At 40.6% G+C, this 144,179-nt stretch overlaps 2 protein-coding genes across 2 annotated transcripts; one reads left to right on the forward strand and one right to left on the reverse strand.

Annotated features, from left to right (window-relative positions):
- Nucleotides 1-24,002: 24,002 nt before the first annotated feature.
- tspan18b (tetraspanin 18b) lies at nucleotides 24,003-75,333 on the forward strand. The gene is made up of 9 exons (XM_084734740.1): nucleotides 24,003-24,301; nucleotides 51,745-51,828; nucleotides 65,272-65,367; nucleotides 68,834-69,028; nucleotides 69,328-69,402; nucleotides 71,913-72,011; nucleotides 72,275-72,448; nucleotides 73,152-73,235; nucleotides 74,419-75,333. The coding sequence occupies exons 2-9, from the start codon at nucleotides 51,826-51,828 to the stop codon at nucleotides 74,464-74,466; spliced, it is 774 nt and encodes a 257-aa protein (XP_084590866.1). The 5' UTR covers nucleotides 24,003-24,301; nucleotides 51,745-51,825; the 3' UTR covers nucleotides 74,467-75,333.
- Nucleotides 75,334-97,728: 22,395 nt separating this feature from the next.
- Nucleotides 97,729-123,286, reverse strand: LOC146316919 (homeobox protein aristaless-like 4). The gene is made up of 4 exons (XM_084733316.1): nucleotides 122,574-123,286; nucleotides 110,615-110,928; nucleotides 101,558-101,686; nucleotides 97,729-100,163 (listed from the first exon to the last, which is right to left on the reverse strand). The coding sequence occupies exons 1-4, from the start codon at nucleotides 122,917-122,919 to the stop codon at nucleotides 99,843-99,845; spliced, it is 1,110 nt and encodes a 369-aa protein (XP_084589442.1). The 5' UTR covers nucleotides 122,920-123,286; the 3' UTR covers nucleotides 97,729-99,842.
- Nucleotides 123,287-144,179: the final 20,893 nt, after the last annotated feature.

Consider the following 144,179-nt stretch of genomic DNA (forward strand, 5'->3'; position numbering starts at 1 on the left):
CTACATGGGGTCTCTCTCTGTCACTCCCACTTGGTAGCGGTAGGGGATGTTGGGGGGGTCGCAGTCTGAACAAATAACATCACCTCTAATGGACAGACAATACAAAGCAGTGTGGAACAAGAAGCAAGTTTTTCCAGTGGACATGTGGTCATGAATATGACGAAAGTTTCTTGTCCAGCTCATCCACGTTCAGGGGTGCACTGTACAATCAACACATGTGAGTAAAAAGTTCTTTTTTTTAGGAACGAGCACTTTTCTTGTTCGTTTTTTTCCAGTACACAGGACGTGATGTTAAAATCCAAAGTTCCACTGTGCTCCCAGTGGTGGTAGGCTTCACCTAACACTATTTCAATGTTGAGAAAACCGAGGTTTCGCTGACTGGGCCCATGAAGTCTCCAGTAGGCTCACCGTCTTCTGCATCTGCCTGGCAGGCTTACGGCCTTTACACACCAACAGCGACACAAATAAACGGCACAAAATTGCACATTTTTTTTCCAAATTTGTGAATAAATGATTTAGATTCTAGAAATAAATTGCACCTTGGCAAAAAAAAAACAACATGTAATTAGCATCAAGTAAACATGACCTTTTTACTTAATAGAAAGAAGGAAAAAATTACATACTTGTGTACAGGCAATGTAGAGAAAGAGAGGAGAACTTGGCGAGTTTCGCTGCTGTGTAAACAGCTCCAGCTGTGCGCATTTGGTTTATCATGATCTGCCAGGAGGGGGGTCGCCTAGTTGTAAGTTTTAACAAAGACGTTTTCATAAGCTGTTGAGGCTTGATGTTCACACTATCTCCATGCTGAAGCTCATTGTCTGTCCTCTCAACACGCTTTCGTTGAAATTGTTGTCTCTGTAGTTGTTTCCCTGCTTTTGAACCATGTGTGAAGCAAATGATCCGACATGTTGAATGTTTATAACGTGATGTTGTCGACAACATGCAGTTTGAAGTGAAACTTAAGAAAAATCAACCTCAGTCCGACAAAAATAAAAGCCGCAGTCTCAATCGGGGAAACTCAGTCATTAGATACATAAAGGTTCTAAAAATATTATTAATGTGCAAATTCTTTCCAATTATACCCGATGCTGCTACCTCTGGTGTTTCTTTGATGGCCTGTTGTAGGGCTTTTCCACTGATTCCCAGGTCCTGCAACAGTTGATGTCGATGCTGCCACAAAGCCCAGACATCCCGCTTCTACTGGGCAGATTTTTGCTGTCCAGCCCCACTATTCTGACTACGCTTCAAGCTCTGTATATCGCTGTTTCTTTCTTTCAAAGGCTTCCTGCGGAGCTTCCTCCCCAGGGCCTGCGAGCTCCATGAAATACATCATGTGCTGAGAGCTGGAACATGGAACCAGATCAGGCCTCAAGTTAGTGATGGCAACAAAAGAACAGTAAGCCACTGGCCCACATCCACCAGCATCTGCCAGGCCCGGGTTGCCTCCAGCTGCCCAAACTCTTTGGTGGAATCTTCTGTTGTCCTTGTTTTACTCTTTACTCAAGTATATTAGTTCTGCGTATATTAAAGTCTCCAAGTTTCTGGCTGCCTTGAAGAGAAATAAGCACCACCTCTTTTCTGACCATGATGCAGTGATGACAGAGAAACCCACAGCTTCTTGACAATCCCTTACAATGCTCTTTATACCAAAATCCCCCCCAAAAACCTGACAGTTACATGATGAAGTTCTTGCTATGCCTCCCAAAGACACCAAGATCTCCACTTTTAAAACTCCTCTCCTAACCTCTGCAAGCACATCAGTGTAAACTGCACAGAGCGTAAGTGACAAAGATAGAGAGCTAATGTTAGCTATCTTCATTTTTCATGTGTAACATTAATTTTTGATGTTATTGACACTAACCGATCTTGTAGTCAGTGGTCTCTCAGGCTTTTAAATTGATGTGCTGTTGAAAGTAGCTAATCTAACATAACGCCAACTTCAACATTAACATTGCCTCCACGATAGCAGTGCACCCTAAAAAATATTAAAACGTCTCATCACATTCAGAGAACCACAGTTTTAACAAGAACCAGGAGAGCCGAACACATTGTTCCCGTTCATAAAGAATCCTCTTTATTACAACTTGAGTGTTATTTTTATGGTTTTGGCCATCATTTCTAATAACACTGTGCTCACGAGAGATGTGGGAACAGCAACTGGTTAGCCAGTCTTGTTTAAAGGAAAAAATGAAGGCAAACTGCAATATTAATAACCCAAGCTGTTTGTTTTTGAACATCCATCACAGTCTGTGGTTCAACTTTGACCTGCTGTCACGGACATTACAGGCGTGCTGCCCGTTGAATTTACGTGATTTAGACAATCTGTCTGAACCTGTGTGACTGTCTGCTGTTTGTCTTTCTGTCTGGATTATAGTGATTTGGTTGAGATCAACAAAAGATGTCCAAAACTATGAAATTAAAGCCCAAGTTGTAATATACATTTCTCTTAACATCAGATGAGGTAATGAGATAACATATACTTTATTGCCTCCAAGGGGAAATTTGGCATCTGTCTCTGCTTGGGCACAAGGCTATTCACAGCTGTATTCATCATAATATGAATACAGAACAAAATATAAGATGATACAAAACAGCACAGTACAGTAGCACACATAAGATAGTACAGTAGTACATCAAGACACAGCAATAAAATACATACAACCATAACAAAAATGAGTACAACGCAATAAAAAGGGTGCAAAATACAATTAAAAGACTTGTAGAAAATTGCACATGCACTTTGAAATAAATGCATAAATATGCAGACATTTTAAAATGAAGACTAAAATCATAACTTGCGTGAACAGCAGTAAATGTTCTCAGTTGCTCGGCTTCAGTTGCAGCCTCCTGATTGTGCCACAGTTGTCTGATGGTCAAGACCATTTTGAGGAACCTGTAATAATAAACCGTAAATGTCCTATAAATCTTTACATTGGCTTTCATGTGTTACTTAGAAGAGCTGCTGCTACTTCATAAATCATGCCATTGGTGTAAAGCCAAAATACATTTCTAATTTGTTTGAAGACTATAAACCAAGTGGGCCATTTATATCTTTAGGAAGCGGCTGGAGCTCCAAACCAGCAGCACAATGAAGCTCTGTTTAGTTACAACACTCATAAATGGAACCAACCATTTAACCACTTTAAAATCCAAATTAAAACCTCTTTTGTTTCCTCTGTCTGTAAACGACTCTTTTATTCCTGGACAAATAGTTGCTATTTTTATTTTGTTTCATTTCCGTTCTACTTTAATTGATTTACTTTTCCTCTTAACTGTGTTTTTTTTATTGTATTTCTTTGTCTAATGTAAATCGCTTTCAGTTGCCTCTGTGTTTCAAAGATACTTGCTCCAACTGTCTCACAGGGTCATCTCTCTGCTGGAAAGAGAAAGTCTTTGAGGACAGCTTGAGGGGACAGACTCTTGTCATTAAAGAGGAACTCTCTCATCGTGGAGAAAATGACTAACCATATGATGTAAACCCTCACCTCACAAACTTTTTTTTGATCTGGAAAAACCTCAACTTTTCCAGCTCCGTCTTGCGGTGGAAGATATTTCCCTTCACACAATGAGCAAACTTCCTTTTTAATCTTGCAGGATGCACTTTGAGCCAGAGCGTGCGTGCATGCTGAGGCTGGGAAAAGTGAAATCTGTGCTACCTTGAAAGCAGTAAGCTGCTCTCTCTGGAGCAAATCGCTCCTGCTGCTCGGCCTCCTAATCCCTCATGGAGCTGCCGTGTTCAACACACACTCCAATAACACTCCGCTTCTGTTTTCTGACACACGCCTCAGCTTTATCTGTGCTTCCTGTCTTTCATTTGCTTCTCATCCACCAGCTAGAGTTGGAGAGACCCCCCCTCTTCATCCTCCATCCATCTTCTACCCCGAACAGTCGCTGCTCCCAAAGGAGATGTCAGTGCAAAGAGAAATCATGTCCGTGATCACAAAAACTTCAGTGCTCTGACAAGCCAAAGCCCAGAGCACCAGGGACGGTATGTGTTTGCGTGAGAGCAATCGAGAGAAGTGAAGTAAGGGGTGAAATTATTTGTTTGTTTATATGTGTTCATGTGTATAATGATTCTTTCAAAATTCCCCTGTCGACTAACATCTGACAGCAGGAGGACAATAAATCCCAGGCTCCTTGTTAAGACAATATTTTGGACTTGGACTCCGGCACACATTGGTCTGTGGAATGTGAATGTGATAGCTTGTAATTCCTCACATCTGCTTTCCTCATAAGCGTCCACATCTTTATATGGTCAAAAATTCTGTGGCTCCTGCTGTTTGGTAACAATGTCTAGAAATGGCCTGAGATCATCTAATCACGTCCATATCCACATTTTGACATCTGTGCTGTAGCCTATTCACAAAAATGTGTTGTGCACGCTCTCTCTTGCTAAAACTTGATGTTTAACTGACCAATACGTAACAGTTGTGCGGCCAAAAATGTAAACAGCAGTCCAAATAGCGAGTTGGTGCCATAGACAGTAAATTAACTAAGTTGAAATCCTATTTAATGTACAGTCTATGGTTGAAGCAAGTTGGTTCACCCGACCCCCTCGTCCCTAAACTTGGGGAGGCTCAGGCAGGCTGCAGGAACACCGCAGGAGCAGTGACAATTACAAGCAATTGTAAGTTGAACAACTGTGTGCGAGGCCCTGCTCACATGCATGCACATGAATCACAGATGCACATATTCTTACTGTACTGCATTATTGCACCCGCAATCTCAGCACAACACATTTTTGGCCAGGTACACTACAAACAGTGTCGCAGAGTAAGTTAGGTGTCTATGTATTCATAACTAATGTCATTTTCATAAGTCAGCCTTGTTTTGATATAGTTGGAGGACAGTTTACTTACTTGTAACTTCCTTCCAAACCTTGTGTTTTTCAGAGATATTCCCATTAAAAGGCTGCTGTGGATCATGTAACAGGAGCCGCATCTCTGCCTTGTTAATTAGTCTCTCGTCCTCGCGGCTGACTGCTTTGATGACAGGAAATAGAAATTTCAAGGACATCAGCATCGATTTTGACCAGATGAAATATGCTGGAGGTAAAGCAAGTGTTTTTTCAAACAACAAATTGCTCAGCCTGTTTGCGTTTCACTCATCAGGCGCTGTAGAGGTGTGAGGCCCTGTACAGGTGCACACTTCACACAGCCCATGTACCGGTTGAGCTCTGGAGTTGGAATTCAGTGACTGCCTGCCAGACTCCATTAACATAAACCTCAATTTAACCGTTATAAGCGTCTTCTCTTTCTACAAGATTATTAATGATTTCTTATTACTCATAATCAGACACTAACTCATTTGGTGAGCATTCAACATTAACTTGAAGTCTAATTAACATGAAACAAGCAAACAATAACACAAGTTACTTAGCATGTTTCCTTTATCTCTGATAACATATCATGGTCATTTTATGATTTATTCCAGTAAATATATTACACTTTTCTCCTTGAAGCAAGTACAAGTTATCATTAACATGCATATTGCTGCTGGAGCACACTTAGTGTGCGTACATTGTTTCCCCTCGCTCTATGAGAACCACACTACTTTTGTCTGAGCAGACTGACGGGGCCAAGTCCTGCTTGGCTCACTCGCTGAACTCCGTTGTCATGGTGACAGAGACGTCGTGGCAGTTGGAGTGCATCTCCTACAAAAATAAGACCAGTACAGAGCATTATGCATCTACTCGTGCTGCCTCTTTACTATTAATGGACATAAATATTTATATGGTTTGGAAGATATTTTCACGGTGGAGGAGAGCCGGTGGCCTGTGGCGGGCAGAGACATGAGCTGATGAAGTGGTCTGTGTCAGACATTTGTGACTGCGTGCTCATGTGTGGATGCACAAGTGCCTCTCTCAGCACCCTTAAATCTCTACAGTAAGAATAATAATGTAGGATTTTAACGTAACACTGAAACAGGGTTTTTATTGTGTTTTACATGCAGTTAAATCTGAGTCATCTCCAGCAACCCTTTAAATTTGAACCGTTAATTTCTGTTGCAGAGCTCATACATGCTTTGATTCTACAGAACATGAAATCATATTGTAAATATACTGCAGTATCAGGGCTCCGCAACAGAAAGTAATACTGCATTATATTTACAATATATGCTTTGATGCTACAGTGCTGTGGCAATTTGTTAATTACAATGATAGGTCAGCCAAGAACAAATGCATTTGCAAAGATTTGGATACTTTGTTGACTAGTTGACTACTGTTTTGAACCATAATTCACTGATTTGAGCATCTTAAATGTGAATATTACCTGCTTTACTGTGTTTAATATGACTGAAAATTTAATATTTTGCATTTTAAGATTGTCAAAGGCAAAGATAAGAGAGCCAAATCAAGCATGTGGAGATGCTACCACAGTGTTCACTGTTATTTCGCATGATTACAAGTAACTGATTTATCCAGAAATAGCTGATAGACTAATGGATAATCAATAAAAATCATTAGATGATATAGACAAGATTTTTATCATGGTTACATCTGTTAAATAAAGCATTTTAGACAGTAATACAGTATATTTAAAGCAACCTTATGCAACTTTTTACCTTAAAAAAACAGCCTCTGAATCAGTTTGATGGTTTGCAGCTCCATATCCCAAAAGGTGTTTTAACACAATGATGGTTAACTTGGGTTGAGCAAGTATGATCTACTGTGAGAAGCACTATCACAACACCAACTATCTCACTGACTTTGGGTCATATTTTATGGGGAAAGTGTTTTCTGGTTTCCCCTCTGACCTGGCTAGCTGTTTCCCTCTTCTACTGCATATTTATTGTACAGATATGAGAGTGGCATCAATCTTTTCACCTGACTCTCGGCAAGAAACTGATAAAAAACTGTTTCCCAAAATGAATTACTCATTTTACAACCAAGCAGGAAAGTAGTTTTTCGTTTAATTCAGAGAGGGAGTCTGGATTCTGTCCAGCCACCTTGCAAACGCCTAAACCAAACAATGTGGAGTGGGAGAAAGACAGCAGGAAGAGCAGTGCAGGCTTACATTAAATAAACACAGTCCAGCCTATCTGTATTTGCTTTTCTTAGCTTTTCATGAATGACACTCACTGGCTACAAGGTCACCCTGTCACTTGAATGTGATGTTTGAGATCTATATTTTATTGGCTTCTGTGGCGCCTGTGTTCACGCTGGATGCTTTGCTCCTCCATTTCTCTCTTCAGCTTTGTTCTCTAACACACACATCCTCTTTTGTCTCTCGTCTTTCTTTTTAAGATTCTCTTGAATCTGTAACATTATTTCTGGTAAAAGTGTAGCATAGAGGCTCCTCCCCGAGGGCTTCCTGCAGTGGGCTCAGCTTTATAGCAGATTAAATCATAAGTAGAGCCCGTGGAATCTACAGAGGGAGAGAAGAAAAATCATCCTCTTTTATATTTCATTTGCATGCTTTCTTCATCTTTTTCTCCAGGCCTTTTGGTTAACGTGACCCACCTCCCATTGCTGTCTCACAATCTATCCTCTCCATGATGACTAATTTAAATGGCTTTGATAATCCGTTAGTACTATGAATTAAATAGCCATTAGAAGAAGCTTCACAGGGAATGAGGTGAATGGAGCATGTGGCCTGAGCCTGCTCTCCAGCTCGCCTCTGTCTCTGAACCAAAAGTGCTATTCACTGATTTAAAGCATTACTTAAAAAACAAAAAGGAACAAAAGGAAAAGCTTAAAAATGCTCCTATTCAGTTGCAGTTTATTTTGTTTGAAGACAGAGTTAAGATATTATTTTGCAGCCATCCATTAACAGCCATTCAGATCTTTTTAAATTCAATAACAACACAATCGATATCCTTATTTTCAGACCATTATCCCCGTTTACAGTAAGACTGGAGTCCAACTTTGTAGAACAGATTGTATGGCCTTTGCAGTTGTGCTGTCACTATACTTTATTTATTTATTCTACTTTAACAGCCACTAAGAATATGTGTAAAATATATCTGCTATGTGTCTGCATTGTCTACATCTTTAGGTATTCTCCAAGCAGACAAAACATCGGATCAAGTGGGACTTTTATTATATTTTAGCTTCCTTTATCCTCCTTTACTGGATAACTCCTGAAAATATAATAATGGTCTCCTGTTGCCTCCTCCAATACCCAAACTGCGCTGAAGTCCTTATTAAATATTTAAAAAATTCTAATTTTCAGCTTCCAGTTACATTCTTTTCATAATTGTTAATACCTTTGTGGCAACCTGCAGATAAATCTTCCCACATCTTGTCCTCAATAATTGTATTCAATTATAGTTCTTCTCTTTCACATGGAAAGTATCTTCTGCTATGTCAGCTAATAACATTTTAAAAACATATTTTTTTAATAGGTTTTCTTATATAAAAGAAATACTGGGAGAGTGAGAGTTAGATGTGACAATCATTACCACTATTATGTCTCTGCAGGAGTTCCCAAAACTTTTCCCCTTGCAACCCAGACCTACAAAAATACACCGTGAATTGCAATAAACAAAACGCTCTTGAAAGTCTCTTCTTTGCACAGAGTTTTTTTTTTTTTTTACTGGCCCCAATTCTCAGAATGCTTCATTTGGAGATGTCTGTCCAATTTGTCCATCCTGACTGAGCTCCTCCCCACGTAAAACACACTGAGACCCCTCCTCTGGCTTAGACATCCCTACACACAGCATCTGGGCTGATGCACAGAGGTGTAGCAAACAAATAAATAGTAGTTACTGGATTTAATTCATATTTTAATGCATTTTACTCCGCATATTAGTGACCCACTTAAAACACGCCTGTGACCCATTTTTTGCCGCAACCTTACAAGTTTGGAAAAAGCTGCTCTATGGTAAATATGAAGCTAAAAGCAGCAGAGCCAGCCTACCTGTTTCCAGTCTTTGTGCTAAGCTAAGCTAACTGCTGGTGGTGGCTTCACATTTACTGTACAGATATGAGGTTGGTACTGATCCTCTCATCCTACTCTCACCACGTAAGAGAGTTTATCCCCATCATTTTTTAAAAGCATTATTTGTTAAAACTCTTCAGGAAGAAAGAAATGAGAACATTCTGAGAATTGTTTATTAGCACAATAAGAAAACATACAGTGAGCCATGATTGGATGAACTCTTGCGAACTCTCTGTTTTGCTAATGTTAAAGTATGCAGCATCAAAACAAGAAAGCAATTTAACTGGACAACTAAAGGCTGATTTATTATCCCTAGCTAATGTTAATGTTATCTCTTCAGTTGTCCCTATTTTACAATTTTAGGGTAGTGATTTTGGATATTGTTATTGCTGGGCTGGCTGGTGCTTTCTACAGAAGATGTGATATTGGTATTCACTTGGTGTTACAGCTGTAGATATGATGGGTGACTGTGCTATAGATGCTGTTTTGCGTGTGGTCAACGTTGTGTTTTGCCTAAAAACACAAACGCTGAGACCAATTAATTTTTTTAAATATATATTTTGAGCCCTTACGTCCCCAACAATTTTCAACACAAAGTGATGCCTTTGAATGAAGACCAAGAAGACGATTCACACTTGTTCTGGAGCTTAGAGAAAGACATGAACTCACTTCTGTCAAATAGCTGGTTGATTACAATCATGCCTTTCTCTGCCTGCCATCTGATACCATTATCTCACACACTGTAATGGAGGAAGTCTGGTCTATCCAGTTTTACCCTCGCTATCTCCCACTCTGCAGTTTAAACTTCTGATGATGTAAAAGATAGATAAAGGTCATAAATAAAGACACGCTGTAGTCATAACGCCTCTCCTCACTCGCGAGTTTGACTCATGGTTGGTATATTTTGACCACAGTCGGCTTAAAAGAACACAAGCAGTAATTTGTTCCAGTTTGCCAGTAGTGCATCCCTGCCAGGAGAGAGGAGGAGAGGAAAATGTTTTCATTATTAAACAAGGCCCTCCGGCAACAAACATCTGTATCGTTAGCGGTAATTAACAATGCACTTTCCTTCAGGATAAACAGTTTAATAAAGAAAGGGAAAGCAGCTGAGTTGGAAGCTCTTGACAGAGGTTGAGTGGTCGGAGCAGATTTACAACGAGTCTTCCTTTAAAGCTGGGAAACTGATGGAGAGGGCTCGTGTTTCTGTATGCGCGGTATTCCCTGAATCCACGACTCACGTGAAACTTTCATGCATCTGTCACTCTGAGTGGTATCACAGAGTCAGAGCAAATTGAACATTCGCCCTGAGGGAATATAAATATCATATTAAAGAATCGGATCCCTTTTATTAAGAATATGTACACCGCCAACTGACAGAGGCATGAATCCTCCCCTGATGGACCTGGGCTCCTGGATTTATGATTTAAAAATGAGCTTTTGTATGAAACTCGGCAGTCAGGTGTTTCCCCTGAAACCGCCTGCTGAGTTTTGACATGACAAAGAAAATAAGAGCCAACCAGCTTTGCTTTCACAATCTGCTTTTTTCTTTCCCCTTTCATTACGTCCTCCATCTCATACGGTTTGTGACACGTTTGCCTTCAATTCTTTGATGCTTGATCTTGAAGAAGTGGGACTTTGATTTGACAGCATTTCACAACCGATACGATGAGCTCATTGGCTGAGCTTTGATCAGAGGTTAAATGTTCAATCAGACTCCACACCTTCACCTTGTCTTGTCCTTGTAAAGAAATAATTACACCAGTCTGCCCCAGTTTCTCATGATACGGCGTTCCAATCCATCACCTGGATTATCTTTGAACGCTGATCACATCTTCAAATAATGAAACTGAGATCCATCTGTAAATTAATGTGTCACATCACTCAGACGTGATGAGGCTCATCTTTGCCCTGCTGGACGAATAACTGTCCGTTTCCTGTCCGTCTCTCCAATGGCTTTGACAGACTTGTTGGCAACATGACCTTTCCAGCTGAAGAAGGTGACCAAGCTGCTGTAATTACTCTCTTCATTTCAGTGAATTTGTTTAAACGATATTGACATAATTATTTATTATACATAACTCTTTTTGATGTATTATTTATTGATCATACACAATGGTGTCCATTTTGCAGATGCAGCAGGATGTTGGAGGTAAACATTGGGACAGGGGCGTTTCTAGAGAGGGGATGTGTAGGGGCATTGCCCACCACTGAAATCTGAGTGGCCAGCTTATTATCCCCAAATGTGTCGATCTGTCCAGTGAGAGGCGGCATCCTAGTTTGAACCAGCTGTTTGATGAAAATTTATAAATGTGCATTGTTTTTAAAAGGTTTCAAAGGTTGATTTCTTTAGGAAGAAGAAAATCACAAAATAACTTTTCACTGTGAAATACTGAGGATGATTTAAGTCTCACAGAGGGTGGACAGAGGTAGAATAATTTCTTTTTGGGGACTTAAAGAAAAAAATATGGAAGCTTTATATAACATTCGTCTGGTGCCACTCTGTTGTGTTGTGATTGTCAGGACAATCTTTTTAAACACAGTAAAATAGATATGAGAAATCGCAATTACATACACATGCATTAGGCCACTATTGCATAAGTCAGTACCCCACTTAGGCTAAAAAAGTCTGAACACGCCTCTGCATCTGGAGACTAAAATGTCCCGATTTCTCAATGAAGACGGCAAACAAAAGTCTGTGAGATCTGTCAGCCTATTGGCTGCAGTGGAAACAAGCTGTAAACAGAACAGGATCATATTATCACCTTTTAAGTTGACGAGGCAAAACTTTGAGCAAATAGTTGCCTATTGACACAACCAGCAGGTTTACCAATTACCTGTGCGAAGGAGGTTAAGGTTAAGGAGGCTTTTCGTTAAACTTGTTGGAACTGCAGCTGAATTTGTTGTGCATGAAACCTGTTGTAATTAAAGTGAATGTTGTGCTATGACTACAAGTACAACAAAAACAGCATCATTAATTCAGCTGGTATGTAAGAAATAAGCAGCTTAACTAACTTATTCCTACCGTTTTTCAAGTCAATGTCACAAAAATAAACTTATCTTAGCCTGCACACTCCAAGCGCCCCTCTAGTTGCTAACAGGGTCTCACTGCTGTTTGGTGCTCTGTAGGTTTTTAGAGTTTTAGCATTAAATAGGGCTGAAAACATAGCTAAGAGGACAGTGAAGGTGAACCAAACAGTAATGTTTCAGGCCTTAAACCCAAATCATGATCAAAAAGATGCTAAAACGCTCTGCAGAACTGAGAGGCGCAGAGTCGGGTATTAATTCTCTGTGCATTTATCACTACAAGCAACCTCTTTTACATGTGTTAATGTTAATCATAAAAACTTTAAAACAATAATTAAAACATATCAAATAGTAATAATTTTCACAGTCTGTTGATCAAATGTACATGTTACTAGATTTTAGTTTATGTTTGAAAGTCTGGTGGCTAAGTACTTTTTATACTGAAGGCTGAACATAATGTTTTTGCTGCAGGGATGTTGAGGAGATGAAAGCCTGAGCTGTTGACCTTGTGTGACCATTAGGGACTCGTGGTGGAGCCCACTTACAGTAAGTTCTGCATGGTGAGTGGGGATCAATAAAGACAAAATGCAGTCTTTATAATCCTCTCTCCTCCAAACAGTGACCTTTTATGAATCATCTGACATTTTTAATTTTTACTGCTGGTTTTAACAAGAACCTGTTGTCTGGTGAAGGAAAATATCCAAATAAAACTTAAGATGTCAAGGTATCTCTTTATGACATCACTTTTTCTCCAGCCTGAAGTGTTTATTTTGTTTATCCATGGAAACAGGACCAAAATAAACATTCATGAACCGCGCTAGGTTTTGTTTTGGACACTGATTTTTGGGTATTCCCCGTTTTATGTGTTTGTCAATGTAAGCATGACTGCATGCTGGTCTCATGCATGTAGGAACAGGTTAGCAAACACCGCTGTCACAGAGGGAGAGCCTGATTTGCGTTTCATGGTTTCAGATGAAATTATGCATGCGAGTTTCGGCACTTTGAACACGTTTGAGCAATTTTCATTTTTCTCAGGGAGTTGTGTTTACATCCATATCTGGTGACATCTGGAGTGTGATGAGGAAAAAATCCCTTGTTTGTATGCTCAGATATCTGTTCAGAGTATTGGACAGGTGTTTCCAGGGAACAGGCCTGTTCTCCTTATTGGCCACACTATGCACACACACGTAAGTCCCTGATGGTTGTCCTCAGGCCTGGTAGATCTCACATAGAGCAGACAGTAATGAGAAAAAGGATAACTGTGTTCCATCAACAGCTGAGCCCTGCAGCTCATGTCAGCATTAAATGCACATATATAGCCGCTGGCCATGCAGTTGCTAAGGAAGTGTTGGTATCCAAGCAGGAGTTGGCAGGGAAACATCCCCAAAGTTGATTCAAGAGATTGGATGCCGCTGGAGTTGATTTCAAGCAGCATCCATATTTCATTTATGTATGCTAGTTCTCTGAAGGGAAGGAGGGAAATTACCTGGGCATCTGTAAAAAGGCTGCAGCGTTAAGTGTAGCACGTCCAAAATAAACTCTGGGAACATCATCATCGGCTCGTGGACATAAAAAAACAACATTAGTGGTGGGATAGGACAGTAGCAAGAGTTATGGTTCTGAAAGCCCCCCCAGCTCAAACTGTATTAACAGGTCTACACATTAATCGTGGTGGTGAGAGGGGGTCTCCAACAGACCGGAGGCAAAAAAAAAGCAGTGACCACCATGACAGAGCTGTTTCCACACCTGGTTACTGCTTTCTAGTTAAAAGCTCTTGAAACCAGACACCCAGGCCTCTGCAGACGTGCCACCACAGTACACTGTAAAACATCATACAGCAGTACTTATGCATGAACTCCTCTGACTTAAAGTCTTATAACTTTCAACATCGTGTCAAAGATATCTATGTACTGTCTTGCAGAGAAATCTAAATTTAGCATGCCAAATCTCCTGAACCCGCTGTTTTGTTCGTCATCCCCAGAATCAGAGTGCTGGATGGAGTTGCTGTAAATCACCTCTGCACTGTTTTCTCTGTTGCCCGCCTGCCTGGCTCCAGTTCTGGTGCTCATTCTGGCACCTCCCCCTGCCAGCATTTTCCGTTCTTACATTTTGCAACTTCAAAAATGAGCTGGGTTTTCATTAAACTCATCAAATTAAGTTTCGAAAGAGACATGATTAGCATATTAGCAGATTTCCTTGCATGCATTTTTTTTTGTAGATTAATACCAGAAGCAGAAAGAAATTTCTTCTTTTACAATGCTGTGAATGAGATTTGTTGACTCAGCAATAAGGTATGCCTCTAGGCTCTACTTTTGGACCACTTCTGTTCTTCTTTTGTCTTATTTGAAATGTTTTATGCTCTTAACCTAAAGCACATTAAATTTTTTCATGAGCACTGATTGTTTTCTCAGTCTTTTCTGAGGTTGTTTTTTTTTCTCATTGAGTCGGTTTATTTTCTTTGGTAGGGATATGTGCTCTGGGTTCTTTGGTGTGTCTTCCTGTTTGTTCATGTGAGTGTAACTTTCAGGACTCCTCTTGGAAACAAAATCATCTCAGGGGTTTATCCTGATATAAATCTCGTTATACAGATGCTTATTACTTGTCATTTGAAGAAAACATACAGTACACGATGGAGACTTAAATTATGTCACAGTTGTTTCCTTTAATAATAATGAAACTAAGTTTTCACTTCAGTCCCTGAACCCCATACACTTCTAAGTTAACAAAAGCAGTGAAAGCAGCCTCACATGTTGTCTTTATTCTGATGCAGAAGTGTCTCCAACAGGAACAGCCAAAGCTGCGGAGTTTGAGGCAAATGAAGAACAGATCCTTCCTACTGAAAGTATGTAAGTAGAAAGGAAATGTGACTTTAATGTATGTCAGCGTGACAAAAGAAATCTGACTGAACTAACTGGAGATTTCTTTAGACATAAAAATCACTGATTTGAATAATTTTGTTCAGTTCAATACAGTGATTCTTCCATGTAGTTCGTTCCCCTTTTTCTCCACAAAGTCAGTACATTATCAAATGCACTTTACTACGTGCGTAGTAACACATCATCACTGTTAATATGGCCAGAGCATTGAGCACCAATTATGTCTGTCTTCAGTTCAGTGATATATTCTGCAACCACAAAACAAAACCAACACCCAGTTCCAGTCTGAACTTGTTACATTAATTATTATAACTTGTATGCAATGAAGACATAGGTGACCTGTTTCAAATGATGATCCCTGATTCTGACATTGGTAAAACATTTTTTTAGAAGGTCCTACAAAGTCTGAAATTTAACTTATTCAAACCTGCAGAAGCCCTTTCATTAATACAAGTTTTGCTAGCTAATATGAACATTGGTTTTTGGCCCAGACTGTATAAACAAATTTAGAAAACTTGCCTCACTTACTCCAGAACCTCTGTCTGTATCAATGTTTGTTCTTTTCTGGTGAAGAGGTGTTTATTCAGATAGCAGTAAAATTAGATCGTGTGTTGGTTTCCACAGTGTGGTTACTGCGGTTGCCAGTCACATGGCAAGCTGCAACTGCAAGCTGAAAAAGTTGAATCATTGTCGGCTCCAACGGCATTATAAAGGAAACACTTTAGACAGCAAGTAAAACTACATGCTGTCTGAAAGCACCTTTAGATTAATAGCTCAGCAGCCTATTTTCAAAAGAGTTGTTGATTGCAACTGCTGCCTTTGAGTAAGCTTTTATCTAGGATGTGATGTACTTTATATAGCAGCTGAATTAAAAACAGTGGCTTCAATCGCCAGAGGTAAGTAAAGTTTCATATCTGTTGATATTGCTAATTATTGATCACTGATGATATGTTGTCTACTCCAAATGGTGGAAGCGTTGCATCACATGGTTTGTTCCAAAGAACCATCTGGGAAGTCATCCTTAGAAACTGTTTGACAAAGGGCAGGGACTTGGCAGGTGATTGGATGAACCATCTGTCTATCATGTCTGAAACAGGCCGACTTTAACCAATCAGATCAACCAGTGGAGCCAGTTGAGAAGAGCGAAAACATCTTTTATATAACTGATGCTATTGCAGTATCTATGCTAACCTCCTCAGGCGCCGCCGTTATTTGACAGTTTCTCGCTGTCATCACACCTAAAACCACACCTGCAGCTGCCGGTAGTCCGTCCTCAGATGCTCATTGGCTGCACCACTTTTGCTGCCGACACAAACGGATGACTTGAAGCCTGTTTGGTGATTCTGTATCGTCAGTTCAGTTTGAAGATTTGCAGTTATGATTCTCTTAGGTTTAACCAACTGGCAGTGTTTTACAGTGCACCAGGCCGCAGCGCCTCAGTCCACAAATCATAATTCATTTTTAAAAATCTTTTATATCCCACAGTTCCACCACCTTCCAAGACTCCCAGACCAGAAAATGTGTCTGGGCTGGACCAACAACCACAGAGCTCCATACTTTCTGCTGCTGCACACAACCACAACCCCCTGACAGAAGAAGTGGCTCAGACCTGTTTGACTTAAACTTAACAGTGATGTCTTGTCAAAACACATGCAGAGCACACCTACAGCAACTGAGTGAATAAAAGAAATGAGTCTACAGCGTTAAAAATGCATGCTTCATCTGAAGTAAACGAAATCCCCAAATGAAACTGAAGAGAGAGGAATTCTGTGCGACAGACAAATGGATCCTTCCCTCCCTGTGAATCAGATTTCCAGAGGAGGAGGAGGAGGAGGAGGAGGAGGAAGAGGAGGAGGAGGGGATGCAGCGGTGGCTCCCCTGGCCTACTTTCCTCCATTCACCAGCAAGTTCTTCCTCCTGGGAACACTGGAGGTACAGTATATGGAGGGAGTTCAGCCACGCTTGGCCTGTCACTGCAAGACAGCAAAGAAATGGTTGCACTTAAGGGGGTGGTGGGGTGGGGGAGTCAGTCAGCACACTTACTGTACATAAAGAGGCAACAAGGGCAAAAATGGTCCAGTCATTCCTTGTTCCCATCTTTACACTCTCCATTTACTCTCGCTCCACACTCTTAGAAATAAGGGTTCCATAAGGGGACTTCCTGAAAGGCTGACGTTCTACTTAGAGCCATATGTCTCTGAAGAACCCTTTATAAGACAGACTGTTCCATTAAGAGCCATTTTTTATCTGAAGAACCCTTTTTAGAGGAAAAGAGTTCTTCAGGGATTGTTGAAATCCTCTTTGATCAGTGATTCGTCAAGGGTTTTTTGTTCTATAATATAAACGTGTTCCTGAGTGTGTTCTAGATAAAACCCTGGGAATATTAAAAAAAAGGTTGTAGGTAGAACCCCCTTGGTTAATTCTAGATAAAACCCTTGGAATATAAAAAGGTTCTCTGTGGAACCCCCTGGGTGTGTTCCAGCTAAAACTCTTCGGATATAAAAAGATTCTTCGTAGAACTCCCTGAGTGTGTTCTAGATAAAAGGTTCTCTAAAGAACCCACTCAGGGGGCACCTTTAAATGGTGGAAAGATTCTGGAAAGAACCCACCTGTAGAACCCACCTTTAGATGGTGGACAGGTTCTGGATAGAACCTCCTCCCTTCATGGTTCTAGTTAACATCTTTATTTCTCAGAGTGTGCAGCCTGTGTGCCTTGTGTGCGTTTCTCACCAGCTCAGACCCAGCAGATGTTTGTGTTGTGTGAATTCCTGAAAGAAGAGAAATATCAGGGCAGATTGACACATATCTTTACGCTCTTTCCCTCCCACCCTGCCTCCCTCACACTCTCTTTCTTGTATCCTCAGGCTCCTGTCACTGCCTGAGCTACAGCAGGTAGACATCCGTAATTATTAAGGTGGAGGAAAGGCTCACACTCAGTGCCTACAGGTGTTTTTCTTTAACGCACAGGAATGCACACAGAAATAGAGATTGTGCACAAATGAAACACAATACACAAGTAGAAAAATACTTCTAAAAGCTTTCTAATTTCAGATTCAGCGTGCTAATACTCCGATTTTCTTCTTTACGCCTCTTCCTCTTCGGATTTGTCCAATTACTGCTCTAAACAGCGTTGGGGGCTTGTTGCTAGGTTACACAGCCAGGTAACACACACCAGTATCACAGGAGTTGTTAAGATGAAGGTGTTTCCAAATAAAGACGATTCATTACCAGCTTTATTTCCAGCTTAAAGAGTGAAACTGTTGTCTCTATTGTCACCTCTTCTCCATCAGCTATGTGACAGACACAGTCAGCCTCACCAAGGCAGATGGAGATGCATGAATTCACAGATGATTTCATGTGAAAGCACACTGATTTTGAATGGTGTCACGGACAAATTCTTGCAGGAAAAAAAAAATATTTGCCACTTGCCTCATGAGGATGGTTTCTGGTTAAGTATCTGGGTTAAGGAAAAGGTTCGCCTCAAGACAATTACATGTTGAAGTGAAATTCTGGAAAACCAGATTATGACTAAGACAATAAAATGGAAAATTAAGCCTGCAAGCCTGAATGTGTTTGTGTGTGGTTTTCCCCTGAAGGGCATCCAGGAGATGAGTCTTGCCCGTCTACACGCCGTCTCACAGTTTGATCCCGGTCCCGGAGTCATAGAGGGGGCAGGAAGCCGTGAGGCATGGCACGTTTCCTCTGGGAGCTGGCTGATGCCCCCTGACAGATTGAGGCTGCAAAGATGTGTTCAGTGTCTTCGTGCGTGCATCTGTGTTTATGTATCTCCGTGTCTCAGGGATGTTGCATTTATCAGAATAATGGGAGGTAAACTGCACAGCTGGAGGAAAGACTTCCATGGCTTTGTTTGTTTGTTCATACAAATTAAATAAGAAAAACTAAAATATACGAATCATAAAAGCAATCATCAGAGCTTCATGACTCATCCTCCTGCTGTGATTTCCGCCCTATTTCTTTTTTCTTTAAGTTGGCAGATAACTTTTTAATTGCCCACAGAAATTGTACATTTGATTTAAAATGAACAGTTTGACATAAAACTGTAATACAGAGGAGTTATTGGCTACGGGGGGTAGTAAGTTGAACGTATTTCTTGCGATACAACGACCGGACATAGTGACTTCAAGGTAAGGTTGCTAGGCAACCAGCAGCCAAGAAATCACAGCATCTGGATGATTATTCCCAAGAAATATGGTGTATTCCATTTGAACTGAAATTTCTGAGTTCCCAGTCGGATAATTCAGCTGAAGTTGGATTTCCTCACCAACCCTGACCTGAAAATCCAAGATGGCTGTCCACGCATCAACAATAGTAAAAGCTGTAGTAATGTACTGTTTATTAAGACTTTTGTCTTTTGTGTCTCATAAACTCAGTTGTCCCCATGGTACAGTCCAACAAAGGCTTTCCTGGAGTGTCCAGCTTAGATATCCGAATGCAGTGTGGCATCATTCCCACCTCCGACTTCAGACGTCGAAGGTAAATGGAAAGCTGCAATAGTTCCAGAATGTACCACCCTGTAAAACCAAATATTGTCTTTAAATTTCTGTTGGTGCGCGACTTAAATAAATGGGATCTATCATAGAGAGAACCACCCTGCTTTCAGTTTTTATGCTAAGCTAAGCTAATTGCCTCTTGGCTCCTACTATGTGCCTAACGCTAGAACCGAAATGATCAGTTGATCATTGACTTTTCTGATAATAAATCAATAATTTAAGCATTTTTTCAAGCAAAGCTGCCAAACATTCTGTAGGTTCAGCTTCTCTAGTGTAGGAATTTGCTGCTTTCACTAGTTTTTTATCATTGTGAATTTTGTATATTAGGTATTTTTTGGTTGTTTAGACAAAAGAAGCACTCTGGTCAGTGATCTGGGAAATTGCGACATTTTTCACCTTTTTTTTGTTACATTTTATAAACTAAATAATGAATTGATTAATGGGGAAAATAGTCAGAAGATGTAAATAATTGTTTGGTGCAGCTTTACTTGACAGACCGACGAGAAAACAATGCAGGAAAACAAATCAGCAAGTGTACCAAAATGACAAACTATTCTCTTGTACCACACACACATGCATGTCAGCGTAAATTGAAAAGAAGCTGCACGGTTGCAACGGGAAAAGCGCTTTAATGCCATTTTAAAGCTGCACATCAACCACATTTCAACATGAGAAGAGACAGTTTTATCTCTGTGCACCAACCACAGAACTGAATGGTGAAATTACATCCCATGTTTAATATTTACATATTAGAAAAACATTTCAAGACAAAAGAATCCAGAATCACATTACCAAAAAAAAAGCAATATTAAATTGCTCCTCTGCTGTTGCCAGGGAAATTCCTTAAGACAACATCCCCTGTGTGCATCTGTGTGTGTGTACGTGTGTGTGTGCACAACAATAAGGCCTACTTTGTGAGAGCTTGTGAAGCATGTCCACAGCCTGTTTAATGAGATAGCATGTGGTATGATGCTATGTGTGTGAAATTGAAGCGCGGGCTGTGTAAATTGAATTAAATGGGTTTGTGTGCGATAAGAATGCGCATGTGAGGAACGGCCTGTAAGCTAGCATAGTCCGCCTGTCAGTGTGTGTGTGTGTATGTGTGTGTGTGTGTGATTAACATGGACACAAGAGTAAATTTTATTGCCAGCAGCTTGAATGTAGGAGGAACAAGTAGACGGTACACCAAATCATGCCAGAATAAAATGGGTTTCAAATGATTTTTTTTTGCACATGTAATGAACACAGTGTGCAATCCAAGTTCCCCAAGGTTTAACATCCGCATGGCTTTATTGGAAGCTTTCACTGAAGTAAATAGTTAGTTAAACTTGTTCCCTGCAGCAGCAAAACGTTCCATCACCTCGTCTGACTCACCTCAAAATGTCATTAATTAGAGTTTGGAGAGGAAAGGCATCCCTTTCCTTTTCTTTTGTATCACTCGCTGCTTTCAAATCCTCTCTTTGAACCTTAAGTTTAAGATCTGAGTCATTTTAAAACTTAGATTCCTCCAAAGTGACTTAGACCATCACAGAAAAGGTTAGAACCTAAGACAATGAAGAGGTAAAAAGTACACAGATTCTTTACACAAGCAGAAGTGCACAGAAAAAGAAAAGACTTTGGTAAAAGTAGAAGTGCTAATTCAACTTCTTTACTCAAGTAAAAAAAATCTTGTTGCTCCTTTTTTCCTCTTTTTTCGTCTTACATCTTATGTCATTGTTTGTAACCTGTTTCATCTTTTCTCTTGCTACAAAATTTTTCATGTGTTACACAATTTACATCTTGTTAAGTCATTTTTCATTTGAACAGTTGTCTTTTCTGTGTGTTATTGTCCCATCCATTTATGCTGAAATAGGTCTTGATTTTGGGAATGCAATGATACAAAATAAAAATAAATGATAATTCCCCTAAAATGCATTGAAACTAAAAACCTAAAAACTCTACTTAACTACAGTAACAAAGTATTTCTACTTTATTTATTACTGATGAGGTTGGAGCTGTACATTGACTGGTGTACTACATCCCCAGGGCCACAGATCACTGCATTTGTTGATCAATTACTGATTAGCTAAGAAAAACAAATAATGACTGACCTGTGTCAGGGCCTGAAGAGAGGACGCCTCCCCAACACCGGCGATCCATGAGAGCGCTCAAAGACGGCAGGGGGAGGAGGAGGTTCAGTGATTCACCTCAGCCTTTTTTACTCTCCAAGCCCTCTGAAAATACCCAAGGAGCCAAAAAGAAAATACCTCACAGCTGTTCTCTGAGCAGCCAAGCCATTCTTGTGATACTTTTCTCACACAGGCGGCGGAGGCCCTGCGTCTGAACCGGGCTCCCGACGAGCCCGACGAATCCGACCTTTCCATAAGCTAATCTCTGCCTTGTTTTAAACTTCACTTGTCGTTTATTCTTGACTTCAAAAAATGCTCTTAAAATTGCAGGATTCCTGAGGGCCAATAAGGAAGGGATCAGGAGAAAACACAAGGAGGCTGGGGGTTGGAAGTATCACGTATGCCACTGGGAATGTCAGTGTCACGACCTTAGAGGAGAAGGCAAAAAGATCAGTCTCTGGAGCGCTTATCTTGCTCTCCATCTGTAGTAGATTTTGTGACACGAGGAGCACAGAGGGATAGAAAACACTTCAGGTCCCCCTCTCACCCCCTCCCAACCCGAAACAAAAGCACTCCTCTTGTTTTCTAGCTGTGAGAGCGGCACACAGCATGAATAATTAACAAGGGACAAACAATAACTATCAGCTGCCTATCCCTATCTGAGCGTTGTCACTTATCTGTTGCTGGAATCAAAAAACCGTGTTGAGCTCGTTTCTCAAGACAGCAATACTCATTACTCTCACAAAGATAATATCCCTCAGGATACTCACTAGATGCAGTAATTTGTTGTAGTCTGTGTTGTAAAACTTTTTCATTACTTTCCCCACACAAGCGATGCTGTGTCTCATCTCATCCATCTGATTAAAATGTTGACTTCCACAAAGTCTGTGCAAAAGATCATCAGGATAAACATAATGATGTGCATGTTTATTTTGCAACATAAGTCCTGCATTTTCAAGCAAATGGCACTTCCCTGCTGAAATGGCAAACTGTAGAGAAAGATAAGAGCCATCTGATAAAAATATTTGAGGTCTGAGATAGTTATCTGACATTTAACCAGAAAAAAAAGTCTGAATTCGAATAAAAATGTCAAAGTTAAACTTCTGCTTGGATACATTTTATTCTGCAACTCAAATAAGAATTCTAAGATTTAAAAAATGCATTTGTAATTAAAAGACCTTTTCCCCAACACTCAGCATCATGACACCAAAGCAATCATTTTGGGAATAAGTGCATTCAGCTCCTGGTCTAGAGTTAGATGAGAGGATTGGTACCACATCCATATTAATCTGTTAAATGTACAGCCAGTGGCATGTTAGCTTAGCCTAGCACAAAGACTGGAAACAGGGGGCAGTGTTTCTCCTACTGCCCCTGCCTACGAGTTCCTGCTCAGCCAAATGATGTCACTTATATATTTGCTACAACCTCCATGGATCAAAAAATCCCTATAGACAGTCATAATTGAACTTGTTTGCATTTGAGGTGTCCTGTCAACAGTTTTACAGGTGTCACTTTTATAATGGTGGCTCCTGGGGTAAATGTTTTTTGGGGATTTTTTCACTGCAATACTGCAAGTGGCCACTGGGCAAAATTGGAAAGAAGACTGAGCAGCAACACCCTATCCAGGTCTTACCAGCCTCAACTAGCAAGTTACTGTATTTCAGTTGTTTAATCTGTACCAAAAAAGGAAGGGTTTCTGTACTAGGCCTAGTTTTTATGCAGGTGCAATAACGTCAACCTCACCAGTGACAACAAGACTTAAGGAAGTTGCTGCTACTGACCAAGAAATAGCATGGATGTATAAAAAGAAATAGTCATGCACATAAACCCCATTAAAACCACTGTGATTTTAACAGTTTACCCTGTTTATGGTCGTTATTTAAGGTTAGGGTTATATAAGCTACTTTAGGGTTATATAGGCTATTTTTAATTATTTTTTTTCTACATTAGATTAGCTTTATGCTAAATTAAACTATGCTAACTGAGTTTGGAGTAGTATCAGTCTTCTCAACAGTCTCAGCAAGAAAGCAAATAAGCGTATTTTCTCAAAATGTGGTACTTGTTTAGTTTGAAAAAACATTTAAAGGACCAGTTTGTAGGAGTTAGTGGCGTCTAGTGGTGAGCTTGAACACCGCAAACACTTCACCTCACTCTTGTCTTCCAAGTGAGTAAGAGAACCTTCGGTGGCAGCGAAACTTGCGAAAAAGGACCTGGAGGACCTGCGCGCTCTGTTGATTTAACAGCTCATTTTACATGAAAACACAACAGTCCTTATTTTCAGGTCATTTTACACTGATGAAATATATTTTTGAAAATTTTATTCAATTTCTGTAATATTCTTTCAATAGATCCCTGCAAATCTAGACCCCTAAAGTGAAAGAAACCAACTTCTATTCAAAGGAATTTGTTACATCTAATTTTGACAGGCCATTCTGTTGATGCAGATGGTGAAATACATCATTTCTGCTGCACAGAGTTTGTGTTTCCCTCTCTCACAACAACAACAACAACGGAGGGACAATAGTGGAGGTAAACCGGAGGCGTGTGTGTGTGTCGGAGTCAGTCTCCGCCCTCCGGAGCAGAACAGCCTGCTGGATGAGCCGCTCAGCTTTCAGCGACTTCACCAAACTGTTTGCATACCAGCCTCCCCTCAACACTGCATGCTGTCCAAACTGGGATCGCACATCTCGGAGCTGGATTTGTACTCGCTGGACGGTGCCGGGCACACTTCACCTCCGTGGACATCCCAACTGATCGGCTGATTCGTTGTTTTTTAATTGTTTTATTTGAACTGTTACCTCCGGCAGTCCCAGGCTCTTTAAATCGGCTGTTTTAGTGACATTTTCGCAGGGAAACAGCTTGTCACAGCCTGAGGTTTCGGCACTGAGCTGCGCTCTGAGGTAAGAAACATGTCGCTGCTTAACGAAAGTGTTTTTAACTTAAACGTGTGTTGAAATGGGAGCGAAATGTGTTGTTTTGTGATTGAACGGGCTCGTTATTTACAACAGCGTGTCTAATGCGCGATGTTGTGCGCAGGGCTTGATTTCTGCTCACTTTGTTGCTGCAAGTTACATTTTCCCCTCGTGTGAGCCACAGAAGCCGAATAAACACATTAAAAGGTAAATTAAATGGAGAAGAAACATCATCCTAATTGATTAAGTCGTTTTTTTGGCTGTAACACCATGCAGACTTTGAGTTAACCTCAGGTCAGTTTTTCTCATTTAGGAATAAACACATCCTCTCGCTCTAACACTGAAATCACCCTAGTGAGGATCAGTGTGTGAAATGCAGCTTGATATGCAGCACTGTACGAATAATAGTGGGTTATAACAGAATGAGAAACCTGACATCAGGGGAAATCCGGACCGATGTGTGTCAGTCTCCAAAGCTGGCATCCTTCCCACGGGGGTGCTGCCATAGCCGAGGTGGAGGAGGAGGAGGAGGAGGCTGTCTGCAGAGATGTATGGGGTCACCAGATGGATGTCTCTGACGGCGCTACCTTTGCTGTAGGGCAGGAGTTCACTGTCAGTTTGCATTAATCACAGGGATACATCATCCAAAACCACCTCTGTGTCATCTCCGCTGGAGCGAACATGACACATTCAAAAGGGAAAAGTCAATACTGCAATAACACGCTTTATTATTACAAAGCACTGAGCATTTGAAGTGAATGAAGAGAAGTTTGGGCACCGGCAGCTGAAGAAAAGTGTAGATTCGGAGTAAAAAAAAAAAAAAGTTTCTGCTCACACAGACTTCAACATTTGTCACAGTAACAGCTGGAAATAAGGTTATAATCAGATACGCCCCTGGAGGAGATTGGCTCCAAGGGACCCATTAACACACACCACTGTCCAGGTGAGTGTGTTATTCTGGGCTTTCTTGCCTCAAGTTAAAGTCACATCCACTCAGTCCGGCTCTCAGTCTCCCTGAGGCTGCTACAGAGTGAAAGAATCATATCACACCCCAGCAGCTTGGACAGACTGAAAAATCAGCTCCTGTCATGATTAATGAGCTGGGCTGCTATACTGCTGCATCATGTGGAGATTTCTCTCTGTTTCTCGTTTCATCCCACCCTCTTTTGTCTCCCTACCCTTAATGATTGGGAGCTAAGAGTTTGCAGGGAGAAGAAGGAGCGCACAAACTGGAAACAGAGGCGTGTTTGTTCACCATGTTGTGGGTGAACATTTGCCTTGTCAAAAAAAAAAAAAAAAGAAAAAGAAACAGTAGTATTGATGCTTTTGGAGCAGCTGCCAACACGGATGACTAAACTCCGCCTGAAGCCTTTCTTTCCTCGGCTTGATTCACATGAGTGTTTGGGAAATAGTTTTGTTGCTCAGACACACACACACACAAGTGATGTCTGCAGGATAAGTGCAAATGCAAACAACAGGGTTTGTAAACCCACAGTGTAATTTATACAGGGAATAAAGGTTAGCAGCAACAATGCGGAGGATAGCAATTAGGAGGGAGCATGTTTCAGTGGATTCAAATCTCCTCCGAGCCAAGCTGGTATTTATTCCGCCTACAGATACAGAACACCTGGTGTGAGACTTGCCACTGGTGATCAGTGCACTCATTTTAATAGTGCCTCTGATAATGTGTTGCTCTTAATCACACATTCGCAGTGCCAGCCACGAAACAAACAGCAAAAACAAACCAACAGGAGAGCAAGTGTGAGAAAGAGGCAGTACGCTCTTAGAAATACGGGTTCCTAAAGGGTTCTTCCTGAAGTGCCGAGGTTCTACCCAGAAGCATTTGCTTCAGAAGTGCCCTTTTTTTTTTTTTGAAGAAAGGGTTTTGTGGAGCGTTCTGTTACACAAGGGATTTCATTAAGAAGCAAAAGAAAGAGTTCTTCAAGGATTGTTGAAATCCTTGAACAACTCTTTGATCAAGGGTTTGTCAAAGGTTTTTTATCACACAATATAAAAATGTTCCTGGTTACACTCAGTACTGATGGAAATATGGGTCGGTTCACTTGATAGCACCAATGTTCCAATGATCTTGAATGGAACCGGTTCAAAAACCAGAGTGGCTCTGGTGGAAAAGAGCCCTCAGTGTGTTCCTTAGATAAACCCTGTGGAATGTAAAAAAGATTGTCAGTAGAATCCCCTCGGTGGGTTCTAGATAAAACCTTTGGGATATATAAGGGTTTATCATAGAACCTGCTGTGTGGGTTCTTGATTAAACCCATGGAATATAAAAAGGTTCTCAGAAACCCCATTGGTTGGTTCTTGTTGGCTAAATAAAACCCTTGGATTATAAAAAGGTTCTGGTAGTTGCCACTCTTAGACAGTGGAAAGATTCTGGATAGAACCTCCATAGAAAGTTCTGGTTGGAACCATTGCACCATAAACGGGTTCTCTGTAGAACCCCTCATAGTGGGTTCTGGATGAAACCTTTCACAGATGATCTACCTTGCATGTTTGGTTCTAGGTAGAACTCTTTGAAAGGGTTTCAAGTGTAACCTTTTATTAAAAAAAAGTTCTAACCTATGTGAACAAACTGAAGGACCTTTATGGTTCTAGTTAGCACCTTTCTTTCTTCAGAGTGTGTGCATGTGTGTGTGTGTGTGTGTGTGTGTGTGTGGTGAGTTCAGTGCTCCTCTGCCACCCAGTCCTTGGCAGAGATAGAGCAGTGAGAATTGCAGTGTATGGCAGCTCCTGCTGAGAGGGACGGGGTGACTGACTCGATGCCGCCTGGCCTGGCAGAGCACCGCTCATTAAAGGCTTGAAATTAATCAATCTGCGGTTCCACATGGTTGGGCGCCTCCGATTTCTGTCTCTCCTCTCACACTTTCTGTATTTCCTTGAAATCGACTGACGTGCCTGCAAATGAGGCCGCATGCCTTCTTTGGCCGCTCATTTGATCACCGGCCCTGATTCCACAACCCTGATCCATCCTGCCTGACCACCACCTCCTCTATCTGTCTCCCTCTGTATCATCTCATCTATTATTCTTTTCCTCCTCTTGTCCCCATCCTTTCTCATCTTACCTTTCTTCACCCCCGTCCCCTCCTCCTCATCCAGCCTGCAAAGCACGTTTGTATCCATATCGATGGGTTCAGAGCAGCAAGGTAGAGGGAAAACGAGGCTGGGTCATCACTCTACACTCGCTTTCCCCTGTATCAGCCCCACTACGGCTGCAGCGGTCCGTAGAGAGCCTGGAACTAAATGGAGTATCTATTGGCTCAATGAGAAAATTGCTTTTTTCGATTGCTAGAGGACCCTTCATTTAATGTGTGTGATGCAGAGGCCTCAGCCAGTAATGGGTTCAGCATCTTTGTTGTCAGGAGACATGAGAAAATGAAATTTGCTTTTCAGCTGGCAGAAATAATTTACTCTTAGTAAAGGTGTATTTTTTCATCAGCTGTTTAAAAGCCATGGAGGTGTGTGTTGTTATTATGTCTGTCTGTTTTTTGTGAATGCTGAATGTCTACACCGTGTGCTGAAGGCAGTTTTACTTTAAGGTCATGTTATTTTATCAAAACTCTGCCACCATTAAAGCAGCCTAGTTTGATGCCTTTCTAAAGTTGGATTTTTAGTTTAGTTATAAAGCCTGTTCACACCAGCTGACATGCTCCTTCTCAAATAACTACTTGTTGGGGCTTTAGCATTGAAGTATCTTTGCGTTCTGCAATGGATTTAGTGTTGCCTGACTGGAGAGTTAGTGCCACCAACTGTTAATCTCATCTCACGCGTGCACAGTGGCACAGTGGTTAACACTTTCACCTCACAGCAGGACGGTCTTGGGTTCGGGCAGGGCCTTTCTGTGTGGAATTTGCATGTCCTCACCGTGCTTGGTTTCATCTGGCTGCTCTGGTTTCCCCACCATCAAAAACATGCATGCCAGGTCAATTCTCCTGACAGTACCCCTGACCAAGGCTCTGGCTGGAGTTGGGCCCCCGGCTGCACACTACTCCAAATTCTGGGATGCGGAGACTAAATTTCACTTTATGTTTTATTCTGTATTATTGTATATGTGATAGTTAAGTTGACCTTTACCTGTATGATGAAGCAAGTGTAAGAAAGACTTGGTTTCTTCTCAAAAAGCCATCTCCACTGCAAGATTTCAGCTCACCAAGATTGTTGCTTTCTCTCAGTGAACAAAAGAACAAAAAAAACAGGCACTGCACACACGTACACTGCAGTAGTCTAATGTTCAGTAATAAGACTAGGCAGATCTCCCCTTTGCTGTTAAAATGTTACTGTCACAGCATCAGATTTCACTTTTGATAGCATTAATGCACCACTAGTTTGTATCGTACGTGATGAGACCATACTGTGCTTTAATTATATTTCCCACCATTTATTTCCAAACAGCATTTAAAAAGTAAAATTCATTGTTTGCAACATAATTGAATTTAGTTAAACCGTTTTAAGTGTTAATTAATGTACAGTGAGCATTTTCAATTATTATAATTTCATATATTTTTTTAATTTCTTTTATGAAGATATCATTTATTTGATTACATCTGTGTACACTTGTTTAGGGGTTTTACAAAGTCTGAGACTGTGGGCTTCCCCTCAGGCAAAGTTTGGAAAAAGTTGCCCCTTCACTGCCCTTCGTGTTTGCTTAGTTTTGCTGAATTCCTGGGTGCCTGTGATCATTATTATTATTGCTACTTAACGTGACTTCACACCATAAGAAGTCTGTCCAAAGGCATTTTTTGGTGTCTGATGCTGGGAAAGTGGGAAAAACAGTAAAATTCCCTAATACTGTATCGCTTAACTTTCTTTTAAACTATGCTGAGTGATGTCCTTTCAAATATACCATTTATTAAGTGTTTGTGTACTGCTTATAAATGCAAAATAGGGAGGGTTAAAAAAAAGTGCTATCTCTGAAACATAAATGAAAACCTAAGCCGTTAGTAGCTATTTATGTGTCAAGTATGAATCCAGCTTTAGATTAGCTTTAGATTAGCTTTGGTCCTTTTCCCTGCATTAGCACCAGATAAAATGCTGCATAATCCAGTAATAATGTAGTATTCACACATTCATGCATTCCTTTGGCCCTTGCATGTCTCCATATGAGCCAGGAAGTGAATGACCTAATGGTGGGGCAGCTGGCAGCCCCAGAGTTCACCGAGAGCAGGAAGCTGAGGGGCCTCTCTGTGCTGACACTTCCTTTTTATCAGGAGGAAGCAGGCCGGCTGTTTGTGCTCAACCCAAGAATTCTTTGTGCTTATCTTGCGTTCGCCCTATTTCCCTCAATAATGGCAGTGCTGAGCAGGTAATGAGGTAAAAGGTATGTATTTGACAAGCTGGGCTCAGCAGATAGCAGGCTCTCCAATGGGCTCACGGCTTGGTAGGCGCTTAGTTGAGGGTACACTCAGCCCGCTCTCGGGATGTTCAAATCACATCTATCTTGAAATCCCCCCCAGCCATCTTCCCGTCCGCATAATGTTTTTCAGAACTAATAAACCGTGTCACTCAGGTGTCCATTAAAGGCTGCTGGTGAGGACCCGCTGGTCATTACGCAGAGCGACGACACACGGTAAATCCCTGTGCCTTTCGCTGGAAGGTTTCTTCATCACCTCATGCTCTTTTCATCCCCCAGATGTAGTCAAAGCTCAGAGAGGGGCTTAGGCTGGCCGGGGAGTCTGGCACTGAGAGGTGTGTGACACGGGGCTAACGTGTGGGGAGATTACCTGCCTGGTTTTAGAGAGACTGGAGCAAAACTCTGATCCAGCGAGTGATGCTGAAGTTTAAGCACACTGCTGCCTGAAAGAACTAAATACAACCCCAATTCCAAAAAAGTGTAAGATGTAAATAAAAACAGAATGCATTGATTTTTCAACCTAAATTCAGTTTACTACAGTACAAAGACAAGATGTATATCTTAGATTCTCGCCACATTCTTCTTCCATTCTTGCTTGATATATGACTTCAGCGGCTCAACAGTCCAAGGTCCCCGTTGTGTATTTTGAGTTTTTTGGGGGGACTGTGGTTGTGCATGACAGACCACCACACAGCGTTATGCTTTATGTGTGTAAAATGGAGGCACTTGTTTTTTTGTTTCCCCGATGAACAATCAGTTCTTGACTAAGTTCACACAATAGTGTTGGGTTGACTCACATTTGGTTCAGCGTTGGCACGTACCGGGCAGGAGGAAGCTGGGTGCTAATCAAGAAGCACCAGGGAGGAAGAGCTCATTTCATGGCTGTGTGATTGTGTTGCACATTCATCGCCTAACACTGGAGCTTTTCACTATAGATGATATTCGGTGCCAATTGGAACATTTTATAGATAAATAAGGAAGACTCGCTCCTTGTGTCTCGCATAAATTGCTTGGTTCCTGTTAAGGAATTTAATAAAGACTCAGTGTTCAGAGGAATCATTTTTCAACACAAATGGAGGATTGTGTTTGTGCAGATATGTAGTGGATAAAGAAAATCACTGTTGTGTTTTTTCAGAGCGCATACTGTGAATAGACTGCATGCAGAGCTTTAACCAGTGCCTTAAACAAGCCTGTAAATTATGGCCAATTTGTAAACTCATACAAAAACAACACAAAAGAAGGCAATTTAACACAACTTACACACCCTTCCTTGACGGTGCCTGATCTACTTTTCCCATCGCTTGTGAGGTGATGTTTCCTGAAGGCATTGTTTCTGAAAAAACAGGCTAGACTTCTTGGCTAGTTGAAAAAAATGCTTCTTTAATTTAATTAATTTTAATTCAGTCAAACAACTCATGTTTTAAAATGTTTATTGCAGCAGCAGAACTTAGTTAGAGTTTGGCATCTAGGCTCCGACCTCATTACTCCCTGCAGATTATGTTTACATAGAGATATTGAGGAGTGATGAGCAAATATCTTCAACCCCTGTTTGCAGCCTGCGGGCGGAAGCTGGGGTGGTCACGGGCTGAGAGGACGAGCAGCGATTCTGATGCAAGACAGTGATGACACTGACAGTCAGAGGGAGAGATGGGAGGGTTTTGCAGTTTAAATAGATCACCAGATTGGAAGGATGTGTTTGGTATGAACTATAGAAAGTGTCACATGAATAGTAGTGCAGCTTGAGCTGACTGCCTGAACTAGCTTCCATTTTCAGATTTCATGGGAATTCAGCTGAGTCAGGCATAGCCAAGAAGGTGACGGCCAGAGCCCCCACACTGTGAGCTTCACAACCTACTGGTAGCTGCACAGAGCTATACAGTCCATGGCAGATCCAAAGAGACATTTACACGTAGGCTACACATACAAAGGTACCAGGCTTCACTGATGAGGAGGCCAGCGATGGGTGAAAAAGGAACCCGTCGTACTTGATTCTGGTTCACCGTTCGGCTCATCTTTGGCTGTTTTTTCGGGGATGGTACTGCGATTCAAGCTCGGCCCAGATCTGTTTTTACAGCCTCTCCCTGTGACTCATTGGGCCTAATGGTTCTCCCGTCTCCTGACTCAGGCATTTTTCTGATGAAATGGGACTCTCTCCCAGCTTCTGGTCTTTCTCTTTTTCTGTTGCCCCAGCCACAACTTCGTCCCAGCTCTCCTGTGCTCCACCCGTCCCTCCTCTCTCCCTTTCTCTATTCCCGGGTCCTTCTTCCTCGAGTGCTGCTGCTCTTTCCGTCCAAGTCTCTGGAATAAGAAGATATAGCTTTACATGAATGCCCTCATTAGTCATCTGGGGCTCTTTTTTTTAATGTGCCCTATTTTATTACATGTTCATCTCTGCATTTTTATTTCCTCTGCCTAAAGGGGATCTAAGCCCCCTTTAAATATCCTGTTTATTTTTAATCACTGAAGATGAGCTACACAGTATAATGTGATATGATAATTGTTGCTCGCAAATACAAATACACACATGCTCTCACCACAAATTGATTTGGTAATTTAGAGTGCACAAATTGTTGTAGGGATGGACAGTAGGTTGTTAATGATGACCCAGATAATTAGCTCATTATCATTTTCAACAAATTAAATGCATGTCAGGTGTTGGAACTGGATGTTAGCTCATTAACTCACTTTCTCTCGTTCAGATTAGGATTGGAAGTTGTAATAAGAAGCCGAGACGGTGCAGTTACATCAGATTTATGGACACAGGGAAAACTGTTAGTTGGTGTATATGACGTAGCCTTGTTTGCTGTCTCGGCTTTTCCAGCGCGGCTGAATTACAGAGTACGTCCTGAGAGATTTATTTTGAGCGTGATTTGGGTTTGCATCCCCGTCTGCTAATAACACTTTGCCGTTCCAGTCAGTGATAACCATACAAACCTCAAATACACAAACACAAATGTAGACGGAGCTCTCCCACACACACACACCCCTGCAGCCTGGGTGCTGCCGGCAGAGCTGGAAATGTGGTTGTTTCAGGTTTTCTGTGTATGGATCTCATATCTGCTTGAATCTAGGCTGAATGTTTTGCATCTAACTTGTAAACATGCCACAGAAAACCATTAGCTAAGCAGAAATTTCTTTGTTTTGTGGAGGTGAATGTTGTAAACTTCCGTAGATGTAACTGGGCTAATGTGATTCTCCTCCCTTCCTGCAATCTGATTATGTGCATTTGTTTCAAATATCAGGCCAATGTGAGCAAGTGCACTGTTAGAAATAAAGATGCTAACTAGAACCATCAAGGGTTCTTCAGCTTGTCTCCATAGGAGAACCCTTTTTGGTTCCTGTTAGAACCTTTTACAACAGTTGCACTTGGAACCCTTTCAGAGAGTTCTACCCAGAACCCAACATAGTGGGTTATACCTAGAACTGTCTGTGAAAGGTTTCTCATAGGGGGGTTCTTAGGAGAGGTTCTGCAGGGAACCCATCTATGGTGTAACTGTTCCACTTAGAACCTACTAAGGAGGTTCTATGGAAAACGTTTTTATATACCATCAGTTTTATCAAGACAGAGAACCCTTATATATTTAAAGATATTATCTAGAACCTACCCAGGAGGTTCCACTGAGAACCTTTATATCCCAAGAGTTTTATCTAGAACACACTCGGGGTTCTGCCCATAACCTTTTTATATTCCATTGGTTTTATCAAGAACCCACCCCACCCATTCGTTTGAGAACCTTTTTATATTACAAAGGTTTTATCTAGAACCCACTCAGGGCTTTCAAAAATGGTTATTTGGATGAACAGGATTTATAATGGAACCATTTTCCTTGCAAAACCCCCTCTTCAAAAAAAAGGGGTTCATCAAAAGCACGTGGTTCTGGGTAGATCCCCTACCCTTGAGGAAGAACCCCTTTTGAAACCCTTATTTCTAGGAGCGTAGCTTCTAAAATGCAGCTGCATTTTTCTTTCCACTAGCCTGGCTGCTGTTTGCTGCCTTTTGAAGCCCACACACCTTGTCCACCACGCTGCTCCCTGCAGCTGCTGTGGAATAACAGCAATGTTACAGTCCCTCCCACGGGGCGAGACTTGCCACAGGTCTATCAGACATATGGGCTCCTTGTCAGCCTCCGCAGCGTCAGGGGGACAGATCAGTGTTTGATTTTAAAAAATCCACAGCGGGGTCCAGCCTCTACCTGGGGAAACTTGGGGGAAGGGGCTGGCTAATGATGTCTCTCCCGCCAGGATCACAAGCCTCTGAGAAAAGACGCTTGTGTTTTCAGTCCAGCTTGTTAAGAGAGCAGGAACTGAAAATCTTTAGAGTTTATAAACCAGGAGCAGTGTAGGTGCGGGCCATCTGTCTGTTTGCATTTAGAGCCTCTCTGGTGGTTTGCTCCGCTTGTGTGATAATGTTATCTCACCTGAGGTTACGCCACGTAAAGTCCTCTTGCGTTAGAGTGTGATACAGGTGTGCTTTTTTGCACGAGTTGTCTTTCTTCAGTGTCATTCTGTTTATTGCCCTCAATCACACCAATAGACCACATGTGGTTGAAGAGTGGAGCACAAAGAGGTGCTGTACTGTGGCTGACAATGCAGCCTTAAATCCAATTTAGGTCGTTTAAAGCAGTGGTTTTCAAACTGGGTTGCGGGGACCAACAGGGGTCCTTGACTGGGCTATAGGGGGTCCCTAAAGGATGAATAGAATATTTAAATTTTTATCAATTTTTTTTGGGAGCAGGAACAACATGGAAAGAAATTGGGTGGGCTGTTTTGATAGATTGTAATTTCTTAGTTTGATCATTGATTGAATATAAAGACTATTTTATCTTATAGTCCACCTCTAGTCATGTTTTAAACATAAAATGCTCTGCATGCTTTTTGTAAATTAAGTTTGAATACCATGACTTACGTATAGCTCTGCACTTTGCCTTCATTTAGTATTCAAGCATTTATGAATATGCAAACAGTCGCCACCCTCTACACACACCTCACACCCCCAACACCCACCACTACCCCTAAATAGCTGCATCTGGCTTCTCCTGTGGGCTGGGCATCACCGCTAATGATATGTATAGCACCACCCCCTCAATTAACCATATCTGTTCCTTATTTTTATTATGTCATATAGCCAACCTGACCTTCTTTCTTTTTTTTCTTTTTTCTTTTTTTAGAGACTGCCCTTGATTACTGCTTATTTCTCTATAGGTATGTCTTGCAACACATGAAAAACACCACATAGACATGTTAACAAGGTAAAAAGCATGATTTTCACTGGTGGTGGTATCTAAAACCCACCCAAAATAAATACAAAGGATATTCCTTAAGATACAGTCCTCTTAAATTGGTGCCACTTAAGAAGGTCCATATAAAAAAAATCTGTACCAGTTTAAAAGCATGCTATATTTAGGGTATTTTCGTTACTTAACTTTGCCATCAGACAGCCCTTTCTGATGGTGAAACTGCTGTTATATAAGTAAAATATCGCTCTACCAACCAAACTCCATAGGCAAAATCAGTAATTTTACTTCACAGAACAGAGGAGTTGTTGGTTTACTGCTGCCATGATCTGTTAGTTAGTTTGTGTTATTATATGACTTTGATGAATCCAAACTATAATTTAAAATACCAAAGCAAATCCCACGGTAGAATTACTGATTTCACCTATGGAGATTGGTTGGTTTTGAGAGAGTTATATTTGGCTTATATAGTGGTGTTTTCCTGTTGGAAAAGGCCACGTTATGGCAAAGTAAAACTGTATGTGTTGTGGCTAATACACCGACTATTGTTAAGTACCTCATACAACCCCACCTCAAATAATACAGACTATCCCTTTAAGTGACCCAGCATCCTCCAGTGATCCCGAGAGGTTTGCGTGAAGATTGCTGCGATGGTTCTTGGACAACTTCCCTGCACACTCCTTACACTTGATGAACTTACTTGTCTGAGCAGCCTCTGCATGTCTGAATGACTGAATAATAGCTTTTGCCTTTTAACAGCAGATCAGATGTACATGATGTAGACAGTTATTTTTACTCCTCAGAGGGGAAAACAATTAGACAGCAAAGACTCAGCGCCTCACTGCCTCATGATTTTTTGATGGCGCTTTATGAAATTTTTAGCCACCGCCACTTTAAAAGCGCGCTCCTCGAGACAGCGTTCATGGGTCGCCGCACTAAAACACGGCCTCTGTCCTTTGGGCAAACAGTCGGTCAATGCAAGCCGATGTGTTACGGCCACAAGCAAACCACGCTACCATTACTGTGGAGGGAATGTGCTGCATTTTATAAACTCAGTGTGTCAACAAGGGATGCTTAAGAAGCTGTGGCTTTCAAAGAAGAAAAGAGCAAAAATAGATATGAGGTGGTATTTTCTTCGCTGTAAAATTTCTTTGCTAATAGTTATTAGGGTAAACACATGCACACACCATGAAGCGTAATTCCTTTCTCCCCTAATCCTTACCTCGCTCCGTCTTCTTTTCTTTGAAGCTTTGTGGAAAAAAGGAGAATCCACTGCATGGGAAAGCTAGCCACTGTTTAACCATTTGAAGCATATTAGAAGAGTTTGATATTTTCATGAAAATGTATTTCAGTCCAGCCGTTTCTGACGGGAGAATCCTGGGATCACCTTCACATGTGTTTGTCAGAGATAGCGCAGGCACAGCAGGTGTCTCCAGTATGTGAAATTAAATTGGCTGCAGTGTTCATTGATTTAGGTGTTTAAAAAAAAGATGCTCGTAGGGATTTTTATTTTCAGTTGAACATCAGGTGATCTTGGATGGCTTCCCACTGATTTGTCACCTGTCCCGCGTCAGGCCGGCAGTAAAGTCATCCAACCTAATCTTGACCACCTGGGTGTGACGCTCCAAACTGTGAAGTGTTTTGAGGAAAAAACAGACAGCTCAGGCATTTCTCCAAGAGCTTGCACCCCAGAGAAACGGGTCCAGATCATGTTTCCCGATAACACTTGGCAGGAGTCTGATCCCATGTGAAACGCCTCAGCACCAATGTCGAAGCCAAAGTAATTTTGCGGGTGTCTCTGAAAAACCCCTGGATGTGTAGAGGTTCTTTTGGCTTTATCTGTCAAACCATACAGTAAAAAAAATCATCCGTCTTCTTCACTGGTGGCTCCAAAGTGGTGCTTTATCTGGACAGATGACAAAACAGGATTTGGGGGAGCTAAAGCAGCTCTCTTTCTTTAATACTTAATAAAATTTAGTCTCAGTCAATAACCGGATATGATCTCACTTGATCTCACCACATTAAAATGATGCACAAAAGAAACAATGATGGAGGAGAAAGCCAATGTTGTGAGCAATTACCAAAACCACTTTCGCTTATCTCTGCAGGCAGTTTGGAATTGGACAAGCTGCTTTTTTTTAATGTAATAAGGAACAGATGTCCACTGTTTTCTTATTCCCAAAACATCTCTGGGTAAGCTTTCCATACATTTGCCACATCTAGAGCAGCCCCCCCCCCCCGCCCACCTCACCCTTGATAATCCAGCCTGTACTGCGAGCTTTCAAAACACCCCCATCAGATATTTGGCCGGCTCTCCATGTGTGTATATATTTATTCTGTTGATTTTGGCCTGAACTGAAGGTCTGTTGTTTTGCCAAGAAGCTTGAGACTTTGCAGACAGTTGGAGGTTTTGCAAACTTAAAAAAAAAAACAAAAAAAAAAAAAACACACAATACAATTTAATATCTCCTACTGTAACTCCACAGCTCATTATACTGAATATCATCTGTAATCTCCTCCTGCTTTCTTCATATCTTCACCATTTGGTGGCTGGTATCAACGCAAGCCTCATGTTGTGAAAATTAATGAGTTTTTTTCCCTTTGTTTTGTCGGCTCATGTTTATGGAGACTATACGACAGGAATCCTGAAAAGGCATACGTTTTTTTGCGGTAAGACTTATTTTAAAGGGATAGTTTGAATTATTTGAGGTAGGGTTGTATGTTGCGTGTTTCAATAGATGCTAGTCGACATGTCCCCAGTTTGGAGAAACAGAAAGGGGCACCGGGGCAAAAGTTAAGCAATAAACTGCTGTGGGCGGTTTCAGCAACAAAAGGTATTTCAGCCAATTAAAAAAAGGTGCACCCAATCAAATCAATATCAGCTTAAGTGTATGCTGTATTTAGAATATTTTTACCACTTTACTTTGCCCTCGGGCAGCCTTTTTCAGCAAAAAAACACAGGTCAAATATGCCTCGAGCTGTCTTTGGTGAATCCAAATATCTTTTTAAAAACACAGAAGTCACACAATAACTCAAACAAACTAACAGATCAATGCAGCAGTAGTCCAGCAACCCCTGTGTTCTGCATGGTAAAATTACTGATTTCACCTATGGAGTTTGGTTCATTTGGAGATAGCAGTATTTGGTCTACGTAACAGTGGTTTCTTTTCCAAAAAAGGCCATGTGACAACAAAGTAAAGCTGTGAAAATATTGTAAATATAGTGTACACTTGAACTGATAACTTGACCCTTTTTGAGTGACTTCAATACCTTTTGTTTTTGACCTCATCTACTGCAGCTCATTGCTTAGCTTCAGTAGTGGTGCCCCTCTCAGCTTGGCTTCAGCTCACAGAACTGCTGTGCGTGCATCTTCATGACAAGTAGAAGTTAAGATAGCTTTTTTGATGTTTTTTTGTATTTTAAACTCAAGTCACACGCAAGTGTTTAAATAAGCAGAAAAGCACTAATGTGTTTCAACATAAATATCCCAGTTGTGGTCATTCCTGTGGTGCTGTTACAGTAGTGGAGAGCACTAAACGGCCTGCTTATTTAGGTTGCAGAGAGCTGATGGGAGACACGCCCCCCCCTCCGCACTTACTCCACAGTGCACGCTTCAGCGCATTGCTCAAAATTTCATCACTGCCTCCCAATTAATACTCAACGCAGCATCGCCAGCATCTGCTCGAGCAAGACAGTTGTCATCAGTTCCCTTGAGTTGAGATGATTCAAAGCAGAGGTGGGAGTAAGTCTCATATGCAAATCGCAAGCAAGTTTTAACTTCAAGCCTCAAGAAGTCTCAAGTTACTTGATGTTTGCAGCTCACTTCTTATTTAAAGTGGTGTTTTCACTGTCCTGAACTTGTTCGTGCTCTGTGAGCAGGTTCATCGACAAGCTTCTGTGTCACAATTATGGTTGTTTTCATAGTTTTATGCGTTTCCATCATTTAAGATAGGTTTGACCTCCCTGTGTTGCCAATGTCTCTCTGACCACATCCATCCCCACACAGTTGTCTCGGATCCATCATGTTTTGTGGTGTAAACCCTATTGACTTGTGTTTCTTCAGGGACCTAATCTTGGACTGCTTCCAAGCGGCTCAGTTTCCATCCTCTCCCCATCTTTCCTCTGTCTCCCATAAATCAATGTGATGTAATTGCATAAACTCCCTTTCCCACAGCTCGGGCCTGGAGGCAGAGTATTCTCAGAGTGAAAGTGTTTCACTGTGGCCAGTTAACCTTAACCCACTGATTCCCACAACTGGCTTGTGAAAGTTTTATTCTGGCCCCTTAAATCTCTCTGTTTGCGGAGTTTCTTCCATTGATGTTTCACGCGTTGTTTTTCCAAGCAGTGGGGTTGTGGAAGTTATCTTTCTCACAGCTGGTACTGACTGTTTACATCTGGCTAATACACTCTAAGCTCAGCAGATTAAATCTCATTTCTCTGAGTGCTTTTTGTGTTGAGCCAAGCATGATTTCTCCTGACGTCCCCCCGCTTGTGGCTCCCTCAGCCTATCAAAGGAATGTTTCTTAAAGCACTCCTGCATTTTCACAAGACTGTACCATGGAAAATGTCCAGCACGCTTTTTCCACATTTCAGTCCATCCTGGCATTCTCTTGGGAGTCACTCACTTGCAGGATATGTCCTCAAAGGATATCTTTCAGCTCCTTGTCCTGGAAGCATCGAGCTTAGAGTGAACCTGTGTGGAAAGGAGTGTACGTTAAGGTTTTCGGAGTGGAGAGAAGTCTTACTCACACGGCTGAGAGTTTTTCTTTATCCTGGTTTCATCTTCTCTGCTCCAGTAATCCTACTGCCATCAGTCTCACCCTGCTCAGCTGAAGTGATAAAACCTTTTTTTTTTCCTCCTCGTGCAGAAACACATTTTCAGGCTATTTGGCCATTAGCGTGAGCATATTTGACAGTGTGAGAGACAAAAAGCATGAGTCATTTTCACTGCTGCCTCTCTCTGTGATGTTGTGAGTTTGTCACAGCTTGTTACCTGCCCTCACCACAGCCACCAAATGCACGCCGACAAACGGTAGATGGAGGATTTGGAGGGATTTGGGGCTCTTTGGCACATGTGTGCAGCTTTATGAGGAGGTCACAGTGTGGAGCCCCTCTGGGCTGAGGAAATGATCCAGATGCAAAGCTTCTGGCTCTCGTAACGCAGTGGGACACCTGCCCTGCTGCTTCTGTACAGGCCCCTTCTGTACACAGCCGGCTACCATCTCTCTGGTTGTGTCAACTTTGTTATTAAGCCGCTGTTGCACACTGATTTTCTACACAGCTTATGTGATAGGTGTGTGTTGGCGTGTGTCTTGCAATGGAGCTCTGCTTTGGGCAATCATGTCGAAGCTCAAGTTAAACAATATTTGCTCTCAAACAGTCTGTTGCCTCAGTAACTCTTTTATATATCTGGATATAAAGTCTTAACTAGTCCAATGTTTGGCATTACTTCAGTTTCACAGTTGTTTCACCAAATTTAATAGTTCTTAAATTGACATAATTAACAACACATGGCTTATTTATTTTTTTCAGGGGTTTGATAGATATGAAAACCTGCTGAAGGAACCAAACAAACAAATCATTGCTGTGCAGTGAACTCCACCTATCTCCAAAATGTCAGCTTTTCGTGAGCTCAGAAAAGCAGCCATGTTTTCAGTTTTGTGGCAATGCATTTTTCAGATGATCCAGTGGCTTTGTTTGGCTTAAAAAACAGGAGATCTCTCTCAACTCATAAAGGAGCACTCCCTCCTTTGGTTTTATCGAAAAATTCAAAATCTTCAAATTTGGAGATGAAATACAACATAACATACTATATGTCACCTTCATAGCATTGCTAAACTGAGGAGGACCCAATCTACAATACTCAGTTACTTTTTTTTTTTTTTTTTAAATAGTGTCTTGTTGACCACTCAACTGGTGTGGTTAATAGTTATAAGAATAAATTAATGTATGTACATCTCTGTTTGTTCTGTTTGTAAGTGGTACAGAAAACTACAAGTTAATGCTAATTGCGTATTTTTATTTGTGATGGATAACTAATGCATTTGTTCAGATATGGGATTAATACATTAGATTTACTGCCTTGAGTTTAGCTTGCAGTTGCCTGCATAAGAAGTATTATTGCATGTCATCTATACAATCAACTGGTTGGATGTTTATCAGGGACCTCCTGATGTGATACATTATTGATTCTTAAGCTGCTAATTCCATATCTACTGTAATAGTTTTAATGGTCTGCAATATTGTCTTTCAGTATTTTAGTTTTACACAACCACCTGCAGTTATTTTAGAACAACAGCATATGGCAGTTGATCGATACTTTCACTGACTCTACTGTGTAAGTAGGATGTTGTGGTTCCTCCAGGAAATGGTTTAGCAGAGAGTGATAAACCAAATTCAATTCAAAATTAACCCAGGCAAGCTATATTTGGTATGTAAAAGTATGTAAAACTGAAAGCCAATTTCTGTGATGCAAAGGAACCTGAAACCTGAGATTGAAAGTTATGGCAAAATTCCACCAGGCGCGGCTGCTACGTCTGCTGGAGCTGATCGTAGCCATTCTACACAATGCTTGTGATTCCACCAGCAGTGCTCAGAAGCGTCTCTTCACTCCACTCCACTTCAAATACGCACTAAGTCTGTCAGACACAGAAAGTCAGACACAGAAAAGGCAGGGAGTCAGACACAGAAAAGGCAGGGAGAATCCAGTTAATTTTCAAAATAAAAGACCCTGTGCAGACTCAGGATCATAAACACAGACAGAGGAAACTGTTTAACCATGTAGCCTGCTCATCCATGGTAGAAGCACAAAGAGCAAGGAAAGAGGACCTAATCAACAAAATCCGATCAAGTAAACATAATCAGGACTGGTAAAACTCTCTGCTGCTGAAACGCTTCTGAAATGCTGCTAGTGGGGCTTGCAGCTGTGTGGAAGATGGATCAGGACTGTGGCGCAGACGTGCTTGGTGGAATCAACTGGTTAGCATTTGCTGTATCAGCCACTGCCGTATACAAGCTAACAAACAATATAAAAAAATAAAAGATGCTAATTACACTTAGCATATTAATGTGTTTGTAGTAAGTTGATGATTTTGCTGGAAAACAGACTCCTCATCTGAGTAGCCAGACTCATTTAATATGTAGCATTTGTTGTGTAAAATGTTTCCTTGAAGGATAATGTTTTATTTCTTGGTGGCCTACCTCCCCTATAAACCTTGCAGGAAACTCAAAGGTAATGTGTCTCCAGGGTCTTATGTGTTTCCAGATTAAGCAACAGGTTGTTCCCTGTGTTTTCCTGCTGTGCTGAGCTCCACATGGTTTTTAAAGGGAAGATTTTGGCTGCATTGCTGCGACAGTTAACAATGCCATGACAAAGTTGTGAAATCCAAAATACCAACAGGCCTTGGATATAAACTGGGAAGCAATACTGCCATTTTCCTCCATGTTTGTTTATACTTTTGTTTAGTAATGTGACCCACATGTTTGTGCTCATAAACAAAGGAAGTCAAAGCGTTGTTTCGGTCCAGCCTTTACAGTGTTGTTTCACCTCGTCTGAACACGGCTGACAACAACAATTCTATGCCTCAAATATGCCAAATGAAAATATTTTTCCTGGAATCAATCAATCGGTCACAGATACTCACCACTATTTTCTGAATTTTAGAATGGAGTCTGAATAAAGTAGTTAGCTCTGCTGGGTGTGCTCACTGAGAAATGCAGTGAAAACCATCAGCAATGGGAACCAGACCCACTGGGCCTCAGATTTCGGGCTGAACTGGTGTTGTAACTACCAGGCAGCAATCCAAGTGTCCCTCAGCCCATTTCTCTTGGTTTCTTTTGGCCCATTTCTTTATTGAGATTTATATTTTATAATAACTCTAGTCGTGTCAAAGTTTTTAGTCATGGAGCAAAATTCTGATTAACAAAAGCAAAACATCACTGCCTTGGCACAGATTTCTGTGCATATGAGCTAAAAAGCTATTTGAGAGAAGGGGTTTTGCTTGTGGAGGAGTCCAAACTCAAATGCCCTCCACTGGTTTTAATTATGAAAATAAGTTGCATCTGGTCCCATTGAGCAAAGAATCTGTTTCCACTTCTTGTGTATCTTCTTGCATTGAGATGTTTACCGCATTGTTTGTCAGCACTCTAAAAAGCCTTATGAGTTTTAAGCAGGCACAAGGTGAGGGCATGTTGGGGACAGATATTCACAAATTTAGGTAACCTTACAGCTAGGATAGTTTCCTCTGCTGAGGACCATTGCTAAAGTGGGTTTCTCTGCTACAGAATCTGATATCACATGTACAAAACCTACTGCTGAATATGGTATTTTAGCTAAATATAAATGAAGCCTAGAAATGGTTACCAGATGTGTTCGTAACACATGTTTAAGTGGCTGGTTTGACTTATAGGACAACAGTGGCCACATACTTTTACATTCAGTGTCTTGTGGAAAATATACTGTAACACCATATGTTTTAGTACAAAATACCATGGATTCCCACTGGAAGTCTGTCAGGTATAGCAATCATTGACATATATAAAGATGGACAACTTGACAGCTCCCCAATAGTGAAGCCAAAATATCTCAATTGGTGTCTGGCTGCAGGATAGGTCATAAATCCCGTTGTCTCAATGTTAGCAGATGGGACATGAGCCAAGCAAGAAAAATTTTAAGTACACCTCAAAATGTTTTTTAGGTAGTTCACATCATGCTGATTTATGTTCAGATTTTAATTTTTCTGATAACTTTGCTTTTAATAATCATGTTGTATCATATCATATCAGTTCATATATATATATATTGGTGTTCCTTTTACTTGATTCTAATAACATTAATTTTATTGTTGTATTGTCATTTAATTCTTGCATGGTTTTATTTGTTTTTATTTATTTGGATTTTTATCATTCTTTGCTTGTTTGAAATGTATGAAAGGTGCTATATAAATAAAGCTGAGTATCGTATCGTATTTGATGCTATAAAAAGGGGGTTTCATGTCATGATTGACAGCTGAATGCTGTGTGTGATTGGGTCAGTCAGGTGTGTGGGTGGGACCTTGATACTGCGGCTCTAACCCTGATCACTACTGCACAGACTTTGGCTGCAATTTATGTCACCAGCATAAGGATGGATCCATCTATATTTACAGTCAATGGTAGTAAAATCCAAAAACATTAAATATACATGGTACAAGTGCTATAACTGCCTTACTTTGGTAAACTTGGACTTGGATTTGGACTCTCCTTTTGTTTAGAGTGAGGTTTGTGACCTGGTCTGTGTATGCAGCTTGACTGACAGTTTGTCTGAAAATGAAATTGCTTTTTTATGGCATGGAGAGTGGAAAATACATATTTTTGCTCTTACGTGTAGTGCTGTTTATCCATCTAGATTGTTTTGGTGTGAGTTGCAAAGTCTGCCTTCTCTTGAATGTAACGGGACTAAATGGCACTTGACTTGCGGTGCTGAAAGCACTAAAAATACATTTTAAAAATTCAAAACCAGTGTCTCTTTTCAGAAATCATGACCCGGTTACTCGAGATAATCCACAGACCTTGTTGTGAGCAGTTTCATGTAGGAACTGTTTTCTCTCTAGTAGAAAGAAAGTAACCAGGCCATGAGTTTTGGAAAGAGACACTGGTTTTGAATTTTTTTTATTTATTTTGTTGTTGTTGTTGTTGCTTTGAGCACCCCAAGTCGAGGCCATTTAGTTCCATTATAGTGGAGAGAAGGCAGACATCTCTAAGGCAGATGTCTCCAAAACTCTGCAACTCCCACCAAAACTATCTTGATAGATTAAAAAAAAGCACTACAGGCTAGAGAAAAAATACTAGAGCTGGAGCTGCATCAAATGATTGTTTTCATCACTGATCAAAAACACCTATTTTTCCTACTACCTGTAGTGCCATTTATCCATCTAGTTTGTTTTAGTGTGAGTTGGTGGGGATATTAGCTGTAGAGAAAGTCCACCTTTTCTCAACGATATTGCAACTTGATGGCGCTCTGGTTGTGGTTGTACAAAGTGCCAAAGAAATACATTTGAAAAACTCAACAGAAATGTCTCTTTCCAGAACTCAAGATAACCCACCAACTTTGTTGTGAGCAGTTTCACATAGGAAATCTTTCTGCTGAGCTCCACCTACCAAACGTATCACTGCTCAGAAGGAAGCATGCATCTATAGCCGAGGAGGACGCCATTAATGTTTACATACCGCACTGTCACGAGCATGAGCATTACGTCCATGAGTGGATGTACACTTCCGTCTGCGGTGTAGTTTGAAAAACAGAAAATAGTTATTTACTTCTCAAAACAAGGTCTATGGAGTATCATGAGTAACCGTGCCATGATTTCTGGCAAGAGACAGATTTTTTGGCGCCTTGGCACCAAAAGCTGAGCACTAGAGAGAAGGCAGACATAACTATGGCCAATTTCTCTAGAACTCAGCAGCTTACACCAAAACAATTTAGATGGATAAATAGTGCTACAGATTAGAGGAAAAAGATGCATCAAAATATTTTGATTTTGTGGTGAACTGGCCCTTTAATGTAGTAATTGACAAAATAATCAATGCATTAATCAGACATGAAAACCATCATTTGTTGCAGCTCTAGTCTAGTCATTTCCTAAAAGCATTTCATATCTTCAGTCTTCTAATTCTAACGTGAAATCAAATCTGGTGTGTTGTCTTTTGTGCACTCATGTTTTAGCTGAGGAAAACATCCTGAGGGACGAATCTATGCAAACTTCCTCTTTGTGCAGGCAGCCGGGATCTTCATCTCAATTCCCCTCTAAGTTCGTGGCTCTGTGAGCTGTAAGCTGCGTGATTCACAAGCTTTACCGGGCTTTAGGATTTGACTGGGATGGAAATGTATATCATGCGGCTGTTCGTCAGCTCGCGGGGCCCGTTGGATGGGGGGGGAGTCGGCGTACAAACTGGCGAGATTTTAACAGCCCCAGCCCCTTCTGCGTATGTTGTAATGAACTCTTACCTTGGCTGGGAAGGCTGAACTGCTGCTAGTATCCTTGCTGTGTTTTTGTAACCCTCTCTAAAAAAGCCTTGCTCTTAATTGTGTCCCACGGGGCCCCCGAGCTCTCAGTATTCACAGCCTTTCCTGTCCCTCGCACTGATCCTCCCCCTCTCCCAACCTTAGCCCCATCATCCCAATTCGACAGGTCTTTCCTCTTTAATCGTTCGACTTCAAAGCGCTGTTGTGATGCCCCCCAGGCCCCTGGCTCCTCAGACACAGGGGGGCTAGCCTTTGGGGCCTGGGAAGTAGGGTGAAAGTGCGGTAGTGTACGAGGCAGCTAGTTAAGTTAGACAGGCATGGGTTAAAGAAAATAACAACAAGTAGTTAAGCTGCTGCTCTTTATCATGGTGTCACTAGAGAGAAGTTGGTGATGTGTAATTATAGAAGCAGGTTGCAGATGTTTGAAAGGGTCTGTGTAAGACACTTCTCTCTGTTCTTTGATGGAGGCATCTTTGTAGAGGTGAAAGATACGGGCTGCTGCCTCAGGAACCTGCTGCTACAAAGAGAAGAGGCCTGGCTAATGTTTGCCGTTGACTTGCCAAAGAGGCGCACACAGTGTCGCCTTTCATCAGTGTCAAAATTGCACACTCCTGATCAGAGTGAACTGAAGTAGACTTTCCATCTTTTCACTCCCCACATTTTAACACAAATATCTGTACTTTCAGAACATCAATACCAAACAAATACAAAAGACGATTTCCTGCGTATCCATCAGTGCATATCATGCACAACACAATGAGACAAAAACAATGTAGAAGACGAAACAAGAAGAAAATGACATAAGATGAAAAGTGCTATGAAAGACAAGACAAAAGCAACATAACAAGATATAACATGATAAAAAAGACGTAACAGGACGTAATGACAAGTAAAACAACTTAACAAGACCGAAACAGTGTAAAAAGATGAAAACAAAGTAAAGGACTTATCATGACAAAACAGTGTAACAAGACATAAACAACATAACAAGATAAAAATAATGTAACAAGACATAAACGACCTAACAAGATGAAAACAAAGTAACAAGATGAACACAATGTAACAAGATATAAACAATGTAACAAGGCGTCAAGAAGATAAAAAAGGTGTTAAAGATGCAACAAGGAAAAGTAGAAAAAAGAGGGAGACCTGACTGTGGAGAAAATGTGAGGTTCAAACAGCTGGTAGAAATGTCCTTCACAGGGCTACTCTTTACTTTTACACTTAGATTTCAGACTTGAGTAAACCACTTGAGGTTACTTGAGTAAAGAAGTTGAGTCAATACTTCTTCTTTCCCCAAGCTTTTTACTTTTTACACAAGCATCTGCACATTTACTTGAGTAACAAGTTTGTGTACTTTTGCCTCCTCAGCTCCTAACACATTTCCAGGGTTTGCATTCTTATCAGGTTTCCAATAAGCCTGAAACAATTAACACTGAGAAAATAGATGACTGCGTAATGACTTCAATCTACATCTTTGGTGTGTACTCCGAATGAGTGGATATGCTCTCGCCTGGCGTGTAAAACATGAGAGCGCCTACTGTAGTGCGGAGAACAAAGAAAACACTGGGTTAGCCGTGGCCGGAGAGGAGAGAGTCAGTGATTAATTGAGCGATGCCCTCTGATCAGAGTGGGGATTGTTTCTCCATCGTGGTGGTTTATCTTTATCTCTGGTGGTTGACTCACACTGGTAGATCAATAAATCCTGATGGGGTAAGGCGATAATTCTGCCTCAGTATTACCCTCATTAAAGTGAACCGTTCAGAAGATCTATGGCTACCAGCAATTGCCCTCTTTCTCATTCCTGTAACATTATCGCATGATGTATATGGAGACTGTCAGAATGTGCTTGGAGATCACCGGAGAGAGCTGACATCAAGAGCTGTAGGTTTTTCCTTTTATTAAGTGTGTTTATAAAGGTTTGATTCAGGGTATAAAAGGCCCCGTAGGTCGTTATCTCTAAATTTGGAGTTGCCTCTGCAGCTCAGAGGTTTGCTTTTGTCAACACTGCTGAGAAATTGAGGTCAAAGCCAGCTGCGAGCGAGGTGTAGATGGAAGAATTGTCACTTCCTCTCTTGTTTTCCTGTCCACTTCCTGTCCCCAGAGGAAGTTTCGCTGGTCAAACTCCCTGCTGTTCTCTGACCTCTGACATTTCAGTCAAGGTTGCCTGCCTGATTGGCAGGATGAGGTGACTTATGGCAGCGCAGAGAAAACACATATGACGAGTCCCTTGCCAATATATATAGCAAAGGTTGGGGGGGAGGCTCGAAATGAGTTTGTGCAGTGTGTCATCAGATAATGGTTGAAGGTAAACAGCCACACTCAAACACATGATGAAAAGGCTGCAGTTCAGAGGCAGACAAAATACACTCCATTATACTTGAACATTGAGTGTGTTTACATGTGCATGAATGTCCTGGTTATGCTCAGGTTTTTGGTTATGCTTTGCGCATGTAAACCTCTAATCCTGATATCAGAAACCTAGATAATGTGGACAGATGGACAGATATGGCACTGGAACCGTCATCTTCATCTAGAAATTATTACAATATTTGTTAATTATGGTATCAAAAGTATCAAAGCTAGAAAAAAATATAGAAGATATAAATATGTATACTAGTATTGTATAGAAGGTTAAAATTCTGGTATTGTGGCAACTCTCTTTAGATGTACACAGGAATAGTGTAACAAAAGTGTTGAACATGTGTGAAGAGTGAAAAAGAGCTTGAGGAAAAAGTTTAAAAGTCCTTCTTACTTTCTCACCATTGCACCAGGTCTACAGGGGTCCAAAATATTGGACCTCATCCAAAACCTTGGGAAAAACTACCCAATCCATGAATAAATCATTTTTTTAAACAAAGACCCAATCCAAAGGGGCCCGAGCACAGTCAGACCCAACCTAAGAAGACCTGAGGATAATTAGACCAAAAATCCCAAATGTAGCCAACTTGAATAGAACATAATATAGAGAGAACACCAACACTGCAGCAGCTTGAAGTCCTATACAGTCCTACACATGGACCTGAGTAAAATGAGACCCAAACCAACCTGTTTTGTCCATAATAGTATAGTATAACTTGGACCTAGTCCAACTTGTGCCCTTGGGTTGGGTCTCTGATCCTCAGGCCTGTGAAAACCTCCACTCTGTACATCAGCTGCTGTGTAAAGTGGATGTACTTGTCAGATTGTCCATTTTGGAACAGTGGGATGGAGCCCCCTGAGACCAAGGTCAGACACTATGGGAGGATCTGAGGACCCCTTCATTGAGGAGCTTGAAATCCTCCCTACTTTCTCACCATTATACTATAGGTCCACAGAGATCCAACATATTGGACCCAATCCAAAACCTTGGGAAAACTACCCGAACCCGACATAAATAAATCTTCTTTTTTAAAGAAATACCTAATCCAAAGGGGCCCTGAGTACAGTCAGACCCAACCTGAGAAGACCTGAGGATAATTAGACCAAAAATCCAAAATGCAGTCAGCCTGAACAGAGCGTATATAGAGAGAACAGCATCATTACAGCAGCATTAAGTTCCATACAGTCTACAGTACATAGACTGGAGTCCAATGAAATCCAAATTAGTGAAGTGTAATTTAGACCTGGTCTGATTTGGGTCCCTTGGGTCAGGTCTCTGATCCTCAGAACCAAGCAGACCAGTGAAAACTTCTACTCTGCACACCAGTTGCTGTGTAAAGTGGATGTACTTGTCAGTTTGTCAGTTTCAGACCAGTGGGACGCAGCCTTAACACCACGGTCGGACACTGTTTGACGATCTGAGGGCCCCTTCATTCCTCTTGTTCCTTCATGCCCACTGCAGTTTCCTCTCCCGTCTCTGCATTGAATTGTACTGTGGGGGATGAATACAGTACAGTACATACTGTATGTAGAGGCGGACGTTTCATAATGTGCTACTCTCTTACACATAGCAGAGATGTTGGTGATGCAATAGTATTGTCAGAGTCTGAAATATCAGCAGAAGCTAATCAATTAGTGGCTGCCTTGATGTTTAAATTGCCCACAGTGCTCGTGAGCTTAAATGTCAATGACTAGTTGGCGAGGGAGATTTATTTAAAAGGAAAGCCATTGAGCGGATGCAGATGAAACCTTTTTTCTAGTGTTGAGCCGTTCCCCCGCTTTGTTGGACCCTCAGTGGCCTGGCCTTTATAGCCTCCCTCGAGGGTTCGTCCTATTGTTGTGCTTTCTCAGCCGTCTGCGCTGATCTCTCTTCTCACCCCCATAACTGATTCAATGAGGCTCCGCGATCCTATTGGTGCTCCACTTTCCTGTGAAAAGGGTTTCCATGGAAACCAAAAAATAATGCAGACCCTCACCACTGTTGCTCTCCACCAGCTAATAGCTCTCTAAACAGGGGTTCAGGAGAGAGTAGCTCTGCAACAGGCTTCAGGACAAATTTCGACCACTCAGATTACACACACGGGGATGGCGATTATGTACCTATCTGCTGCTGTTCTAATAGACTGAGACAAAACAGAGAGGGATTACAGTGTTGTATTGCTTGGGGATGTGTTTGCTAAGCCATATGGTGAATATTTTGTAGAAACGAGCTCCATCCGTCAGCTCCCCATGCTTGTGTAGCCGCCGTGGAGATGTTATTGATTCCCTGAGCATGTGCTTTGCGGTGTCTGAATTCAGTGCTCTGTGATAAGGAAGTGTATCATTCCAGTGCATCTCCCCTCTTCTCAGATTTGTCCATTTCCTCACTCAGGCTTTGATTGCCTTTTCTAGATGCAATCAGAGCATCCTATATGGGGGAGGGAGTGTTGCTGGCTGCCACTGTCAGTTGGGCTTTGCGTCCCGGTGAATCTGATGTCTGCTGGCAATATGGTGTGTCGGCGGGATGATGTGGCTGGGCTCTATCAGCCAGAATACTCTTGGGATATTCTCCATCCCCAGCCCCTGTCAGAATGAGAATACCCTGCCTGTTTTTCACCATCTAATGTGGCAAGAGCTGCATGCTGTTCATGCCTCCGTAGGCAGCTCTCGCCATATTTGATGCTGTAGTTGTCAGTGCCAGCGCTTTGAAACCGGCTCCAAAGTATTGTCAGTCAAAACCGATGCTGCCGACTATTTTTGCACACCGCGACTGGAATACCAGCAGTTTAATTGGCTCTCATTGCTATATCGTTATTTTCAGCTGGGAGACACTTGTGGCAAGGCAGTTTAAGAAACAGGAGAAAGTTTAAAGCATTTATGGTCATTAGACACACTTGGTTGGAGACGTATCGTATGCTGGCAGTTAAAGCCAGCGATGTCTGCTAAGAAAGCAAGGTATTCTTCTTTCTTTGAATAATGCATTAGCTCAGATGTTCATCAAGGTCACATCAGAAGCTGGATGTGGAGACTAGTGTGTTCGGTCCTCTAATAAAGGATAATTAACCAAGTGAGAGGGTACATAGATTCTGATACCTTAAGGCAGATATTAAATTTTTACCTGCCCAGATCACAGGCTTGGACTACTGCTATTAAAGAATATACTTTTTTTTTTTATTCTTTCCTTGTTAATTTTGCCTTCAAGCTGCGAAGTGAAATATTCACACAGATAAAACACTGTTGCGGTCTTAAATTAGCTCACTGCTGGGAGCGAGTGCTTCATACATAATAAATGCAAACCCTGTCATTTTAAGTGTCCTAGAATTTTATTTTCTCGTTTTCAAGCTCGCAGTCTTATTCCGCTTAAATGAATTACGCACACCAAGACAAATGTGCCACTTTTCTGTCTCCTCGCCGGTGCCTCACTGTTTATTCATCTCATTAGCTCAGCCCTGACCTCTTGCTTCTTTCCTTGTGCTTCTCTGTCCAACAGCCCATGAAAACAGGAGAGGAGAGAAAACCAAGAGAAGTCATCAGCTTCACCTGAACGAAGAAGAGGCACATACAGATACACATGGTATGATTGTGTTTTCTCTATAGATCAGTCTCTCCAGGATTTTACAGGCTTTATTTTGGGATTGTCGGGCCTAGCACTCCTGATTTCACTGCTTTTGTAAACAATTGTGATGCATGTTGTGATGTTTTTAGTTATTTTCTGCAATGAAACTACAGTAGCAAGTGAAAATTGCAAAAAGAAAGTTGTGATTTTCCCTGTTTTTTAGATAAGATAAGATAATACTATAGATAATAAATAAGCAAAATGCAAACAAGTAATATATACAATAGAAAATCTAAAAATAATAGGAATAATATAAACAAGAGGAACAATAGGAACTATAAAAAAATAGTAACAATATATACAATATAAACAAAAAACACAGTTTACACTATTGCACATAGTAAATATTGATATTGTACAGCCAAAATGATAATATACCTGAGTGAGATCTTGGTATTGAACAGCTTGAAGAGAAAAAATTACACCTGAAATGGTGATATTGCACAGCCCTCCACAGAACCTTCCCAAAAAAAGCTCAGGATTACAAAAAATTAACAAAATTTTCTTCATTTGTTAATGAAGATGTGCACCAAGCTCAAACTCAGTCAAAACATCAAGCACAGAGTTACAAAATACAAAATAGAAAAAATTGGAAATAATAGAACATTGAGTCAGTTCACTGAGACATACGTGCATCACATTAGCTAGGATTGGTGAAGCTCACTAGGATGATTGGTCAAATTTGTGTAAAAGTTGCAGTGATCGGGGTGTGCAGAATTCACAGGAACTGGTTGAATTTGCATTGAATTGTTGTGATTGCAACTTTGCAACTTCCTGTAGGGAGTGATGACTGAAGCAAACATGGCCTTAGAGAAAGCCCACAACTTTTATCTTCGGGGCACATTCCTGTATGAAACATTTCTGCACTTATTTTCCCCCTCAGCCTCCCTAATGTCGGGGTGTTGCGATGAATGATTTCCACCAAATCCAGAAGTGAATCCGCTCCAGCAGACAAATGTTAAATCAACGAGAGAAGCAGCAGCGAGAGCTTGCTGACAGACTCTTTTCAGTAAGATGCTGACAGCACAGGCGCAAAGCCATTGTTACCGTCAACAGGAGGCGCGGCGCTCTCGAGAGCCGGTGCGTGAAGCCGGTCCTGCTTCGAACGGCCAGACAAGTGCTTTTGTCCCTCTCACATCACAGCAGGCCAGCTCTGGTCTTTGTTAGCCTCTGATTTGCATTGGCATTTGTAACATTAGTATTCCAGGCACGGCTGAGGAGCAGACATGTATAGATTGAGAGGTTAAAGGGGAGTTTAGACCCAGACACATCAGCTGTAATCAGTCATAGCACATAACCATAAAGGCAGCCAACCAGAAAATAAATGCGGGTGTTACATTTGCAAGTGACATGTAAAATTATGACCAGATTCTTGAGACATTTTTAGTTTTATAAGAAGTGACTTAAGGGATAATTGTGTTTCATTACAATTTGGATCTTGTTTTCTGAGTTTCAGACGTAATTTCTTGTGATAATACTAAAATTGTACTCAGTTAATGTGTTGCTGACAGCAGAAAACACTGCAGGACTGCTTAATACAGAGGTCAGACAGGGTCAGAGACACAAATAGTCAGATGATCATATCCATTTGCAACGAAGGAACAAGAAAAGAAAGCAAAGTGATTACCCAAATTGTCAGGTATAGACATTTTTAAAAGTGACTCATTACATTATTGCCATTAAAAAGTAACTTATGTACTTATGTGTTACCAAAAATGATTGGTAATATTGTCCTGATGTGAACTGGGAAGAGGCGTAGCACAGCTGAAAACAATAAGCACTGGCTTGTTTGGCCTACAGTGCATCATGTTTCAGTGTACAACTAATGAACATACAAACTATACAAGTGCAAAGGCTTTTCAAATCGCATAAACTCACCCAACCAATTATCTCTGTTTATTCTTTTATAAAGCAGGACAAATTTTCAAAACAGATAGTCTGTTCCTCTGACAAGACTTCCAAGGCTAATCAGCCCCTCCACGGGCAAACTAGTCTGGCTGATGTACGAGTAGAAAGTTTTGATCCTTGTTACACGTCCATCTCGAGACCCAACTGGGGATACTCCGCCATTTCTGTGTCCCCCGAGACTGTCGGTCCTGTGCCCCAAATGCAAAAACGTCACCTTCAGAGTGTCGACTGGTGACAGGTACAGGCGGCGATACTTCTTGCAGTGGTGAAAATGCAGTAAAACTGTAACAGTGACTGCCTATTTGAAAACACAGGAGGAGAAAAGAAAGGCAAAATTTCAAAACTATTACCCAAAGAGTCTCGTATGAACATCCAGTACTGCTTAAAGACTGACTTCTTCGGATTTTGGTTGCTCACTTTCAGTTTTACCTCCAAATAAAGTAGTTTAAATAATCTGGCTAAACTGATTATGACACTGAAACTGCTTGTTTGTTGTCCCATCCAGGGTTGGGAAGGTTACTTTAAAAATGTATCTGATTACAGTCCTGACAGTTACTAATTACCTGTGTTAAAAATGTAGTCGGTAAGGTTATCCAAGTGGTGAAATTGTTAATGTTAATGAATGAAACGATGGTGCTTTTAAATGCAAGAGTTTCCAAATCTCCCAGTCTCACAGCCACAGAGTTAGATTCATAATTACATACATCACAAGGTGCTTCAGTTGCAGCAAAAGGCACCGTAAAAGCATCTTGAATATTTTCTGCTACACTTCATGCAAAGATATTAACACGCTTTTGATTTATATTTCTATGAAGTTGTTATTAGCAATGGGGCTTCCGATATATCTGGGTATCTCTTTCATCTGAGCCTCCCACAAAAACACAAACATTCACATGTTTATCCTCAAGGCTTTGTTTTTAATCTTTGCATTGCGCTTGAAACCCCAGCCTGTGCCAAAAATTAGGTTACACTGTTCCTTTTGCTGTTTTTCTTTTTCTTTCTTTGGACTTCAGCTGAGTTTGTGAAGGTTCAGATGTGCGTGCGTGCGTGCGGCTCAGAGTCATCAGTAAGTGATAAAACGGCTTCAAGGCCGTCCATAGGAGAACTAACTAACATATGGCCTTGCATCAGGGTGTGAGTGATCGCTCATTAGACAAATGGCTGGCCAAGCTGTCCCCGTCGTAAAGTGCTCGGCTCTGCTCTCCTTTGTTTTCTAACAGGAACTAGTGCTAAGTGGAGATGCCAAACACGGCTCTGCAGACAAAGGCCACTCTCACCCCATATCCGGGTTGCCGTGGAGACCAGTGTCCTTATTGGAGGGCTGGAAAGATTCCAACATGTGCTGAAAAACAACCACAAGGGGTTTCACAAATGTGTGTTTGAGCCATAAGAAAGTCACGACTTTGACTACTTGTTTCATCGTGATGCACATTTTTCTGCTCCTTGTCAGGGTTTGGTGATGTATGAGCACCGGCGTGTGTGAGTTTCTGTGTATTTTGTGCTCCTGTGCGTGTTTACACTCTTAAGTGTCCTTTTGTGTTTAGTCCCCCGAGGCTGAAAGCGTTGTCTTTCCTTAAATCTCCCATTGTCTATTTCTGCGGAGGCCATCTGTGATGTAAACTCTCTTTATATGGAGATTTGATGGAGACGACAACCTCGCAGTGAGCAGTATTTAAATCCACTGGAAACTCAACAACAGCCGTCTAACCGTGTAATTTAGGTTCTCATGTGCATAATAGTGTGCATCTAAAAAGTGTTGGAAATTAGTTTTTAGTGTTTTGTTCACTTTCTTGATAATGGGTTTGAATTGGGAAGGCTTGTGCTTGGACATTTATTACAAAATTTGCAATTCACATCAGTTGCTGAGTTGTCCCACTTAAACGTCTCTGCTCCCATTGGCTTAATGTGCCTCTCTGAGTCCGAGCCAACTCAACAACGGGGAACTGGAGCTGTTATATCGCTCCAGACTCCCTCTGACAATTTTACTTTGTAGAAATCAATATTGGTTTAAGTGTTGGAACATTTTAACTGCTTTAATTTGCTGTCAGACTGAAGCCACCGTCTATGTTCTCTTCACGGCCACCAAGGCTCCTTTAAAAAAACAGTTACTTTGCAGGATGCAGGAGATGCTGGTCTCCCTCTGCCTCAATCTGCAGCAAGTAACGTTAGGTTAGATCTGGACTAGCATGTTAAAAGTCACACCATAACACAATCAAACTAAGTGTAGTGGTAGTGTAGTGGTAATCCAGCAACTCCCATGTCTTGCAATGTAAAATTACTGTTTTTGTTAAAGGAGTTTGGTTTCTTTGACAAGAATGATATTTTGGTTTATAATAGTGTTTTCCCATCAGAAAGTGCTGTCTGATGTCAAAGTAAATTGGTAAAACTATCCTAAATATAGTGTACACTTTTTTTAGGCAGCTAAAATATGTTTTGCTGTTGCCCCTATTTACGGCGGTCCACACACAGCAGTATCTTGCTTAGTGTCCATATTGAGAAAATGTGCTGTGATTTTGAACTAGGTTTTCTAATACTTAAGAAAGTTTATTTCAACTCAGATTTTCGTGGATGCTTAATGAGAAACTAAACTTCATAAACTTTTTTTTTTAAAAGCATTTTTATTGTTTAAAGCCACATTTCCAGGAGCTTTAAAACCAGATCCAGAGAGAACATGGCCAACATTTTAATATTCTCTTGCCTGAGGGTCAAACGCTGGTCAGAGGAGTAGAGTTGGTGAGATTATTGATTTGAGCCAGATAGCAGAAAACCCCACTGAAGACAGAACAAGACAAGAAGACAACAGTAGAAGCAGAGAGAAGATTGCAAGAAAAATAAGCCTCCCTTTTGTCGTCACAGTAATTATTGAGCATTTAGCTTTGAATTGAGTTATAACTCATTTTTGTGGAAAGCCCCACAGGCAATGTGTCATCCTCCAGAACACCCCGTGGGAACAGCCAGAGCTGAGTCCTTACAGGCGGCGGTGTAGAAGTGTTTATGTGTTCATTGTGTGCTGCTACCACATGCCCTCACTGCCAGACAACCAGAGGACTAAGAGCTGGAACTCCAGGGGATCAATGCATCATTGACCATGTGCCTGGGCTTGGTATTGATCCAGCACCGCACAGCCAGTTTGTATCTTCACTCAGCCAGATAGAGGTGCCGACACAATTAAGTGAGAATCTCTGCTTTGAGAGGGCGAGGGAGGATCACACACACACACACACACACACACACACACACACACACACACACACTAATGTTCAGTAGAAGCCAAAATCTCAATCACATGTCCTCCACTCGAGTTAACCGAGAACCTATCGCGGCCCCTTCTCCCCTCCAATCTTTCTTATCTAAGGAGCTGCAGAATTGATTTCACTGTAGGAGTATGAGCAACTGTTAGTACTGACCTAACAGCTGGATGTGTGCCCGGCTGGGATGTCAAGAATTTAGCCTGCAGTGCTGCTGACAACACATGGCTGGTCTGTTTCTGACTGTGCATTTGTTCATTCTGGGAGTCTTCTCTAGTTAATCAGCCTGTTGTTCAGGAGTGTGTCAGCTGCCTGGTCAGAGGACTTCTGCCCCCAGGGATCCACACAATCTCATTTCCAAACTGAGCGGGTCACGAGAGCGCCGCTCGCAGGCTCAGATAAGAATTGCTTTAGATTCACAGCACGTATAGGAACAATGGGCTGAAATGATAAATGGCCTTGCAAGGCAGAGCAAATTCATCAGAGACTGCCTGCTTTCTTTTTGTGGTGAACTAGCGATGCCTGTAATGTGAAGGTGGCAAGTAACAAAGTACAAATACTTTGTTACTGTACTTAAAACTACCACAAGGAGATTTTAACTGGTAATAAAACACTCTCAATTTAATACTGATGCCTCTATATGACCTACATAAGCAAACAAGACCATCCACAAGAAGATTGGCTGTTTCTATGTAGTTTTTATTAATGGCTGCCACCAGCTCAGATTCTCTTAAGTAGGTTGAAATCCTGTTTAATACACAGTCTATGGTTGAACTGAACTGTTTCATCCTGCCTCTTTTCGAGGAGGCTCAGGCTGCACGAACTCTGCAGGAGTGCAAGATGTGCGCAATACTATAATTTGACAATAACAAGCAAAGACGAGTCCCACACTGGAAGCTGATCAGTTGTTTATAACTGTCACTTGTCTGTCAATGTAAAGACAAGCCTGTTATCTTGAAAACAAAAAAACATTACTGTGAAAATACACACTCTGGAGTTGGAGTTCAGTGACTGTCTGCCTTACTGCCTGCCAGACTGGACATCTACTCCTTCTAAAAGATTATTCATGATTTCTTGAGACTCATAAACAGACACTTATTCATTCTGCATTAGTTTCAACTCTAAGTGATGTGAAACAGGCAAACCAAAACTGTAATTCCGACGTGGAGTAGAAATTGCAGAGGAGGACATCGTGGCTGTAGCATTGTTGTCAGAGAAGTGGGTATTCCAACGTGTTTAATCATATCATGGTCATTTTATGATAAATGACAGAAAATATATTATGATTTCTCCTTAAAATTCTAAATATTAGTTATGAATTAATTCTACTTATACAAGTCCCTTATCTGTATTTCTACTGAAGTGAAGAATGTGTGTACTTTTGCCACCTCTGCTGTAATGTGCAGAACGTGATAATGTTCACCAAACCTACAGTATATGTGTGCTGTGAAAACTCATTAAGCCAAGTTTGCCTGGGGGTAGAGCGTTTGTATGTTTCCACCTGAGTATCTAACCAACATTAGGACCTCTGCTGCAAGCCCAGCAGTTTCTCGAACTTCCTAACCCGGCTGAGGTTGTACGCTCTGCTCTCTGTGCGAGCTACACCCACACACACTGAGCGCCGGGTTGCCTTTGAGCTACTTTCGTACAGTCTCTCTCTGCGGTTGTTCCCTGTTGTCTGCAAGCTGTATGCCCTCTAAAGCAGCATACAGTGCTATAGCTGCTTAGCATTCAGTACACTTCAAAGCTCCTCAGTGTGACAGCACAGCCCAGGGCTCATTCTCTCCTAATTGGAGGTTCATTAAGGGACATGGCGCGCCTCAGGGGAGCCCCACTCACTGCCAGAGGAGCCTGTCTTTATTCGGATTTTGGGGTGTTTACTTGCTGTGGCTGATTTAGGAAGTCATGGAGAAATATGAAAATGGGTTTTTAATTGAGATAAAGGGTGATGTGGCATGTGTGTGGTCCCCCTGTGTCATTATCTGAGGGTATTAGCGCGCTCCGGAGAGAGCTTTAGAGCGGCACGCAGAGGATGCGAGAAGCACACCTGCTCACAGCTGCATCAGGGAGCCGGAGGACAAAATGTGCCGTCCCCAGGGTTCAACTACAGGTGATCATTTAGAGGGTCGATGACATTTAAAGGGGTCAAGCTCCAACACTTATAATCTCAACAGGGTTTCAATGATTATTTGCGATGCAGGCTCATGCTCAAGATGAAGTGAACTGGCTGGTTTGGCGGTGGGTGGTGGGTGGTGGGTGATGGGTGGAGGGTGGTGACGGTTTGGCGAGGAACAGACACAGTGTCCTTGTCGTGCTGATCCATTTGTCCGGGGCGGTGGCCGCTGAAGCAGGGGAATATGGACTCACTTCATTAATCGTGCTGAAAGTGTCAACTTCAAGGAGAACCACCCAAGGGTGTACTATTTATATATGGAGCACTCTCAATGCGAGACAATGTCTTCCTTATCTTTTAATTACAATGAGTTGACATGACCATCATGGCTGATTGTGTCGATGGCAGCCAAACAGACCTCTTGGTTTCTGAGTTAACCATGAAAAAAAAAAAAGGCCTGTAGCAGAGTCTCAGAATTCCTCTTCCTCATACAGAGATGAATTTAGGTCAGATGGGTTTGCCCTCATTACAGAGCTCTGGCTTCTGACGCTACCGTGAAGTTGATTTAGGATCACTTCTCATTAAGCCACTATCAAACTCAACCACGCCGAGCTCTAAAGCCCAAACTGGCTGCGGATCACTCTTTGCCAAGAGTAAACAATGGGATCTGAGTGCCGTGTGGCATTTCATGATGTCAGTAACTGGAGATGCTGCAGACGTACAGTTGGCATTTAGTGGATACCTCAGGGCAAACACTGCCACTCAGATTGTCAGATTGAGGACAAACATACAGTATTTCCAGCTAATAAACAGTGCACTGTTCTTCAACCGCTGTGTGTCATATTTGTTTTTAATGGGTGTTTTTTTTTGTTAGAAAAAAGCGAGGTCAGGAAGTGAAAATCCCATTCATCTTCTGAATATAGGGTTTAGATTATTAGTCATAATGTCAGAAACATCCGAGGTAGACTTACCATGTGCTATGAGATTGTGAAACGATGGTATGTGTCCTGTAGAAGCCTCAACCTCTCAACCTTCTTTCAACAAAAACGAGTTTTATTTGTGATTTCATGGAGTCAAGTACTTCACCACCCACCAGTGGCACGGTGAGGCTGTTTGAGGGGCAGGGGCAAAAAAATAAAAAGGACACCGGCTGTACGTGGTGGGCAAAAGCTGTGATGCACATATCGTGAAACAGTTACGATCTCTGGTTTAGATTAAATTTGTTTTATTGTGTGACTTAAAGTACAAAACCTCTGTAAGAAAACACATGGGGAAATATTATTGATTAAACCATATGGAAGCAAATAGAGGCCAACTTTTCTAGCATGTAGAGCAGCCTATATGGCACTGCATTGCATTTTATTCACTTAAGTCCACTGATGTGTACCATAAAAGGCACTTTAGCATGTTTTACCTATTGTAGGGGCAACCAAGAGGGCACTTTTGCAGCATTTTTTTTACCACGGGTCTACCAGGGGGGCATATATTCTACATTAAACTAAAACTAATATCAAATTATGATAAATGTTCCCTAAATTATCTTAAGAAGATGTTTTTACTGTGAGCTCAGCTCCATTAAATTTAACGATATTTTAGTGGAGCGAGGCAAGACACTCTGAATCCACACAGAACTTTGAGCTTGCTTTACATTTAGTCCTAAAAGGGAATTAAGACACGTTATCAAAAACTATCAATATACGTAACTGATATTTACCCTGGCTGACATTGCAGGACGGTGTGTTCAGGTGTCTTTTCAAACTGGGTGTTTTTTCCTGCATCAATACACAAGGCGCTCCATCCTCATCGGGAACAATATACTTTCTTTTGGTTTGAATGTAAGAGATTCACAGATCATTCCTCCTCCTTTTCTTTTCTTTTCCTTTTTTCTGACCTGACAGGCTGCTGCTGGATGAGATCACTGATTGCTATGATCTAACTTAGGTTGTCCGCCAACTATTTTGTCTTGTCTTTACCCGTCAAGACATAATGAGCAAAGATTACACCGTAATTTCTGCTGTCGATATCTTTTTCTTTTACGTCTCGTCACAATTCAATGAAATAAAAGGATTTCGATGACTACTTATCATCAAAATTTTAATGTTGTTGTGACATGATGAACACCGACTACCACCCACCTTCTTATTTTGACACTTTGCGTTGCGAAGCAGCACACCTGAGGAGGATCTGCCTTTAATCTCGCAGTAATTTGTCGATGTTGTTGTACGGCTGCAGCTCCTGGGGTGTGAACCACGTTTCCCTTGTCTACATAATGTACTCTGCAGAATATTCAGAGAGACTTAGCGGTCTGATCTCTGCGGCTGGGCTGTGATCGATGAGGACCTGCGCTCCCACGGGAGTCATGGGAAAGACCAGTTTGTTTACTCTGCACTTTCTCCAGGGTCTCTGTGGCAGTTTGATTTATACTATGCTGGTTTTGCACCATAGGCTTGTTATTTGGAGCCTGGCTCGGCCCGTATAGTCCACTTCATTCTTAAGCATCCAATGCATTTTAATGCAGAAAAGAAAATTGGCTCCAGATCTGACGGTCGGTTTGACCCAGAGACGGGAGCGAAGAGCAAAGGGGTGAAGCTGGAAGAGAAATCAGACATTTTGTTTGGAGAATGAGATGTGAGCCGAGCCCTGAGAGTTTTTCCAGCCGACCTCTTCCTCCCCCTCCTCGTTCCGCCTCTTCATCCCCTGCTCCAATAAATACAGTTTGCACTCTTCACAGGGGCCCGGGACTAACAGTGGAGAGCAGGAAGGATGAGAAAAGGGCCTTTCTTTTCCATGAGACTGTAATGTATGCAAATCTCAATTAAGACCTCCTGTGCCCTCATTAGGCCTTTCAGTGGGGCTTAGAAAAGGGGGGGGTTAATTAAAACCCATCTCGGGCAATGAGACTGTTGGTTGCTCTCAGAGTACCACTCCAAGGGTGATCAATACCTAAGCATATCATTATGATTTAGAGGAGCTGTTTAACCATAGCTTTAAATCAATTTCCCTCTGGTCTGGGGAGGAAAGGAGAGGAAAAATAATAAGCCCTCCGGCTGGTGAGGGTAGGAAATGTTCTCATTCTGTGTTAACTGGCTCCCACAGCAGACAAAGACTGCCTCCACGTCTTTAGTATTGTTCAATTTTATTTTCACAGCAACTTACACAAGCCTACAATGAGACTAAAAACTTTCCCCAGAGCTCACATCACGTAGAAATTAGAAGCAAAGGGGAAAAAAGGAAACCAGTGCATGAAACAATAAAAGCCAAGCAGAAAAAGATATGGGTTTATGACTTCCTTATTCTTACACTCCCACATGTCTGTAAAATAGTTCTGAGCAATATATCAATATATCGATATGATGATGTGACACTAGATGTCATCTAAACTATTGGATATCATGCATAAACATTCTTTATATCTAGTTTTAAAGGCTGCATTTCCTGGTATATTTTTCTGAACTTGCCACACTGTTGTTCCATTATTGCCTTCATCATTATTCATCATATCCACAACACTGCTGATTATTTATCAAAAATCTCAATGTTGAGTGTCTAAGATTCACAGAGACTCATTGGCAGAATATGGCAGAAATAGAATATAATATTCGTAAGCATGTTTTCCTTAGTAAATAATCACCTGTGTTTTTGTTACTTTAGAATGAGCTGTTTATGGGTTCGGGTCCATGATGCACCGCTCTGTTTCTGTCGTAGCCCAGAAGAGTCAAACCAAACACTGGCTCTAGATAAGGCCCTTCGGACATACTTGCCAACCTTCACAGTTTTCTGAGGAGACTTTGCCCTCTCCTGGTTTCCTCCTGGGGTCACAATTCTACTATATTTCTCCTGATTTTGACAAATTATCATACCCTTTTTTATCACAACCTGTATATGATGTCAAATTTTGTCATGTGCTGGGCGCACTACAGCGAGCAAAAATCCAACTTGAGTCTGCTCTTTCCACCAGAACAGCAAGATAGAGAGAAGAGAGCTGCTTAAATACATCCAAATGCTCATGTCTCGTCTTCCTCAGAGAAATGGACGTTAATAAGCAGAAGAAATACTCAGGCAAATTTCAGACATTATGGAACAATTCCCATTTCTTATGGAAAGGGGTGCATTTTGTCTAAGAGCAGCCTAACTATCTTACCCTTGGAAAAAACATTTGTAAAATAGTAATTTTCTGTGTTCTTGTAATCAAATTTGAAATCGCACTAGGTAAGGCTAAATGTTTTGGTCCCATTGTGTGAGAGAGAAAAACATTTTCTTGCTACTTTGTTATATTTGGTTTTTAAAAGTTACCAGAATGCAGGAAACAAAGTCAATGAAACTCAGATTTTTCTTGTAGATGACCGCCAGACCCCCGGCTTTTGTTTCAAAGTCGCTCCTATTTTTGAGGTCTCAAGGTTGGCAAATTTACCTTTGGGTTTTGCACGAGTCTCCAGGCCACCGTAGTTTCACCTACATGCTTCAAAGGGGAGAATGAGAGAAAATGTTTGTATTTTGTAAAGTCAACACTAGATGCCAACTCTGGTCCTTGAATATGTTGTGAAAATACCAAGTACAAAAAGCTTGTCACAATATTGATATCGAGGTATTTGATGAAAAATATCATGATTTTGTCCATATCGTCCAGCTCTAGTGTAAAATAATTGCAGCAACCAGTTGAGAAGTTCTTGTTAAAAGATGCTGGTTTTTGGTTTATTTCACCTGAAAATGTGAATTTCCCAGTCGAAGGGGTGAAATGGTCAAGGCTAAATCACATCTGAGCGACAGCAGAGCCCCTTCAAACACAGACGGGAATCAAAGCTGGCGTCGATCATAACCCGAGCTTCACCGCTGCCTCGGAGAAGCAGAGAGATCACCCAGAGGAGTCATCTGACGGCACATCAGGCATCAGAAAGACTGCCTAAAGATTAGGAGATTACATCTGACGGATGTGCCGCAGAGAACAGACGAAAGGAGGAGTGAAAACAGCATTTTAACTTTTTTTGTTTTCAATTAGAGGTGGCAGCGTGTGTAGCTTCCTCGTTGTGTAAACCTATTTACAATTCCTCAGAGAAATCGCTTTTTAATCCGCTTGTTACCCGGACTCAATCCTGGCTATCACTATGGGAGAGCAAATTAATAATCACAACTACAAAGCAAAGAGTGCCGCTTCGTTTCTGCCAAATAATTAATTTTCTTCTTTGACTGAGACTGCAATTATAGCTGCCCCACAGATTGTTTCCATTTCAGTTTTTTGCAGAATACATAGAGATGATTCCTGAGACGATTCCTGTCCTCCCTGAGGGGAAAGTCTGGTTCATTTGCAGCCTGGTGGCAGGTTAAACCAATGTTTCAATAGAGGCTTTGCAGTGCTTCAGATATATATAGGTATACGGGTCACGGACACCGAGACACCCATGTTGTCTCCAAATGCAGGAGAGGCATTCTTCATTAAGCAGGAGTGCTTCCAGGACAGACCCTCATCAGGGAAAGTGTGTTTATGTCAGATAGAGGGTTGGCTGATGGGAGCATGGGGCCCCTGCTCCTCATTACATTAAGAAGACAGAGAAGCTCCATAGTAAAGGCCATACCTTGACGGTTAATGCGCATGGAGCCCCAGTCAGGCCTCATATCCTTAAAACGCTCTGAGATAGACAGCCCCCCCCCCCCCCCCCCCCCCCGAGTCACGCTGGACCCAGGGAACCCATCTGTCCAAAGATAGGAAGTGCTGATAGGGAATCAGGCCATCTGACTGTGAAAGCGCATTTTAAAATTACATAAGTTGTCATGGAGAGTGGTGAGATGAGTTGTGTCAGGCTGGGTTGACATGGTGTAGCCCAAACTTGTACTTACTTAGGGATAGCTGGGAAACTCTGGCTTGTACAGGGCGCCTGAGGGGATAATACAAGGATTTTCAGCTGAAATTGGACCAAATGAACTGACAGGCCTGTGTGTGCGTGTGTGTGTGTGTATTGTATTTTTGAGTGGCAGAACTCATTAAAAATGTGTGCAGGTTTTTGCAGAGTATTATTTTCTTGGCAGTTTCATCTGAACGCCTATCCAAAGTGCAGGAGAATGGGAATAGTGTGAGCATTTGGCAGGATTCATTAAGTGGCACATTTTAATGTTGTGTTTTATGTTGTTTTCTCTCAGGGGCAGGGAGAGGCTTCAGCGCGAGGGACAACCATGGAGGGGGACTGTCTCAGCTGCATCAAGTACCTCATGTTTGTCTTCAATTTCCTCATCTTTGTAAGTATTTCCTTTTTTTTTTAAACACACAACAAACAACATATCACTCCATCTCTAGATGTCTGTCTTTATTCACAGGCTGAAGTGGTGTGTCCATGAAGGGTCTTTTAATTTGAATGCATGTTGCATTTTCCATCTCAAATATGTTGTAACCTCCCTAAGCAAGCAAAGTATTTTCCTACATCCTTTTCACTAAATAGATTCAGTTGAATGCATTTTAACATCAAATTCATCTATTGAAGGTTGACAGAAAGTGTGTGAGGAAGACGGCTTTAACTCAGACCCCTTCAAATAAATCTGTCTTTTACTGTCCTCCAACTGAGTCGTATTTGGAGTCACAAGGCAACTTAATCATTTGTTTTTTCAACTGCTTAGACACAGGTATACCAAAATGATCAAATGCTCTTTTGTTGAACAATAAAATTTATCAAGGCGACATTGTGCTACAATCTTTAACTCCATTATCAAAAGCAAGTATCAACAAAATAAAACCGGTCTGATGCAAAAACACAGCCCTGAAAAAAACGGCGCAACACACAAAGTTTCCAGCACCGTGTTTAAAGCAAGGATACAAAAACAACACCAGTGCAAAAAAACACGTAGACGAGCCACCAGTTCAAGTCTTTCCATATTAAATATCCTCTCAACAGTGTCCAACCATGGTTTCAGAGTCGGAGCGTCCTCTTTGCAACATTTTTCGGTTACTGCCTTCTTGGATGCATTCAGCAGAACTTTACCAGATATCGGTCCTCATGTTGGAAAGATTGCCAAGATATAAACACCACAAATGTCTTTGGTAAAGCATAGCCTAATATAATTTTTTATTATGCCCATTCATCATCCCAGTATTTTCTAATTTTTGTACATTTACAGAAAGTACAAGTTTCTTCACACAGTCTCCAGCACGTCTGTTGGGTAGTTGAAAATTCTAGTATTAAAAAACAATATTGGACACCTCTTTCAATACCACAGCAAAGAGAATAAAAAGTCCTAGGCACACAGTAACGGATAAAGTTTATCTTTTTCTGGTTCAGAAAAAGTCACGGAACACTGCCTAGTTTTGCTGCAAGCCACATTCAAGTATTTTTTTATAGATTTCGATGCTATGTAATGGTATTGTTTTTAAACGTGGTATTGAAAAAGTATTAAAGCATCAATACTTTTGACAGTCCTAGTCTTACGAGTCTGACTGTGTTCTTTCAACGAAGGTTACTTTAGATATTTGTATCTCCCTTTTCTTTCCCAGTTATCTCTAACATAAAGTGTGGAGATTCTTCTGTTTTTCGCGAGTCCCTGAAACAGCACTGATTCCACTCCACCTGTTTTATTCTTATACAGCATCACAGTCACTCTGCTTAGTTCTTGAGAGTATTTTCATCTCTTTCTCAAAGACATTTAATCTGGCTACCTCTGAAATTTGTGTCAATCTAATGATTTAAGATGGGCGCCTGACTGCCCCCTGCATGACTGACTAATGGAGCCACATTTGCATTTCATTAGATGGAGGCAATCTTGATTCTATCAAATTCTCTTTTGATTAGATTTTAGTGTGCTGACACACATCTGAGGCCGACTGTGCCATGAAGACTTTGTGACTGGCACCTGAGTTTATCAGTCTTGATCAGACAATCAAGGGTAATCCTGTTAGTCTGAGCCTGTGGAGGGGGGAGGGTCACAGTAAGAAGGTTTGTCTCTTTCCTGCTTTATTAAGCGCAACCAAACCATTTAGAGACTCTGCTCAGACGTGGTTGTTCAAGGCTGGGGTAATAATGCACCCAGCAGAGCAAAGAATGAACTTGGCTTAGCATCACTCAATAACAACTACTGTTTTACACCGCCATCCCTTTGTCTCTTTCCATGGGCATTTCACACGGCAGCTTTCAAAATGGCTACCTCCTCTCTTCATACCGCAACCATAGATAAAGAAGCATAGATACTTCATTAGCTGCTGCTGTGTGTCTGGAGAGGTCAGGATCCACCAGTAAACTATGCGGTGTGCATTAACAGATGCAGATTTCACAACAAAATTTACTTTGACTCACTTAATTCTGAGACAATTTTCATGAAATTCTGTTGGGTTTGGTTTGGTTGTGATAAATGTGAGCAATTGAATGTAACAGTGGTTACTTGTTGGAGCTAAATTCAGTTTCTGGGGGCGATCAGATCACCTCCATGCTAAAACATTGGCCTTCTGAATAGTCACAACGTTCCCCTGGGACAGGCAGGTTCCAACCTTTGAACAGGCAACATCAAGGCTAAATTATTTTGGGAGAGTCTCAAAAAATGTAGATTTCTATATCTATTATGCTGTTATGAAGCAAACTGGTTGCTTGTTATTGTATTAATAATTAAATAAATTCAGTTGCTCCCCAGACTCCAGTTAAGAGAAGAACATCTGTACATTTTTTCTGTACACCCTGAGACACAGATGATTTTCACCTTCATTTATTCAAAAACAACACATTTTTTGGAGAACTCACCAAATCTGACTTAAAAAAAATAATTTACACTTCTTGTTGTTTGTTCAAAGGTTAGAGCCTGCATGTCCCAATTTCCAGTGGAAATTGTAACGTACTGTTAAACTAATATTATTTTTTAGGTGGACCTTTTCTAAGTGGCTAAAACACACAATCACACAATGACACTTCAAACAAAGCAAACTATCCCCGTGATGTTTTGTCATAGAGCTGATTAGATCGCCCCATTATCATGTCCAATTTCTCATGTTTATAACAAATCAAACTTCATAAAAACTGGTTCAGAATGAACGAGTTACAGTCAATTTTGCAGTGAGATCTACATCTCTCAGTGGGCGTTGTATGGTTTACCGGTGGGTCTTGACCATACTAATATTGCAGACAGGCCAGTGCACGTCAATTTGCCAACGTGGCATCTACATTTCTGTATCTATGACGATAACCTCTGCCTTCGACATGAAGTGGCGTTCATTCGCAGAAGCCCAGGTCTCTCCCTGTGACAGGAAGAAGGGGGTTGTGGTAGACGTGTATAAGCCTCAGATCTCTTCCCCCCTCTGCTACCTCAGTACCTTCTTTTCTTAATCACATGAGTCACCCCACAGTGGCTGCAGATAGGGTTTTACTGAAAGAGAAGATGGAGAGGATGTAGGCTGCAGTGCTCTGCATTTCTAAAGCAGGTTGGGGGGTTAGTTGAAGCAGGGTAGATATCTCCACCCACCCCCCACTAAGGCATTAGGGCTCTGTAGATATCAAGCCTTTTATCTGCCCTCAACTCTCACCCCAACCTCTCAGAGATTTGCATTACCAGCATGTTTTCCTGTAAAAAAAAAACAACACAAATTTATTTTCCATTATGTGACATCTTGTTGGATGTTTCATGAGCCACTGGGAATACAGACGGAGCTCTCCTCTGAGTTCCCATTAATTTTTAAAACGCAGCCAATTTCTGTTTTGTCTAACCGCTGTCTTCTTTCCTTTTCCTCCATCAGCTGGGGGGCTCTTTCCTTCTGGGAGTGGGTGTGTGGGTGCTGGTGGACCCCACGGGGTTCAGGGAAATTGTAGCAGCCAACCCCCTGCTATTCACCGGTGTGTACATCATCCTGGGCATGGGAGGCATGCTCTTCCTCCTGGGCTTCCTGGGCTGCTGCGGAGCAATCCGCGAAAACAAGTGTCTGCTCCTCTTTGTAAGTCGGTTGACAAATTTAAAATGTAGTTCTGCTACTGATCTCGTTTGTGTGCATGTGTGTTGATTATTCTGTCTGTCAGTTTTTGGACTGTCATGCTTGAAACAGAAAGGCAAAAGAGCAAAATGCCCGTCTATTTGCTTTCGAGTGCCTCGAGCCTCATGCATAGTTAATGCTGAGTGAAGCGGGCACAGTCTGAATGTGATTTTTCGTGACTGATGTGAACTTTTTCTGACACTCATCCACCTTGTCCTACTCTCTCTCAGTCTTTGCCTTTTTTCTCTTTTGTCTTAATGCAGTTCTTCATGCTCATCCTCCTCATCTTCTTAGCAGAGCTGGCTGCTGCCATCCTGGCCTTCATATTCCGGGAACATGTAAGTTGCTGCAGTTTTTCACTTCAGCTTTCATCACCAGTACCCAGTTAGAGCCGGGTGTCAAATTTCAATACCAAAATGTGTTCATAACACTGAGTATCAAAGGCTCTATTGCCTTCTCATATTCATACTGATCTTATTTTTCCACCAGGCAGTTTTGCCGACTGCTCATCATTCTGGCAACCTTCTTGTATTGGTGTTTGTGCTTACAGTGTGTTTCTAATGGTTCATGAAACAGTCTGTTTAATACTGATGCCTCTATATCAGTGGTTCTCAACCTGGGGTCGGGGAAGGGAGTCGTGAGATCACTTCTGGGGGCTGCCAGATGGTTGTGGAGAATAAAATAAAACTGCATACTGTGGCAAGCAGCATGAGCCTTGAAGCAGCTCTCAGCAATGTCAGCCCCTTAATAATATTCAACATAAGAGACAGGCACTCAAGCATTGTGAGTCTGATAGCTTTCCTGTGTTACACAGTAATTCCTGAGCAGTCTTGGGCAGCCAGGGGTGCAAACAACAATCTTATTTTTCTGGGGGGTCGAGATGCAGCAAGGTTGAGAACCGCAGCTCTGTTTGACCTACATAAGCAAACAACACCATCAGCAAGAAGATGTTTCTATATAGTTATATTAAAGCCTGTTACCAGGTTTGATTCTCTGTAGAGGCATAATTCAATTCATTTATTTATTTAACAGGGACAATGCACAGCTACTTAGCTGCACCAGAGTTAGCTATAAGCTAATTTTCATCTGTAGTCCCTGGGCAGGAAACAGAGAATAATTTCTCTGCCAAAAGACATTATTACAAAACACAATTACATGACAGAACACATGCATAATGCAGCGGCAACACTTTCCCAAAAGAAAACAATGCAGAAGCTCATATAAACCTAATGCCTCTGAATCATCACTTGTGACCCACAAGTGTGTGGCACTAGGTGTATCTGCTCTACTGAAGACACTTATGGACTTCAGCTGGTTTGGCCAGCCAATACAGCTTGCAGGTTTTGAGGTTTTACTATGGGAGCTGTGAAAAGAGTGTTACACACATACAGGCAGAACAGACTGAGGATCACTTTGGCTGCATTCATACAAAATCTGGTGTTGTGCAAAGGTGTAATGTTTGTTTGAGCTGTATAACGTAACTGCTGTGAAACAATCAGGAAATAATGTTTAATTTCCTAATTGTTTCACGGCTTTGTTCTCATGTCCAGTGCGCGCTCTTTGAACTTTGAATGGTGCATTTACAATATAGGAAATTCTGCCTTGTTCATCTTCCAGGGTAGAATTACAGTGACTCTTAAGTTTGCCGGTTAAAATGAGACAGGAGGAGATTTTTCTTTAGATAACTTTATTTTCCACATTATATTTTGCGGTTATGGCAGTGGAAACACTACTTTTGTGCACTAGGGACCTCCAAAATCAACAGGTATTATAGTTCCTCGCAGCCAATTTAAACATTAAAAGAACTCCATCAATCAAGTAAAAATGAAAATATCCATTTGAGGGACTTATTTAAGTAAAAGTAAAAAAGTACTTACTTAATGAATTACTCAAGGTGCAAGCTACTTTCCATTTTAATAGTTTTTTAGGGTGTACTGCAATCATGAATGTAACATTAATGTTTAGGTTGGGATTACGTTATGTTAACTGCTGTCTACAGCCCAACAGACCACTGGCTACAAGAAAAGTTTTTACAAAAATTAATATAGCTAACATAAGGTAGCTGCCTATATTTTCACTTTCAGTATGTGCAGCTTCAGTGTGCTTAAAGAGGTTAGAGGAGTTCTTAAAATCACTTTCATGATGTAAGCTGCCTTTTGTTCTGGGTTTTGCTGCTCCATCATTGCATCATGGTCAAAAGACAGTGGTGCTTACACACAATCCCCAGATTTAGAGCAGACTAATGGTAACAAATGTAAAATGGCAAATGTAGTGATCTAAAAAGTAGATTACTGGGTGAAAATATACCTGAGTAAAGAGTAGAAGTAATTAAAAATAGAACATGTAGAATGCTTGTTCCTTTAAAAAAATATACTTTTTTACTTGTACATTATTTTTAACTTGTTACTACCCATCCCTGCCCACAATGCAACTCGTCTGCTGGCAGTTCAGTCAGAGATTTAGGTGTGCTATGCTAGCAGCAGCTCATGCAGCCTCCAGACGCTAGCTGCAAGCAGAGATGAGGAGTGGGTTACAGAGGTCTGGTAAACTTTTCTAACTCCACGCCGCTTCTTCTTCAGTGCCAACTGACTGAGAGTTGTTTTGAGTTACGTCACTCGAGGACATTCATCAGACATCGCTCTGTTCCCTCTGGAGCCACAGAAGGCTTTATAGAACTTTTTTTCACGTATGCAATAAAACCTCCCAAACCTGTAAACAGACTTTGATGTGTAAATCAGTGCAGTTCCCCATTTAAAGATGCCCAGCCCTTGTGTCCAGTGGTCTTCTCTGATGTGAAAGAAGCAGATATTATCCTTGTGGTGACACTGACCTGTCCTCTCATTTTTAGCTGACCAGAGAGTACTTCACCAAGGAGCTGAAGAGACATTATCAGGGCTACAACAACACTGACGTCTTCACCTCCACATGGAACGCCATCATGACTACAGTAAGGCCACAGCACACATGGCAAAGAGCTTACACACTGCAGCTTTAACCAACTCATTGCTTCCACTGACTGTCTGTGGAAACAGGAAGGTTTGCAGCCTGGCGTCAGGGGGCTATATTTTATAGATAAAAATCCTCGACATTTAGGTCAATATTCATGCTGGATTGGTGCACACATGCACACAGTGGACCACAGGCCAGTGCACAAAATGGGCACTCAGAAATAAGGGTTTCTTTTCCTATTCTCTCCTCTCCTCCCATCAGTTTGACTGCTGTGGGGTGAACAGCCCAGAGGATTTTAAGGACAGCCTGTTCAGAATGATCAACGAGGATCATGTGGTGCCAGAAGCCTGCTGCCAGCGTGCCAGTCAAGCTGGGGAGTTGGCCTATATCAACCAGCAATGCTTATCAGGCAATATGATGTTCCGCAGTAACAAGGTAACTTCTGACATCCTTTCTCTCCCTTTTCCTCCCTCTTCCTCCCTCCTTCCAAACCTCCTCCAGGCTTAATTAGAGCAGGAGACAGTTGAGGGGTGACATCCAGGGGCTCACTGACTCCTCCATGGCTGATTAGTGCTTTTGGGTGTCATGGGAGGCCATCTTACTATGTGTTACAGTGTGGAGACATTGTGTGTGTGTATATGTATGTATGCAGCATGTGTGGGTGTTTGTGTAAGTGTGCATACAATGGTAAATTGGAATTTTTGTGGAGCATGCATGTGTGCAAAAATAGAGGACAATAAGTGTATGAATATGTGAAAATGAGGTGTGCTTCACAGCTACACACACTCACACCCACATCCCTGCTTTAATGTGTGTAAAGAAAGCCTTGGATGAAATGTAATTACAGTGAAAGCTGATAGGAAGAGGTGTTTTACTGCTCTCTCTCCACCTGTTGTTTTTCAAGCCACTAGAACAATGCGAGGTGTCCGCATTGTGTGTGTCTCTCTGTTCATTCACACAAAGAGCCCTCATTAAAAGGCAGTGAGGCTGGAGGCCCTGCTTCCCACTCATTCAGCCAGGCCTTTGTTCAAAGCCTCACTCGATTAAAGCCGTGATGTTACTTTAATTGTCTCTGTAATGCTGCAAGTTTATAGCCTATTGATTCTCCGCTGAGTGTCATGTCTGTGTGTTTCCACAGGGCTGTTACTCTGCAGTAGTCGACTACTTCGAGCTGTATATCTATGTGGCTGGAGCGCTGGCCATTGTGGTGCTGACCATTGAGGTATGAAGGGTTTTCATTTTAGTCAAATCATCACATATGCAGCATTTTCTTTGCCTCTCCAGTGATGCAAATATTCATTTCATAAATGAGGACTTCTGCAGTAAATTGAGAGTAGATTTGTCTGAAAACATGTAGTGATTTGAAAGTTCTCTGTATGGTAAGATCGCCATCTAGTGGTGAGATTTGGTGCTACAGGAATGTAGATTTGACTGGGCTGCATTGCTGCACAATTTTTTTTTTACTATTTGTTACATGTACATCTCTTTACTGAGTTCACCTTTTCTTCACATGTTCCTCTTAACCTACACACAGCTCAGCACAACAGTTAATTTCACAAATATAATGCACTGATGCAACCAAAACATATCATACACGTCAGGATGAGCTCTTGTTACCCTAACACAAAGAAAACTCTCTTACTCATAATACAGTGACCTAAAAAATGCATAACAACATGTATTACTATTCTCTCTGAAGTAGCTTTTATTCATTTATTTTTATGATTTTGCATAAACCAAGATTTCATTATAATAAAACAAACTGCACCTTTTTACTGCATAGATAGTGCTACCTACAATTCTGTATGTGTTACGGAAACTAATTGCAAGCAATATGTTTCCTTATGCTTTATTTTCCTAAGCCAAAGAAACTGAAGTAATACAATACAAAACAATATATAATGAATACAGGATGTATAGGGTGGCTACAAAGCAGTGCCTGTCCTCTGCATTTGGCCACAAGCTCCACCAATATTGCACATTGTTTCCTATATGGCTTCAACTAACAATAATTTTCATTGCTGATTAATCTGTCAGCTATTTTCCTGATCAATTGATTAGTTGTTTGGACCATAAAATATCAGAAAATAGTGAAAAATGTCAGTCAGTCTTTCCCAAAGTCCAAGACAACATCCTCAAATGTCATATGAAAACATTCAAATTTAAGAGGCTTTTTTTCTGAAAAAGTTACTCTGCCCTAATGTCCTGCTTGTGGTCATTGAATGTATTTTGCGTTAAAGCATTTAAAAGTTTAAAAAGTCCAGTTTAATCCACAAAGACTGCTGTGGTGTAAAGAGTCATTTTAAAAGAGGTCTTCATGTTGAGAAATGCATGCAACCAATTGTAAAAAAGTGTTTGTGTAGTGTTTGTCATAATTGTGTTTCTTTTTTTCTTCCTCTCCGCAGCTCTTTGCCATGGTCTTTGCGATGTGTCTCTTCAGGGGAATCCAGTAGAGCTGCTCCATCTGTGAACTTCTTCTTTTTTCTAGAAAAAAAAGGGAATTCAGGAGAAAAGAACAAAATGGACACTTGTAAATTTGTCGATCTCTTTTTCTATTGGCTAAATTGGTAGAAAAACAAACTCTCAAACTCTTGTACTTCACAGCTGGACTTTTGAGGTACTGGGTGGCAAAAAAACAAAACAACAACACATACACACACACATAAAGCGTAGAGAGACAGTGGAGAGATCAGAGACAAAACTGATGTAAAAAAGATTTGTGTGTAAAGTGGAACCAGTAATTTTTTTGGACCAGGTCTAGCACAGACTGGGTGTAAAGAGGACCAGGCATGAGGACCAGGTGAAGCCTGAGCAGAAGGCACTGCACTGACTTTTGGATGAAGAATATTTATATTAAGTAAAGTTGGCTTAACTGTAAAAATGAAATGTGTTTCATGTACACTTTGGCTGTTACCCTTTTCCCTCTCATACTGTATACTGTAACACACTCCCTCCCTCCATGCGCCTTTTTTACAGCCACTCTTCTTTAATGCTGTATTATATAAGCTCTGTGTGTGTCTGTGTGTGTGCGTGCCTGCGTGTGTGTGTGTGTGTGTGTGTGTGTGTGTGTGTGTGCGTGTGTGTGTACATACTTGATGCTCTTTTTGAATGTGTATGAACTCATTTGTGAGCATGTGAGCTCGTGCGTGGCTCTTCATGACCCCTCCTCCCAAGCTTGAAAGCCAACCTTCTTTTTCTATTTGTATGGTGATGTTTATTGCAGTAGTGGTTCTATGTGGTTCTAGGTGGTGAAATGTATGTGTATGCATTTGTATTAGATTCTTGAAAAAGTCGATGACATAAATGACATTCTAAATGACCGTCGCTGTGTTCTGTGTCTTCTTGCACAAGTTCAGATCATTTCATCTTGGTTCCTGGTCGCACCTTTCATAATGGTTCCACTTGGAACCCTTTCATAAGGTTGTACCTAGAACACAACATAAAGGGTTATACCTTGAACCATCTGCTAAAGGTTTCACCCAGAACCCCCTGTAAGAGGTTCTAAAGGAGAACCCGTCTTATAGTCTAAGTGTTAGAATCTTTCCACCTTTTAAGGATGCTAACAAGAACCCACAGTTCTACCAAGAACCCCTTTGTGTTCCAGTGGTTTTATATAGAACCAACCCAGGGATTCTACCCAGAACCCCTGTATATTCCAAGGGTTTTATCTAGAACCCACCCAAGGCAATCTCCAGAGAACAGTTTTATACTATGATCCTTGATGAAAAAAAATGGTTCTCTGGATGAAAAGGGTTGCTAATGGAACCCTTAGTCTTACAAAACTCTTTCTTCAAAAAGGGTTTCTTCAGAAGCAAATGATCCTGACTAGAACCTCAGCTCTTTGGGAAGATCCTTTATTTCTAAGAGTGTAGAATTAACCCGATGCGTAGTGTTCTGCAAACAATCATAATGATAATTCCCCCTAGCGTGATGGAAACATTCTTGTTTTTCTTGCAAATATGAATGTTAATGCAGCCTAATGAACTGAGAACAACTTGATTTTTTATTCATTATTTATGCTTTCAGTTTGACACGAGAAAAGCAAGTTTGAGATTTTTCTTTTTCATGATAAAATCATATTTTTTAGTTAAACTGCAAATTTGTCAGAATAGACAGTTCTATATTTTCTGCCTCAGCCTTGTGGCGCTGGTGATTGGTCTCCTTTAATGCCACAAGCTTATCATTCATCTGGGCTACACATGTTTGACATCTGAAACATAAAAGATGGATGTTTCATTTATTGATGAGCCAAGGCATAATAGAATGTGGTTATGGTCCAAATAATGGCTCTTGGTGTTATTGGGATAATGAATTTCACCTCGAATGCATTAGGGTATTGATTTTTTTTCCCCTGCAAGAAAATCCATGAAAAGTGTGAACAACATACAGAAAGCATGAATAAGGTAAGGTAACAGACACCGCAGAAGATGCAACCAATGGCAAAAACATTAAAAAGAAAAAACTGAAAGTGAAGCAAATAAGGAGCATTAAACATGAGCAGTGCATTTTGGGAAGAGGTGTTTAAGGCGATTAGTGAAGTTTTCCACCAAAATCTCACAAAGGATCCTCAGGTGGCACTACAGGATTTAACACTGGGGTCCCTGATGGATAAACTGAAATAAATATATTTTACAAATATTGCTAACAATGGCAATTACATGCATACACATTTACACAACTCTCCAACCCGACCCTTTTTCTCTGTGTTTTTATTTATTGTTTTTCTACCTTTGTTCTAACAATTGCAATAATACTTCGAGCTGAAGTGAAGTTTTGTTTTTAGTTAAATTCAGTTTTGTTGAATTATGTATAAACCATGTAAAACAATGAAAAAGGAAAAAGAAACAGAAGGGAAAAAGACTGCTGAAGTTGCTGAAACTTAAATAAAAAAAGAAGCAAACAGTTACAGCATCAAAACAGCATTAAGAGTGAAAATAAGCATTTGTCCAGTTTGTGTTAACATTAGTTTGGTGTACAGTACAGTGAATTAATGAAAAAAACAGCAAAAATATATAGCAGCTGATGTGATGTAAAGAAGGGAGGGATATTAAATTACTGACACATCTCCAAAACAACAGAGGAGACATGTGCCCCATATTTTTCTTAATAATGACTAGTTTCACTATCTTTAAATCCAACAAATATGTAATGTCAGGTAGATATCTCAGATTGTTGGTTGTACAAACAAATGTATTAAGATGAATTAAGTAAAAACTAAGCATCCGTTGTAGATGAATATTCTGGTTCCACCTTTTTGCTCTTCAGCAGGAACATTTCTGTCGTGTGAAATAATTTTATCCAACAGTTACAGACACTTTGACAAGTGAGAAAACGCAGGGGAGGAAAAATAATAAAACACAGCTCCCTCTAATCTGTAATAAATCTTTTCCCTCTCATCAGTTTCTGCGCAACACTGACACGTTATTTATTATTTGTCAGCAGGTGACTCTGATTGTCAGGTGCCAGCAGGTGTGACTGATTACTACAGTGCTGTTGGCTCGGAAACAATCTGGAGACAAAATGGCTTTTTTTTTTTTTTTTGTTCTTAAAATGAAGTCTGGGTTTTTTGCAGCTGAAGGTGAAAACAGCACGGTTTAAAGAAAAAAAAAAAAAAAAAAAAGCATATTCGTTTAGAGCTCCTGGATCTTTTGGCCACTAGGGGGCAGAAAAACATCCAAACAAGATGGTGGATACTCAGTGAACGCGGCCTGCATCAAATGCCTCTAAAGGAACAAACATATCAGCGGAAAAGAGTCGTGATTCTGGCCACCTGATGAATGTAAGTCATGACTGCTTATTAAAAAAAATGTTGACTGAAGGGTGTGAAAAACCAACGTTTGCACTGTGGTCTGTATTAGCAAATACTGACAGACTGAGGTAAACATTTTAACAACAATCAGCCCTGAACAAATACGATTCCCATCAGCCTGTGTGGCAGTGAGCTGATCTTTGTTTTTAACCCTGCAAGTCATCTTTGGATCTGCAGATCAAAATACTGCTGCACACTGAAATGTTCAACAATAAATGTCTCTTTCTGGAAGTGAACAAGTCATGAGGACAGTGTGCAGGAGACATTTGATCTGTACTGTCCATGCATTGTCTTCTACCAGTCTTTTTATCTTGGTATCTGTGGTTGCCACTTTCCTTGTTTTACTAGCCCTATTGGGTAAGTGGGTCAGAAGTCTACTTACTACTGAAGTCAGTTTTTATTTGCCCCTGTATAAATTGTATTATATTATATGTTTAATCTCAGACTGCAATGTCTATAAAAATTTCAGAAAATAGCAAAAAAATGTCCAACATGATGTCTTTAAATCTAGTTTCATTAATCCAAAAACCAAGGTTCTAATTTACCATCATTTCATTCTTTTCTCAGTCAGGCAAGTGAGTTATTCGATTTACTAGCCCAACATGGCATTTTACTTGCTCTGGCAACTGGGTAATTCTGATTGTTTACCCCTTTTAATAATGAATTATTCACAAACTTAATAGACAAATTAATCAATAATGAAAACAATCATTGTCTTCTGTTATCGCTTGTCTGATATTTTAATTGTTATATATGTAATAGTTTTTTTTTACAGGTCTAATAGTAATAATATATGCATTCATATCGGCGTCTGTAATGTGCCACATCTCTTCAACTGGCCTACAGATGCCGCTGAAGGTGTAAAAGCATCCATTCATTGGCAAAGCGCACCGTCATCAGGCAAAAAGCTGAGATGTCCTGTAGTTCCTGCGATGGCTGACTGGTACATGCTCTCAGCCCTCGGGTTTATTGCTCTGTCTCCTCGGCTCTCCTCCCACCAGTTTTGGCCGTGTAAAGCGGCTGGAATGTAACAGTGAAACAGTGAGAGTGAAGTGCACTATTAGACCGACCCGCTGAGCTGAGGGGGGTGGACATATCTGGACTGAGGTTCCCCAGTCAAGCAGAACAGGTGTTACTCATTCAGTCTTTCTTGGTTGCCCTCCATCATTTGTCCTGGCTGCTTGCAGGCAGGCGATGTTTGCCATCTTTCTCCACACCTCCCTCACACTGTTCTGCTGGAGCTTGTTTTCACTCATCTCTCCGTAGGTGTTCTTTCCATCTTGAATTTTATTCAGCTCCCTCTGGGGTTGGTTTTTCAAAGGCGCACATCGGGTCTGGCTTAGATCTAACAAATAGTAACTCCTCAGATAGACATCTTAAGTTCAACAGTTGCAAAAAGCGGTTTTATTCTTGGATATCTCAAATAGGGCTTTGTTTGCTATGTATTCTTGGTCAATTTGGGACTCTTTTTAAACTGAAAACACAGCAGAGTGAGGCCGCAGCACTGCTGATGAGTTCATAGAAAAACTGCTGTTATTTCTGGGAAAGCCTGGCATGAGGATGTCTAACATTTTAAGTGTACAAATTATCAATCTTTCTTTTTCTGAAACTATCACATTCACATTAGACTATTCTAAGAGCAACTCTGCCACTTTATAATGCTATAGATGACTCTTTGTGGAACCACAGTGGGTCAGATTTATCAATTTATTACAAATATCTGACCAGAACCCGTCATTCACATCACATATTGAAAATCTCAACCTCCAAGCTGAAGGTTAAATTAGGGTTCTTTTGTAGGAACACATCCAATTTCTCCCTCCATCATTCCTCCCTCATCTGCAACTTTTTCACCTCTGCTGGATTACGGTGATTTGCTTTTTATGATCAGTGCGTAAAGACGTGAGACACTGTGTACCATTGTGCTTTGTGTTTTATTACTGCACCACTGTACTCTGTATGCCACAGCTAAATGGCCTCTTTGTGTGTCCACAGGCTCTCGCATTGGTTAGTTTTTATATATAAATCTATTCTTGGTCTGGTTCTTTCTTATCTATCTACATACATGAGTAGAAACCAAAATCAATACGACCTTTGCTCTCATAATATTCTACAAATGCTCCTTCAGCGAGTGAGAACGGGACTCGGCAAGAAAAGCTTTTAAATACGCTGCTCCTTCATCCTGGAATAATCTACAGAAGGATCTGAAACTGGCAGAGCTGATCACTGTCGGGGAATTTGAGGTTATTTTAAAGGTCAATGTGATTGTTCCTAAATTTTACCGAAATCATTTTAGAAATTTGTATCTGCATCATAATTGTGTTTGTCCCTGACCTTGTATTCCATGTCTGTTTTGTATTGTTAAAACTTGTAATGATGTTTTATGCTGCCCTCTTGGCCAGGTCACTCTTGAAAAAGATATTTTTAATCTTGATGAGGCTTTTACCTGGTTGTCATCTTAAAGGTTCAGTTACAGTTTTCTGTGCCAACAGAACTATTACTAGTTATTAACCTTCTAACTTGTTTTTTGGTTTGACTAGACTGTGGCTTGTAACAAAAGCGTAAATCTCTTGCAACAAACAGATAAATTAATATGATTTGCATTTTTAGACCGGAAGTTGTAATCCTTAAAGAGATAGTTGGGTGAGTACATAATGACAAAATGTTAATTTATGGGTGAACTATCCCTTTACATGTAAAGTCCTTGTTGATTTGGTGACACCTGTGGCTACTGGTGGTAACTGCACATGAAGTTTAATAAACAGCTGTGCAGGGTTAAAGGATTTATTTACATTGCTGCCTGTGGCCTGCAGCTCTTCATCTAACAGCTCACTGTGGCTGCTCCTTCCTGTTCTGTTATATTTTAAATTGATCTGCTTTTAAAAAATGACTGTTGTTTTCCTGTTTGTTTCCTGTTTCCTGTTGCATTTCCTGTTACTACCTCGTTTACCTTGCCAGTTCAATGCTTTTAATGTGACGCTACAGCAGGGAAATGGGAAATGTTCACCAGTAAGATAATGGGGATTATTTTGTGGGAATGTTGCCGCAGATAACCATGAAATACTTTCATCAGTGGGCCATAAACTCAGTCACCTCAATTGGTTAGAGATACTGACTTAACAGACATCGATTTACATTAATTTTTTTCATTCCCAGGTTATCAAATATCGACACTTTGAGTTGGACACAGCACACAGCAAAGTAATGAGAAACTAAGAAAATGCAGGCAGAGGGCAGGATCTCTGCTCTGACGTCACCACACTCTTCTCATGGGTCATAAGTGATGATTGAGAGGAATTATTTTTATGAGTCTATACATAGTTTTTTAGGAACATCCTGCATAGTATGCTTTTCCTTATTTATCTATGGGCATGATGCAAACTAAATGTTCTGTTAAATAAAATGCAGACATTCCCAATATTTCTTTTATGATGCTAGGGTTTTGTATGATATTGCAGTGCAGATTTTTCTAAGTAATTCAAAAAATACAGATTTTCTTGCTGTACTTCAACCTCCTTAAACATGCTTTCAGTGTAGACTAGTCAATAATGTACTTTCATTACGTTGTGAATTTTTTCATTTTAAACAGTTGGACACAGTTTTGAAAAACAGTGTGGATTAAAGCCTTACAAACAGTCTACACACAACATGAACATGTGATTACAATTTTCCTAACAGGCTTATTAAGAAACACACATTTAGACTTTGGGAACGTATGAATTCTTGTTAGGCTCAAGGTGAACTGAACAAAGGCCAGCTGACTTCTTTTTAGTTTCCCTGGCCGCCTCATTACCATATACTGGAGCTCATTACAGTCACCTCAAATAAAAAGAGAAATCTGCAGCTCTGTTTCTGGTGCCACGTACGCCGAGGGCAATCAAGAGTGGTCGCAAAACAGTAACCAGTGGTGTTAAACGAATCGTAACCAAACCGAATCATAAAAATTCAAAAAGCCGTGCAGCATCACAGGAAAGTACACATTTCTTTTAAACCATTCAAAAACTTACAATAACTTTTAATTTGTGTTTTTTCTGTGGCTCTTATTAGCCTTCACTAGCTGGTATCAGCTCACTGAGGTTTAAGAAAACTTTGACACACTTTCTTCTTACAGCTGGATGATTGAAATGTTAAATGTATCATGTAGTTAATCTTCCTCATTTGTCTGATGGAGCAGGTAGAGGAAACCAAACTCCTCGAACACTGAAGTGGTCAACGCAGACTGAAAAAACTTTTATTGTTATGGGAAGAGGTCTGGCAGTTATTAAGAGATGTGCTTAATTTTAACCAGAGCAATGTATTTTTCACATTGTTCAAACATTGGTTCTTACTCATTTGAATGACTGTCCAGTAGTGTGGTCAAGTGCATCAAAGGAAGACTTGGAAGAACTACAGTTAGTCAAGAGTAGAGCCGCACGATTCGCTCTGAACTGTAACGTAACCTTGGTTAGTTACTGGTGAAGGACAGGACATGTTATTTGCTCTCTTCTGTTCTACAATAATTGCTATTGTTTAAAATCCCAAATGTCCAATAATAACAATTTGAATGTAGCAGTAATGGTCAAAACTTTAATACTAGACTGCATCAAGATGTTGTTTTTCACGCTCTGTCTCAAAAGCTAATGCAACGCGGCGTACTGTTTTGTGCAGAATTAAATAATGGAATATTATGTCATCAGAAATCACACATTTAACAAGTATAACAGTTTTTAAAAATAGTTTAAAGAAAATAATCCTCTGGTGCAGAGCATCAGGCAGGAGAGGGCCTGATGATAAAATCAGACAAATGATTATTAATGAGGGACTTTCTTTGTCATGTTTCATAAAAATGTTTTACTGACTGTTTTGGACAGAGTTTGTGTTCTTATTGTCATTGTTGTTATTATCATTTATAAGTTATATTATTGTTTATTCATTGTTTGGGGTTTTTTTGCTTTTGTTTTGACCTCGTTTGCTATGGATTTTAATTGTTTCACATTATGATAATGATGATGTAAAAAGTACAGAATTCATCGTGCAGATAAGTAACTAATTTACATCCATCCCACACAGTGGTCCCTTTAAGCCCACCAGGTAAAAATGTTAGACTAAAATAAGCATTTATCGTCTGTTTAACAGTATTATAATATGTACTGCATACAAAAACATAAACTATAGATGCTTAGCATGCTTTATGTCTTTGCAGTGAATCATACGATGCAGCTACTGGATTGATGCAGCATTTGGTCTGTTCATGTTTTGCAAATTCCTCTGGAACCTGCAGGAACGTCACAAATTTGCATCAGTTAGTATCGACAAATCTGTCTGGCTGAGAAGGTTCAGAAGCTACATGAGGCCTGTTATGGTGCACAGACTTAACAGGGATGTTTAGCCTAATGTATATTTTCTTGACTCCAGAATAAGTAGTTGATACCTTTGTAGCGGCCAATAGGGACATAAAATTTCAAATAATAAATTCAGCCCAGTTTGTATCTTTGTGTTCAGTTGCCAGCACTGAATGTAGGCTGCAATAACTTGATTCACCACATGAGGGCGGTAGCATACTCCCACTACTTCTCCATTTACAGTTGTGAATGTATATTACCCTCTAAGCATCATAAAGAGGGGACCTTTGTATAGAAACCGTTTGTGTGTGGATTTCAATGAGTATTTATTCATCATTAGTTTATGTTGGTTGATTATTACATGTAGCTGTTTTTTAGTATTTAAAAATGAAGATTTTCAAGTTCATTCTCTTAATTTACTCAGATTAAGAATTAAAAAATAAAGTTGCTGCTTGCAAATATAACATTGCCATCTGTATGCATGTGTCAGATGGAGGCCTTTTACTGCCTCTGAAAACATTAACTCGACTCTCAGGAGGATACAGACTTTATTCCTACAAACTCCGACTGTTGACTGAAGCAAATTTGACATGACTATAAGGCCGGACCCTCAAATTAAAACAGTGTGTCTTTGGTATTTTAGGCACATTTTGTGTTTGACCTGCTGATCAGAAAGTAAGCACCAGTAGCAGTCAGTGTGTCAGTGCACCACCACCACCCTCCCTCCCTCCCTCACATTTTAAGTGTCTGCAGTGGTTCAGGTCAGGATCTCAGTATTTAACAGCTGCTAAGTGTTACTGGTGGTCAGCACGAGCGGCTCCTGATCCTGCTGGTTTACTCTCTGCAGCACGCTCCGGTCACATCACACACAAGTTGCATTAACACAAGCCTGAGGTGTGCAACCTTCACAGCAGACATACACTGTACTGTAGCAGATATTTTGTAATACTGCAGCTATTGCTTCTGCCTCTAGGATTACAAGGCTTGAATTGTTTTGTGTCCATTTGTGGTAGTTCTTGTCTCTCTGTGGTGGTTTTGTGTCTTGTAGTCACTTTGTGCCTCTTTGTGGGAGAGATGTGTCTATTTGTGGTCATTTCTTGTCTCTTTGTAGTCATTTTGTGTGCATGTGTGATAGTTTTCTGTCTTCTTGTAGTCATTTAGTGTCTTACTGGGGTGGTTTTGTTTCTCTTTGCAGTCCTTTTGTATCTATGGTAGTTTTGTGTCAATTTGAGGTAGTTTCATGTCTCTTGTGTTTCTTTGCGTCTCTGTGGCAGTTTTCTGTCTTTTTGTGGTTGTCTCTTTGATCTTTGTAGTCATCATGTGTCTCTTTGTGGTGGTTTTGTGTCTGTTAGTGGTAGTTTTGTGTCTTCTTGTAGTCATTTAGTATCTCATTGAGGTGTTTTGTGCATCTTTGTAGCTGTTTTGTGTCTGTGGTAGGTTTGTGTCCATTTGGGGTAGGTTTTTTTGTGGTTGTTTCTTTGCTCTTTGTAGTTGTTATGTGTCTGTTTTGTGGTATTTTTGTGTATTTTTGTAGTCAGTTTGTGTCTCTGGTAGGGATGTGTCTTGTTTTGTGCATCTTTGTGGTATTTTTCTGTCTCTTTTGTTGTTGTTTTGTCTCTCTCTGGTCATTTTCTGCCTTCTTTCACATGTGCAAAATCACATGTGAAATATGTGGAACACGTGTTTTTATTTCCCATGTTCTTTGCACATGCGAAATGTGGTTTGGGAATATTTTCCTTGTGTAACATGTATACTCCCATGTGAAACACATGTCACATGTAAGAACATGCTTCCTACATGTGATCACATGTGGAGAACGTGGCATATTTATGTTTTCTTTTTGTACAGGTTAGTTGTCATTTTGTGTCTCTTTGTGACATCTTTGTTTTTGTGGTAGAGATGTGTCTCATTATAGTCGCTTCATATCTCTTTGTGGTAGTTCTGTGTCTCTTTGTTGTTGTTCTGTGTCTCTGTGGTAGTTTTGGGAGTCTTTGCAGTAGTTTCCTGTCTCCTCATAGTCATTTTGTGTCTCTTTGTGGTATCTTTATGTTTCTGTGGTAGTTTCCTGTCTCCTTTTAGTCATTTCATGACATTTTGTGGTATCTTTATGTTTCTGTGGTAGTTTCCTGTCTCCCTTTAATCATTTCGTGACATTTTGTGGTTTCTTTATGTTTCTGTGGTAGTTTTGTAGTCAATCATAAAATCCCACTTTTCATGCAGTGTTATACCATACACTTTGAGGGCTGCTTTCATTTTACTGAATGGATTTACTAAAGGATTTATTCTGTTATTCTGCTTTGAATTTGTTGATATGAATTGACAGTTTGTGGTCATATTTCTCTGAGTGTCTTTGCTTATGTCAGCATTTTCCATTCTTAATTGTGGCCACCAGATTGTCCTTACAAAAGCTTTTGGATCCTCTTTCTAGTAACAAATCTTAGCGGAAGAACAGACACTGAAAGAGTCCTCCTTTGTTCTCATCATGTTACCAGTTACAGGGATGGGAGGATTTGTAGTCTTCCTTCTGCTGTTAGAGGTAACTTGTGTAAGAGCCCTTAAAATAATGTTTGATTTTTTGTAGTTTGGGGTCACTGCAAAAGATTAATGTTGTAGTATTTTACCTCTTTGCTCTGGTGCAGTCTTGCACCACTACATCTCTTCTTTCCTCATAAAAATTCCTACCAGGAAAAAAGGGAGAAGAGAGTGAGGGATGGATGGGGGGGAGAGGAGAGGTGGGGCTGAGGGGCTCCTCATTCGTTCAGTTTGTTTTAGCCCCCTGTTTGGAGAGGAAACTTTCATTGCTTGATGATTTATGAGTGGTTAGACTCCCGGGGGAATTAGAGAGTCCTTTTCCTGCATGTAATAACCCACCGTCTAACATAAAACTTACGTTTCTCCTTTGTGTTGTGTTTATCCAGTGTGAAAGGTGTTAGGTCCGGTGGGGAGCTGAAGGCCCTGGAGGAGCCCCTGAGGGCCGTTCAACAGAAACCATACCGGCAGGGGCAGACGATTCACATCTGCTGCGATGTGACCGCAAAACCCATTGTGAAAATGTGAGAATCTAAATATACACTCAACGACACAGTTTGATACATGCAGTAAACCAAATAATGCTGCAGCCCGGCACTGTAGCTGCCTCGCTGTTGTGGCGTAAAACGAATGAAACGTCCCACAGCTACCGAGTCCCACAGAACCAGTGGCCTCGGACTCGACCGGGCAGACTCTGTGACGCACAGTGTGGTGCCCGCGACTCAGCATGGAACAGGAAGTGATCTGGAAAGGCCAGGAAATTAGTCTGTAGGGATGGGTCGTTTCTCAGGCCGAGCATCACCGCTGTCTTGAGAGATCTCTTGTGCTCTGTGACTCACTTGTGGAGCACGTGTTTTCAGGATTTAGATGATAACTACAAATGGATAGCCCACGTGAGAAGAACACAAACTGCTATATGGTTACACAGGAGAGGAGCAATGTCAGCCAAATGATAATGACTTTATGAGGCCGCTTCATTTGTCCTCATTAGTTATCTCTGTTTCTTTTCCCCACTTTCTCTGTTGCAGAGACGGGCACAAATACATCAGAAAGTATCTTGTGACAAATAACAAATACTTGCTTCACAAATTATATTAACATACAAAAAACTACTAGGGAAAATGTATTTATATGAATAAAAATAAACTTTATTTGTATAGCACAGTTCAAAGAAGAAATGCAGCCCAAAGTGCTTTAAATTAAGACATTACATTACGTGCACCAAGTGCTTTACATAAAAAAGACTGAACATAGAAAGAGGGATAGAGTGCCATAATTAATATGATGGAAAATAAAACTAGCTGGTAGAAATAAGATAAAGATGAGAGTAGAATACAAAGGATGCATCTTCACATGGATAAAAATCCACTTGATAATACTACTTAAAGTAAAATTAAAAATGAGGATCAAAATAAAATGCATATCATGTGCAGCATAAGATGGAAAATAAAAACATTAAAAAATATATATATATACATTATTTGTAATTTTTAAATACAAAAATTAATTCTATAGAAACTAATATATTTTAGGTATTTAGTAGCCTCAGTATGGGTTTGATCTTAACACCCTACATCGTTGATGCATAACCGGATACAGCTCTGTTTATTCCAGGGTTCATACAAGTGCTGGAAATCTTTGGAAACAACAACATTCAAGTGTTTTTGATGTCTGAAAAGAGCTTGGATTTTGGATAAAGTGCTTGAAACTGACTGAATAGTTTGCCTTTTAGATAAAGAAATAAAATGAGTCCGGTTGGCTGTGCCAAGTTGTGTAGGATGCCAAGTCTACTTACATTTTGAAACATGAAATATCATTTTGGTCTGTTCAGTCTGATTTAATGTAGGGGAAATTGAATTAAACCATTTTGAGTCTATGTATATAAATATGTAATTTACCACTGCTGCAAGAAAACCTTAAAAATGCACCTTGAAAATTCTTGTGCTGACTCTGATTTCGGAAAAGGTGTGGGATCACTGTTATTCAGATGAATGTTGCTCAAAGGCACATGAATCTAAAAAAGTCACTTCCCAGCACTATAGAAAATTAACTAAAAATTAACTAATTAATTGTTGTACATTTTTTTGCAGTTTAAACCAGAGGATACTGTGTCTATTTGAGAATAAAATGAAACATTAAGTAATGTATTTTAAGTATTTAAAACATGTTAATAGAAATTCCTGAAGTATTTTGTTACAAATTACAACTTATTGTTTCTTCCCAGCAAAATACAAATGGCAAAATACCCGAAATTTTTAATACATTTAATTGAAATACTGACCGTCTCTACCTACATGTGTCTGTGTTTCTCACAGCTGGATGCTAATTCGGCGCTGAGCTCCTCATTGCACACCAGATTGTCTCACCCTGTGGCCTTCTCTGCTGAGCTGTTGTCTCTGCCTGTCAGTCAGGTCCAGGGTGACCCGGTGCGCATGAATCCGCCAGAGGTCAACTGTTGTGTATATCTGACCTTTGAGCTCTGCGGCAGGAGGGCTTCTTGTGCAAATGCACCAAACACGGCTGAACCTGAGTGTGCAATAAATCAGAAGGATGCCTCACCGCCTCCTTATTCACAGGATTCATAATTGGAAGCATATTTGCACAGAGGAGAGACAAAATGCTGCTCAGGAGCAAAGAGGTTGACGGGGTTAGAAACACAGCCTGATAACAAACTTGAAGAGTGGCGTGGAGAGGCTGCCGATTCAGTGTGTTGACTCTTAACTTTTAAAGGGCTGCACACAAGTAGAGGAATCAACAGGGTGAGTCATTTCACTGCTGCAGCATACCAGCTGACAGCTGAAGCATGTTTTATCAGTCATATTATTTATGTTCTAGCATATGCTTCTTGTAAATACAAAATGAAAACTGCTTTTATAAACTTAACCAATATAGTCTTATACGTAATGCTTCTGCAAATACGCGCTTTCATGTTTGCCCGTTACTGCTGCTCTCCAGCAATACATGAGAGCTGATTTAACCCACTAACCCAGTGGTTATATCCACACCATTCACCTCTTTCAGCCCCGCCAAACCTTCACCCACGTGTCTGTCAGTACCACTTTAAATCCTCTCCCTCCCTGTTTATGTTAGCATGTCAAAAAGCCACACTAGACATTTCCACACACTAATAAACTGGAGTTTTATTAGTGGGAGGCAGTGACTGATGGGAGCCATCGTGAGGCTGTCTCCATGGTTACAGACCACAGAGATGCCTGTCAGGCAGCTGGCAGGCCATCAGCTGTTTGGTGGCCGCTGTCAGCTGATGGGAAAATGTAGGAGAGGCTGGAGACCGACGAAAGATTAGCAAAGCCAGCGAGTACCTTCTTAGACGTGGGAAGATGGTCGCTCTGATGACTCACTTTGGGCTCGCTGTGAATTTCACTTCTAGCCTCAAAGTTCCCAGTAATTGCAGCAGTACTTTTTGGTTGCTTTTTACACCAGAGTTTCCCAACCTTTTTTGGCTCCACAGACAGTTTTCATATTGACGGTAGTTAGGTTCTTTACATAAGTAACAGTAGTAATACCACTATAAGTAAAAGTACTCATTATGCAGTAAAATGGTCCCTGTCTGTGTTTTATTATTATACATGATGTTTTTGGATTAATAATACTCCCTGTCCTGTGAGAATCATCTCTAAACACTCAACTTTTCATGAGCTGGGGAAAAAAAAAAACTGTTTTCAGCTTTGTGAAGCTACGTTTTCCAGATAATCCAAGGGGGTTTAATTTAATTAAATTAAATTAAATTAGTTGAAGTAATAGTCACAGAAATTTCTCAACCCATAAAGTAACACTTAATCCTTCAGTTTACCAGAAACATTCAAATTCATTATCACCAGATTTGGAAATACATGGTTTTCACCGGACAGGAAGGCTCCAAAATATTGTAATCTGTAAAGTAATTAGTAACCAAAGCTGTCAGACAAATGTAGTGGAGTAAAACGTGCAATATTTGCTTCTGAAATGTTGTGGAGTAGAAATATAAAGTTGCATAAATTGGAAATATTCAAGTAAAGCACCTCAAATTTGTACTTAAGTTCAGAACTTGACTAAATTTTAGGTCAGAATCAGTACATTGCTGCAGTGGATGTGAAAGAGAGTGATGAGTAACATGCAGCGCAGACATTGGCCTATCATTGTTATATTGGTCTTTATCAGTTCCTGCATATATGTTCAATATTGTTTTACAGAATAAAATGCAGACTGTTTTATTTCTTTTTTATTGTTTATGCATATTTGATCCTTTTTTTCTAGTTTGTTTTTCTATTTGTGTTTTTTTTTATTCATAGTTATTATAATTATTAAAAATACCCATGAAGGTTTACTGTTTTAGTGCCCTGATGTCATTTTTCATTTTCTGTATAATATAAAGAAAAAATATCAGCCAATATATTAACATTGGAATTTTCTTCCCAGTATCCGTATCGGCATCGGCCTCAAAAGTCCCGTATCGGTCGGGTCTTAGTGTTTACCACAAAAATGCAACTTCAAAAGTAACTTGGGGATTTTTTGGCGAAACACATTGTTTTCACACAGCTTGGTAACAAATGTTACTGAGATTTGGAACAGGTCTGGTATGTAAGCTACCAGAGAGAGAGAGAGGGCCACTTAATCTGCATACTTTTAAAAAAAATTTCACACTGTTCCTTTTTGCAAATAAGTTACCTAACTAACCACGCGCACAGGTTTTGATACACCTGTATTATTTGCAGATTTACAACACTGCAGACGTGCTCCGCGGTATGAGCATCAAAAGAGATTAAACTGATTTCGTTGATAGAGCTGAGTTGTAGATAAGTTGATAGGAGAGGCTGGCCCGGAGCCAGAGAGCCCATTAGAAGGAGCTCAGGGAAGTAAGGTATCCCTGCTCCTCTTTCAGTAAACCTCCGCTCTGATCTCACCTCCTCCTCCTCCTACGCTGACCTCTTGTTCCAGACACAATGACCTGTCAGATCCTGCGTGGTACAGATGCGGTGATGCACAAACACACATTTTGGGTTTGATTTATGTCTGTCATTCTGAGGTATTTCCTAAAATGTGCAAATAATATCCCAGAACCATTGTGTCTCTTGTTCATGCTGTTTTTCTGTTTTGTCTCTTCACTTGATTGGCAAATCTGGCTAAAAGCAGATGTCACTGCTCTTAGATCAGTGGTGTATTAAGGCCATTTAGAATTGGTTTCTTATGTGTGTCAAAAGTCTTGCTTAAATGTGAGCTTTTTACTGGCATTTTTGTCTTATAATGAGGGACGTTTTACTGGACAGCGTGATGTATGTTGTGTTCCTTCCTCTTCAGCCGCCTGCTCCTCTCCGCAGAGCCGTGCTGCTGAGGGCCTGCGGCGCTGACTTACGGCCGTAGCTGGAGGCTGCTCAGACTTTTACATCCCTTAGGACAGCATCAATATATCAAGCTTCTGCTAGCTCTTTTGATTTACGACAACATGTCACTTGAAGTTATTTGAGTGAGGGAGACTTTGGTTTCATAGTAGCGAACACGGCCTGTGTGAATTTACATGTCTGAGTGTGTTTGGAGATTTTTTTTTTTTTTACTGGTCAGCGTGCTTGTCATTTTCCTTTGGCTCCAGTCCTCCGCAGTTCACTGGAGTCCCTTCATTGGTCCAAAAGCGAGAGGAGAAATTTGATTTACAGTTCTTTATTTCCCAAACCAAAGGGATCATTTAACAGTGTCAGCGCTAAAATATGACCTATAAGAAATTTTTTGCTGAAAGCTGATATAAGCGCTGATTTACAGCCCTGGCCTTGCTAACGATGGCCCTTAATGAGCGGCTCAAGCATCCACTTGTTTATGGAGCGGGCTGATTGACAGGCCGGCCAATGGAAAAATAAAGCAGTGAATGAGGAATTGGATCTGTCCCCTCTTTGCCATATCAGCAGGGTCCTAATGTAGTGGGGTGAACTTTGAAGTGCCCTAATGGTCTTCATGGTCCCTTAACCATGCAGACTTCTATTAAGGGTGTCAGTGGAGCCTGGCTGGAGCAGCGTGACCCATTAGGTTTAATGAGTGCTGTTTGGGGCACAGTGGGCTGCTCTTCTTCCTCTCTGCGAGTGTTTATTTATGTCATCTACCCATGTTTAAGACAGGAGGGGAGCATAAAGTCGGGGTTTAATGTCTCTTTAACCAGCGGCACATCTTGTCGTTCAGGTCTTTGATTCTATCGGTCCTGCGTCACTAAGATCGTCTCACTGGGGTCATGATTGGCACCTACAGATTTTAATTTACTCAGTGTATGTAAATATATATTTATTGCTTCTCCTTTTCTGTGTTAGATCTGATAAATGGACGGTTCATCCACTTACCTGCCAAGTGTTTTCTTTTTTGAAAGTGCTTGCCCTTTTCCAATCAGTTTCACTCAAAACATCGCAACATCATGCTGCATCAGTTTTTTCCTGCCTCCACTATTTAGTATGGCAGAGAAAGATTTACTTTGCCCCAATATATAGTATGTCAAATGCTGTACACAGAAAACACCAGGATGGTCTTATGTGTCTGGTCGCTTTTTGCAGTATGCAAACCAGCGCCCTTCTCTGGCTTCTCTGACCCACAATCCTTTGTGCAGCCGAACATATGTCACATAGTTGGAGCCACTGAGAGCACACAGACAGATGACTGATCATTTGCTGTCTTAGCTGGGTTTTTTTTATGAGCAAGAGGGTACAAAGTTGAAGGCACAATCTTGATGAAGTATGTCCCAGTTGTGAGCATACTGCATGTAACAGTAGATGCTTTGTACAGCAGTATGTGCCAAAAGTAAAAAGAAAAAGTATGCAGTTTGGAGTGCAGACTTGGTCTTTTCATGGGATTTGTTGACAATAAGAAAAATATAGAATATGCACTGCACTGTAAAAATGATAAAACTTAAAAAGTAAAGCAATCGGCTTAGGTTAAGAAGTTCACTTTGCATGTTATCTTAAATTTTTCAAACATAACATTATTAATCAGATCCATTCATGTACTTACAAAATCTATATTTGGGATAGTGAACTCAAATACAAGAGTAGATCTAAATAGTGATGTTATGTTTGACAAACTGAGTACTCTGAATGAACTTCTTATCCTAAGTTGACACAACAGTTGAGTAAAGTCAAAAAGGCTTTGCAGCTGGTTGCTTTACTTTTTAAAGTTTTGTCAACTTTTCTTCATTTACAGTGTGTGCACTGCAAGCACACTAAAACTTTTCAGGATTGTTTTAGAAGAGTTCTGTGCAAGTTAAATTGATAGTTATAAGCATTATTATTAATATCATGAAAGACATAAAAGAGCAAAAGGCTCTTGTCTGATTTGACATCTACACACCAGCAGGTCCTCTTCTACCCTTTCCATCACAGTCCTATGGATGATCTCTGATTCCTAGAAGAGCCGGAGGCTTTAGTGGGTGACAGCAGGCTTCTCTTGAGTTTTCCCATTCTCGTGTGATCACAGTGCTCCAGTTAAACTCTTGCACAACTGTGGAAAAGACAGCAATTGTTGCTGGGAGCGAGCAGAGATGGGAGAGCTCCAACATTCTTTGTAGGGCAAAGACCACAGCAATGGCAAGATGTGAATTGGCACAGGTTATCTTTTTTTTTTTTGTTTTGTTTTGTTTTCCTGGCCATGCCTTCCCTTTGTCTTACGTGAGAGTTGTCCTAAGTAGTTGTGCCTTCTGTGGATGATCTTCAGCACAAAGTTTGAAATAAAGGCTGGATTGATTACAGACACAGTTTTTGTTGTGTAGGAAAGAAGTTTTGAAGTGATTATGAATGTTTTTTCGGAGGACTGTTTTGTTGCATGATCGAGCTCGTATTGCAAAAACAAAGAACATCTGTGTGAAACGATGTTGCGTACTGTATTGCATGACAGCTTTCTCTCGCCCCGACCGTGGCTGCACTGTTAGCCAAAGACCACCTGGAGGTATTTAAGGCCCATTCAAACTATTAGGCTTAACTTTGGGCCTAATGGCTCGGGCAGAGCATCCCATCTGGAAGCTGCTGATGCGAGAAAAAGAATGGGATCACATATCATCCACCCTCAGCCACACACACACACACACACAGGCACACACACATTCATTCATTTCGAGGCAGTGATGCATTAAATATTTCTATAGTTTTCCTATATATGTTGATTGCATTAAGCTCTTTATGTCATCAGTAGGACGCAGCTTTCTGTGTACATTCATTGGTCTTATTTGATTGGCTAGTGGTTCAAAACTTGGTTGCATGTTTTTCTCTTAAAGCTATAATATGTAACATTTCTGCATTAAAATATCTAAAAACACCCGACATATGTTATATATTTTGTTGAGTTGTGTACTTACATTATCCCAAATGTTTCCAACAGTGTTCAAACCCAGAGAAATACGTAATTTATTCAAGGTAATGGTGTGTTTCCTGCTAGCCGCTAGTTGCTTTAATGTCCGGGAAAACACAGGATATGTCAGATAATGATATATGTGAGTGAGGATAGAAGTTGGCAAATGTGACTAAACATGACGTGAATGACGTGAAATTTAAGAATGAAGAAATGAACTCCCATGATCCCACGTCACAACGTCATCGAACTACGTTTTATGTTCTTGTTTTGATGTTAGAGGGACCGCTAGTGGCAGAAATTACACACTGTGCCTTTAAACTTCACATTCATGACAAAAAGCAAACAAAGTTACAGATTGGAGGAAGCAGCCTTAGTCATTATTTGTATAAGAAATAGTTTGACATTTTTGGAAATGATTTGCATTCCTGTCTAGAGTTTGATGATAATATTGATACCACTCTCACATCTGTCAGTTAAGTATGAATCTACAACCAGAAGCCAGTTTATTCAGCATAAAGACTGGAAACGGGGCTATAGTTTGGCTCAACAAAGTAGGGATACACATTAATATTATAATATCATCTGTTTTGACAGATAAAGGCTTTAAAATTAATTATCAATATCAGTCTTAAATGAAAAACTCGATATGACGGCCAATAAGATGACACTTTGGTTATGTGCACGTAGCATGAGTTTATCTGCGGTGTGGAGGCTTATTGAAGTGTCTGGTTTTATTTGCCATGATTGCTCAGCACAGGTAATGCAAGATGGAGCCAAATCACATTTATTCTACACTACAAAATTAATTGCCCATCTTAAGAGTCGTGATCCTGATCATTATATTGAATTTGTGAAGGACAAACAGAGCCAGACACCAGTCAGCAGTAGGTTTCTTAGTATTTTTCTCAGTAAAAAAAAAGGAATTGCAATGTATGTCTGCATCTGCCAGTGGGCCATCATGAGAAGAGTATGCATAATAATATTAATTATTATTAGTTTATTTCACTACAGGAGAGAACTGATGTTCTCTGCAATTGCGTGGGGAAAATTGCATGCATGCATGCAAAAATGCATATATTGGTATGCATCAGCAGTCGGCCAAAATAAGTTGGAAAATATCAGCATATTGGAAATCAGCAAAACTCCAATACCATACATACAGTACAAATATAATAATAGGCACTTACCCTCTAATGCTCACTAACTGGCATGTTATATATGGTGGTCTCTCTCCTCTTCTCCTGTCCTCACTTCAGCTGTCAATTAAAAATCTCCCAAAAATCAAACAAACATGTTATATATATTCCTTATATGACACGTTGAAGTATAACTCTCCGCAAGAAAGTGAGTAAACATCCCGAAAATGTCGAACTATTCTGTCAGGATTTTATAACTCAAAAACTCAGACAGTGTCTGAATGTAGTCTGAATTTACTACATAGCGCTCTCTATTTACGTCAGTGTTTTATTTGAATGTCTGATTCTGAGTGTGAAATGTTTGCTCTATAATTGTACCCTGAAAAGCTGCGTCTGCGGCATGTATTCTACTTTTTGCTGCTGCAGTAATCCCAAAATGCAATGTGTCGGATTTTATAGATGAAAATTACAGTTGTGTAACACTACACCAGTCAGTGAATATCAATTTACTGCTCATTATGTACTGTTGTAAACTACTGAGTGTCCGTTATATAGGGAGTCACAAGACTGTGTGGGCTTGATTTGACTTGGTTGTCAGTGGCAAACATGCCAGCAACTGTCATTAGGTTTTTATTCAAATGCTGCTGAATCTTGATTGGTGCATAGATGTATATGACTTCACATCACCTTTTTTCCTCCTGCACCTCGCCAACCTCAAACCAAGTGAGAAGAGCATCAATAAAAACAGAAATACAGAAATAACATGACGGCTGTAGATCAGTTAGAGCAGGCCTGTTCAACTGGTGGCCCCTGGGCCAAATCCAGCCCTTTAATGACCTCAATGAAAAAAGTATGTGACTGTTATTTAAATAAAATTCCAAGTTTCTGGTTGTTTACGTTTTTTATCAGAAGATCATCATTTTATTAGAAGGCTTAGGACAGAACTCGGGCTGTTTAGGCAGAGGGAACTGAGGAGTCAAACTGAATGGAAAAAGATGTTAAATGCAACATTACAACATTAAAACAACAAGCTACTTCTGATCTAGTCTCGAGTACAAAGGTACATTGTTTATTCTTGTGCTTTTGTGCTTTATGTTTCTTTTCCAGTTGTGAAAACCAATAAAATGGAGAAAAAATAAATAAAAAGGTGTGTTGTTTTACACATTTAAATTCCTAACTTTACAGGTCAGACATAGGAAATGTAAATGTCTGTCTCCTCGGCACTTGACTTTTTCTTTTCTTTTCTTTTTTTTTTTTTTCAAATCTGGAACTATAGCTGTGGGTTAGAGTAAGAGATCGAGAAAGTTTTTCAGTGCCTGTAAAAAATAAACTCTGAACTCATTCAAACGTTGGAGATCCTTTTTATTTCAAAATCACTTCAAAACCATCATCAACAGAAACAGCAAAGTTACTCCTGTACAAACAAATGTCCAGCACGTCAGACAGATCTCCGTGATGCTGTTCGTGGTGCTAAATATGGACGGGACTGTTGGGACACAAAACCACACGCCTCTGGCTTTAGCAAAGAGACCACTGTCCCAGTGGAAGTCAAACATTAAACACTTCTCCAACACTGTAAGTGCAATAACTTATTGCAATGGCACATTATATAAAGTCACAATCAGAAGTAGAAATACTTGATTAATATACAAAAAGCTGCTTAAAGCCATAAGAAAATTAGAAAGCAATTTCAACCTCTGTAAAAGTCCAGAGCAACTTCTTCAGAATAACACACAGAACATAATTTTACATTTCTTGGCAATATTACTGTAATACTTCATCGGTTTATCTCTGGAGGTCCATTATTTGACAAATAAGCAAAACAAATGTACAAGCAAAAGAACAATATCATTTATATTGTTCACATTCACACAATACGACATTATAACTATGGATTCAATTGCTTTATTTCAGTAGTATCAACACGGACGGAGCTGCAGAGGAGTGGAGCACTGAGGGAAGACCAGCGAGGAGACAAACACACAGTCATCTCAACAAAGTAGGAACTCAGTCCCACATGTAAGTCATGCATACATTTATTATTTTGACCACATCCTGTTTTTACTTGAAAATTTGACGATAATGGTTTTGATTTTTAATCCTCACATCCAACAGAGTCTGTATTAATTCAAAATGTTTCTCCTCATGACCCTCTCTAATCCTTTCATTCGATGCCAATAAACCCTCGGAGTAGAATACATAAACAGCTTGAACACTCGTATCAAAGTCATCATCATGTTGTCACCTAATTCGCTCGCTGTGGAGGGGAAAGGACTCAATTTGAAAGCAACAACAGCCTATTTTGGATGATGTTGGGGATATTAAAATGTTTTTCCTTCCTATGAGAAAACAATTAAAAGAGCAAAGGTTCAAGATGCTGAACTCTCAAATAGAGCTGTAAGGAAAGTTCAACAGGAAATTCATCAGCAACAATATAATCATAATAATTTAAGCATTAAAGCAGAAATGACAAATATTCTCTGGTTCCAGCCTTGAATTTTGCTGCTTCTTTTGTGTGATAGTAAACAGAATTTTTGGGGAACAAAACAAGACATGTAGGGCTGCATTTACTTAAAAAAGTGTCAAAAAAAAAAAACCAAAAAACATGGAAAATGCTCATCATGATTTTCCAGAGCCCAAAGTGACATCTTCAAATAGCTTCTTTTGACAGTCCAAAACCCAAAGACTCTTCATTTAATATCATAAATGATAAAAAAAAAAGTACATTTCAGAAGCTGGAACCAACAAATGTTTGACATATTTGCTCGAAAAATTAGTGAAACAATTAATCGCTTAACAAATAGTTGGCAACTAATTTTCCTTTGATTGACTAATCTGTAAATCCTGTCCAGTTTAATGAAAATGAAAATAAAAAGTAATAAATGGCAGTCTGGAAAGATCCGAAGCACTCTGATAATAAATTAAAAATCGTTTATTAGTATATTCATTTTCAGCAAGCTGGAATGTCAGCCTATTCTTTTTCCTCAATCAATTGTTTGACTAATCGTTGCAGCTCTAATTTGAAGACGTCACTTTGGGTTTAAAGAGGTAAGAAAGGGCTATTTTTCACCCGTTTCTGGCATTTTAGATTTAGATTATATCCAAACCAACAAATTAACAAAATGATCTCCAAGTGAATCATTACAAAAATAGTTGTTCGTTGCAGTCCTACTCTCAAGCAGGAGGGCTGTAATGGGCATTCATATGTTACAATGATCAGCCGGCTCTGAGGAGCAAAAAAACAGACTCTCCTGCCATCATCATCCTCACAGGGGAAAGAAAACGGATCTGTAGCCCAGCGGGCGTCATAGAGAGATCAGCCAAAAGACTAATGAAGCCTGTCTCTAGTCTCAGCCTGCAGCCCAGCTCTGGTGACAAGCTTTATTCCGGCGGGGTAACACACAGAGACACCCCTGCAATCACTGGACATACTCACCACATTCCTGCAGTCCAGCTCTAATGTCATCACATTACCTAAACATTACAGAATGCTGCTCAGGACGATGGGGGCCGCTGATTCGGCCTGCAGTCTCTGGCATGTGACGGATCCTGTGAGCAAGCGAGAGTCATCTCTGCTGAGCCCACTGACGGTCAAACGGCGAATTGATTATTACAGCGTGTGTGCAGTATGTCCTCACCATGTACGCTGTGATGTACTCTGGTGTTCACGGGGCAGGCCGCCTCACTTTGACGCTAATTAAGAGTGTCTATTCCTGTTTGTTTGCTGATTGGAGCTGACGTGGCTAGTTGGTGTTGAAGGCTGCTGCTGTGCGTTGCTGCGCCTTGTCTGCCAGTGGAGACGGTGTTTCCTGTAACCTGAGGCCTGAGCTGCAGGGGAACCTGTGGAGGCAGCCCTGGGGGAGGAAATGACACGTTGGTTTGAAATTGCTGCCAATCCGATGCCTGCCGTCCTCCCACGCTAAATTGGCACAGGCCATGTCTGCTCGTGCCCAATTAGACACTGTTCACTTATTGCATTCAGCCTCTGTCCTTCTTTGCGGGGACATTTACTCCCCACTGCAGGCCCAGGCAGTATTAATGTTTTCTCTCATAACCAGTTATTGTTTGCAATGGCACGTGACAGAAAAAACTCTCAACACTTGTTCTTTTTCTGAGCTTACTCTCACCTTTTTTAAATAGCGTTTAAAATGCAAATACTGAATGTACAAATATGTACTTGAACTCATTTATACAGTATGAGAGACAAGTCTAAACCAAACAAAATGAGTGGGACAAGATGAATAAGCTAAAGGAAGTAAATCGAGCTTAATTCTCTAAATTAAAATACTGTATGATATGGCTGGATTTGACACTGAACTCTTATATTCTATGAAAGTATTTTGTAAACCGTCTTTATTATGTTGCTTATTTTACTGAAACTGATCACTATCTTGAATGATACCCAGTTTATTCGGGACTAAACCCCATATTTCAATGAGACCTGAGAGATCAGGGAATCAAGAATGAGCACAACATCTTAGTAACATCTGTATTTCTCTCACTTTCAGCATCTGCTGATTGTCACAGTCACAGTTGTTATCTCAGTTGCGTTGGCCGCTGTAAAGGCCTCTGTTATCTCCACAGTCTCTCCCTGTTCGTTTGACCTGTGTTATCATTAGTGCTCTCGGGGAAAAAAAAAACCTCCCTCCTCCCCCTCAGCGCTCGCTGATGGCTGCTCCAGAGAACAGGGCCGTATGGGGGCAGGGTGGACCTGGGCTGGGACATCATGTGGCCCAGGAGATGGCTGCACTGTGTTCCTTGGCCTTCATGCGCAGCGCAGCTATGCTGGAGGACTTGCGGTCTGGATCAACATTGAGATCATAGCCATTGATTCCACCGCCCATCCCTGGACCTCCGAAAAGGCTGCCCATATGCGTCTGTCCCATGTGGCTGCTGCCTGGACTGGGCACGCCCAGGAAGTCAGTAACGCCACCCGGACCGTGAGGGTGAGGCGGCATGCAGGAGGGGACGGAGTCACAAGGCACGACGCAGCCCGGCACTGGAGACGCTCCACTGCTGCTCCCGATCCACGTAGGGTTCTGGATCTGAGGAGAGAAGAAATCATTAGTTAAAGTGGCTAAAATAGATATTTTGGTAACTCATGTCTGTAATGTATTATAATGCTTCATAAACTTACATATAATGCAATATACTGTATTTTTAGCTGGATATAATTATAAGCACTCATAAATATTCATGGTGCTTTATAAAAATAATCAAACTCTTATGTCATCCATTGTTCATAATGAATTATAATGCTTTATAAATATACTTAATATAATAATATTACTCTGTTCCTATAGTTTTATACACACTCATAAATATTCATAATGTTTTATAACAATAATCATGAGACATTATGATGTCCATGTCTATTATGAATTATAATTCAGTACATAAACGTGCTGTGCTTATAGCAATGTATAATTATTGTTATAAGCAGATATACACATTCATAATTCTTTATAACAATAATTGTAACACATTAGAAAGCATTTAATCATAATATTTAATAATAGTTTCTGTTCAATCACTGAAAGTTTTTGGCAAGCATTATTATGTTTTATAATTCTCAGTTGAAATGCATCATAAATATTTTATAATGCACTATAATCACTGCATTGTCATGTGATTATAAGGTCACTAAGTGACCAGCAATTATGAAGTACTATGACACTTGACTTTATAAGTCATTATAAAATGCTTTATACTGTGTAATAATTATTATTGTATTAATATTTATGAGTGCTTATAACTATAATCATACATTGTTGTAAGCACAGTATAATCATTCTGTATGTAATGTAATCATTGTATAATGCATTATAATGCATTATAGACATGGGTGTAATAAAAAGTATTAAAAGTATTGTTTTTCAAATATCAATAAATCACAGGACATTATGAAAAGGTTTGCTCGTAGTGTTTTCACAAGAAGCTCCTATCAGCTTATTGTTTATCTGTCGAGCCTGAAACTTTGGTTTCCTCGTCCAGGCCACAGTTTTTTGCAAAAAAATTTCTAAAAACCCACTGAACACTACCTGCTCAGAAACCAAATAGCTCACAGACACTGTTAGCAACCAGCTGGGGAACATAGTGAAGCATGTGGCAGCTAAAGAGGCCAAAATTTCCTCAGGAGTTGGTAGAGACCATGAGAGCTAAAACAGAGTGAATATTGGACTTGCATTCACCCGATGGCCACAAACAAAACTCCAAATGAATGATGATGTTGATTTATAATTGCTGGATGTGTAAATAAGCAAATGAGATGTCAATGTGGTGTTCACAACTTGTTTCCACTGCAGACGGAGGCCAAAAGAAATAAAAAAAAATAGATGACCTGATCATTTCCACCCTTCATAACCATTCATGAATCTAATATCTGAGATCATATGCACCTTTGCATAATAATATTCAGTGAGAGGACTGACACTTTTACCTGTGCATAGTTCTCGGGTCGAGTCAGTAGAGGCAGCTCGTAAGCAGTAGAGAAGTGTGTGCGGACCTGTTGCATCTGGCCAAAGCGCTCCCTCTTCCTCCACTTGGCTCTGCGATTTTGGAACCAAACCTGAAAAGAAAACAATCCATCAGGAAAACACCTCCAAATACAGACCAGCCACTACCAAACAAAACTTTAATGTAATTTAAAACACCGTTCCCATGACTCTCATTTCTCTCTTTGCTCTTGTGCAAACCCAAGTGCTTTTGTGCAGGAAAGAGGCCATCCTCTCTGCTCAGCAAGACAAAATAAGAAACTGAACCACATAAAATGAAGACAGTGGAGCAAATAAATTCTGCAGCACATGAAAGTCCGGGCCCAGGTTTTAAGACTTGACGTGTCTTTAAAGTGCCGTCCACACGGAGCTATTGATGTGAAAATGGTGAGTCTCCCCTGGTGCTGCACCTTTCAGCTCCTCCCTTTGATACACAGGCGTCTGCCTCCCTTCAGGCTGCCAGCGTCGACAGATCCACATCTGGGCCTGTAGCCATTCATAAATCACTCTGAGAAAGGTGTGCTCTCCCCCACATGTCAGCGCGGTGGGATACAGTGGGGAATCCCTCTGTGTAATCCATGAAGCACAAGTTCAACTTTTGACCAGGAATATGCTTTACCTTGGCCTTTATTAAGTACTGTATGCAGTATATGAAGCAGGCTCTTCTGGGTAATTTCTCCTTGTGAGATTGATAGACATGCTACTTTGCAGACAGGGTGTACTTTCAGTACCTGCTGACAGACCAAGTGCAGGCTACTTAGGCTGCTTCTCCCTTTGCTGCTGAAGGCATTGCAGAAAAGCAGGACTGAAGGGTGAAAGACAGGCATGGCAAATTTGCTGCTTTGTGATTTTGGGCGATACTGTATAAACAAAATGGACTTGGCTTCACTAGCGTGGATTAAAAATTAGCATTGTTGGACCTTTAAAACAAACAGATGTCTGATTACAGACACTTGATTCACTAAGCATTTATTGGCACAAGCCATTGAAGTGTTAAATGGCTTTGCATAATTGGTTAAATATGTCATTTTACAAGTAAAAATACCATTACATGATCGTTCCAGCTTTTCAAATCTAAGAATTTGCAGCTTATCCTTTTTTCATTATATTTAAAGTTACTTAGTTATTCATTTTTATATCAATCTGTAGCTCCCAAGAAGTGTTCCTTAAGTATTCAAAGCTGAACAATCAAATTTTTTAGGCTACTTTTGCAGGCGATTTAGGCCACAAGCAGGACTGAAGGGTGACAGACTGGTGTGAAATAAGGCATTATGGGAAAAAAAAAGTAAAATTTGGAGTGAAATCCACTGAAATATTTCTATTGAAGTCTTGTTATTAACTGCCAATGCTGGGTGTGGTTATCGATTCATGTCTGCTCTCTACACATGACATCCACTGTGTGTAGTGGTTAGTTCCATATGCATAATATGAGTCTATCTGATATTTTACATTAGGTACAATTTGTTTAAATCAATCATGTATATTTTTCATTATAGTGAAAGAAAATAACGAATGAAATCGACAGCCAGCTGCTTTTGCATTCCTCCAAATTAAAGCTGTATGTTTGTCTTTTTAAGAAAAAGCATAACCAGCATATTTGAAGAACAATGGATTAACTAACACATCACATGTTTTTAGCACATTAAAACAGGATTGTCGTGGAAACTCGAAATGTTAACTGTGCCGGTATTAGTCTATGCACATCATATAATTACTTTGTAGTAACATTAACTGTAAAGTAAGAAACCAAAGAAAATATGTGTTGGATTCCTTAAATCTCATATTGACATTTTCCTCCATATATGTTTATATAAAACAAAAAAAACAGCATTTCAGTGGCCCCATATGTCCTCATGTGTCCCTCTTCTGCTGCTCTTCCTGAGATTTCTTCCTCTTCTTTTTTGGGAGCATGTATAGAAGGTGTCACATGTTGTAAAGATCATAAATCCTTTTGAGGCAAATTTGTTTTTCAGCTATTTGAACAAAATTTACTCTGCTACACTAGTGTGAATAAAAATGAGCAACAGTGACATTACTGTAGGTCTTACGTTGCTTTATAATTCGTTAAATATCGGTCAAATATTAGTCAAGCAAAAATGCCAGACATGTATATGTTCCAGCTTTTCAAATGTGATAATTTGCAGTTTATCCTTGTTTTCATCATATTTAAGTGGTCTGTTTGTCAGGCTCTCAGAACTTGTGAAAGGCGATTTTCTCTGTTTTATTTTGTTTCACAGAGCCAGTGATTATTTGAGTAATCAAGAAAGTAATCTTCACAATAATTGATAATGAGAATAATGGTTCCATGTGAAAATATTCTGGCTCTGCACACCGTTTCTTTCTTCTGCTTCTCTGATGTCCAACCTCTCGCTCCTCTCCAGATATTTTCACAGTGAATTAAGGGTTTATTTCAACCAAACCAAAGTTGGTGATTTATTATGATAAAATTGCTGTTTCTTCAAATTCTGGTGGCTTTGGCAAGAGTGACGAATCAGCTGTTTGTGGTTAAAGAAAAAGGACCTTACTCTTTGACAACATTATGGAAAGGATCGGACGTTTTTGTTAGACACTTAAGAATCAGCATATGAATCTGTGCCTGTCAGTAGCAAAAGAGGCATTTTTATTGGACATAGTGCGCAGTTGCCCGTAGGGATTACATTGCAGTCCATTTTGCAGATTGGACCAATTTCAAAAATGTTTGTCCCCATTAGTCACTTAGACACAAAAACATGGGAAAATCGGGTCCAGGTTGAAAAATAGGGAAGTTACCCTTTAAGACATCACTACAAATTAGGATATTTTGACTTTTTAATCATCATAATATCATAAAATGAAGTCAGTGGTAGCCACCTGATTATTTCTCTACATGTTCTCCTTTCTTGACTCTTCCTTAGCATCAGCAGTTTTAAGTTTTGCTAATCTTTTTTCTACAAAAGTTTCTCACATCTCCATGCAAGAGAATAGGGGGGGGGGGGGTTACTGGGAGTCTCCACATGTTTATCTGTATCTATTTGTTGGTTGTCTGAATCTTATCCTCCCAAGAGGGAAAGGGAAATTTCTTCAAAGAGAAAAGAGAGAGCGATCCTGCTTCGACACAGGGGTTTGAACTTGGATTGTGGGTTGATTCCCAGCCCAATCAGCTTGTGGTTTCCACAGTCCCTGACATGCAATTTCCCTTCAGTCAACCTCCTCAAATCCCCCCTCATGTCTCCTTCTCTCACCATTCCTCTCAGTCAGGACAAAAGAGTTTAGTGACAAACATGAGCAGCGTCACACGAAGAAGTGAATTTTACAGAAGCCACCTATAAAAACCCTCAACATGCACACAAACCTGTAATTTTTCTGACTGGATCAAAAAACGAGCCGGTTCATTTTCAAAGTTAAGACCATATATGGCCTCCTGTGGCACGTTATAGTAGTGTGTTTTTTGCGAGGAGCTGACGTAAAGAAATGTCGTCTGACTCCGACATTCCTCAGGTCAGCTGGCGAGATTAGAGGACAGCTCACCCTTGCAAAGTGGTAAACTGATATCTGAGGTTGTGGCTGAACCCCAATGTCAAGGTGAGGGGTTGTTGCCCTTTGAATTATATCATATGTTTGGAGGGGGGTTCAGAGTCTGTGTTATGTGCCCCCTGAGGCTTTGGGGTCTATTATTGTTTAAGGTTCATCGTGTCTTTCTTTTGGTTCTTCTTCGGTTATGAGAGCTCATAACATCACAGGTTTCCAAATATAATCCTCAACACAAAAGGCCCTGACTGAACTGACAAATTTAAAGCAGAGGTTTGTTTAAAGGGTCAGTTCCCCTCAAAATCAAAATTCGTATATTTTTCTCTAGTGCTATTTATCCATCTACACTGTATTGATGTGAGTTGCTGAGTTTTGGAGATATTGGCCGTAGAGATGTCTGCCTTCTCTCAAATATAATGGGCCTGGATGGTGCTTGGCTTGTGGCGCTCAAAGCGCTCGAAAAAAGAAATCTGAAAAACTCACCAGCATGTCTCTCCAGAAATCATGATAATGAAAAAAAATCTAGGTAATTTTAGAAAAATAAAATCCTCAGAGACTCTTCGAACAAGGGATGAAAAAATATTCCATCTTCTGAGCAACAGAAAAGATTTTTAACCTGTTTCCCAAGTTACATCCCTTTTCTAATCCAAACAAAAATAGCTATATGACCAAATACTTGATTTTATTATCTGCTTTATTGGTATGTATTGTTTGGTGTCTTTACGAATTCTAAATTTTATTTAATTAAATTTCTAACTGAGGGCTAGGTGGAGGGATTATATCTCCACCTTGGCCTGGGAACGCTATGGGATCCCCAAGTCAAAACCGTGACACGATTTCAGATAAGCAGGTGAAGATAGATGGATTTTCCTAAAAGTAGAAATGATGTGCCAATATTTTAAATGTGTTTTACCAAAAAAAGTTAGGGCATATGTCAATTCCAGCTGCCTGGATCAAGAAATACAGTCACAACTTCAGAAATTGGTAAAAATCTTTTTTGTTGTGAAGCTGATGGGCAACATCTGACAACACAGTACACAAAAATGTGCACAGTTACAAAGGAACAAGTGAGGAATGATCTAATGTTAATGAGTTCATTAACTCTGAATAACTCTGATTTACATAGCAAAGAGACTTCATGAAGTAATGAGGACTACTTTAGTAACAACTCATCAATATCACTTTATGTGACGGTGCACAAAAAGAGCAAACAATCATTATGTAATTCATAATTAATAACTCATCACTAGTTTGTAGTTTCAGTGGCTGATTCACAGTTAATCAGGAACTCATGAACAAAAAGTTATTTTAATTCATATATTTATTGATTTATCATCACCTAATGATCCCAGTCTGTTTTCTAGTAGCTCTCATTACTGCTAATTCATAAATATGTATGAGTAACTTCATGAGTTCTTCCAGATTAACTGTGAATCAGGCACTGAGCAGCAGTTACATAATCATTGGTCACTTCCTGAAGGTCTGAGTGGTTACTACTGTAAATAGTCCCTCATTACCTCATGACTACCTTACCATTACTTAAACTTTTCATAATCATGAAGGAAAAGTCTGTTCTGTAGTAACTCATCATTATCTGCTATATAGTCCTTGTATTCAGGAACTATTTATTAAATCTTTATTAATTGTTAGATTATGCCTCACTAGCTACCTGGCAACTACTCACATTTTTGGGTATCATATTGTAAGCTGATGCGTGATGAATTTGTGAAATATTTACAAAAACGGAAAAAAGGAACATCAGATTCTTAGCTCTGACTCAGATGTGATGTTAATACATGAGAGGCACAAACTGAGGCGAAGGTTAATTTATTGCAGGTGTTTCAAAGCTCCGCTGTCCCTTTAAAAATACAAAGTTTTATCAGTTACTCCGCTGTCATCTTAATTGTAAAGCATCAAGATCAGTCAACTTGATTCCTCTCCGCTTAATCTCTTTGTCGTCCTCCCACCTCGCTGTCGAAGCTCAGCCTCTTCTCTCCCACTCCAGCACCACCCCCCCACCCCCCCCACCGCCGACCCCTCTCTCCATGTCTCTCTCCTCCCTCCTCCCTTTTAAGTCGGCGAGGGGAAGTGGGGATATTGGAAAGTGAGATGGGAGAATGTTCAAACTGGAGCTTGTTTTCATTTCATGTTTAATTTCCTGACGCCTAAGCCCTTGGCTTTCCGCAGCTAACCCCTCTGACCTTTCGGAGGCGTGCAGACGAGAGCAGCGGACCGAGCATACACATACACACATGCAGGATGCACGCAGAAAACACACGCATTTACATACCATGTTATATACAAAATTCAAAGTCGGTCACTAACGAATGCATTCTTTTAACCTGGACGCTCTCACACACTAAGTGGATTCTTTTATAAACAACGTCTGAGCACATATATGCCCCTTGTCTTGGTTTCTGGGCACTGAGTGTGTCATGTTTCACAGAGGGTTAGATGTACGTAGCTTTGCCTTTGAACGGCAGTAGAAATGAGACCCAAGCCAAATAGTTTGGCAGGGAGATCATTCGGGGAACATTATGAAGTCAGATGTGTCCTTTTCTGCTCCGTGTCTCTTATTCCCCAACTTCTAAACTTCTAAGTTCATTAGAAAGGAAAGCCGGTGGAGTTTTTGCACAAGCAGAATTTCAATTAACACGATGTTGATCTCATGATGACCAACAGTGTCCAACTCAATACATGAAGCCCAAAAGGATATTTACCAACTGCAAACACTTACTACTCTTGTTTATTTTATCTCGCGGACATCTGCGAGGAAGGTGGCTCAGAGCTCTCGAAGCTCAAAGTGCTTGGCGGTGATACAGTAATTGCTAAAGACGTTGACAGCAAAAGGCAGCTTACAGAGCCATTAAAGAGCTTTATTTATGCTCCAGAGCCAGCAGGCAGAGGGAGAGGAAGAGGAGAGGAGGGAGGGCAGAGTGCACAACTCCAAAAGCGGCTTTGAAGTCCAGCCGTCTCACCTCATCTCTGTCATCCGGGACCACGGCGATTGATAGACTGCCTCAGCAGTCACTCACACAGCCTCCTCCTCCTCCATTAAAAAAAAAAAGTAGGCACTGTGGTGAAGTTCAAGTCTGAGGCTGAGAGCTAATTGTGCTAAATAAACTAGTGGCAGCAGAAGTCACAGATGTGATTGTGGAAAACTGCAGCCCGACTTTATGAAGACATTCATCATCAAACTGAGGATGAAACTGTAGGACCTTGACATTGGCATTTTGGCAGAAAACATCTGTACTCAGGGATTTCAATGGCTGTTGTTTCGAAGATGAAAAGGATTCTCCGATCGCTTGCCAAGATCCAAGTGCCCCTTGGTATTCAACAATTGGATATCCCTGGACTTTGTCTTGATGGACCTTCAGTTGAAATTGTGGGGTTTAGTCTTGATTGCGTGCATATTTAGGGTCTGATTTTAGAAGTATGGGTCAAACCTCACAGTGACTCAACAGAGTCTGCTGTGTGCCTGTCAGATGAGGAAGTTAATTATATTCATCTGGGGAATAGATGGGTCTGTGTGAACGCAACATGAATGTACTTATTTTACTGTACCACCACAAGGACCAGGCCAGGTTCTCTGTCCCTGACTATGTCTTGGACTGCGCGTGGAAATTGAAACTGGCATCTCAAAGTGTTTTTTATATCCTTGCCAAATAGCTTTGATGACTTTTCTTTTTTTTTCTGTGTTTTCCCTCCCTGCCTCCAGAGTAGTGCGGTGAAGTAGTTTGAACATGGTGGTGCTGGGGAGAAACCCTTGGCCTCTGACCCCTCTGCAGAGCCTGCAGCGTGTAAAGAGCTAAGAGCAGAGTATTCCCTCAGTCCCACCCATCCCACTCTGATCTAAAACTGGCAGGCAGAAAGAGAGACAGAGAACAATAGGCCTTGCTGTCTGCTCTTCCGAACAATCCTTGTCAACATGCCAGTCTTAACTCTCCCAGCCCTCTCTGTCAGTTCTCCAAGTGATTATTAGCATGCAAACATGGATGACTGCAGTCGTACAACACAGCTCATGGAGACTGTCCTCTTAAGAAGGAGTGACAGCATCCATCATGTCAGCAAGTAGCCCAAAACTACATACATTCGAGTTCAAGTGACAGAGCCCTCAAGTAGCCGTAGTACTTGTGATGGAAGCAAAGGAAGAAGCCGGGTGACATTGTTATAGAGAAAAGACAAAGACCACATAAGGTGAAGGTTGAGGCAGATAGATGGGTCAACTAAACATCGGACTTTAACCCAGGAGACTGCTTTTTGTTTCCTTTTTCTAACCATGATGAGCCAAAACACTTGGCTCAGTTAAGACTAATGACAATCTCCCAGCTTTTCTTGGGTTGGAAACAATGAGACTTAAAAAAAAAAAAAAAAACCTGCACTGCAGAACAAATCCGAAGTCTCTAGCGTGGCCCTTCATGTTCAGGTGGTTACGTGCAAAAGTCATGTACCTACCACTGAAGAGAGTCAGGGTAAAATGCAAGGGGCGTAGGTTTGTTAGTAGCCACCATTCAAGCAGCTATTTTGCATTTAGAAATCCCCAAATTATTGGTTGGCAGCGAGATCTCCGATCATTTGCGAGACTGTGGAAATGCAGCCTGGTATGATTTTATGCCAAAGCAGGTAGGCTAATAGGTGTGACGGTCCACAGCGACACTGTCAGGTGAAGTCAAGTGCCGAGGCAAAATGTGACTCATGTGGTATCCTCTAGTTCAAGCCTATTCAATCTGCAGCCCATGGGCAAAATACAAACCTTTGATCATTTAAATAAACATGAAAAAAGTATAAATAAATATTGTTTTCAAATGAAAGAGATGGTCTGTCTGTCTGTTAAGCATCAAGACACTTAATTAAAAAGTTTTAACTCCAGCTGTTTAAGCAGTGGGAAACTAGGAAAGTAAAAGTGAATGGGAAAAAAAATGTAAAATGCAACATTGTGTTTATTAAAACAAACTATTTCTAATCTAGGATTAAAAAGGTGCATTGTTTTTCCCCATACTTTTGTGCATAATGTTTCTTTTCCACTTGTGAAAACTAATAAAGTGAAGAAAAATAAAAAGGCACTTTGTTTTACACACTTAAATTCCTAACTTCACAGGTCAGACATACGGAAATGTAAACTTCCAGCCCCTTGGCACTTTACTTTTTTCAAATCTGGTCCTTTTAAAAGAGTAATTGGATAGGCATGAGACTGGGCTGGATGGCAGGGCAGAACTTAAGCTCAAATAAGTGCTAATTTTAGCCAAGCTTTATTTCCCTAAACTTAACCAAGTAGCCTAAACCTAACTAAACCTTAACTTGACACATCATAAAACTATCTTTCAGTGATTTTCAATGGAAGACACAAAGAAATATCATCCTGCCGATCAGAAAACATTTGAAATGAGGACAAATTGCATATTTTGTTGTTTAATATAGAGGACCGGTTGGCTCATGTCAGTGCAGAAAGGAGTTTTTCACGTGTACCCTGTTTTTTTTTTTTCCCCCGTCCTCACCTGGACACGGGCCTCCGTCAGGTCCGTCCTCAGTGCCAGTTGCTCACGGGCATAAACATCTGGGTAGTGTGTCTTCTGGAAAACCTTCTCCAGCTCCTCCAGCTGGTAGCTGGTGAATGTGGTGCGATTGCGCCTCTTCTTGCCTTTGTTGCTCTCAGCCTCGCTTTTGTCCAGAGGGCTGGAGAGGTCGGAGCCCGGCCGCTCGCTGGGCCCCTTCTCACCGGGTACCTTCAGGTTCAGGTAGCTGCCTTCCATCCCAGCTGGGTCGACACTCGGGGGCAACTCGGACTCTGTCAGGCCGCTGTTGTCTTTTCCTGTAAGTTTGAGGATAAGAAAGAGACAGAAAGATGTGTGGACGGTTTAGTTTACTTGGGACAAGGAGAACTTCTCAGTGTCTCGGTTTAGACTTAAAGCTTTGACTTTCTAACAGAAAGCATGCATTGCAAACTAAAGCTGTGTAGTTTGAAAGAATTGGGTGTAATGAAAGATTCTATCCTTTTGCATTATGGGAAATATAGGATCCAGGGTTTTTGTAGGTTGACCTTTGCCAGAAAATTAAAGCCATGACATGATTATTCTTTTCTTAAAAATATATCTCTTATGCACCCTCCTTTACAGAAATACAACACCAAATCACTGTAATGCCCCTTTAATTCTGTCATGTGGATTGACAGTGCTGCTCAAAAACCCCATAATAAAATACTGAAGATTTTAAAGTTTAGATGTTACACAGTGGTTCTAATAAAACACATTTGAGCAATTTTGGTTTGGTTTAAAGTGTGTCGCTCTTACGGTTTTCATATGAAGCATGAAAAATCAAAGAGCCCATCACAATTTACTTAAGTGTGGCTTTACATATAATACAAATCATATTCTGACTGTAATAATATTATTTTCAAACAAGCTATTACAACCAACTTTCTGACCATTTTGGACCTGAAAAAAAGAACTGACACATGTTGTCAATAACCCTCCTATAATTATTGTTACTGCTCTATAATTGGAATATTCAGCAGAGCAATATTTTCTCTAAAATGTGGTTGAATGAACCCATGGTGTCTCACTGCGTCTGCTCATCATCACATTACAACATCCACATGAAATGACATTTACTTTAAGCTTACATCACCTCTATAATGTTTTATTTGATGGTTCAAAGGCCTTGCAAAGGAGAAATGTTGTTTTCTGTTTGAAAGGTATGTCACTACACATTGGCGTGACCTGTGACACAACCCTCGAAGCCTTCACATCTTTCAATCACGCCACCCGAAACCCGAGCCACGCAAAAAAAAAAAAACCTTCTCCATCTCGAGTGTATGGCGGGCCTTGTGTAGATACGGGGTCGACCCGCGCTAACCCCCCACAGCCTCGCCCCTCAGATGTAAACAACATTGTGTTTGTCACCTTCAATTTCGAGAGCGTCCATTTTGTGACAGACCTCGCTCTGTTCCTGTCAGCGCTCGCTGGCTTTTTTGTTTCCTTTTAGGAGATGAAGAAAGCTGTCCCTTCTCCTTCAATAAACAAACAGCTGTGTGAATAAATAAGCTGAAGGGCTCTGGTTGTGGGCCAGTGAGAACAGCGTGCTCTGTCAGCCTCTCTGTTTGCCTTTCCTGCGAACGGGCACGGGGAGCGCCCTGTCCTGACTGTATTGGTCCGAAACCAGCTCATAATGGTCTCCTCCACATAAACATTGTGCAACACCAGCATTACTTTAGTCCAACAACATTTGTCTGTAACTTAGATCAAGTTTGCGATGATTAACTTAATAGTTATGTGCTTATGTGCGTGCATTTTACTCTGTCGCTTTGCATTTTTGTTATGAGTCATGTCAGTAATGGCCTCCTGTCATTCTCAGAAACCCAGAGCGCTGCGGGAAAGAGAGCTGACACCTTGTGGCACTGGTGACTCTCTGAGCCAAGTGTTTCAGTGGTTAGTAAGATGACTGAATAGTTTTAGAGTGATGAAGCTAGGCGGAGGCTGTCTGCAACATGCATGTTTGTTTTCATGGATTAGTACGCCTTTGGCTTGTGTGTCCCACAATGAGATGTCAATATTCAGCCTTCCTCTGCTCTCTGGCTCAGATTTGCCCCGACAGAGACACTAATGGAACAACACAGCTCACCCAGCTGGAGTTCATGACCTCATATCGCTGTGGCCCACCTGTCAGACCCTCTTACAGTTTCTACGCAGGCAGATGTTCTGACATCACCAATCCCTGCGCTGGCCTCTAATGCTCGAGCGCTGTGCAATATTTTCATTCTGGCCCTGGGCAGGAGCACGGCTGCAATGTTAAGAAGTAAGACGGGTCAACCCCAGGTTCCTGCTTGGCATTTGCATCTGCGAGAGAAAATGCAGCTATGCCCCTGAGCAAGGCACATATCCTGTAAAGCAAAGGGTACAGCTGGGCGCACACATGATGGGAAGATGGTGGGAGAGAGGGTGGAAATGTTTAAAGTTCTCAGTCTTATGCAGACCTATATCAATATCATTTACACTGAAATCTGCACTAATTAGACTGTTTCTACCTCAAAGGAATGGCTCACCATTCTAGGAAATACAATCATTTGCTTTCTTAGGAGCTGTGTCCATTAAAGATTTTTTCCCTGAGGCCAGCATATTTTTTTAATTGTTTCCAATAGTATTTACACTTTGCTACAAAGGCCAGCAGCATGACGAGGCGCTCGCCATCTCCTCTGCACTGAGCGTTTGTTGTTTTTATTCTGGTTGCGAGAGCTGAAAAATGTTGAACTTTGGATAAAACGCTGCACTCGTCACTGTCGCTTTTTACGCACCCAGTCACAGTGGAAGAGGGACAGAACAAATAGGCTACCACAACCTGCGCCCTGCTCTTATTCTATTTTATTTTATTTTATTTAACTTCTTACTTTGACTACCCGCTGCCCCCCAAACACATACATGGGCAAACAAGCATGCACACCTTGCTCAGCTCTGTAGACTTTTTCCAGTTGTTTACTTTATTTTCTTCTATTTTAAATCATTTCTTATACCAAGGAGGAAACAACAAAAAAAAAACTCTTCACTAAAGCCTTGGTCCCGTGCTGTCACCTGGCTCCTCCCCACCATCTCCTCCACTCCTCTCATCTAAAAGGAATGCTTCCTCTATAGATGCAAGAAGGGGCACAAGCCCTGAGCTATCTACCATGCTCATGAACTAACTGAACTTATTTGTGTCCTGCTCGCACTCTTTGAACCAGGCTTTGTCCAACTTCAGCTCTTGAACCAAAGAGTAGTGCTCGCTCACACAAAATCTAATGAACGTACATATAGTGGAGAGTCCGTCCTCTTTGCCTACATACTTCGGCCTGCCCCTCATCCAGAGCCAGGGAGCAAGTAGCCGAGTCTACCTTATGCCAACATTTTTACATTTGGTATTTGTTGATGACTGGGAAATTATACAATTTACTTTTAACCTTAAGTGTAACTTAACGTGGATTTTCTGTAAGCATAGCAACTTGAACATTTTAGCTGAAATAACGTTGCACTTTCAAAGCACACTCATGCACTCCCACCTGTGACTATTTATAGGAAGACCCTGGCATTTTAAGCTGTAAGAGGCAGAGTCCACCAAGTGTTTTTTTCCAGAGAATAAGTCAATAAGATTATTACCCCTCTCATGTCTATACAGCAAATATTGAGCAACTGGTTAGTTTAGCTTAGCATAAAAAACTGATCAAAGTGAAACTGCCAGCCTGGTTCTGTCTGAGGGTAACAAAATCAGCCTACCAGCTCCTCTGTAGCTCATTAATTAATTATGTTTCACATGTTTAATCTGTACAAAAACAAAGTATAACAGTGACCATTCACAATTTTATGGAGGGTTATGCAACAGTTTCTTGACCTTTTACTGATCAAACTTGTCTTGTGATGACAGATGATTTGAGATCCCGCTGCCTGCCAATTGTTTTGGGATTTCTAAATGCAAAATAGTGGCTTGAAAGGCGACGAGAATGGCTGCAAACAAACATTTTTTTTTTCCTGTAATTGTTTCCACAAAGGTTTAGCGACTAAAGCTGGGAGATTGTCCTCAGACTCTATTGAGCAAAGAGTTTAGAGTCTGACTTGTCTAGATCAAGCAAATGACAAACAAACATTAATTAATGAGTTTTTGCAGTGCTTGTAGATGGATTTTGTTACCTCTGCACAGTTCTTTGCTAGCCGTTTCCCCCTGTTTCCAGTCTTTGCGCTAAGCTAAGCTAACCGATCGTAAGCAAACTATCCGTTTGAGGTTCTCAGCCTTATACAGACTTATATCGCCACAATTTACACTAAACTCTGCACCAATCAACATCCTCTCTCTGTGTAGTATTCCCAACTCATCCCTTCTCTCTGTCACGCGAACCTCACAGAGTCCTTTGCCACAAACATCTTCCAGTATTGCCGCATGCTGAGCTGTCTCTTCTGCACGCTGTTCTGCAGAACACAGCCATCACACACTGCTTTCTTTTGGGAGCCAAGATTCCACTGCACTGGCTCCAGTTTTTTTTTTCTTTTTTGGCATTCAGAGGAATGTGTTTTTGACTGTTGTTCTCGTTTCAGTCTTCATCAACGTATATACATAAATGCGCCGAATGTCACCGGCTGATCCTGCAATTTGCCAGAGTTGCTCTGTGACAAGCTGCAGACCTCTTCAGTTAGCTGAGGTCAGATGTTTACTAGGGTCAGCAATTTAATCACTGCTGAAAACAGAGAGAAAACATCAAAGTGTAATTTAACTGGTTGTAAAGCAACAGGGCACCCTCTCAGTTTTTATGGAATGGGACGGGGAGGGTCAAGTGAAGCCAAATAAAAGAAACACTATAAATTAGTAACCTGGGGAAGGGTTAATGACCAAACACTAAATAGGGAAGGGAATGCTTTTAAACAGAGTGCTCTAAAATGTTCTCTCAAAAAACACTCAAAGCTGACAGCAGTTTGCCACAATGGCCCTGCACTTATCACACCTTATATTGACCAAATAAAGTCAAATATTCCTTTGGCTTTGGCAACTGTTAATTTTTACATTCATCGCTGGTTCGCAGACATGCTTTGGGCTATATCGTTCTTCCTGCAGCACAGTCTTAAGACCTGATGTTGACTGTTGTTTCCTCAGTGGAAGGGAGGCTCCCAGATGTTCCTGAGGAGAGATCTATGCCAGCGGCTCATGCAGGAATGCAGATTCCCTGGGAAACCAAAAAATCTCTCTGTTCAGCCTCAGCTCCTGATAAATTGACACGATCATGACCTCACTACCGTCATAATACCTCGGGCCGTGGCTGTCACTGTCTAATATCAAAGAGCGCAAAAATAGTTTGGGATTTTATGGATTTTCTGCGGGAGAATGTAGTTAAAACTGCAGTACGCAATGCCGTTTCAGTAGAATTTTGGTTGAAATAACTAACGGACTGGGCCTGAATCAAACAACCAATCAGGGTAAACTAGCATGTAACTAGCCAATGACAGTGAAAAAAGGGTCGAAAGGTGTTCTAGGTATCTTGGTGTCTTAGTGGCCTCCTTACCTCTGAGTCAGACATAACTATCTGACAAGAAAACACAAGTTTCCATGGGTCCTTAAAAAGTCTTTAGAAGTTTAAATTCCAACAATCAGAATTTTAAGCCTTACAATGTCTTAAAATGTCCAACATATGATTGACAGAGCTAAAAAATTGGTTGGATTATGAAATGAACATTACTTTTATAACATTGCATTTTGAAAAATTTGTATTGATCACACTGTAACAAGTACATAATGGAACCAACACCGAACCAACAACCTCTAATGCAAACTGTGTGGTCAGAATTTATCGGTGTATACCCTGCAAAGTTCGCGCTCCACCTTCGTGCGTTGAAAAGACAGTCTTAGATTACGTAATTTGAATTGGTAGATTTCATTCATGGATTAATTCATATTAATTTTTTTTTTTTTTTTTTGCAAGTGTGGACGTCAAGTCTTAAGTTTTGTTCATACTGGTCTTTAAAAGTTCTTAAAAGTCTAAAATTTAACTTGTTGTAACCTGCAGAGACCCTGAAGAGATGCACAAAATCTATGAGCATGTTTGGTGCATTATTTGGTGGGAGGGGCTTAGCAGAGTGATGTGAGGCAGCAGAAGGAGGCAGAAGTTGTTGCTTTGTGTATGTTCAAATTGCCTACTGCAGCTTTAATACCGAAGGAAATGCATACGATTTCTCCTAAAATGAAAAACCCAAAGAAGATCTTGAATATTTTGCTTTTAGAGTTTTGAAGTATTTGCAGTGGAAGGCAACTGGCAAATATAAGTAACTAAATGCCAGGTAGGAAAGTAGTTCTGGTAGATTCCAGTGCAGAAAGAAAGTAGTTCCTACATGAAACTGCTCACAACAAGGACTGTGGATTATCTTGAGAGACCGGGTCATAATTTTTGGAAAGAGACATTGGTTTTGAATTTTACAAATATAGTGCCATTTAGTCCCATTATATTGGAGAGAAGACCGACATGTCTACAGCAGATATCTCCAAAAGTGCAACTCACACCAAAAAAAAAAATCTAGGTGAATAAATAGCACTACAGGCCAGAGGAAAAATATGTATTTTTGATTTTTGGGTGAACTGTTCCTTTAAATGTGATTATGACTAATGTAATTAATCATCTGCTAGCTTCTCGCTGCCTTTTAGTCCAGAAGTCATTCTGTTATTAAATTTAAACTGTCATCACATTTTTACAAAGGTTTATTGGCTCGGTGCAATCATAGAGAAGCATAAGGAAAGTTTGTGGCGCAGGCGGTGTCACTCCACGATGATTTGGGTTTCTTTCCACCGCTCGCTTTTATTAAAAAAATACATCAACCCGGCAAAACGAGCTGTGTCTCTGTGCTGAAAGCAAGCCGAGAAAGAGGAAAAGAACCATTGTTAATCATGGACCTAAAAGTGATCATCATGCTTCTGCTCTGCCCATTAGTTTCCATCATTAGTCTGTCATAGTTGGCTGTCTTGACTTAACATTTTGTGGCTTGTCAAGGCAATCAGCTTTTATCCCTTTTGCAACCATACCATAGTATGGTGTGGCCAAATATTTGCATTACTTAAGAAGCTGATAGTCCATTAATAAGAAGCGAAGAAGTCGAGGTAGAAAGACACAGATCAAAATGTGCACCGGCTGGTGAAAGTTTCCAAATCATTTCTTTAATCTGGCCTGCAAGCAGGTCTCAGGTGGGGAGTTACCTTTCCCCTGTAAGAGAGGTGACTGAAAGTAAAGGCCAAAGCATGCTGTGTTAGCTATGCAGGAACAGATATGAGCAGAACAACAGAATTTTGAGTGGCGATAAGAGGACTTTTTAATCAAACTCATGAAACACAACACTTGGTCCTCAGATTTGAATGTCTGCTGTGTGTTTTTGGTCACCGGCAGGCGGTTTTCTGCCGTTTTACCTCCTGAGTCACACATTTATATAAACCATCACATTTCAGCAAGTCAGGAATCTGTCCTTTCAAGCGTTCTCATTATATATTCAAATTTATTCTGGTTCACAGACAAACGCCGGCATGATCACAGGTGTCATTCTGACATTTGCTTATTGTTAACATCGACGCAATGTGTTAGTCATCAGCACATGCATATCCTGTGACATCACTTCCCCGAGCCTTTTAACATGTACTTAGAGTGCTATATTTTGACAGGATGCCTTTAAAACGCTGCCAGGGCTTTTTTGGGGTCTTGTTTTGGCTTTCATACGCCCTAGAAAAATGTTTTACATATCACAGGATGCTTATATATCCCGCTGAAGGGAGGAGGGGGTGTTTGAAAATGGAAAGATTGACAAAGACGTGTGTTATAAATGTGTAATTTGCTTTAAGCTGTTATTTTGTGGAAAGACAAGGAGGGTGAGGCACAAACAGCCTTACCAGTGTTCGCACAAACACTGAAGCAATCTGCAGAACTCAACCTCAGTATCAACCACAGGCCTATAAACACAATGATTTTTACTTTTCACATTTAGATTTGGCTTCACTTTCTCCACATTCTCCCAAATTTATAAAGAAAGTGTGATCATATTTTCATCATAAGTGTGTTTTTGTAAAACTCTATGGTCTCTCTAATGCAGCAGTCAACGTGCATCAAGGCTTAAACATGAAAATGAAAATTCTGAAGCTAAAAGTGCATATATGCAATGCATCTCAGAGCCATGGGGTTCAGCAAAGTACATGAATGTAAACAGTCATTCGCACACGTGTGCGGCTTTCCCAGAAACCCTCTCATTTCTCCCGAGTCCCTCAAATCATTACCCAATCTCGATGTCCATTTCTGACTCATTGCTTATTTGTACAAGGTATTGTTGAGACGGGGTTATGTAAACCAGTCCCACTTTGTCATCTCAGGGACTCTCCGTAGCTTTGGAGATTCGATGTTTGGGGAGTATGAATAATAACTATAGGAGCCAGTAATGCACATCTGCCTCAGATTAATGCGAACCTCTCCTGCAGCGCTGACCTGCATTCCTCAGCTCTCGATCAGCTCCAGGGGTTTTATTTCATTCATCGCTGTGCGAGCAGGTAGACGGCTCCATCCCTGTCCTCGCTGTGGGACAGTCTCGCTGATTAACGTGCACTCAGGGAAACAAACCAGCCAACCTGAGCCACTACTGTGCAGAATATGTTCTTTCACTCATCTAGGGACAATGTTGTATTTTTAGTGAACATCATTTTGAAATCTGGTTAGAAGTGTGATTTTTTTTTCATTCATGCAAAACAGCATAAACCTTGCAAAACGCTCCTGTGATCTGAGGGATTAAATGTTAAAAATGTATATTTTAGAATCATGCACAAAGTCTTAAATTGTAGTCTTTTTTTTACTACTTGTGCAAGTGATTTAAAAGAAATCATTTGCCAGAATCTTTGGAAGTGTCCTGAAATAAAAATATGAAAATGAGGTGTGAATATCATGCAACAAAAACTATTTCCCATTATGTTTTAACAAAATGAGCACAGTAAATCCACATTTCACTCTTTGCTTCTCTTGGCTTCATGCAGAGCTACAAGCTAAAAATTATTTTAATCAATGATTAATCTGTCAGTCTTTTTCTTGATAAATCAGTTCATAAAATATTAGAAAATGGTGCAATATGACTGTTTTAAACGTCCTCAGATGTCTCGTTTTGTCCACAACCCAGACACATTCAGTTTACGGTCATAAAGGACTAAAGAAGCCAGAAAATACTACAGTTGTAGAACCTGACATCAGAGAATTTGGACATTTCTTCTCAAAAACTGACACAAAATGATTAAGTGATCATCAAAACAGTTAGATTAATTTAATAGTTGAGAGCTAATCAATTAATCGACTAATCGTTGCAGCTCTAGAAGTGTTTTGAAGTAAAAGTGTGAAAATGAGGTGATAATCATGCAGCCAAAGATATTTTATATTTTATATTTTAAAACAGTAAATCCACATTTTATCTTTTGCTTCTTTTATTCATGTGTTATTCCATAGAAATATAACAATTTTAGCATAAATCTACTCAGTGTTTTTCTCTTTTTGGGGGTGTATTTTGGTGCACCCAAACACTTTCCCATGGAACATCTCCAGAATGACGCTAAATGTTGGGTTGCCATGTAAATAGTGTTAGAGTCGTAGCTGGAGTTGCCACACAAAAAAAACTCCCCTCGGGTTTGGGGAGATGACTTTTGTCATCATGGTGATGGAGATAAAGCATCAGCATTGAGCAATATATCTCCCATTGAGGACCACACATAAGAGCACAAGCCTGTTGACGCCTGAGGCTTTGGCAGCACCCCAAAGTATCCTCCCCAGAGCCACGATGCCTTCATCTGGCTGCAACATTTTCAATAATAACATTGCAGAGCTCTCCTCAGGGGAGAGCATGTTGCATTTAATGATGGTGTTTAAATGGTTCTGTCAATGCACTTGCCAAATCAATTCACTTCAGTGCAGAGGGTGCTCGAGTCTGTTTGGAGGCGACGCTCTCAAACTCCAGAAAAAGTGACAGTACAGCTTAAAATAAGGAGTGACTTCAGTTGTTTCTCAGGAAAACAGATTAATGTGCGCTTTATGGATGTGTTTTGGCAGAGTCTGGTACTGGCTACTGCACAGAAAAATGTGTTATAGTGCAGGCTTAGTTGTAATTGGTCCCACTGAGCAGAATTAGGGCAGCTCAATTTTATTTGTTACACCTAATGCTTAAATTTGCTTACATACAATAAAGCATTTAAGTGTATTTAAATAAGCCTGGCAGTGTTACGCCTCTATTTTCTGAACTTTTTTTTCAGACTGAATCTCTTTTCCAGCACAAATCGCTGATTAAAAGATACAAGCTCATTTAAAGGTTGAATTAGTGCATAAATTTCGATGCACGTCAAATTTCACTCACTGATCATAACAGATGTTTTCTTCTGTAACATCCGCATCATGATAAACATCTGGATCTGAAACATAAAGGCGCCGGCAAGTCTGTGCTCTTATAACTTCCCAAAATATTGTTTTATTGTCGTTTTTAATCTAGTCTCTAATATATTAGACAAATATATTATGCATATATTATGTAAAATTAATTGTACTTGTAATTATTTCTTTTTTTAGGCTATCGGCCCTGTCTTGTGGACCTGTTGTCACACACAGAGTCCATTTCTTCTGCTCAATAAGACGGTTTTCTCTTTTTATTTTATACCCCTACTTCTCATAAAAGTGGACGGTAAAATGGATTGTTTTCTTCAAACGAAACATTTGTTCTGCAACGAGTTGTCGGAAGACAGTGTAAAGCTGTCGTTTTAAATGAATGTTTTTTTTGTCAGGAGGTCCAAACAGTCTCTAAATATTTAAATCTTCCACTGAATTATAATCAACAAATTTGTGACGCTTTGGCCTAAAACTGGAGCTAATCCAATGAATACATTTAGAAATTCTAATTGTGGAATATAAAGGGCCAGTTGTCATCAATTATTTGTCATTATCACCTGTGCTAAAAATAAAACTGGAATAAAAATATAATGCTATAATAATGCAATAGATAGAAATGACCTTTAATAGTCCAGTTAAAATTAGTTTGTCTTCATTTTCACCATGTAGCGCGTGGATTTCCCGTTTGTGCACGCATGGCCTCGTGACTTGTGAATATTTATATTGGCTATATATAAAGTAATTCACGACCTGCCTATATTTATCAGGGATAAAATAATTTTACTGCATGTAGACAATGGCAGACTGCAGACAGAGGCCAGAGAGATCAGCGACAGTGATGCTGCACCAGAAATCAAATGATAGAGGAAACTGAAAACCAGTGACTTTCAGTCCGGTAAAATCATAACTTTTATATACAAAAGGGGCCAACTTCAAATTAAAAAGTTTTAAAATACTTCTTCACCTCTCAGTCCAAACATAATATCATTATAAAGAAAATAATTTGCTATAATGCTACAATTATAAGTCAACTTGCAAGCTTACAGGGTAGGAAATTCCACTTTCCCTGAAGAAATATATTTCAAATTAATTCAGGTTTGCATTTTGTCAATCAGTGATCAAATTCGCTACTCCGTATATTTACTTATTTAATGAAAATTTTATCTGAATTTCTCGAGGTTGTAAAGGTTGTAAGGTTTGCCACTAACGTGTTCTCGCTACGATTCACAAAAAGTTAGAAAATGTATATTTTGCTCGTCGTAGCTCACAGTTGCCCCATTACTTTGATAGGAAACTCCACTGTTACATTAAATATTAATTTATTTAAAAGGTATATAGGCTATACAGTACAGTTAAGTTAAAAGAAACGGATGTCTGATTGGAGTCCTGGTGGGTTTTTACCCTCCTCTCCTCCTCTCTGCTCTCCGCTCACAGATTTCTGACTCTCAGTCGCTGTAATACATACTTCCATTATTGCTTACAAATGTCGCCTCTTGTCATTCATTTCCCTCCAACTCGAGGCCGATATGTCGCCTGATAGAGTCACATTTTGTGCCTTTCCCACGTCCACTCACCATAGCAGGGCAGCAGCGTCCCGTTGAGCCCGCTGTCCGGGTGCAGCTTGCTGCCTTCGGGCGGAGTTTTGCAGGTCGGCCGCTGCATGAAGAGCTGGTATTTGTTGAAGGAGCCCTCCTCAGCGCCATCCAATGACTGGCACTCCGGCTGGAAGGGACTCCGGGGCTTCTCTCCGTACGGCTGCCCGCCTTTCCCCGGGATGAACGTGGGGCTGTATTTGGCTTCAGTGGTCGGGAAAGTCCTGAACGAGTTGGCCTGGTGCTCCCTACCTTGCGCAGTCGTAGACGTGCTATAATATGAATCCATCGATGTCATATCGCAGTATGAGACGCACGCTGCGTTCATACCTAAAAAGTTATATTAAAAAAATCCACACGGTTCTTCTTTCTCTTCCCTCCCCTCCTCTCTAAACTCTCATGCACTGACAGGCTCACAGTGACGCGCTCATGCACACACACTCTCACACTGCACACCGCATCTGGGACTGCTTAAAAAATGAATCAGATGTTTTCCAGAGACTGCTGCAGACTGAACAAATGCTAAAAGCCCCCTGAAGGTTTGTCGGGGTAAAGAAGAGAAATGCCTTGCTCAAGCTGATGCCGCCTCAGTAGCCTACAGTGTATCTGACACACACTCGCTCACACACACACACTCACTCACACTCCGACCTTCAGGCTCCACACACATCTGAAGTAGTATAGGCCCACACCGAGCTGCAGCCTGCGCTGTTATGCAGCCAGTAGAAATGAAATGGGAGGTCAAGCTCAGGAGGGGGGGAAGCTTTTTTGGTAAACACGCGGGAGACACAACACATGACATTAATGCAATTATAGAGGATGAATATAACGGCTTTGATTCCTGCAGTTGCATGGCTGAAAACCTTAATAGCCTCTGACTTTTCTTCCTTTTTTATATCAAACTTTAAAGCGTTTAAAAAAAGTTTCCATCTTTATTTATGGAAAATCAGATATGTTTTCTTTAACCCCTCCTGCATTCAGAAAGAATACATTGATAACATATGACTTTTCTTTTTTTTTTAAACAAACTTTAAGTCATTTCAAAAAGCGTTGTTTCCATTTATATTTATGGAAAATCAAATGTTTTCTTTGACTCGCTTGCAAAAAGAGGCCCTTTAAAATGACGTGTAAATGAAAGGATCAAGCCAGGAATTTGGACCAGTCGCGGTGCTTAAAGTCGAGCTTAAATATAACATAAATATTTTCTTTGTATATTTGTTTTAAAGACCTATATTAAACCAAACAACATGAGCCGTTTGAGCAGGACCTCATTATGTGAGAGTCTGTCACTGCGGATATATCCACTTATAATGACGGAGAATTGGAGCTCATTAACGCGAACAACTTTCAGCCCTTTCAGCCATTTGAAAATTGGCTACTTCTTGATATTAAATTAATTATGAACCATTAAGCCTGATGATGCTCATTGAAATACTTGGCCGCGGTGCGCTGTGACGACGCCGCAGCAATTTAGCCTGTTCCTGGCTATAAAAAATGAGAATTAAAGCGGTTAAAGCGTCTTTTTAAGGACAAAACATGGGCCTTTATGTCTGACGGTAGTCAAATTCACGGCCTTAATTTTTGTTCTCTTGAAGCCATTATCGAGATTTGTAGGTAATGTAAATGAGGAAACTATATCAACTTCAATCTGAAACAAAAAGTTTTTTCATTAAAATGTCAATAAAGCGCAATATGTTTATACTTTAACTGTATAATTTATTGCAGTAATTAAGGATCGAACATATTATTATTGTTATTATCATAATTATTCTTGAATTTTATTTAAAAGGAGGTAACGAAATATTTCTTGACACTGTTTTAATTGCGCCTGCCTGGCCTGGAAACAAATTAATTGAGAATGAACGCTTTAGTCCACTCCGCCCTCTTCTCCTTCTTATTTTCCGCATTAATTATGACATGAGACATAACTCGTGTCCGTTACACAACATCATGTCGGTCACATCTGCGGGCCAACTCAGCCAGCAGGAGCGTCATTAACCCACATCGCTTTAAAATAAAGGATGGAAATCATAAAGCTCTATTTTAAACTTTCACTCATCTGATCCAAAAGACTTCCCGCAATAATCCTGAAGCATCTATTAAGTTTCTTGCTGAAAATTGAAAATTTAATTGCTCAGGTAAAAAAACATTTTACCGTCTCTTCGGTGTAGTCTCGTTCACCACCGGCACCTCTCTCGCTGTGCAGGTATTCGTTAACGAGATTTTTGACTATATTCTTCATCGTTTTATTACTCAATGTCTGCTGTTGAGAGCTATTTCCAACATAACGTAATGTGCTAAACTCTGGCTGCACACCACGCCGAGCCCAACTTTTGTGTAGTCGTTTTATTTTTTTTTTTTTTATGTTGTGGCTTTTAATTTGGAGAGACGTTGGCCCTCGTCTTGGTTTATTCCGGGAGTGTTTTTTAGCGTTCAGTGGTGCTGTTTGTTTCACTTGATTTTATGTGTACAGAGAGATCAGAGCACATGAATCAACAAACATCACTAAGCTTTTGTTTTTTACTTTGACTGCACTTCCAGTGTGTGTAGAACTGCAGCAATTCATCAAGTTGTCAGCTATTAAATTAATCGCCAGCTTTGATCAATTTGGAGTCATTTAAAAAAAAAAAAAAAAAAGAGTCAAAATTCTCTGATTTCAGCTTCTCAGATGTTAATATTTTCTGGTTTCTTTAGTCCTCTATGACAGTTAACTAAATATCTTTGGGTTTTGGATGCATTAAGACATTAAATGATCTCATTTTGGGCTTTAGGAAACGTGATAACATTTTTTCATTATGTTCTGACCTTTTTTGTAACCAAACATGAACTAATCAAGAAAATGATCAACTCCTTAATCGATGATGAAAATATTCATTGGTTGCAGCCCTCAACGTGTGACTGACACAAACAAGCAGACAGGAGAAACACGTCCATGAATTTGTACATTTTACACCGTTTTTAAAGAAATTTAGTTCAGTGCTTCTTTTTGTTTGCAGCAAATCAGCAAATCAGTGCTGCCTTTGACTTATGAATAATCTCTCTCAGTGTTGTAAGGTTTACTCAGAACTTCAGCATTAAAATGGAAACATATTTCATAATTTTATTAAACATCAGGTGTAGAAATTATGAGATTTATTTACACTACATTTACACTACTGGGCATGTCAAAAATAGTGCTTGGTGTTATTTTAAAAAAAAAGATAATGTACTGATAAATTGGTTTTTAATACCAGTTCATGAACAATACTTTATTGATACCAAATCCATTTTAACAAAAAGAAAATTACATTACACATTATAGTACAGTTAAAGGAAGAAGTGTTTCAAAGACATAAAACAAAACAGAACAATGATCACCGTCTCTGGGCTTAACATTGAATATTTCCTGCTTGCATCTACGATGTGTAACAATAGACAGCCAATCACCAGCATTAGGCTGCATGTTTATTTTAGATTATAGATTTACTCCTTCAGTATTGAAATTCAACATCAAACAACAAGGCATTTTTCAATACATGATATTACTGAGCAAGTTCAGTACCCAGCCTTAGTTAAAAATGGAGAGAAATGCTTTTACATACACATTTCCACATTTTGTCTGCTTATGAGAACATTTGGCGTCAAATAAGAGAAATATAGGGTATTTGGTTGTATTTTTTTCTCTTTCCATCTTTGTTTCATTTTTGCAGTAAACTATCCTGCAAGAAAAGCTGATGCAAGCATTTTAAGATTATAAAGAACCCAGAAATTACAAGTCAAACTTTGTCACACAGCTAAAGAATCAAGAATGACAGACTTCTACTTTGAGTGCAGCGTTTTTTTTTTCTGCAGGCCTCACTTAATATAAACCACTCCACTGCTACAGGCTAAACTCTCAGCTGTCACAGATATACATCGCTCATGCGTGGCATTCTCTCTAAAAGGTTTCCACCAAATGGCGACTTGTCTGTTTAACTTCCAGCAGGAAGCGTGTCCAGGTATTCGCTGCTCTCCACTGATGCAGCAGCTCAGAGCCTCTGGGGTTTATGTTGGCACAGGCCTCGTGTATCAGCAGCAGGGTCCCCGAAAACTCCTCTGGCTATCGGGTTCTTGTGTAAGAGGCGTGGCGGTGCGGGTAATGGGCTGGAGAGAGCGCTTTAGGTTAGACTTTATGTCTCAGCAGTGCCATGTTCTGTTGGCTGTGGGAAAGGTCGGGCATAGGAGACGGAAAATACGTATATGTTGTTGTTGTGCTTTATGGGAAAATCTTTAACATGCAGATAGGTCGAAATAGCATTTACATGTATGGAAACTTTCTGGAACGATGACAATCAAAGCCTATAGTCGTCCATTTTTAATTCACGTCATTCAGCAGGAACATGTCACAGTAGTAAGACTGAAACTGGAGCTGGACTTCAGCATGTCTGCTGCGATGCCAGTTTGCTCATTGATGAGAATTTTAAATAATTAGAGGAATGTTGGGAATTTATAAACCAGCTGAGCCTCCTCAGCTGGGCCTGTCAGATCAGATCTCACTTTGTCATTTGTCCCAAAGTCTATTTTGGGATGACGTCTCTCTCTCTCTGCACAGCTGCAGTAATCCCTGTCGTATCGGTGTCCTTTTCCTTTATTCTCGTTGTCTGATGTGACTGCAGGTCATGTTAAAGGATAGTTTAACATTTTTTCAAGTCCATCTTAAAACAACACAAACATACCCATATATACGTTGAAACAGTTTTTGACTGCTGTCATTGTTCTATAAACTGGTTGCTACCTAACGTGATTTAAATAGGTGTTCAGACAGAAAACAATGATGCACTGGTGGGGCTGCGTTGTTGTCTGAATTTCCACCATGGTGTAAAGATCTGCAAAGATTAGCCAAATTAGTCCACTGACGTAAAAAAGAGATTTTTGCACATCATTGTTAAACATGACTTTACAATAATGACACCATATAAAACAACAGACTGGAGCTGTTATTTGAGAGACACTGCAACAACAAGAAGCATTTCAAGCAAGTAGTTCCTACTGGATTTCATCAGTGAGGTCAACAAGGCCTCAATGATGCCTGGACTTCATTGTCATCAACATATCTGTTGTATGCTCTCGTCTGTGTTCCATGTTGATGTCTCAAAGCACAGTGAACACAAACCAAACCGGTTTGCAGCTGCAGATTTTTAAAAAATGGTTGAAATAAAATTCTGCAAGTACCCCATCAGAAGTGTTCAGCGCTGCACACCCCATCTCCAAAGTTCCTGTACTTTCGAAAAATACTATCCCCAAACAGGGTTCTTTTTTTTTTTTTTTTTTTGCAATAAAAAGTCTCTGGAACTTTATTTATGCTGCAATCTATTGTACTCAGAAGGCGGGGAAAAAACAACATCTGACATGGAAAAGTGCAATGGAATGGTCACTCAAGTCAGAATACCAAGTTGGAAACTCGGGCAGGATCCATCGAATCCTGAGTTCATTAACATAAACACACCTGACGTCGCCGCGTTATGGCAGCGCACGCACAGACAGCAAGCAGAGTTACCTTTTCAACATTTTTTATTATTTTTACCAGCGTTGATGTTGTGAAACACGCTGGAACTAGTTTGCAGTACTAGCCTTCTCCTCCTGTCTCTTTTAATATGGGCTGTTATCTGTTAAATCAGCTGCTGTGGTGATGCTTTTGAAGTTCATAGACTTGCCATACAAACATCAGTTTGCTGCAGGCGTCCATGTTTTCCCAAGCAGATGCACTGGGACGCATTTAGAGAGGAAGTCAGGAATACCAGGTCTAAACCATTGACATCCAACTTGCAATGGATTGTAGCATTAGATCCTTGTCTCTGTGGTGGAAATACACAGAGTTCCATCAAAGGGCCTTAGGCCCGGGTTCCTGAACAAGTCTGGGGGGTTATTAGATGTCGGAAAACTGCAGAGTGGTTTAAAATACTATGAGACAGGATTTAGCAACTCTATCAGCGTAACAGTCCTTTTATCTTTTGTTGTGACAATCTCAAGGTAAACAGTAGACATGCAATGTCCATGATGCAAAATAATCCACCAGAAATGTGCACTTGCATGTTTTCGATTGGTCAGTGCTGTCCAAATGATACTGAATTGCTTTGCGACAAAATTTGAGCCTGGTTTAACTTTTTGGTGGAAGACTGTAATGTCACCCGCGCAGAGGGACTGTGGATCTCCCATTAAGATAAATTAGGAGGCCACGTTTCTTCACACAGAGCTGTTGTCTGTGCGAACCATAGACTGTATAAATAGCGCACGTAGCTTGCAGATCTGGCAAGTGAAACCAATACTGAAGTGTCTTAAAGCTGCATTCTTTCTAATGGTCAGCAGGGGGGCGACTCCACTGGTTGCAAAATGAGGTCTGGTTGAGTTTAATGAAAGATATCCTCACTGGATTTATCATCTTGCTAAACAGTTTCCAAATGAGTTTAATTACATTGATCGCTAGTTTTGAGTCTTATTCAATACATCATGATGTTCATTTTGTAAATTATGGTCCCATCTAGACAAAGTAAAACAGAAAATAAAGCAGGGTATGCTTTAAGGCGTGGCTCCCCACGGCGTGTCCTCAGGCCCTCAGTTAAATTCGATAAAGACGGAGGTGTAGCAATGCATGTCCTCCCCGGCTCCACCCTCTTGTACAAATATGGCCACTTCTGGCTCCAAAAAGTTAATATGGCAGTGGCCATAATGCCAGACTCCACTCTGAAATGAGTAATGTCACAGTGCCCACGTCCACTATTTATTATACACTCTATGGCCTGAAGAGATGTGGGACAAAATCCACAGTCCTTCTGTGCAAAAATCATTTATCTGAGGCTAAGAGCTTCAGCCATTTGAGTTAGATGAATCAACTGCGTAGCTTCCAAAGTTCAAGTGTTTTTAATGCAAATTTAAAAACTTGGTGTTTCTTTGGACAGCGTTTCTCCACTGAGGCACAGTGGAGGGATAATAACACGAAGCAGGAATTTCACACTGTAACTTTGGAAGATAACAGACTGCTGGAGCCTCGTGTTAACTTTGGATAAACCTGAAAATGAATTTTTCACAGAATGAGGACTTTGGACACAAATGACCATCTCAGTGAAAGCGCAAGAACCAGATTTCAATTTAAGTTTAGTTTAAATGTGGTAATTTAAGTGTTGCTTTTAGACCACAGACTTCAACTTAACTTTTGACTCATAAACTCACAGGTGTTACTGGAATTGTGCTTTTTTATTTGTGCAACTTTGTGTAACTTTACAGTGATGATTGGGGTGAGTTGCACCACAGTTTCATCTCTGTTTGTGAACAGCTTGTTCCATTCACAAAACTGCTATCCCATTGCCATGGCAACAAAATGATGAGCCTTGGTGATGTCGCCATAGTATTTATCTGCATGTGGTACAAATACACAATCTTTTAAACCACATATATTTTGTAAAAATGGATCTATTTACAAGCATTGCCACGTTGATGCTTCTTTAGTTTGATTTGAGACGTCTCCATCTCTCACCTGTGGACAAGCCGTCTCAGTTGGCCGATTATCACTACAGAGGGTTTCTGCACCTCTGAATAGCACACACACACACACACACACACACACACACACACACACACACACACACACACACACCACACCCTCTGTACGTGTCTGTGTGTGTGAGAGAGAGTAAAAGAGACACCAGATTTTTATGTGTAGCTTCAAATTGGTTTCACATGAGGCGGGCACACACTGCATCAGCAGATTCTCTGATCAAATTAAGCAGAGATGAGGGGAGAGAAAAAAGAGGCAGCGGTTGTACTGATGTGTAATTCAATAAACGGGACCAAGCAGGGCAGACAGAGGAGATGCTGTACTGCCTTCATCTCTCTGCTCTATATCTGGTTCAGCCATGGACAATTAATCCATGGGACACACAGGAGGAGGACACCTCCATCATCCATCACTGCAGCAACACAAGTCCTCCAGAGTCGCTGCACATATAAAGATACATATGAAGAAGGACGTACAAAGTTATAATGCACTTTAATTGGACTTTGTTCACCAAAGCAAACATTTTAATAGAATTTTTGTAAGATAATTGTAATAGAGAGGAAATGATTGTCCTTGTTTTATACATGTTTGAAGTAAAAAACACCAAAACTCATAATTTTTGCTTCTCAGTTGCATGGATTTTCTGTTTTCTTTGTCTTATGTGATAATAAGTTGAATATCTTCTGATGGTCAGACAAGCCATTTTAAGGTGACAGCTTAGTTTTTGGGAACTTTTAATGGGCGCTTTTGCCTGTTTTCTGACATATTATTGGAAAAATTATCAAACAGTTAATACTGAAAATAATCTGGTGAGAGGATGGTTGATCATTTTAAAGTGTTTATTGCTGAAATCAATGAGGCAATGGATGAAAAAATTGAAGCAGCATTTCTTTTGACAATTATCTTTTCAGTCCCTTTTCAAGTCACAATGCCTAACATTCAGCTGCTCCAATACAGGGGTGTAAATATTTAGTGCAGTTGCACCGGGGCCCGTGGGGTGGTGGGGGCCCTCTAGCCGCATGTTGGGCAGAGAACGGGCCTTTGCAAATGACTCAGACTGTCACCTCAAAAATACACCTGTGTTAAATAAATATTAAACTAAAAATGGTGCATTTGCAGTATAGCACTTTGTCATGGTTTCTGTGTTTTTGTTATAAAAGTTAGTAGCAATCTGTAACAAAATTATATGCTTATTCTACACAAGTTATAAAAACTATAAAAAAAAAAAAAAAAAAAAAAAAAAACCTATTCAGTTAAATCAACAATCTCTTTTCTCATTGGTATTTGTTTCATACAGAGATATGCAGTGATGATTGCTGGGTATTATGCTCCAATGTAAAGTCTTGAACATGTGACAAGATGATATGATATACAGTATGGTAGCTAGTTCAGGAGCGAAATCTGTCGAGGCTGACAGGCTGAACACATCTGCAAGCTGACTGAGAAGTCATGGCTTTCAAACATTAAAGAGACGGCATGAAAAGACAAGAGAGAAAAGAACAGGAGGACTAGAAAATACTGTAGCGTCCGCTGGGGCCTGTTATAACTTTACGCTTCTGCTTCAATGTGAGGATTTTCTGCTCTACTTTGTCATATATTACAGTTAACAGAATATTTTGGGTTTTCAGACTGCTGGTCAGAAAAAAACTGGGAGCATCAGGATTAAAGTTAGGATTATTTATTATGATTACCGTTATTGTCAACTGAATCTTCAGCTGTTCAGATAATCAATTTATTGGTTCCGTCACTCCTTCAAGGCGCGTAAATGTGATGAATTGCTGCTGTTCTTTGTCATAAGTGATAAGTTAACTTTTTAAGTTTTGGACTCTGATGGATAAAACAAGTAATTTGAAGATGTCACCTTGTCGTCTGGGAAATTATAAAGAGCAATGCTATTTTTCAACATTTTATAGACAAAATCAGTTAATCAAGAATCAGAGTAAAGTTTTAGGAATTCTGATTCTGAAAGAAATTAATCTGCAGAATAATTGATAATGAAATAATTGTTCCTTGCAGCTATCATCATTATATTCAAGTAATAGAAATAGAGGAAGGATAAGAAGGATAAGACTGTTGTTCCCTGAAAATTGTGTCAAACTAGATGAAGCTGCTCACTGTCACTGTCCTCATTACTGAATTGTAATATTGATCTATATGCGTTCTGTAAAAATCATAATCGATTAACATTTAGAGGAAAAAGGCCATAAAATGTAGGTTTATATCGCCCCAGAGGGACATATAATCAGTGTATATAACAACAGATCAAACATTTTACATGTGGAAGCGTGAATGTGGAGTATATTCATTGCTCCACAGTGTTAACATATTCATGGAGGTGCCTCGCTCTAATAATGCAAAAATTGAACCAACACCCATGATTGTTCAAACACAAGACATATGGAAGACTTCAGAGGACAAGGCTGAGCAGTTGTGGACACATGCTGCAAATAACGCAAGAAATCAAACACGCACACAATGGTAATGTATTCCAAAAGAAGAAACATCTCCGTGCACGCTGGTGTTAAATGTCCTTACATTGAGCACCAGTTGATGACAGCTAGAGGGCATCTTCGCCGTGAGCTTACAGAAGATCAGTCGCTGCAAACGAACATGGGAGATAATGAAGATAATGAGTCTCTCTGTTAATGCCGTGCAAATTGATTGCAGACAGAAAACGTGCCATGTGCCAAGCATTCTGAAAAGATTACTCTAAATATCCTGTAATTTTGACGTTAGCTTTAATATTGTTGGAAAAAGCCAGATGTGCTTTGTGCTTTCGCAAGTCATCATGAAAAGCAACGATGAAGGCATCATGCACCACAATTTCACAAATCTGCTACTGAAATTATTGTATTCTAACATCACCCTCATCTTGCTACTAGTCAAATATGATTGTAAACTGTTTGTAGAAACAGATTTCCCAGTGGTTTCTAGTTGCTGCAGTGTAACTTCTGAGCAGTTTCATACAATGACTCACATTCAAGTCCGGGCTAATGCAAGTCAAATGCTCTCAGTCTGAAAATAGCACTTGTTGCATTTCCATGTACTTATGTTTATTGTTTACCCTAACCCTAATTTACAATAAGCACTCTTGAACATACTGGCTTTTTTGTCCAAATTACCTGGAGGACTGATTACACTTCAGACTCGCATTTCAGGTCATTATGGAATAAGTTGCTAATGATGGCAAATCTCTCAGTGGATATCTGTGGACTAAAGTCTAAATTATTATAATTGAGCCCAACGAGAGTGTCTACTCGGTGTACATGTTGGTATTTCTGCAGTATTTCTGCAGGGAAAACGGCAGAGTTCATTTAATTAGATGAAACACGGCTTGCATTGTATCTAAACAGTGTAACTGCCCCATTACATCTGACTTGTTTTGTGGAGGCTTGGACCTAAGTAAATACACAAAGAATTACAGTCCACCGTGAGCTTTAAAGGGATAGTTTGGATTATTTGAAGAGGGGTTGTATTAGGTACTTATTGACTGTTGGTGTATTGCCTGTAGTGGATGCTGGCCAGTACAGAGGCAGAAGCAGAAGAGGGGCACCGGCCTGGAACAGCAAAGGTATTTTAGCCACTTAAAAAAGGTCCACTTAAAGAATGAACAGAACTACTATATTTAGAATATTTTCATCGCTTTACTTTGCGGTCAGATAGCCTTTCTGACAGGAAACCGCCGTTACATAAGCCAAAAATCACACCCTCCAAATCAACCAAACTTCATTGATAAAATCAGTATTTTTATCTCACAGAACAGCTGTTAAGCGCTGTGCTGTGCCTGTCTGCGCCCGACCACGCGGTGAGTCTGGAGCAAATTTCTTATCACGTGAAGGCCCCTTTAAACTGATATTGAGTTTTTCAGGTGGACTTTTCTTCAGCAGTTCATTGCTTAACTTAATGCTGGTGTCCTTTTCTGCTTCTACTAACTGGGGCTATGTCGACCGGCATCTGCTGTTGCCAACGCACTGACTATCAATAAGTAATCATCCGAACTATCCCTTTAATGTTTCCTAGTCATAATATGTTGATCATTCTTGCTAGTGTTTTAAAGTTTGAAATAAATGAAATTTTAGTACATCTGTCATCACAAGCACCACGCAAGATAAGAGCCCAAAATACCGCAACATTATTTTTTTACCCAGGTCTCCTCATTCTGCCCGTTTGATACAGTTTTAGTACGTGTTTGGATTGTAACAGAACACCATGTGTGTGCTGACCCAGCCTGATCTTCCCACAGCAGTGTCTGGACCCGGCGAGGCGATGTGCGTAGAGATGCAGCACCAAAACAAAACAAACGGGTCTGAGGGAACATGTCTGTCGATCCAGGGTTCAGCTCAGCCACACAGGGCTCAGGGAGGACTCCTATCTCGATGGGGAAAGAGCCACATTCCCCTGAAATGAGCTTCTCTGGGATGAAAGCCTCGTGTGAGCTCCCTTGATGACCCACGACCCCGTCTGTATTTGTGCAGGGGGGAGCCCTGATCCTGGCTTCTCTGCCTCCCTGCCGGGATCCTGGGGAGTCGTGTTGGGGTGGCCAGACAAGCCCACCATTCTGCCCTCGGGTGTTTTGCTTTTGGGGTAAAGAGAGCCCCTCAGATGAGCCGGCACTGTCACAGCAGTAACCTTTCACCCCAGGAGTTTCAGAGGTGGGCCGGAGGAGGCCGTTCCTGGAGCGCCATGCTATCCCATGTCAGAGTTTGCAACACACTAATATTTCAACAAATCTTGAGATCTGTTGTCAGTGTTTTGCTTCAAAACACAGTTTGAGATTTTAATATTGGCTGGAAATCGTATGTATCTGAGTTCAAATCGCAGGCATGTGATTTTAGCATATTGCACAGGCAGCATGATGTCCACGTTTCACTTGCCAGTAGCTGAGAAGAGCCTGGCATGTATCAGCCAACTGGAGACCAGCTCCAGAAAATAAAATCTCTGTGAGGAGGCGAAGAGAGAAGCTGTCATCAGAAACCTGTTTTCTCCTTTAATCTCTGCCAGCGATGGCTTACTGACATCATCACACCCAACAGCCTCTGATAACTCACTCCAAGGATGTGAGAGGGACAGATGCAGGTCCAGAATGAATACATATATACCCAAAGCTGATGGTGATGGGTATGGATATCGAGAGCCAGTATTAAATTGGTTGCAGATCCCAATAGGTCAGTAATGAAATGCTGATAAGCTCCTGGACGGTTAATTTGCTCTAATTTAGCTGGTATTGTCACATTTCTAACCGTCCCGTAATGATGACGAAGCTGCCAGTGTCCTGTTTGACGTTGCATGGCTGCATGTTTACATTCTGTGCTCTCCAGTCATGGCTGACAGGCTAAACGTTCAAAAGTGTGGCCTCACTTTGCCTTAAACAAAACTAAAGCTAAAAGAAGTTTTAAAAAACAGTAGTTATGTGTAAAGGGAGTTACACTAGCAGCACTCAATAAATCTTAAGCAGTGCCGCATTTGACTGCTTCAACAATGTGGCTGCTGCAGCTTACTTAAAGTTCCCATGAAGTCAAAATCGATGTTTGTTTATAATCACATATGTGTTGATCTCTATGTCACATATACATCAGTATCTGGCCCAGTTATGACAAAAATGCAATTTTGTAGATATCCTTGGATATTTTAATGATATTTCAGAGTTTGTTTGTTTGTCTTCAGCCTCCTAGTAAACATGACCGGTCACCGGGATGAACACAATCTCTGAGATCAACAGCGAATACAGCATTGAGGTCACACTGAGGTGGTGTTCTTGCTGGGTTTGGCTCCCAGCACCCCGGGGCTAACTGAGCTAATGGCAGGTAGCAGTTAGCTAACTTAATTTAGCTCAGGTAGCCCCATGGTGCTGGGAGCCAAACCCAGCAAGAAAGCCACCTTGGTACTGTAATCTATTCCCTGTCTTCAAATGGGTATCCGTTAATCTCAGAGGCTGTTTTTGTCCTGGTCTGGTTGTGTTCACTGGGAGCTATCAGTCTGGAAAGAGTCAGCTAATACTGCGTTCATGTATTGTCAGAATAAGGGGGAAAGAAGATTTCCCCATGTCCCCTTGTCGCCAACTTTGCTGTGAAAGAGTTATAGCTCATCACCACAGTGAAGTCCAGTTGATTTAGGTATCGTAGCTAGCTAGCATAGCATAAATTGGTATCTGCTAGGTAGCTAGGTAAGTTTGAACTTGGTGTGAGGTGTCCTGACCACCAGAGAAAACTAATTTAATATTTCTTATGGCTGTTTTCAGCTGTAGGGAGATGACTTAACCCCATTTACTCCAGTTAAAGGACTGTTGAATCTTTTCACATCTTTTCATGTCATGTTTTTATTTTCTGCATCGTATCGATAAGTCTCAGCATCATATTAGTATCAATAAAATCCTCTCGATATCCATCCCTGGTGACACATTTGAAAAGTTTGGATATTCAAAGTTCAACAGCAGCGGTCAATGTGCAGTTGTAGGCAGCATTCACCAGGACTGCGATGGCTAACCTCTGCCCTACCCCTTAGGCTTAGCAGGATGTCAGAGTCAGCCCCAAACACACCCAATTACAAACAAACACAGATGCCCCAAATTCCACTTTCACTTGAAACAGTTGGCTGACCCCCTGTTCCCCTCTGTTCAGGTTACCTCTACCCACTCTCAGCCTCAGGCCAACGATAATCCAATAGAGAGCTTGCTTTAAAGGAGGTTGAACAGGAAGACACTGTGGGTGACTTGTTGACGAATGCAGCCTCCACCTCCTCCCCCACCCAGCCTGCGTGTCTTCAAGCAGGGGCACAAGGATAGAGTGCATCTTGACCCGATCGTTATCGTTCCCGTGACCCACTCCAGGTTACCTACACTTCCTTCCAGCTCCGCAACAACACAGTTTTCCCCCCCTCATAATCAGTTCTATATTTTCTTCCCTAAAACAGTATGACCATAAAATGACTCATGATAGAGAAAATGTGAAATTGAGATTTAAATTTCCATCTTTAACCAAAACACCTAATATTATCCATATTTTTCCGCTCTGGAAATACCCGAATAACACTAAAGCAAGAGTGCACCGGGGAAATTCTGGTGCATGGAATCAAAAGCAGACTGTTAATGATTAAGACAATAGAACAACACTAAAGCCATGCTGGTGGCTCTGTGAAGCTGCACTTAAGCACAGCAGTGCTTTGCTAGCAAAATGCTAATGTCATTGGGCTAAAATGCTGAGGCTGATGGGAATGTCATTAAAGAAATATTAGAAATAGTCAACTTTTTGATTTAAGTTATCATTATGAAGTAAATGTTGATTGCACAGTGTGATGACACCATCCACATTTCAGTTGATTCCCTGTAAGCCTTGCTTTTATGATGCAAACCTGTGCCACCTGACAGGTTTCTCCATTACAGACTAAATCAATGAATATATTCACACTTCTTCTCCTAGTGTTTTCTTCTAACAGTATTGTTCCCTCCACCCCAACACCAACCCCATTTGGTGTGAAGCAATAATGTTACTAAAACCTTTATTACCAGGCAGTGTTCATCATTATGAATTATCAATAGCTTATGCCTGTTCCCAAATTGAATATGAAATTAACAATTCAGTGCACCTCTTCGGTGAACATGCTTCTTTCTTCTCTCTTATTTCCAAAGTGGTGTTGATCAACAGATCATGTGTTGTTACGCCGTCAGAAACCGTTTCCTGTAGCAGCGTCCTCTGCAGTTGAGTAAGTTCATTGTAGAAATGACACAAGAATTATTGTCTTTGCCATAGCGACACAACAATAATGCCACTTGGAAATACTAAGGGGCTGAAAAGTTGTTTGTTTCCCCCTTCATGGTTGTAGGTATTTGGTCACAAACCGAAGAACCATCAAAGTGATTACAACCACTCACTTAAAACCAAAAATATCAGCCTTATAGTGGCGCCAGGAGAAAAGCCAGATAAATACAAAATTTCATGGCAATCTAGTTATTGAGATATGACAGTCTGGACCAAAGTGGTGGACCAACAGCAGACATTGCCGTCCCTAGAGCTGTGCTACCAGCACGACTACACAGGAGACACAGGTTTAACGGTCTAAGGAAAACTAGATGACTGATGTGCCTCTGCTTGGCAGGTTGGATGGGCTGTCTGCTGAAGGAGAGATGAAACTGTGTCACCAAGTTTTTTTGTTTTTTTTTGCATTTTGGGATGTTAATGTGCCAAGAAACAGAATTTCATTCAGTTGCGTTCCTTGTTTTCGCCTTTTTTGCTCAAACTTTTCCCTCTCTGAAAAAACATATTTTTTCCAACTCATACCACATTCATTATCTCTCTTTTTTCCCCTCTGTTACTGCGTCACTCACAATCTTTCTATCATTTCTAGAGTCATTTTAGAGTTTGGCATTTCTGAATACTCAATTTCCCAGGAGGCAATATGCGGATTTAGTTCTGTGGTTGCACCATAAAATACCCTGACACATGGGACATTCCCATTTATGCTCTTTGGTTCACTCTGCAGCTGAGCAATTCCAGTCGCATTAGGGGCTGCGCTGGTCCACTGAACATCTGTCATGAAGAAATGAAAGGTTGAAAATCCAGAACACTTCTCCTTGTAAAACGGTGTTATGTCACACATCTTGTCAGCTTGTCATCTGTAACTGACGTGAATAACAATAATAATATAATTTAACTGCTGTAATAGTGACCCTGTTTAACAGATGGTGGCTCTTCACCTGCCATTTGTTAATGCCATCACTGCGGAGCTGCTTGCAGATAGGTCACAGGGTTCCAGGTAGTCACTGAGCCAACAGACAAGGTCGCCTCCGAGAGACAAACAAAGCTGCACTCATCCTCCTAATTGTCAGGAATGTCCTCATTGAGACAAGAAAGAAGCTCATTCACATGGTGCTTAATCAGAGTCATGCTCCCTGCACTGAATTTCGGAGGACACTTGTTGAACAACTGTCTTGTCCTCTTACAAACGCCTACTCACCCCAGCAGAACCACCGCAGGACAGTGTTAGTTCACAGCCTGGCCCTTGTCTCAGTCTGTCTAATGCCACATCCGCTTACTGCCATTTTAAACAACCTGCCACCTTTACTCTTGTGTTGCTTTGATTGTTGTTTTAGGTCGTGGTTTGAATGTCTGGGGAAAACGCCAGAGGAGAAATTGTAGCTCTCCAATAATTAGTTAATCAGGGTTGTGTTGGGGCACATGCTGGCAAACAGACTCCAAGAGCTCAGGTGGTACAACTGCAAATCAGGGCATTTTACAATCTGACTGTTCGGCTTTCTTTTGTTTTATTCCTGATCATTTTGACTAATACTAATATTTAAGCTCAATTTATACATCCATTCTAGTGAACAACAGACAGAAGGCAGCGCAGATTAACGTAACCTTTTCCACTTTCTACTCTGCTTCATTTTTTTCATTTGAAAACAATGTTATATTAACTTTTTCACTAAAAACAGCTGCCTGCAGCTGATGAGAGCCATGACAGTGAACCAAAGCATTAGAGTTGTGTGCCCAAAAAGCAAAACAATGAGCTGAAAGACTGTAAAATGCTCTGTGGAGTTGAGGGGAACTGCAGCTTATGATTCTCCATGGGTTCATCCACGCAAGCGACTCGTTTCACATTACACTTTGTTTGATCCATTATTCTGTTACTTCTATTAAAAATAATTAGTGCAGCTTTAAAGTTCCCATCGGTGTGTTTTTATTACGTATGTATTACATTAAATGTCCCCTATATGCCAGTATCTGTCCCAGAAAGGACCAAAAAAGTGGGTATTCTTGGGTATTTTAATGGTATTTCAGAGTTTGTCATTTCCTGGAAAAACACTGTTGATGACTCACCCTGCACTTAGGGGCATACGCTAAATTTGCATCCAATGAAACACTTTCTTGCTTATGATGCCACCAGAGCGTGGAAGGAGAATACATCCATTTACCAGAGCAGACTGAAGTGTTTCTGGGAGCCAAGACTTACTGTACAAAAACACAACTGTATACGTTTATTCACTGATTTGGATGAAACTAGATCATATTTTATGGAGGAAATATTTCCCGGCTTCTCCTCTGACGTCTTCCGGCTGCTCAGCTTCACTAACACACACTTAGCACCACTGGTGACTGTAAACTCTGTTAATGTGTGCAAAATTATGGCTCAATATTTATTCATTTATTGTTTACGGAATTTTTAATTAACACTTTTATCCTATATTAATTTTGTTGTGTATATTTCAATGGTGTTTCAGGTCCAGTGTGTCAGATTTATGGGGGTTTATTGGTAGAATATGGCAGAAGTCTATTATCATATTCAGAAGTATGTTTTCTTAGAATATACTCACCTGAAAATAAGAACCGTTGTGTTTTCATTATCTTGAAGTGTCTGTCTACAGAGGGTGCAGGTCCTCTTCCACAGAGACCACCGTGTTTCACCACGAGGTTTCCACAATATCTGACAAACCAAACACTGGCTCTACACACAGCATCTCGCGTTTTTCACAAGTTTCACAAGTTTCACAAGTTTCACGGCCACCGTAGGTTCTCACACACGCTTGGAAGGGTCGAGTGAGATGAAGCATTAGCAATCTACAAGCTCACCGGTCCTTTAAAGGTCACAAATTAACACGGTCTACATTTACTCTGAAGTTCAGGCTTTAATTAACGAGTGTGTTGATTGCAGCCTCACTTTACTCTGTTGATAGAGACACACCGAATTAGATGCTGACTTAACTGTGATTTGTGGGTTCAGATGTGATCTGAGTCAGCTGCAGTAGTCATCATTGCATCCAGGAGTCTGTAACAATTATAGTAACAAAGCTTTACAACATATAACTTGAGAATAGGGCCTCTGGCTGTCCTGCAGGCCTCCGCTCTCACTATTGTGCTGCAGGATTTTACTGTAAATCTGTGGGCCTCCTTGGCACAAGCCAAGAGGGTGTAGTCTATCTTTAACAATATGACAGTTGGCAAGAGGGCTGACCAAGCATTAAAGACACATGTTGGATAATACACTTGTCTACACACACATTTGCCAAGATTGCTTCCACAAGTCAGCTCCTCAAATGGTGGCGAGAATTTTCTGACATTTCTACAATCCTGGATTTAAGATTAACATTTTCCTTTATATTTTATAACCAGCCTTGACTTTCTAATCCCACTGAGAGCACGTGTCCCTTTGGTTTAGTAACGAGCCATATTTTACAGACTTCAGCTCCTCTGGGGACTTTGATTTACTCTGAGAATTAGCAGACTTGAAGTAATTTATGGAACTATTTCACTGCATCAGAGTAGAGCTATGGAGTAGGCCATTTTCAGTTTCTTTATTACAATGCCAACCATTTCCTGCCAAATTTGCATGAGCTGCGGCAGATTGACAGTAAACAGCTGTGTGAATGTGGGGCTAATGGGTCCACATGCAAGGGTAATATTTCAAACTGGGACAAGTTGTGTCACAATTCAGCGTAATTTCACAATCCTGTGTCAGTGATGTTGAATTTGAAGCTTTCTTCTTTCAGTTGTTAAAAGCCGTAGAGGCGATGTGCTTGGTATGATTGATCTGACTGAATATTGGCCTTATCAGAATTAGCTGATGGCAGGAAGAGTCCCAAAACTTGATGTCTCCCTGCAGAGGGATTTGTGGAAAATCTCCTTGCAGACAATAATAATTGGGATGTTTTTGTGTGGTTGATCCCAGCCTAAAGATAGTGACTCACATGGCAAACACAAGACATGGCAGGCCCACGCACTAAACCTGTAAACTGCGTGGCTCCTGAAATTGGTGGCCTAGACAATTAGAGTGGAGGGGTCCACCCAGGGGTGCTGACCAGAGGCCGATCCGGCCGCGTGATTTAGCCTGAAAGGTAGCAGCGATGATGGAGGGTCACGGACAAAGGCTCCACTCACCAGTGCTCTTTTGCTTTACGCCTCACACTCACGCGCACTGCCCTTCGATTGCTTATTGAATTACATCTAATCATTCAATTAAAGTCACATGGAGGAGCAGCATACGTTGTCTCAACCGAGCCACTGGCTGCTGCATAACGGACGCTGTGTTGTCGTTCGTGGGAAGTTTCAAAACAAGATGTCTGAAATGTTAGCACTGTGACAAACGTCTCGATCTCTGGGTGCAATCAGTTCTGTTTGACGACAGCTTGGAAAAGCACCATCATGAATCTAGATCAAACACTGGCATTTTCCCATAAATACATCCCATTCAGCTCACGTAGTTAAACTTCGCATGATTAGATAAATACAGATTTCTCTTACACAACATTTGCTGAAATGTCTTTCATATAGTTAGACAGTTATTAAGATGTGTGTGAATGAGTTAGATTCTGAGGGGGAGAGGTACTTTGCATGGCGGCCTCTCCCATTAGTGTATGGAGGTGTGTGTGAATGGGTGAATGTGACATAACGTAAAGCACTTTCAGTGGTCGGCTGTATAAACGCAAATCTATTTAGCAGTTTAACAGATTTTGCAATGAGTGTCCACACTTCACAAAGATTGATGTGATTAGCAAAAATTATCCTGTGTGAGAAAAACGTTTCTGAGAAAAGCAGACTCAATCTGGTATAGTGGCCTTTTCTTTACATTAATTAAAGTGGTTTTAGAGGAAAGGTATATGATATGATCAGATGAAATCAGTGTGCACTAGTGGTAAATACTAAATTAAAATTTGAACAAAGAGGACTGAGTATTTCTTCCAGAGATCCCAGACTGTCTAAGGTGGTCCAGGGGCATTCAAATAGCATTTAAATACATAAATCTTAGAGACGAAAAGGCTAGCTCCATGAGAGGCATTTTTTCTCTCAAATTTAAATCAAACCTCTCAAGTTGAACCCTGGCAATTTAAACTTACAGAAAATTTATAATAAATGAGAAACATTGTGGCTCCCCTACATCAAGAAACTCTTGACAGATGTTGCATTTTCTTTAAAAAAGTTTATTTAAATGAAACATTTCATTTATATAAACACATCCAACGCATCCTTATGCCTACACAACAGAGTAGGTCAGTTGCAAATGACTACCGAAACAATACATTCTTTGGGATCGACTCTGAGTGGCGCCGTCTAGTGGACGTATTGTTTAACATCCATGGCAACGTAAAGGATGCATAGAAGTATGTGGGCAATGAATGAGCCTTTACCAGACCTAGCTACATTACACGTCACATGACATAAATCACGTGACATTACACATGTGGTTTATGTTGTAAAACTGTTGCGGTTTGGTTCGATTTAGACATAAAAACTACTCCGTAAGGTTTAGGCAGTAAAACTACTTGGGTAGGTCTAAAAAAATTGTGGTTGGAGTTAAAATAATTATGTTACGTATGTCATGTGTCAGAAGTGACGCCGCTCATGAAACACCAGTCATGTACATAACAAAACCTAACTTAACTAATTTACAAGTTAAAAGAACTTCACATTTACTTTTAGTTTCACGTGGGACTTGTACCCTGGTGTCCTTGGTGAAAGTCTTATGTTTGTTTGAGGCATCCACCCACCCCACCTCTCGCTCCTCTTTCTCACTCCTTATACTAAAATCAGGAGTGAGAATAAGCTGCTTGCCCATTTGACCTACACGCACATTTAACTGGTGAGGACAGGCTGCCTTCGTCATTACTTTTTGCTAACAGTTTGAGAGGACTTTTCTGTTTAAAAACTTTAAAAGAATGCAGATGGAGTTCCTCTCTAATGTGTCTGGGCTGAAGCAACAGAACACCCAAGTAAGAACTAGACGATCTTGTTACAGGTGATCTTTAGGTTATTATCATCATCAGTTAATCTGCTGAATATTTTCTCAACTGATCTGTAAAATATAAGAAAATAATTGATTGAATTAATTGTTTTATTTTCATGTCACTCCATTCTCAGGTGGGATTACATGACACACAATAATATAACTGAATAATTGTGATTGACATTCATGCTGCAATCATTAGCAAATCATTGCTTCTTCTTTAGGTTAGGCAAACTAGATGCAACTTTAGCATATTGCTGCAGTATCTTCATTGCCAGCCACCTAACTGCATGTCAATCCTAAATTGAAGGGGGAAAAAAACATTATCCAACAGAGAATAACCTACATAACCTTTTTCTGAATTTATG

Source organism: Lutjanus erythropterus, chromosome 13 (genome assembly GCF_056507025.1).
Source record: "Lutjanus erythropterus isolate fLutEry1 chromosome 13, fLutEry1.hap2, whole genome shotgun sequence".
Classification (NCBI taxonomy): domain Eukaryota; kingdom Metazoa; phylum Chordata; class Actinopteri; order Lutjaniformes; family Lutjanidae; genus Lutjanus; species Lutjanus erythropterus.

Excerpts from the sequence above, each read along its gene's own strand:
- tspan18b (XM_084734740.1), top strand. Across the intron at positions 69,403-71,912 it reads CCTTCATATTCCGGGAACAT|CTGACCAGAGAGTACTTCAC; the intron begins GTAAGTTGCTGC and ends TCTCATTTTTAG. Across the intron at positions 72,012-72,274 it reads GGAACGCCATCATGACTACA|TTTGACTGCTGTGGGGTGAA; the intron begins GTAAGGCCACAG and ends TCCTCCCATCAG.
- LOC146316919 (XM_084733316.1), bottom strand. The coding sequence starts at position 122,919 with ATGAACGCAGCGTGCGTCTCATACTGCGATATGACATCGATGGATTCA. Across the intron at positions 101,687-110,614 it reads TGACGGAGGCCCGTGTCCAG|GTTTGGTTCCAAAATCGCAG; the intron begins GTGAGGACGGGG and ends TTTTCTTTTCAG. Across the intron at positions 100,164-101,557 it reads GACCCGAGAACTATGCACAG|ATCCAGAACCCTACGTGGAT; the intron begins GTAAAAGTGTCA and ends TTCTCTCCTCAG.